General features: G+C 47.3%; 1 protein-coding gene and 3 long non-coding RNA genes across 5 annotated transcripts; 2 read left to right on the top strand and 2 right to left on the bottom strand.

Moving 5' to 3' along the window:
- Positions 1–547: 547 nt before the first annotated feature.
- On the bottom strand, positions 548–3,614 carry LOC129511193 (uncharacterized). The gene is made up of 3 exons (XR_008664762.1): positions 3,551–3,614; positions 2,977–3,077; positions 548–781 (listed from the first exon to the last, which is right to left on the bottom strand). It is a non-coding gene; the product is annotated as an uncharacterized LOC129511193 (long non-coding RNA).
- Positions 3,615–43,341: 39,727 nt separating this feature from the next.
- On the bottom strand, positions 43,342–53,360 carry PKDCC (protein kinase domain containing, cytoplasmic). Its single transcript, XM_055327506.1, has 7 exons — positions 52,689–53,360; positions 48,374–48,496; positions 47,432–47,703; positions 46,732–46,811; positions 46,370–46,477; positions 44,652–44,825; positions 43,342–44,431 (listed from the first exon to the last, which is right to left on the bottom strand). The coding sequence occupies exons 1-7, from the start codon at positions 53,343–53,345 to the stop codon at positions 44,346–44,348; spliced, it is 1,500 nt and encodes a 499-aa protein (XP_055183481.1). The 5' UTR covers positions 53,346–53,360; the 3' UTR covers positions 43,342–44,345.
- A 735-nt stretch (positions 53,361–54,095) lies between these two features.
- LOC129510757 (uncharacterized) lies at positions 54,096–74,986 on the top strand. Of its 2 annotated transcripts, XR_008664685.1 has the most exons (6): positions 54,096–54,913; positions 55,384–55,453; positions 56,094–56,488; positions 56,837–56,883; positions 68,557–68,723; positions 73,908–74,986. It is a non-coding gene; the product is annotated as an uncharacterized LOC129510757 (long non-coding RNA). The 2 variants fall into 2 exon arrangements; XR_008664686.1 differs by lacking the exons at positions 54,096–54,913; positions 55,384–55,453; positions 56,094–56,488; positions 56,837–56,883 and adding an exon at positions 58,922–59,022.
- A 20,694-nt stretch (positions 74,987–95,680) lies between these two features.
- Positions 95,681–98,253, top strand: LOC129510758 (uncharacterized). The gene is made up of 3 exons (XR_008664687.1): positions 95,681–95,850; positions 97,568–97,624; positions 97,766–98,253. It is a non-coding gene; the product is annotated as an uncharacterized LOC129510758 (long non-coding RNA).
- Positions 98,254–142,718: the final 44,465 nt, after the last annotated feature.

Here is a 142,718-nt window from a genome sequence, read left to right as displayed (position 1 = left end):
GCTGTCTGAATACTAATTTCTCATCTCATGGTCTTCTAGGACCCTAGAAATCTCTGCTCTGGTATGTCCTGATGCCTTGTCTGGAAGAGTTCCGCTTTCGGTCCTACACTCACCTTAATTTACCACAATTAATCTCCCTAATATTTTAAGTATGGTAAAATGTCCATACCGGCAGTGACTAGTCAGGTTCAATAATTACCTCTTTAGCGAATATTTGCATTTAGTGAGGGAGATGTGAGTCAGCAAATTCCAAAGGCAATGGACCAGGCTGTAGGGTGGAAGACAGGATGGGACTGTCAGGACTGTTGTGGAAGGTACATGTCAGTGCAGCCAGATCTTCAGATTTGAGGGAGAAGCTAAAACAATCTAGATATTTCTGTGCGATCTTCCAATTGTAAATGTTTGGTTATTAACTTAAAAAAAATGCTAGGAAAGCCAAACAAAATATATCTTGGGATCATGGCCCAAAGTGAGATAACAGTGACCTGCATAAATTTAAACACACGTATGGTTCTTTTATAGTTGATTTTTAGTAAAAATAGCCACTTGGGTCTCCATGTCTGAAATCACATAGGAAGGGCTGGTCTAGGGCTGCCCCTGACCTTGGTGATTTGCATATATCCAGTCCATTTAGAATTCTGCATACAGGCAGTTTGTTCCTCTGTACACTGGGGTCTTGAGTTGATTGCCTGGGCCACTCAGAAAAGCCATCCAGTTCAATGAGGCTGCAATCACTCAGGTCTGTGAGGGGCCAGTGTGTGTTGCAGGAACATCTTCCTCACTGTGAAAGGCAGTTAAAGACAATGGATAAGAGAGCACTGGATGGGATGAGCACTGGGTGTTATACTATATGTTGGCAAATCAAACTTTAATTAAACAACAACAACAAAAAAAAAGAAAACAAACAAACAAAAAAGACTCCAGTGGAGTTGTTTCTACTTCTGGTCAGAGAGACCATCAGAGGTGATTATCCCACAGCAAAAGTTCAAGTCATGACCACTGGAGTCAGATGTCTGGATTCAAACCTCTCTGGTGCTAACCGAGTATCAGATTCCCCATCTGTAAAATGGATTGTTTCCCAGTACTTTCTACATAGGATTTGTTGAGATGGGGACCCCTGGGTGGCTCAGCAGTTGAGCATCCACCTTTGGCTCAGGGTGAGATCCCAGGGTCCTGGGATTGAGTCCCACATCAGGCTCCCTGCATGGAGCCTGCTTTTCCCTCTGCTTACGTCTCTGCCTCTCTCTGTGTATCTCTCATGAATAAATAAAATGCTTAAAAAAAAAAAAGATTTGTTGAAATGGAGCTGGTAAAGTGCTTCCTTAGCACGGTGACTGAAGAGTACGTTCCCACATTGGAAGAGGAGTGTGACTACATTTTTCGGATTATCTAGTATGTGTTAAAACGGAGAATTTATCTAGTTAAAGTTATTTTTACAGCCACATTTAAAAACTGGTAGGTCAGATCTGTTTCACTCATCACTTCAAACCTGCCCTGCTCTTGCTACGCTCTCTCCAAGCCATCAGATCTCCGAGTTTCCTGGGGACATCTTTTTGTGTCTGAGTTCCTTAGCTCTAGGTGGGAGAGCTTCACTAACTTTTCCCCCATTGGAGTCTCTTACCGCCCAACAGGCTCTGCTTCAGTGAGCTGTACCCCATGGAGTCCCATGCCTGGTAAATTGGCTTAGAAAGTCCCACTAAACTCCTGGGAATCAGCCTGCTGGGATGGCAATTCTCTTTTGGACTTTTGGACTTTATCTCCTCTTTGCACATACTCTTAGCTTCTTCTTTCCCTTCTTTCAGATCTATTCTGTCTCCAACCTATTCCCCCCCCCCAAAAAAAATGCTACCAAAAATTTAGAATCAAAATGTAAATTGTAAAATCTGATTGAGGTTGCTTTCCAGCTGAAGGCAGCATCTCATCCATCTTGAAAGAGGAGTCAGCCTTTCCTGAAGACTGGCCTCAGCATGGGGGTTGCATGGGGGTTCTATGGGAGAAGCCTTCTAAAAATACAAGAGAGGATACACCTACAACTGGGAGTTAGGGAGAGGTATCCTGAGTAGAGGGAAAACCTTTAGGCTGGGGGGTCAGAGTGTCTTAGAGAGAGAAAGGGGAAACAGGCCTCTGACACAGATGAAGTCCACCCCTCCCACTGTGGGACACCGGCTGCAGAGCCATGGTGGCCTGAAGTGCCAGTCTCAGAGAAGGGTGGGTGGGAAGGGGGGCTGCCTAAGAGCTCAGTCTCCTGGCTGGACTAGCATATTTATAGCACCTGTGTTCCTGGACATGTCTCTACACGTCTAGATTTTTGCAGTCTGTGGCTGTAGCATGTGTGGGGAATGAGGGGGCCACATCTTGCTGCAAGAGCTGATTCTTGGCCTTGGGACTCTGGGTGGAATGAAAGTTTTAAAGTCAAAACAAGGGGCCATCTGGGGGAACCGGAGGCAGAATGGCTCTTTCCTGCTATCTGCAAAGCAGTCGGTGGTCAAGCTCCACCAAACCGGGGCTTTCCAACACCACCTAGTGTTCTATTTACGGCAGCTGTGGGTAGGGTGAGGCAGGTGTGGATGGTGGGGGAAGCAGACCCCACCCTCCCAGTTGCCTGAGGCTGTGGCTCGGCTCTGTTTCCTCCCAGTTCCTCCAAAGGGTTAAAGCCTGAAAGAATGTTCTCTCCCTCTGGGGATCTGCACTTTGAAAGAGGAGCCCGGAGAGCACGTGGTGGCCCATCCTCTGTTCCAGAACAGTAAAACCAGAGTCCAAATGTGTAGACCCATCATCCGGGTCCTCGTCTTCATCTTTCCCTAATCAGTATGTGTCTGGCTGCTCTCAGACTACATTTAAAAAAATGTAAATAGCTGCCTTTTCGGCTTTTCAGGAACCCAGAGAACAAAGACTCCACAGGAATGGATTCTGGACATATATGAGGGAGCAGTTTAGGGCAGGCTTGGCTGGGAGGCCGCCATCGACTGTGCCTACCTGTAAAGCCGGCCCTGACTGCACCGGAATGTGAGACTGGAAAGGAGGCCACCGGCAAGGAGGGTGGGAAGATCGGGGAAAACTGAAGACAGTAGTGATACCTGGAGAAACAGAAGCATCGTTGACATTTGTCCAGCACGTGATTTTTCCCTATTTAACCTCAAGGCAGCACAAAGGAGGAAGCACTATTGCAGGGTCACCATTTCACAGATGGAACAACTGAGGCTCTGAAAGGCTTAAGGGACTTGCCGGAGGGTGACGCCGCGAGTGGCAACTTCAGTTTCAAACTCAAGATTCTGGGGACTCGCAAGGGTCGCTGGCGGCCGGGGGCGGGTGGGGGGTGGGGGGCAGCCGGGGCTGCGGAGGCAGGAGGGCGGCTGCGCGGGGGCCGGGGGAGAGGAGCCGAGCCGAGCCCGGGGGCGCCGCGCAGGCCGGGGCTGCGGGAAAGGCCGGCTCGGTGGCCCGGGGACGGGAGGCGGCCGGCCGGGCAGCTGCCACACCGGGCCGGTGACTGGGCCGCGCCGCCGGCCCCCCCTCCGGGCCGCTGCGGTCGGGCAGCGAGCAGGCCACATACCGCGCGGCTCAGAGGAAATGGCTGGAATTCCTCCCGCGGCGCCTCGCTCGGGCCGGGGCGGGCCGGGCCGGGGCGGGCCGGGGCGGGGCGGGGCGGGCGCCCGGGGAGCTCGCGCAGGCGCTGCGGGGCGCTGGCGGCCGCCGGGAGTTGGACGCGCGCCCTCGGGGGCGGGGGGGGGGGCTCCCCGGGGAGCGCTCCCCGAGCTCGAGCAGGGGCACAGGCCCGACCCCCGCGGAGAGCCCCCTCCCGGCCCAGCCTCCTGCCCCCTCAACCTGCCTCTGGCGCGGGTTGTCTGGGGGCCTTGTGGGGAGCGGGGCTGCATCCCTGCCCCTTGGGCATCGGGCCTGCAGCCCCTGGGATGCCACGCAGCGCACAGCACACACCACACACGTGGGCCCCTGCGAGGGGACGCGCTGAAGCCCTGCCTAGTGAGGCCTCTGCGCGTCTCAGTCTCAGCCTCCGCTTCCAGGAAGCTCTGGCCCCATAGTTGCAAACGTCCTAGGCCTGGCCTTCTGGGGCTTTGCTGCTGCGCAGGCCTTCCTTTACTACAGGCCTTGGGAGCAGGGCAGGAGTTGGCTTGAAGGGAGAGGCCGACCCCGCAGGAGAACGCAGGCCGCTGGGAGGTATAGGATGAGGACCTGGAGGCGGGGTGCCAGGTTAATAGCGACAGCCTGGGCAGTGACTAGACCCGAGTAGTGAGGCTGTCACAGGCTGTTCCAGACTGTGGAGTCATTCTTGGGGAGAGCTTAGCCTAGGAAAGCTCCTGTGCTTCCCCTGGACTGGACCAAAACATAACTGGGGGGAGGGGAGCATTCAATGGAGGACCTTAGGTTGGGGCCCAGTCACGTCCGCTAGCCGAGTAACTAGCCCCTGGGGGCTTGAACTGGGGCTGGTTGACTCAGGATCTGTCCAGTCAAGAGTGACATTTGGAAGGGCCTTTACCTCCTGTCCCATTACTGGAAACTCACTCCCAGGGGCTTGTGCACTTAAACTCTTCAGGAAGATCCACACTTCCTTTCTTTGGCTGGCAAGTCCCACTTGGGCTTTCAGCTCACATATCTTCTCTGTGAATTCTTCCTTGACCCTCCACGGTATTCTCCTCCCTCAATCTGCTTCCACTGCCTAATTCATTTCACCTTTCAAGTGGGATGTGACCAATTTGTTAAGTATATCTTCCCAGTTGACAATAGTCCCACAAGGTCAAAGGCTGATGAAATCTTACTTACCTTTGTGGACTCACTGTCTAGTACATTGCTTGCCTTTCTGCAAAGACACTTTAAATGTTTGTTGAGTGAGTGAATGAAAGAATGAGAAAAAGAGGAAGGAATTGTGTGCACAGGTACAGACAGAAGCAGAGATCACAGGAAAAACAAACCGACGAGGATCCTGCTAGAAAGCTCTAGTCTTTGCTTCCTGTATATATATAGAGAGAAGCTAATCTCTGGGCTGTTATGTCTTCTCTCACCTGCCACCCTCAGGTAGGTCCAGTCCAGATGGCCTGACACCATTACTTACCCCAAACCACTGTGACATTCACATGGTGATCTGAACCTCAATCCTAATGCCCATTCTCACTTTTTAAAGAAGATTTTATTTATTTATTTATTTATTTATTTATTTATTTATTTATTTATTTATTTATTTTAGGGGAGGGGCAGAGGAAGAGGGAGAAGCAGGTTCCCCGCTGAACAGGGAGCCCCTGATGTGGCCTGATCTACCCGCCCTCTCACTTTTTTACCCTGGCTTTAGGTTCTGGGTTTGGCTTTGTTAAGATGTGCCATGTTTCTCTCTCCCACCCTTCCCCATCTCCACATTTCTCTGCTCTGGATTCAGGAGGGTCTTATTCCACATCAAGTGGTGCTGCCCACCTTTTCGGGTGTCTGGGGCACACAGAAGGTGACACCCTGGCCCAAGGCTGGGAGCAGTGATGGTGGTGACCCAATGTACCTCTGAAGTGGGATGACTTCAAGCTTGGAAGCAGGGCAGGGACAGAGTTTCCCAAACTGACCCACACCATTTCAGAGTCCAAGTTACCAGCTTCAATTTCTGCCCTCTCCAGGGGCTTCTGAGAAGCCAGACAAAGGCCTGGGGAGGGACTCTCCTGCAAGTCCCTGGGAGGAAATGGAACCAGAATCAGGCCTGTCCTAATGCACTAGCCCTTCCTCAGGCAGGTCTGGTGGGTGTCAGCGGAACTGGGGAGGGGCAGGGGATGAGGTGTCATTTCCAGGGCTGTCCCTGGATGCTCACTCATGAGAAGCAGGCTCAGGAAGCCTTGGCCGACCCTCCATACAGACATAGGCAGACAGAAACACAGACAGCTCACAGTGACAGTATTGGTTCTGGGAATTTTGGAAGTCAAAACCCCTACATTTTTCACAAGAAAAAGGAACAGATTTTGGCATCTTTGCTCCAGAAACAGGAACTGACCAAGACAGTGAGTGACCTCTGACAATCACTTCCTCATCTCAGTGCTCAGAAGGGGGTGGGTTCCCTAAGCCCTTCTGTTTTCTCCCCAGGCTTCTGTGGGCCCGAGCCCTAGGGTTTTATGGAACAGTAGAGGGGGGGGGAAGGGAAGTAAAAGGGAAATAGGCATGGCACAGGAAAGAATGGGAGATATTTTTAAAGCGGTGTGTCCTTGAGATTCGAGGAGGCCAGGAGGCCGATGGAGATGGGATCCGGGCCAGAAGGCATCTAACAGGTGCACAGTATTGCTTTCATCTCCTCATGGAAAGAGCATCCATGTTGTGTGTCCCTTAAGAGCTCGCGATTCCTTGGACCTGTATCTCATAGCACCGAAGTACAGTAAACACCCTTACCTGTATCACCTCCTCTGCATTGATTGAAGACATACTACACATCAAACATGTTGTTAGGTACTGAGTGAATAAAGGACAGCTTTTTCCATTGCAGAATTTAGACCTGAATAGAGGAATTGGCATTCAAATAAGAGAGCATTAGGAGAAGGAAGCTGACAATAACTATTGCCAAGAGAGGAGGGAGAAGCCATATCAGGTTGGGGTGGAGTAAAAAAGCCTTAGGAAGCTGGCTTTTGAGTGGGCCTTAAAAGGCACATGGGCATTTGCCATGTAGAAATGGGGAAAGAGGGCCTTCCAGGGCAGGAAGGAAGTGCATCAACAAAGGTGAAGGGGAGGTCAAGGGCAAGCATGTTCAAGGCACTAAGGCATAGGGCAAAAGTGGGTACAAAGGAGTAATAAAAGAAATGACTGAAAAAAAAAGAAATGGCTGGAGTAGGAGGTGGGATCCATTTTGTGGAGGGTCCTGAACATCAGATTCAGGTCTGTGAGATTTCTGAGGGCCACGAGGAGGACTTGATGGTAATGACATGACAAATCGACAAATCGTGCTGCTGGCAGCTCAGAAAGAAGTGAGGCAGAGGGGAGGACGGGGAGGGAAGGGGAAGCAGCCAGACCCATGTGTGATAACTCAACCAGACCATTAAAGAGTTTTATGTTTCCAGTCCCTCCTATGAGCAACTGACCTGAAATGGGTTCCATTGAGTAGATCTTTGTTGGTCAAAGGTTTTTGGTATAAAGCTCTGAGCATCAGTTCTCCTATGGGAGCAAAGTGGGTATTGAAGGTGGTTTCTGTGTTTCTGTGTGAAAAGGCCAGAGTGGTAATTGCTGTGGGCAATTGGAGGCCTTCCTCTTCCTAGACAGGCCAGTGAGGACTGCCTGTCCTAGCATGGGGAGCATGAGTAAGGGAGGTCACAGTGAAGCAGCTGGGGTGGAGAGGGGTCTGGGAGGAGGTGTTAGGGGCCAGAGGAGCAATGGGAAGAGGTCTCTGAATAGACCCCACTGGACCCTCTGCTGCTCTGTGGCTCTGTCCTTTTTTTTTCTTTTTTAAAAAAGATTTTATTTATTTATTCATGAGAGACAAAGAAAGAGAGGCAGAGGCATAGGCAGAGGGAGAAGCAGACTCCCTGTAGGGAGCCTGATACAGGATTGATCCCAGGACCCCAGGATCATACCCTGAGCCAAAGGCAGAGGCTCAACCACAGAGCCATCCAGGTGCCCCCTGTGGCTTTCTCCCTAACAAAGCACTTCTCACAAGAGATGGGAAGGAACTTTCTCAGTAATAGAGAAAGTTGTATTGGTTGTTGGATTTTTTTTTAATTTTTATTTATTTATGATAGTCACACAGAGAGAGAGAGAGGTGCAGAGACATAGGCAGAGGGAGAAGCAGGCTCCATGCACCGGGAGCCCGACGTGGGATTCGATCCTGGGTCTCCAGGATCGCGCCCCGGGCCAAAGGCAGGCGCCAAACTGCTGCGCCACCCAGGGATCCCTGGTTGTTGGATTTTTAAAGTAAGCTCTATGCTCAAAATGGGGCTTAAACTCACAAGCCTGAGATCAGGAATTGCATATTCCACTGACTGAGCCAGCCAGGTGCCCCTGGGGGTTGTGTTTTTTAAATAAATTTTATTTATCTTCCTAGATTGTGAATGCCTACAGAGCAGAGGTGGTATTTCCCACACGTCCTTGTGCTCACTAGGCACTAAGTAAAAGCAGAAGGAAAGAATCAGCGTCAGACACCACATTATGAGGGAAGTCTTAGAGGAGACAGCAGTGACTAAGTTTGCTGTTTTAGCTTGAGTCCCCTTCTGGGCTCCTCTGTGACTTCTGTGGTTGTGGCTGACATCCCCACCACTCTGTACTTCTCTGCATTCCCCCGCTCCTCCTGCCCACTCCCGCCATCTCTCATTTCTCCCATGGAGCATGTTAGCATTTCAATTCAGTTCATACATATTTATTATTTCGATTTGGCAGGTTCCCTACTAGATAGGGGAACACAATGGTGAATATTGCTAATGATGGAAACAGATAAAGACCCTAGAAGGTCCTGGGGATCTCTCCATGGCCTGATGGGGTCTGAGATGCTACTTGGCTGAAAGAGGCAGCATGGTCCTGGCTAGTTATGATTTTGTGGCGCCATCTGCTGGCCATCTGTAGTCACGTAGACAGGGTTAGGTGTAAATGTCGACCCAAAGAAATGGACTATTAAAACATAGAAGACAATGCAGCTGTGTTCGTACCTAAAACATATACGTGTTCACAAACAAAGCTATATGGAAACATAGACATGTAATCCCAGGTAGAAATTCAGCACAGTATTTTACTCTTGGTAGGACTCCAATCAATATAGTTGACCCTTGAACATCTCGGTGGGGGGTTGGGGGAGGGTAGGGGTAACTAGGGGCTCCTACTCCCATGAATTTGAAAATCTGCATATTACTTTTGACCCCCCCCAAATCTTTTTAAAAATATTTTATTTACTTATTCATGAGAGACACACAGAGAGAAGTGGAGACATAGGCAGAGGGAGAAGCAGGCTCCCTGCAAGGAGCCAGATACGGGACTTGATCCCGGGAGCCCAGGATCACACACTGAGCCAAAGGCAAACGTTCAACCACTGAGCCACCCAGGCGTCCCAAACCCCCCCAGATCTTTTTTTTAGACCCCTCCCCCAATCTTAACATACTAATAGCCCACTGTGGACTGGAAGCTTTACCATTAACATAAATGGTCAATGAGCACAATTTTTTTTATGTTATATGTATATATATTGTTTCTTTTTTTCTTTTTTCTTTTTTATTTTATTTTATTTTTTTGTATATATATTGTTTCTTACAGTAAAGTAAGCTAGAGGAAAGAAAATCAAAAGAGAGAAAAGAAAATACATTTACCGTACTGTACTGTATTTATAGAAAAAAATCCACCTGTAAGTGGACCTGTGTGGTTCAAACCTGTGTTGTTCAAGGATCACTGGTACTTGCTAGTCTACAAAATAAAATCCAAATTCTTCAGATCAGCTTTGTTTCAGGCTTATTATTCACTACCTTTCCTAGCCAATTGGCTAAGAATGCGTCATTGTCACTTGCCTCTTGCCTACCCTCCCCCCCATTATTCTTTAAGGACAAGTTCAAGTGCCTCCCCCCCCCCTTATCTCTCTAGCTAAGGTAATGACTTTCTCTTCTGAACTTTCATAATTTTATGATACTTATCATTTAACTGACTTGCATTTTAGTATGGGGACATGTGTTTTCTCCTTTCCTAGTCTGTAAGCTCCTCAAGGGCTCTTGACTTGTGCTTGACTCATATTTATGTTTCCCCATAGTGACTCGCACATTCCTTTGCACAAAACTGAGGCTCAGTATTTGCTGAATGAATGAATAAATGACACAGTCACAGGCACAAAGGTAACACACAGAAATGCACATCTATTTACATAAATTTCTTTATCCTTGCAAAAATGATACACATTTATGTGAAAGTACAGAAACACATGTACTTTTGCCTATAGCTTGAGTAGACATGCTATTTACATTAAACTCTTTGTTATTTCTGCTGTCTTCATTCTAATCCAGATCTTCATCCTACCCACTGACAGCAATGGCCTCTTAACTCCTTTCCACTTTTCTATCGTCCCCAAGCTGTACTTTCCTCAAATACCTCTTTAGTAATATTATTCTTTAGCTCAAGAACTAAAGCAAGCAGTTCTTGTTGGCTTGCATGATAAAATCTGGAAAAAACAAAATCCTTACTTTTCAACTCCCCCTTCAGGTAAGGGAGTCACAGTCATAACCAGTGAGAAATGAGTGGAAGCAGATTCTGGGAAAGTTTGTCATTGCCTGTTCAAAGAGACAGTTGTGGTTGGTGCCACTTGTTCTCCCTCCTTACTGCTTTGAATGTGGTTACAAAGGAGCTGCAGCAGCCACTTTGCAACCATGAGGAAAAAATACCCAACCTGTTGCTCCTGACTGTATTGAGTGGCTGAACAAATGCTACTACTACTAGATTACATATATATATATATATATATATATATATATATATATTATACATACTTGTGTATGTATACACCAAAACAACCTAAAAAACCTCTGTTTGCTTAAGCAACTGCAAGTTATGTTTTTGTTATGCTCATCTGGATGCAATCCTAATTCATGATTTTTAAATACTCCCTTTCCTCCAATACAAGTCAGATTTCTTTAACCTGGTATTTTTTATTTTTAAAAAATTTTAAAAATGTTAAAAGTTTATTTATTTATTTTTAGTAATCCCTACATCCAATGTGGGGCTCAAACTCCTGACCTCGGGATCAAGAGTCACATGCTCTTCCAAGTGAGCCAGCCAGGTGCCACAACCTGGTATTTTTTTTAGACTGAGCCTAAAGGATGAGAAAAAGGAGACACAGGAAGAGCAAGGGGAAGAACCTTCCAGACAGAAGGAACAGCACTACAAAGGTCCTGAGGCACAGCATTCATGTTCTGGCCCCTATTCTGTTCATCTGGCCTGGATTCCCAGTATTTCCAATATGTTTTCATGGCCACACCCTAGCCCAAACCCCTATCCTCTTGCCTGGTCAATTTCAGTAACTTCTCAATTTATCTCCTTGCTCCCAATACTGATTTCCTTTAATCCACTCTTCTCACAGGAGCCAGAGATTGATTGATTTATTTATTTATTTATTTATTTATTTATTTGCCAGAGATCTTTCTATTTTTTTTTAAAGATTTTATTATTTATTTATTTATTCATGAGAGACACACAGAGAGAGGCAGAGACATAGGCAGAGGGAGAAATAGCCTCCATGCAGGGAGCCTGATGTGGGACTTGATCCTGGGACCCCAGGATCATGCCCTGAGCTGAAGGCAGGTGCTCAACCGCTGAGCCACCCAGGTGTCCCGCCAGAGATCTTTCTAAAAATAATTCAAATCAAATGCCTTTTCTATGCTTAAATCCCTTCAGTGTTTTTGTTTTTGTTTTTGTTTTCCTGCTCTGTCACTCAAGCCCAAACTCCTGAATAAAACCCAGAGTACTACAAGGATCTGCAGGGGCCAGATCAGTAGTTCTCAACCCCATCCTCACATTAGAATGACCTAGAGTATTTTTAAAATGATCAATGGCTGAGCTTCAGTTTTACACGTTCTGATTTAATTCATATAAGATGTGGTCTGGGGCATGGGCATTTTTACAAATTCCTAAAGTAGATGCAGAAGTAGAGTCAGAGTTTAGAACCTCCGATTTAGACCTTGACTATTTTTCCATCCTTACCAGCACCACCATGAATGCATATGGCTCATTATGCTTTAACTGTGTTGGTTTTTTTCAATTCTTCAAATGTGCCAAACTCTTTTTTTCTGCTTCAGGACCTTATAAATGCCGTTCCTTCTACCTGGAAAGCTCTTTCTCTTACTCATCCTGTCTGCTTGTTTTTTTCATCCTTCAGGCTCAATTTAAATATCTCCTGTTCAGAGAGGCCTCCCTTAACCATTTCATTTAAAATGGTCCCCCTGGGAAACCCCAGTCGTCCAGCGGTTTAGCGCCACCTTCAGTCCAGGGCGTGATCCTGGAGACTGGGGATTGAGTCCCATGTCAGGCTTCCTGAATGGAGCCTCCTCCTCCCTCTGCCTGTGTTTCTGCCTCTCTCTCTCTCTCTCTCTCTCTCTCTCTCTCTCTCTGTCTGTCTCTCATGAATAAATAAATAAAAATCTTAAAAATATAAAAAAATAAAATGGTCCCCCTGTCATTCTCTTGTTGTAACTTCCTGATTTCTTTTTTACTATGTGTTGCCATTTAAAAGTTTTAAATGTCTTTTAAAATGTTTGTTGCTCCAGACTATAGTTTGCAGAAAGGCAGATTATGGCTTTCTTTGGTGTGTGGTTCACTTCTTGTGATCAGAGCCTACCATAGGGCCTAGTGTATAATAGGTATGTTAAGAACTGTGAAGGAAGCTGAAATTCTACTTACAAGTTAGCAGGTTAGCTTGCTGGTCTTTTATGGATGCTGGAAGAAGACACAAGACTCCTAGGTCAAAGACAAAAGACTTTATTACTCACAGCAATAGCAGTGGCCAGAGCATCTGCATTTGCACGGGTTCCATGAGTCCCAGTTCCCACAGGGAGATGTGAAGAGGTCCTTGTGACACATGCACAGGTAGTAGGTTACATGACAGAAGAAGAACACTGAGCCTAGGGAAGCAGAATCATTTATAGGGGGCAGTAAACTTACTTGACCTTTGCCTTGCAGGGAGACATTATCTTTATAACACTGGACAGTATACAAACCTGCCCTTTGCTCCACGGGGAGATATTGTCTTTAATTTTCAAGGCTGTTCATTGTACCAACAAGTTTGAAAGGATAGTCAGGAATAAAGAAGTTGGTGCCTTGGCCTGCAAAATGGGCAGAAACAGAGAACTCTTTGTTCGCTGAGGCTTTCTGCCTAGCACTCTTTACAGACCTGGCACAGGGATGGGGCATTCCAAACAGAGCCTGCAGGGCTCATTTAATTGAAATGCCTGAGATTAGAGGTCCAGGAGGCTGGGATGCCTGGGTGGCTCAGCAGTTGAGCATCAGGCTCCCTTCAAGGAGCCTGCTTCTCCTTCTGCCTATGTCTCTGCCTCCTTCTCTGCATCTCTCGTGAATAAATAAATAAAATCTTTTAAAAGATGCATCTTAAAAAAAAAAAGGTCCAGGAGGCTGAGGCAGCTGGAATTTGTGGGACAAAGTACTAGGAAGGAGGAAGTTATGCAGAGAAAGAACTCTAGCAATTCATGTGGGGCTCCCTTGAGTTTTGGCTAAAGTACTAAGCTGTGCAAGTGTGGGTAATACTCTCCTAAGCCAGGCAATGGCCAGCTATTGGAAAAATAACTACCAGAAAGTTGTAAGCTGAACAATGCCCAGAGCTCACATCAGGTTGGAAGATGTTGGAGTTCTGATCAGCCAGGCAGGAGTATGGAGAAACATTGAGGCATTCAGCAGATATCTTAGTAGTTGGCTAACACTGGTCCTAGAGTACTCTAGATCAGGGATTTTCATTCTTGGTACCACTGATATTTTGGGGGGAGAATAATTCTTGTTTTGGGGGGCTTTCCTGGGTACTCTACAATGTTGAGCAGCATCTCTGGCCTCTAACCATTAGAAGCTGGCAGCACTTTCCTGGTTGTGAAAACCAAAAATGTTTCTAGAAGTTGCCCATGTCCTGGGGATGGGGGAGGGGGGAAATTGTACCTAATTTAGAATCACAGCTCTAGACCCATTCTAACAAGGCACAGAAACAGCCTTCAAAGCTTTTAGATTATCTTTAAGTAACTCGACTATCTGCCCCCCACCCGTCTCAATAATCTTCAAAGAAAGAACAAAATTCAGCCACTCAACAATGTAACATTCATGTTGTCCAGCAGCTTCCAATAAAAACTTACTAGTGTGCTAAGAGGAAGGAAAACATTACCCCTACCCAAGAGAAAAATCAGTGATAAGAACTAGATCTATAAATGGCAAAGATTATTGAACTAGCATACAAGGACTTTAAAAGAACTCTTATAAACATGTTAAAGGATTTAAAGAAAAACATGAGCATGATGAGAAGAGAAACGTAAAATCTAAAAACGAACCAAAGTATTAAATTTTCTAGAACTGAAAAATACAACATCCAGAGGGAAAAATTCACTAAATGGATTCAACAGCATATAGATTGGAGATTGCAGAAAATATCTATGAATGTGAAAACATAGAAACTTTCCCAACTGAAGCCCCCGGAGACTCAGTTCTCTGTGAGATAATATCTGCAGTCTAATACATATATAATTAGAGTTTTGGAGAGAGAGAAAAGAATGAATGTGGCAAAACTATATTGGAAAAAAAAAGTCTTAACAATGTCCACATTTGATGGAAGCTAAAAACTCAAATATTCAAGAATCTCAACAAACTCCAAGCTGTATAAACACAAAGACAAACACACCAAGACACATCATATCATTGCTACAATCTTTTTATGAAGAGAAAAATCATAAAAGCAGCAAGAAGAAAAAGACCTTACATACAGAAACCAAAGATAGGAATGAACACTGACTTCTCATCAGAAACAGTGAAAGCCAGAAGAAAGAAGAATGATATTTCTCAAGTTTTATAAGATGTCAACCTAGAACTCATATCCAGCAAAAAATGCCTTCCAAGTGAAAAGATCATTTAAATTCTTCACATGAGATGAAAATAAAGATATTTAAAAACAACAAAACACCAAAGTTGAGAGAACTTTGCATACAGAGAACCAGCACTGGCATAACGCACTACATGAAATGTTAAAAAAAAAATCCTTCATATCAAAGGAAAATGATAGCAGATGGAGACTTTAACAGAGAGGGATGAATTATCAAAGCTGACAAAAGAAAAATAAAAACACAAAGAGCTCTGTATCTATGAAAGAAATTATATTCATAATTCAAAATCTTCCCACAAAGAGTACCCCAACTCCAGGCTTTTCTGGTGAACAGATAGAGAAAAAATAACACCAATGCATCACAAACTTTTTCAGAAAATAGGAGAGAAAGCACTTCTCAACTCATTTTATGAAATTAAAGGAGGGGATGACAAATATTTTAGATTATTTTAGGCTGCTGCTGTTTATCCTCCTGATCCTGTTGGTCCTCCTTGTTCTATTTTTTTTTTTTTTTTTTTTGGTCCTCCTTGTTCTTTTCCTCCTTCCCCTCCTCCTCCTCTCCCTCTTCTGGTCTTTCTTCACAATCCTTTAACAGTTGTAAAAACCATTCTTAGTTTACAATCCAGAACAAAAGTGGCCAAGGGTCAGATTTGTCCTGTGGGCCCTAGTCTGCCATCCGCTGAGCTGCAGCATTAGTAAACTACACAGATTTTTTTTACTAAGGATTTTGGTGAGATAGAAGAGAAGAGGGGTAAAACTCACACTAAACAGCAAGAATCTAGTGAGTACTCCCTTCAGAAAATGTCTAAATAGTCATCGAAAGACGAATGGATAAAGAAGATGTGGTCTATGTATACAATGGAATATTACTCAGCCATTAGAAACGACAAATACCCACGATTTGCTTCGACGTGGATGGAACTGGAGGGTATTATGCTGAGTGAAGTAAGTCAATCGGAGAAGGACAAACAGTGTATGGTCTCATTCATTCGGGGTATATAAAACATAGTGAAAGGGAATAAAGGGGAAAGGAGAGAAAATGAGTGAAAATATCAGTGAGGGTGACAAAACATGAGAGACTCCTAACTCTGGGAAACGAACAAGAGGTAGTGAAAGGGGAGGTGGGCGGGGGGTTGGGGTGACTGGGTGACTGGCACTGAGGGGGGCACTTGGCGGGATGAGCACTGGGTGTTATGCTATATGTCGGCAAATCGAACTCCAATAAAAGAATATACAAAAAAATGTCTAAATATTTTGGGGTTTTCCAGTTATCTTTTGTTATTAATTTCTAGTTTAACTCCAGCTCGGCCAGAGAATGTGTTTTGTATAATTTCAAGTCTTTAAAGTTGTTGGGGTTTGTTTTATGTCCTCCCAAATGGTCTATCCTTGTAAATGATTGACACACACTTGAAAGGAATGCGAATTTTGCCGTTGTAGGGTGGAGCATTCTATAAATTCATTTAAGTCAAGTTCATTGATAGTAAAGTCTAGATCGTTTATATCCTTACTGATTTTCTTTCTACTTGTTTTATAACTTAATTACAGCTTCCAACTGTAATTGTGTATTAATCTATTTCTCCTTTTAGTTCTATCAGTTTTTGCCTCATGTATTTGGAAGCTCTGTTGTTAGGTACTTACAAATTTAGGATTATTATGCCTTCTTGGTGAATTGACCCCTTTATCACTAAATAACATCCTTCTTTATCCTGGGCAATATTTAATATTTATTGTATTGAAGTCTACTTTGCCTGATGCTAATCTAGCTGCCATACTTTTTCTTTTTTTTGCCACCATATTTTTTTTCCATCCTACTATTTTTGATGGATGTTTACACAGTATATCTTTTACCATCTTTTTTTTACTTTTAACCTATGTATATCCTTTTTTTTTTTTTTTAAGATTTCATTAATTCATGAGAGATACAGAGAGAGTGGCGGAAACATAGGCAGAGGAGAAGCAGTCTCCCTGTGGGGATCCCATTATGGAACCCTATCCCAGGACCAGGGGATCATGACTCGAGTCAAAGGCAGATGCTCAACCACCGAGCCACCTAGGCTTCCTCCTTTGTATATCTTTATATATAAAATGGGTGGGATGCCTGGGTGGCTTAGTGGTTGAGCATCTGCCTTTGGTTTGGGCCTTGATCCCGGGGTCCTGGAATTGAGTTCCACATCGGGCTCCCTGGGGGTGGGGGGCTGCTTCTCCCTCTGCCTGTGTCTCTGTCTCTCTCTGCGTGTCTCTCATGAATAAATAAATGAAATCTTAAAAAAAAATGGGTTTCTTGTAGATAGCATATAGTTAAATCTTGCTATTTTATCCCACATGACAATCTTTGTCTTTTCATCTAATTTTTTATACCATTCATATGGATCAAAATTTAACATTTCACCAGTTATTTTCTATTTGTTTTGTCTGTTCTTGTTCATATTTTTTTCTCTTATAACAATGTCATCCCTATGCTTTCCTCCTGACTTCTAGACTACTATCATCCATTTCAGTTTTATGTTCTAAACCCACAATACTTTATTTACTACTATTCTGGTTTAGGTAGTCACTTATCTACTATAGTAATTAGAAATAAAAAAATCAGGATGCCTGGGTGGCTCAGTGATTGAGTGTCTGCCTTTGGCTCAGGTCGTGGTCCCAGGGTACTGGGAGCGAGTCTCGCATCGGGCTCCTCACAGGGAGCCTGCTTCTCCCTCTGCCAATGTCTCTGCCTCTCTCTGTGTCTCATGCATGAGTAAATAAATAGAATCTTTATAAAAAAAGAAATTAAAAAATCTTTTTTATTTACTTCAATTTTAATTTTTTCTGGAGATCTTATTTTTTTTGTATGGGGCTCTAATTTCTGTTTATTATCATATCCTTTTTCCCTGGAGAACCTGCTTTAACATTTCTTATAAGAGAGACCTACTGATATTTTATTTTGTTAGGTAGTGTTTGAAAAATTTTTTATTTCTCCTTCATTTTGGAAAAATATCCCACTATGTATGAAATTCTGGGATAACTTTCTTCTTTCTTTCTTTCTTTCTTTCTTTCTTTCTTTTTCTTTCTTTCTTTCTTTCTTCTTTCTCTTTCTTCTTTTTTTAATCTTAATCTTTCAGTATTTTAAATATGTCAGTCCTTTATCTTCTGGCCTTCATGCTTTCTGATGAAAGACCTGCTGCAATTCTTATCTTTGCTCCTCTGTTATCTTTGCATCTCCTCAGTGGCTCCTCCTTGCAGTCTCTGCTTCCCCTCCACTGTCCTGAGCAATAGCACTCTGGCCCAAAATATGCACACCCCACCAGTTAAACAAAAGCCCGTCTCCTTAGAGGGTAGTTGAGCCCTCAACCTTTGTAACTTGAGCATCTGTTGTTGCCTTTAATGGTCTGACTCCTGCCAACCCTGCCCATATCTCCATTCAAGAAGCTTCTAGAATATTCTTTCTGGCCATATCCAGCACTCTCCCTGAGAGGAGTTCTGAGAAATGGAGTTTTCTCCATTCTGTCACACACACTTATGATGTAGATTCAGTGATGAGACCTGAAGTTTCATTGCCCAGCATACTCTAGCCAGGATGGTGTGATGGAGTTCTTGCCCTCTCTTTTCATCCTTAAAGTGTATGTACCCTGAGGTTGGGAAGGATTTAGGTGCAGAGTGCAAACTCAGAGCTGCTTTACTAGGGCATTAATGGGTCGTATTACATGTCCTTCAACTTTGTCCTGGGGGAACATTTTTAAAGTTATTGAACAGAAATATCTGTAGTGAAATGGAAGGAACCAGGCCACCCTTGGAAAATTAATGCAAAAAGATAAACATAGTGGGGGAGACTTTCCCCCACCTTGGCGAGAACAGCAGCATTGGAACTGCTGCAGTCCTGGGCCCCATGGGCTCCAGCAGAGAGTGGTATTGTGTGAGCAGAATGAGGTCTTTCAGTACTTGTGAGCTGTCTCCTAGGGAACGGTATTCTGACAGAGGACACTTAGGTGCTCCCATGTCCTTTGGGGAGCACCTCTGGCCATAACAGCTTCACCATTCCCATCTTGAATGAGTTAGGGGCCAGAGTGAGGAGTGGCAAAGGGACACACACCTGGGTTTGCTTAGGGAATGCACTGTTTGTGCTCAGTTGGCATGCTTATATGGGATGGTTTGGGGGAGCACTGCCACTTTCCTTCACCCAATTGCAGTAATGAAAATAAAACATGTTACATTGAAATATAAAAAGACAAGTACAAAACACATACAGGTATTATTATTAACTCAATTTATAGGGTGGCTGTTTTTCTGTGACCCAATCCTTTTGATGTTCAATTCTTTCATAATATTTCATATGCATATTATCTTGTGAGGTAACAAAGAGGAAATCATTATCCCAATGTATAGCTGCGGATGAGGAACTCCATATGTATAAACTGTGTAATTAAAGGATGCTCTATTAGAATCTCAGCTGTTTTAGGGGAGCTGCCTAGTTGATCTGTTGCTGACTCTCCAGTGTCTATAGTAGTACTCCGTGCAAGTACATGTGCAACAAATATTTGTTGAATGAGTAACGCTATAGTGATTTACACTGTAAAGCAACTATTCCTTTATGTTGCAGGTAAAGTTCCATCTTCTGTTTTATAAACTTGGTTTGAATGTTGGTTTTTTTTTTAAAGATTTTATTTATTTATTCATAGAGACAGAGAGAGAGGGGGGGGGCAGAAGCACAGGCAGAGGGAGAGGCAGGCTCCATGCAGGGTCCCCAGGATCAAATCCCAGGCTGCAGGCGGTGCTAAACCGCTGTGCCACCGGGGCTGCCCTGAATGTTGGATTTTAAGAAAAGTCTGGGCATCACTGCAATGTGAGCCAAGGGATGTTTAGTTTTAAGGAAAGGATAAAGGAAAGGAAGGTGAGGAAGAGGGTAAGTGCAGAGGAATGCACACATCTGTCAAGAAGTCATAGAAGCAAGTTTTGTATTCCCAGCAGCCCTACCAGCACCCACTGTCCAGAATGGGTCAGTCTCGTTTCACACACACAAAAATGGCAGCATCTTTGCTGTGCCTGATGGCAAGTTAGTACTGATTAAAATCCCCCCACCTCATCCCTATTTTTGTAGCTATTTTTGTCAAAGTCTCAAGTGAAACCTCAGATGATGAGAACTTTTCATATGGAAACCATAACATCAAGGATGTTTGCTTGTATCCCCATTCCCTGGACCAGTTGCTTCCCAGGATGAAGGGCTGAGTACAAAGTTAGGGAGAAGTGTGTCTGAGCCCAGCCCGAGGCAGGCAGGGCTGGGTGACCATGTGTGAAAACCCTTCAGATTTGATGGAAGGTCAATGGACTGATGAAGGCCCCAGGTCAGGGCCTGGATTTTATATATTTTATATATTTTTATGGGGCCTGAGACCCCAGCTCTGTGATAAGAGCCATGACAGGGTTGTGATAGAGTATGTGATGCAGGGTTTCGAGCCATCTGGTATTTGGTTTGCCAATTATTTTCAAGAACGTATTATCTGTCTGGAACTGTGAGAGGCTTTGAGATACAAAGATGAGTAAGACCAGGGTCCTTTGAGGATTTGCGATGAAGTATTCCAAAGGGGCAAGTGACGGGATTTACAACAAGGGTCATGGTGGAGATTGGGAAAGAATCATAACAGGATTTGTTAAGGGTTATGTGTGGGAGGTGTAGGGGGGTAAATAGAGTCTTTAATTGCTGTAGAGTCCATTTTATAGCCTTTTCTTGCTGCAATCTGTAGGCAGAGTGGAAAGCTGAGGCTGATTTCTGTGTGGCTGGGGACTCGGCCAAAGCTGAGAGGTGGCTGCTGGCCCCTGGTGGCAGGGACCTTTACAACGTGGAGGCTGAACTGGGCGGGCTGCAGGCCTCCTCTGTGTGTTTCTCACTTTTGGCCACCAGATGGCAACACCTTCCTTCAAACAGAACCAATGTCACCTGATTCTTGACACAAAATTGTTCCTCGTTCTGAGGACATCTAGCTGCCCTGAAGAGTTTAGGGAAGGGCTTGGCCACCCTATCACAGAGTTGTTTGTTCAATCACATTTATTGATAACTTGTTATGTGTCCGGACCTGGCTATGTGTTCTGGTGGGGTGGAGGGTCAGTGTACAGAAGTGAAGCCCACGAGCCTGGTCAGGAAGACAGGAATTAAGCAAATAATTATAAAACAATGAACTCGTTTCAATTGTAGTAAATGTTAGAAATGATAAATATAAAGTGTTATTGAGACCATATTAAGAGGAAGAATTTGATCTCATTTGGGCTGTCAGGAAAGGCTTCTCCATTAATGAACCATTGTGTGTCCTCACTGCCCCTTCACATACATACCTTGTTACATCTACCAGCACACACTCCATCATATTCTCATTTTAGAGTTTACGGACTCCCCAAAACATCCCATCATATAATCCTGTCATGGACTCTACAGCAATTAGAGACTCTATTTACCCCCCTACACCTCCCACACATAACCCTTAACAAATCCTGTTATGATTCTTTCCCAATCTCCACCATGACCCTTGTTGTAAATCCCGTCACTTGCCCCTTTGGAATACTTCATCGCAAATCCTCAAAGGATCCTGGTCTTACTCATTCTTGTATCTCAAAGCCTCTCACAGTTCCAGACAGATAATACGTTCTTGAAAATAATTGGCAAACCAAATACCAGATGGCTCGAAACCCTGCATCACATACTCTATCACAATCTGTCATGGCTCTTATCACAGAGCTGGGGTCTCAGGCCCCAGACTGGAAAGGCTTAGGCCTCCGCTGCCTTCTTCCTTCAAGAGGGGCATGAGAAGGAAGCTGCTCATCTCTGGATGCTTTCCTACCCCTCTCAGATCCCATCAGCCAGACAAGCCCCTGCCTTCCTCAAGCTAGGCACTGCTTGGGCACAGGCCAGGTCCTGTAGTCTGATTTGGTCTGTGTCACCCACACCCATTGATGGTCACCCTTTTACCTACTCCTCAGAGCATATTGGGCTCCTCCTGATTATGGGTCTGCTCCCCATGCTCCTAGTCTGAGGCTTCACCTTCCCTCCTCTCTTTTTTTTTTTTTTAACCTTCCCTCCTCTCTGAAGGGCCAGGGAGCACAGAAGGAAGCACCCCTGGGCTGAAAGGGGCTTCAGGCAACCATCCAGCCCTATACCTTCCTCTTCCATCCCTCCCTCTCCCTTCCCTGACCCCTCCTGTTTATCTAGTCTTTCTTTTGGGAATGTAAACACACGGTTGCCTTACTTCACAAGTGAGAACTGGAAGAAAACGTAATGACCAAGTTTAACTCGGTCATGAAGCAAGGGAGGAGATAAAGGTCCAGGGAGCAGAAGTCATATGTCCACACTTCACAGTGGTCTGGACAAAGCCAGATCTTCCATGCTCCATGCTGTGTCCTAGAGACCACCCCTTAAGCAGCCTTTTTGTGCACATTAGCCAAGAAATGCTACTTCCATTAGGAAGGCACGTCCAATGCAAACCACTCTAGAGATTGCATTTCAAAGATTGATAGACATGGCTTTTGCATTATCTGCTGTTTCAGATTAGCTATGCTGTGGCTTCATTCTTTAGTGCTGATATTGGGGGTGGGAGGGATGGGGAGTAGGGGGTGGAAAGCCCATTTTGAGTCCCTCTTGCAGGCCTCAGGCTCTAGCCTGCAAGACTAGGCCCAAGAAGGACGGGGTGATCCATCCTACATATTCAGTCCGTCAGGAGATTTCATTGTTTAAACAAACATTTCAGCGAAGCCATCCAGCTGGGCAGTGATTTATGGCTCTGGCTGCAGTTTTTCCCCAACAAAGATAAACAATCGTACAACTCTTGGGACTGGAGCTGGGACTCCTGGTTCTAATAACTTGGAGCCGGCTGGACCACGCCAGCCATTGCCTGGTCTGGGGTTTGGTTAGGATCTGTTCACACTGGTCCTGCGGCTAAGCCACAAACCTTGGGGGACCATGTTGTGTTTGGACGCTAGACCCATTGCCTACAGGGCAGGAGAGAGTGGCAGGCAGGAGAGAAATAGCTCAGGGTTGAGGCTTCAGGCCCATTCCCCTCTTCCAGGAGGGCAGCAGTGTTTTGCATTCTGCACAGTGGTTATTTGGTGGTTTTGGTCAATAGTATCTGTTCTTCCTTTTTTTGGTAACATTATGTCAAGTTCCTCCTGAGGAGTTATTTCAGGATGTATACCATGCCCATGTGCTCATAGAATCCACTCAGTCCTTGGCTCTGAATGGATATGTGTTCAGGCCCTACCCATCAGGGCAATACATTGCTGTAGTCATAGTGATTGGCTGTATATGGACATCTAATACATTAAAAGAAAGAGAGAGGCAATGAGACCTCTGCTGGAGCTGCTAAGAAGGAGGCAGATACCCCTTCTCTTTGGACTTGAATTTGAGATGATGTGCCAAGTACAATAGACCATTAGAGCTGTTGCCACCATCTTGCCTTCATCGGGGACAGCCTCTCAATAATGGAGCCAATACATAGGATGTGAGGTTGAGGGTGGAGAGAGAGAGATAAAAGAGAGACCGGCTCTTCCACCCAAGTCCCTTTTTTGTTTAAGGTATTCTTTCACTTGCACCTGAAAAGAAGATTAACCAATACCTATCACCTGACACAGTAGGGGAGACCAACTGGGGAAAGTAGCTCCAGCAGCTTCCAGCCCAGCTGCTTGAATGTGATGGTTTAGCCAGAGAACAGTAACTCCTTGGTTATCCCTCTCTCACCCCTGCCACTGCCCCTCATCAGTCTGAATACTTGTGTCTACAGTTTATTTCAACAAAAGGTTAAAGAAATGGGCAGATGCAGAGATGAATGAAATGCAGCTCATGTTTCCCCTAGAGTTCTTGGTTTATTTAGGGCAGATTGAGATGCATGTCTCAGGAAAAGAACAAAGAAGGTAACTTTGTGCGAGGGAAAAAAAGCTCACATCTGATTACTGGGGACCAGTGAAGACTCTATGGGGAAAGGGTGTTTGGGATAAGTTTTGAAAGATGAGGAAAATTTTGGTAGACAGAGATGGGCAGAGTCTTTACAAAGATGAAACAGTGTGATGAAAATCAAGGAGGAGGAAAAGACTCTTAGGGGAATATCAAAAAGTAGAGTTGGACTGTAGGGTAGGAGACATTTAGGGGAGTCAGCAGCTGGCAAAGTAAGTTGATGTTATCTAGGCAGATGCTTTCAAAGAGAAGCTTGTTCTTAGTTGATGTGGTAATGGGGAGTTGTTGAACACTGTTGAGCAAGACTGTGCCTTGATTGGATTTACTCTTGTCTATAGATGGGAGAGGGAGAGACTGAATGTGGAAAAACCACTGAGGAGGTATCATTTATAGGACAAGGTGAAAGTGAGAGAGGAGGAAAGGCAGGGAATAAAAACAGGAAGTCATTCTAGTTGCTATTCATTCTTACTTTAAGAAGTGTGAGGGATGCCCTGGTGGCTCAGAGGTTGAGTGCTGCCTTTGGCCCAGGGTGTGATCCTGGAGTCCCCAGCTGAGTCCCACATCGGGCTCCCTGCCTGGAGCCTGCTTCTGTCTCTGCCTGTGTCTCTGCCACTCTCCCTCTCTGTGTCTCTCATGAATAAAGAAATAAAATCTTAAAAAACGGGATCCCTGGGTGGCGCGGCGGTTTGGCGCCTGCCTTTGGCCCAGGGCGCGATCCTGGAGACCCGGGATGGAGTCCCACGTCGGGCTCCCGGTGCATGGAGCCTGCTTCTCCCTCTGCCTATGTCTCTGCCTCTCTCTCTCTCTCTGTGACTATCATGGATGAGGAAAAATTTTAAAAAAAATCTTAAAAAACAAAAACAAAAACAAAACAAAAGAAGTGTGAGATTCCTGGAGCACAGCTTAAAGTTCAAAAGTCAAAACAGGAAAGTTTGATATATTTAACTACATAAAACTTTAAAGTCTCAAAAATGCCATAAATCAAGTCAAGGGCAAAGAAAAACTGGGAAAAATATATGCCACACATATGACAGAGGGTTAATCTCCTAAATATATATATATAAAGACCTTTTGTATTTCAGAAATAAGAAAATAACAAACAATGGAAAAATGCACAAAGGACATTAGTAGATATTTCACAGGAAAAAATACAATAGTCATTAAACATGAAAATATAATAATAATTAACATTTATATGGTTTTATATTCACTTATGCATTTAATTTTCACAATAACTATATGAAGAATGTATTATTATCATGATACCTATTTTTCGATGAGGAACCAAAAACGCAGGTTCAGTAAATTGCCAAAGTCACCCAATTAATAAATGGTTGGATTGGGATTTGAATTCAAGCAGTCAAGGACCAGAGTTTGTCCTGAAGCTTATGCTACACTTCTTGCTCAATATCACCTATTGTAAAATAAATTCAAAATAAAAGTATAACAAAACATCATTCTTTATATATCAGATTGGCAAAGATAAAAAAAGTTTGGTGGATGATTAGGAAAACTGGGAGGAAGCTACCACTCTCACGTATTGTTGGCAGAAGTGTGAACTGGAACATTAATTTTGGAGGCAATTTGGCAATATCTATAACAATTTTAAATACACATTTGCTTTGATCTAGAAATTTCATTCCTAGCATTTTCTAGGGGAAGTGCAAAGGGAAACATGCAGAGATATTTATGGTACCATGTTCATATTAGCAAACATTGGAAACAAGCCAAATATCCACCAATAGGGGACTTGGTATGTGGATTATAGTATATCCATAAAGCTGATAAGAATAAAAAGGCCTGGGCAGCCTGGGTGGCTCAGCAGTTTTTATTTATTTATTTATTTATTTATTATTATTATTATTATTATTATTATTGGCTCAGCAGTTTAGCGCCACATTCAGCCCAGGGTGTGATCCTGGAGACCCAGGATCGAGTCCCACATCAGGCTCCCTGCATGGAGCCTGCTTCTCCCTCTACCTGTGTCTCTGCCTCTCTCTGTCTCATGAATAAATAAAATCTTAAAAAAAAAAAGAATAAAAGGCCTATTTGCATATTATGGAACAAGTTCTAAGGTATATTCAATGAAAAAGGCAAGGAGAACAGGGGGTAGGGTATGCTGTGGCATATGCATCTTCATTTATGCTTACCAGGGAATGAAATCTGTCTCTGGGGAAGAGAGCTGGGTGTCTGGGTTAGGGATGAGGAGGAGGAAGTTTTTTCATTATATATGTTTTGGTGTTATTGAAAAACATTTCTAGTGTGTTCAGGAATCATGTTTTCAAAGAGTAAAATTTACAATAAAATATAGTACTCCATGTAATAAAAACCATAACGGAAGATGTGATTCCTCTTTCACTCAATGTCCAGCTTGTCACCCCCTTTGTTCCAATGGGAAGGAGAGGTGGGCTGTGCCGTGGGGCTGCACACAGAACTGAAAGACAAGAGCCAGTTCTTGGGAGTTTGGTGATCTTTACCAGGGAAGTGATATCTTGCCAGGTGGGTATTATTTTAAGATAGCATACAAGCAAACTCTTTCTCTCTCTTTTTTTTTAATGTTCCATATATCAGAATTTATCTCCCTTCTTCTTTAAACACACACACACACACACACACACACACACACACACACACACACACACAGAATTAAAGTCCCTTCTGAAAAATTCCAGTCTGTTTCAGATGAATTTAGGGGTAAATGATTTTGCCCATGTCTAGATGTCTAGGCAGGGTGGTGCAGTCATGGTGGGAGTCAGAGAAACTCAGGGGCCAGGGATTGGCAAGCACCCCTAAGCCACTCTTTTTTCACCTCTGGAGTGGTCCTTCACAAACCTTACTTTGTGTGCCTTTTGCAAGGATACTCTGCCTTCAGGGCGGCTGGTTTGATCAACTATAGGTGGCTTAGGGAGTGTCTGAGCTAGGTTGAAGCAACTGGATGGAGTAAAAGACACAGAGGAGACTTTACGGTGGGATGTGGGGACTTTGGGGATTTTAGAGAAAGGGAGAGGGCAGCCCTGGTGGCTCAGTGGTTTAGGGCCACCTTCAGCCCAGAGTAGGATCCTGGAGACCCGGGATTGAGTCCCATGTCAGGCTCCCTGCATGGAGTGGAGCCTGCTTCTTCCTCTGCCTGTGTCTCTGCTTCTCTCTCTCTATGTCTCTCATGCATAAATAAATAAAGGGAGAGGAGAAAGAGAAGCAAAAAGAAGGCCCAAGTAGCTGAAGTCCAGACACAGCAAAACAGTACAAAAACAAGGATAGGAGGGTGTGTTTTATTTTTCATTTTAAAATTTTCTCTATTATTATTATTATTATTATTACTATTATTTTTAGGGAGGGAGAGAGGCAGAGGGTGGGGGTAAAGGGAAAGAGAAAATCTTAAGCAAGCTCAATCTCCCAACCCTCAGATTATGATCGGAGCCAAGATGGACTCCAACCCTTAACCAAGTAAGCCACCCAGGTGCCCCTAAGAGGGTAGATTTTATTTTATTTTATTTTATTTTTATTTATTTTTATTTATTTATGATAGTCACAGAGAGAGAGAGAGAGAGAGAGAGAGAGAGAGAGAGAGGCGCAGAGACATAGGCAGAGGGAGAAGCAGGCTCCATGCACCGGGAGCCCAATGTGGGATTCGATCCTGGGTCTCCAGGATCGCGCCCTGGGCCAAAGGCAGGCGCCAAACCGCTGCACCACCCAGGGATCCCAGAGGGTAGATTTTAGAAACAACCCTGTATTGGGCATCTTTGTGAACTTTTTGGTGCACTTGTTCAATTATTTCTTTAGAATAAAGTTGTAGACGTTGACCATCTAGGTCAAAGTTTATCGTATGTGAAATTTTGATTCACATCCCCAAATTGCACTCCCATGAGATTTTATCAGTTTCAGCCAGGTGGTGTGTGAGTTCCCCTTTGCCTCTATACTTTTGCCAATCCATTCAGAGAAGTTTTGTTGCAGAAGATGAGAATTTGAGGGAGTTCATATCAGACATTCTTCTCTTTCTCAATAAGATAAGAGGCGAGATCCTGGACTGAGCCCCTCAGAATGAGGTAAGGTTGTGGCTCAAGGAGAGTGGAGGAGTTGAGAAGACTCAGCGCAATCGCTGTGGGAAAAATGAAGCCATGAATGGGAACAGGTGAGACCAGATGAGATGGTTTATCCAATTGTGTTTTTCTTATTTGCTTGCTCTTGAGGACTAACTCCTTTGGTCTGGAGGTACTTTAATGAGGGTTTCTGTTTTTAATTTTAAAAAGCTAGTTGGGTGGACAATTCAATTTAACTACAAAACCATTAATTTAGAGCCAATTCTGTGCCAATTACAAGGCGTGCAAAAATGAGTAGGGTGTGGGACCCCATCCCAAGCTACTGTCATCCAATAGCAGGTATAGACCTGTCATCAAGAAACTTAATGCAGTGTAATACTGGGATGACAGAGAGAAGGAATGGTTGCAGATGTAACATTGAAAAAGAGTAACTGCTCAACGAGGTGGAGCCATGCTCTAAGTCCAAGTTTTAAGAGTGAGTGGAAGTTCTCTTACTAAGGTATGAAAAGCCTTATTTAGATGCCTGCCACCTAGCATACACTCAATCTAACCTTATTCCAGCTTGTGAATGGGGAGGGAGATTTTGAGCTGCTTCATAGTAGGTATTGGCAGGTTTGGGGGTGGGGCTGGGGTGACAATCACAGAGATTGAGGGCCCTACTTCCTTTTCTTGAAGATTCAGGTGTCCTGGATGTGGTGGGGCTGGGAGGGGTCACATGTAGAGAGAACACAGTATGGACCCTAGTGCTGGCTGCTGTAGACAGAAGAGCCACCGGTAGGCCCATCAGGGGGGACAACTGTGGGGTCCCTGGGTGCAGGTGATGGCCAGTGTCCAGGGTTCTGGTGGCAGCACTGCCTCTTCCAGAGGCCCCTTGTTGGCATGGTCTTCATCTGGTCTGTGTGGGCTTTTCAGGCCAGGGACCCACCCACCTCTCCACATTCTCATCACCTTCCCTCCTCCTCGTCCCCTCACCATCTCAGAGGAATCTTCACTGTTTATTTTTGAGGAGTGTAGAGGAAGGGTGGAGAGAAGCCCTGCTCTCACTCAAGATGTTTCTCCTAAATATTTTAATCTTGCCCAGACATCAAAGCTTGTATTTTTCCTTTTCTCCCTATCACATCCTTCCCTTGAGGCCGAAGCTGCTTGAGGATTGAGTGGAGGGTAGGGGGTGGGGAGTGGGGGGGGGCAGCAGAGAGCTCCCGAGAGGAAAAGCATTGGTTATTATCTCCAGAATGTTTCCTGCTGCATTTTAGTTGTGGTCCTGAGGTCACCACCCACCTGGTAGCCCAGGAGGCTACCTGCAAGTAATGTCATAAAGGACAATCGCCTGAGGACTGATCTTGCAACCAGGATCTCCAAAGTGGCAATATATGTTTGTAAAATGAAAATATACCTCAGGCTTGAAGGTATAAGAATGTCATTTCCATTGTGTTCTATTGGTCAAGTCCAGGTTCAAGGGAAGAGAATTAGACTCCACCTATTAATGTGGGGTTTCACTGGAAGCTTTGATTTTGCCGAGCAGTTGGTAGGAGACTCCAGCTGAGGACCCCACTGTGGTGACATATCCTAGTTTCAGTATCTTGAGTCCCTGGTCACTTGGTTTTGCCTGTACTGTCTGCCCATTGCGGGGAAAGAAGAATTTTGGGGGAGTTGGTGTCATCAGAAGTGGGTCCAGGTGGTCAGGAGCACCGTAGGGAGGGAGTGTCATGTTAGCCTGGGGTCCCAGACCCTGTTTTGTTCAGTTGACACAGAAAGACTCCCATCCCCAACCAAACTGCCACTTCTGTCAGCCTCGGGCCACCTGCTGACTTGATATCCTCCTTGGGCTGCTTCCCGTGAGGGACTTTCAGGGGAGAGGACAGTGTGACCCACAACTGGGAGAGGAACTCACAGGAGGCAGGGGGTGAGGAGAGAGAGCTTAAGGGTTGCGAGAAGCCGCCGAGCAGAGAGGACGGCTGACGAAAATTACAAAGTCTGATAATCTTCCATCTTCACAACTTTTCATCTGAAGCATGACATTTAATCAGATGTTTCAGGATCCTGGAGAAACAAACGAACTAACACAAGAGCATAAAATGGAATCTGGGGGCAGGTGCAGCATCTGTATTATTATTACAGTGAAGACAGATATTGGAACTGGCTGTGAGATGGGTTTTGGAAATCCTGTTATGTTGCTATGGGTAAACAGGCCCTGGGGAAAAATTGCTTTTCATTTCCTGAGATAGGAAGGGTAGGAACGGGGTGGGAGGAAGTGGTCATGAATCTCTGGAGACAGCAGTATCCGCACCCTCCTCAGCTAGGGAGAAGTCAGGTTGAAACCAGATGGTAGGGATCCCTGGGTGGCGCAGCGGTTTGGCGCCTGCCTTTGGCCCAGGGCGCGATCCTGGAGACCCGGGATCGAATCCCACATCGGGCTTCCGGTGCATGGAGCCTGCTTCTCCCTCTGCCTGTGTCTCTGCCTCTCTCTCTCTCTCTGTGTGTGTGTGACTATCATAAATAAATAAAAATTAAAAAAAAAAAAAGATATTGTGTTAAAAAAAAAAAAAAAAAAAAGAAACCAGATGGTAAATACTTCATGACAAAGGAAATCGCCAGTGGAGGGGCACGTCCTGGGCCAGGAGGTTCACGTGTCTAGTGCCAACACACCCGTGGTCAGGAACGGTGGTCAGCCTGTCTTGAGCTCCCACTGTGTACCCAGTCATGGCACACGACCTGGGCCGTTCACACTGTATTCCAAATGAATGTCATTCCTTGGAGCACATGACAAACCACCACAAAGCTTAGCTTTTAAAAGCAACAATTTATGATAATTTTTCATGTTTCTGTGAGTTGACTAGGCTCAGTTGGGTGGTTCTCACTTGGGATTTCTCATATGGTTTCAATCAGATGTCTCTGGGATTGCAGTTATATGAAGGTGTGGTGGGGCAAAGTGATTGAGGTAGTTCACTCACATGACTGGCCATTGACACCTGCTGTCTGCTTGGGACTCAGGGACCGTTGACTTAGTGGTTTCTCCATGTGACTTCCGTTCCTAACCCCATGTTGGCCGGGTTCTGGAGAGGGAGGGAGTGTCCTAAAAGCAAGTGTTTAAGAGACCCTGGAAGAATTTGTAAGGCTTCTTATGACTTGGACTTGAAGGTATAAGAATGTCATTTCCATTGTGTTCTATTGGTCAAGTCCAGGTTCAAGGGAAGGGAATTAGACTCCCCCTATTAACATGGGAGTGACACGCAGGCACAGGGAGGTAAGGAATTGAAGGTGGAATTTTTGGAGGCAAGCTACCATTCACACAACATAGGACACTTAGGGACGCCTGCGTGGCTCAGCGGTTGAGCGCCTCCCTTTGGCCCAAGGCGTGATCCTGGGGTCCAAGGATTGAGTCCCACATCGGGCTCCCTGCAGGGAGCCTGCTTCTCCCTCTGCCTATGACTCTGTCTCTTTCTCTCTCTCTCTTTGTGTCTCTCATGAATAAATAAAATCTTTTTTTTTTGAATAAATAAAATCTTAAAAAAAAATAGGACCACTTAGAAGAGTCCTATGCTTGTTTCTATGCTCTGTTGTCCTCTTCTTGTAATTTTTAATAATTATTAACAAGGGGCTCCTGTTTGTATTTTGCAACAAGCCTTGCAAATTAGGTAGCTTGTCCACCATAAGACCCATTGTGAAGTATTTGCAGCATGGTGAGGGGTGTGTGTGTGTGTGTGCTGGGTTCTGTGCTCTAAGGTTGGGACTCCTGAGAGTGGAGAACTTGCAGGCTAGGTGAGGATACAAGACTTAAAGGAAACACTGAAGCTGGTAAATGGCAATGTCTGAGCAGAAGTTAGGCTATGATTGCCACAGGAGGGCCAAGATGCGGTGGGGAGGATCCTCCTATTTCGTTTGTTATCTTGGGCTCGAATTCAGACTCTCAACCCATGTTGGGCAAAGCCTTCCTTTCTTCCAGGAAGTTTATAAATGTCCTCTTACTCTCCCCACCCTACTTCCTCTCTTACTCTTATTCCTAGGACCCTTGTGCTGAAGGCTTTTGGGGAGGGGCTTTCCATCTGAGGACTGGCTCCTAGGGTAGGGGTAGGGGCAAAAGGGAGATGCAGAGGCACATGAGCCTAATGCCCAGCTCAAGCTGAAGATCTTGAGTGTGTCACTGAAAGATGCCTGAAGGAAGCTGGGCAAAATGTGGTCAGGGTTTAGGGGAGGAGCTGGAGGGAAGGGAGGAGGGGCTCTCTGGTCTCCTCTAGGGAGCACGGTGAGTTCTCTGGTACCCTGGACAATGCCTCCCTCTTAGTCCTCAGCCAAATGCCTCACCATTCTGCAAGGCACAGGGCATGCCTTTTTTTCAAGGGTGGAAACTGGCTCAAAGGATCCTCTAGTGCCTGGACCCAGCCCAGCTCCTAATTAGGGCACAAAGCCAGACAGCCCCTGAGGGAGGGCACCACCTCTTTATAAACACTGTCCAGTTTCCTTCAGGGGTATCTTCTTGCAGGGAAGAATGTGAAGATAACCTTCTGTATGTACACATTAATAGGGCATCAGAGGCTGATGACCCATTTCTATCTTTGGGAGGCTGAGAGGGCTAAGGAGGCTTCTGCACCTTGGGAAGAGGGTTCAAATATTTCCCTAAAACAGAGACACCTGCAATTGGCCCATCCAAGGCCTAGTTCTTAGCTAGTGCTAGTCCATTGCCTATTTACACTCAGATTGGTTCCTTGACTTTAGTGGGCTGTTCTGCAGGATCTACATTTCTCAGTCTCTGCCTTTTGGCTTCCAGGGAAGTTCACTCAACGGAAGTACCCTGACAGAAGACGAGAAGATGGGAGGAGGAGGAAAGGTGGGGGTATTTCTTTCTCTTTGCTTCCTTTGGTGTCTTTGGCAGAATCTTGATCTTTTCATGACTCCAGTTCATATCAGATGACCCCTCTTTTTGTGGTTGCAGTTCCAATTGGACAGTCTTTCTCACTTTCCTTTCTCCTTCTGGTCCTAGAGCGAAGTGGCTTCCTGCCATTCCCCCTGTCTGGATCGTCTTATCATTCCTGCATGGCTTCTTAGCTCTTCATCACTAGGTATCAGGTTTCCTCTGAGTGCTATCACTGTTCATCTGCCTTTTATTATCCAGGAAGCCCTGGAGGTGAGGAAAGGTCCTGTGACCTTGGCTCCGGATGGAATCTACAAAGCTTAGCTCCAGGTGGGTCCAAATGTTATGCACACCCATGACTGTGTTCTAAGCCTGAGAGGAAACTGAGAGGGCAGTTGGCCTGTTCCCCCCAAGTCCAGGTCACTAGCGGTCCTTGGACTGGCTGGCTAAGGAGGAAGAGGCTCAGCCATGGCAGGTGAAGGGCTAGTAATGGCTGATGTGCACAGAGGCTGGGGTGGGGATGGGGTATGCTCTAGTGACTGCTCTCTGATCTTATGAGGTCCTCTGATATGGTGTCCACTTTTACTGCTTGTGTTTTTGTGCTTTGGAAACTGGTGACGAGAATATGCATGTGGGTTGAGAAACAATATAAATGTGTAGTTTAGGGGCTATCGTAGATACACAGTGTGAGGCATACTGACCTACATAGAGGAATATGGATTGGGTTTCCATATCTGCGAGGATGTGGGTTTCCATATCTGCGAGGATGTGGGTCTAGCCTAGATAGACCTCGAACATGGCTCCCAAGATCATTTGGTCTCCAAGACAAAGTCTTCAGGGTCACATGTCCAGAACAGAGTTTATAAAGCAGTTGTTAGCTAGGTATAAGAAAGGGACACATGGGAGCCGAACCCAAGGCAGCAGCTGTAGGTACCTGCACCTTCCTTCTGTAGTTGGTGCAGGACTCCTTCCACTGGATGCACAGAACAGTCTGTGACTAAGTCACTTGCCATATGGTGGTCAGGAGAGCTGTTGGTCCCTGATAGGCTGGCTGGGCCTTTCATTAAAAAAACCTGATCCTATTTATTTTGGTTCTTCCTTCTTAGTAAATAGGATCTAGGGGGTTGGGGAGGGAGAAAAACAACAGGCAAAGGGGCAAGAATCAGGAAAACTGGTATAGTAGCTGACAGAGAAAGAAAGAGAGAGAAGTTACCCCATGATGACCTTCAGCTTCTGTCTCCTGGATCCTCATCGCCGGGACAACCAATCTCAGGCCCACCCTGACTGTTCTGCTGATTAGCCTGGCCTGGGTCCAGGGGCCACGGGTCAGGCTGGACCACAGTAGGACCTGCTCCATGCAAGCCTTCTCCCCTTCTGAAGGCTGGAAGCCAACTTCTGGCAATGCCACTTCTCCCCTCCCTTTTTTTTCTGAGCCCACAGCCTTGTTTTGATAATCTGTCTGGGGCCCTGCTTTATGTTCACTGGCCTCTTCCCCACTAGATTCAACCTCTGGTGGATGCTGGGATCTGCTGAGGGACCTTTGTGGTGCTGGGTGCCTGCTTAGATTTCAGAATCCCCCTCTGGAATTGCCCGTTGCTGTGGCCCATCTGCTGGTGGGGACACCCTGTTAGCAAATGCTGGGAGACCTGCCACTCCCCTCCCCTGCTGCCGACTGTTGCTGAGCTACCACCTGCCGTGTGTTTCCACACCCTTGCACACTGCAGTCTGCCTGTCACTCTGGACGGCTGCCCAGCAGCTGCAGCTGAGGCTGTCCTGCCAGCACCTTCCCCAGCCTGATGGGTGGTCCCGTCCGGTCCTGGCCCTCCCAGCCTGCTTCATCGGCTGCATGTACTGAACCACATCTGGCCGAAGACATTGCTGGAGTAGCCTGGATGGGCCTGGATGCACTGACCCTCAAAGAGATGGGCCTCCTCCGTCAGGACCTCTTGGAGAGGGTCGAATGTGGAACCCAATAGGATGAGACAATAATGATGGTAACAGTGAATGTTTATTGAGTACTTCTGAAGTAACAGGCTCAGCGATTTACCAACTCTATGTACACCCTTGCAACTACCCTGTAAAATAGGTATTATTATGTCCTCTTTTCACAGACAAAGAAACCACTGCTGCATGATATGAATGAATCCATGTTAAGGTCCCACAGCACATAATTTATGAAGTTAGGACTAGACACTTCTGCTTTTTGGTCCTGCTTTCTGGACATCAGGAATCAAAAAAGAAGAGATGTCATTGGTCTAGGTTATTAAGGCCCAAGAAAGGAGAAGGGAGGAGGATAGGACAGGATGGACAAATGAATGGCCTATCCTTCCTTGTCCAGAAGACAGTGGCACAAGGTAATATGGGATCAGGAACTTTCCTTCAAAGGGTATGGATTGTAAATAATTGCCTGCCATGTCTTTGGAAGATGTTGGCTCCCATTGGGAAGAATCTATTTGGAAGAATCTGCCACAAGTTTCAGCTCCCCTTAGGAACACAAGATCCCATAGGTCCTACTGGGCTCTACAAGCTGTGATGGGATCAGGCAACAGGGGTGTAGCTTCAAAATGGATCACGCTTTGTGGGGTCCTGAGATTAGTCTTGGGGTCCTACCGTTGTCACAACTGCCCAAAGTGTGATTTTCAGAGTCCATTCAAAAGGAAATTCTGCCTTTTGGTTTAACCAAAGAAGGAGCTGTTTCAAAAGGGATTGTGTGGTGAGGAGTTCTACTCTGAGGGTGCAGTGAAAGCCAATGTAGCCCAGGCTTGATTCGAGTTACACAGGTGCGCCCCACATGGTGGGCCATGTGTGCTGCTGCCTGGGCTCTGGAACCTGCGGGGTCCTCCATGCTTGAAATAGTCTGAATCTGCTGACTTGGCAAAGATGGGGGTGGGGGGTTGGTCGACATCTGGAGGGGAGAGGGAAGGAGCCCCCAGTGACTAGGCCGTGGAGGGGCTTGCCAGCTTTGCCTGCAGCCCTGAGCTCCCCCTTCTCTCCCCTTGACCACAAGAACAGTGTAATTCTCCTCACGTTAAAAGTAAACATCTGGCATCATCTGCAATGCTCAAAATAAACCAAGAACTAATAGGAGGCGTTTGTAACCACAATAGGTCCTGGGTAAGGACGGAAGGGGTGGTTTGCCGCGTAAAAGCCAAAGCTGGCTAGTTGTGGTGCCTCAGTCCATTTGTTTCTTGATGGGTGGTTGATTAGTTGATTGATGCATAAACTCCTAGAAGGTCCTGCTGATGCAGTTCGCCATGACTCCCAGGGCAGCTCCCAAGGACATTACATTAACCTCGTGAAGCCAAGTGGTCCATGGTATACACAAGTCCAGGGCCAAATACATAAGGAGCTGGGAATGATGGGAAAATAGTGTGGCAAGGCACTGGGATCACTGTGGGGAAAGGGGCTACCTTCCAGAAGTGGAGCTTGCCTGGGCCCCTTCACAAGAGACAAAAGCAGATGCCAGAGTGGAAGCAGGTCGGTCAGTCGTGGTGCCAAAGGAGAGGGCAGGGGAGACAGAGGGAGTGGGATAGAGCAGAAGACAGGGCTTCATCTTGGGGTCAACCTTCTGAGCCTGGTCACTCATGTTGGGACAGCAGTATTAGAAGAGACAGCAATATACACATGGACCTCTCAAGTCCGATCGACAAGCTGGAAACAGCCTGGGCCTGGCTGGCACCATCGGACAGCTGTGAAGGGGCTCAGGGATGAAACTGGCCGTATTTGAACGGCATCAAATCTACTCCTCATAGCACACTAAGTGTAAGTGACAGACGGAAAAACAAATTAATATTACAAATGTCACCAGCTTTCACAGTCTGGTAAGAGAAAGCTTCCAGGGACAGATTCACAAGCCTTCGTAATTCTGAGGACTAATATCCTTCATCACCCTCATCAAACGTCCAGAAGTGGTGTAGTTCTCACTAAAGAAGAGTGAGCTGGAGGACACAGAGCAGGTTGGGATGCCTAATGCTCAGAAATCAGGCAGTTGGCTGTAACTTCAAAAGTGGGTTTTAGGGCAGCCCTGGTGGCCCAGTGGTTTAGTGCCGCCTTCAGCCTGGAGTGTGATCCTGGAGTCCTGGGATCGAGTCCCATGTCGAGCTCCCTGCATGGAGCCTGCTTCTCCCTCTGCCTGTGTCTCTGCCTCTCTCTCTCTCTCTCTGTGTGTCTGTCATGAATAAATAAATAAAATCTTAAAAAGAAAAATGTGTTTTATGCTGGAGGTTACAAACTGCCTGACGACTACTAGTTGGCCCACAAATGTCTTTGTTTTTAAATTTGAATTAGAGGCCAAAACACACGAATCAGAAGAATCACAAAAAAAAGGAAAAAAAAAAAACAAAAAAAAACAAACCAAGCCTCTGATTCCCTTGAAATACCTATGCGCTCAGGCCTAAGTTCTCCAGATGGCATCAGGCCCTGCAACTCCCTTCCCTGCTGGCTTCTCTAGTCACTTGTGACTTCAATTCTAGTATTAAGCCATCAAGCACGTTTTATGAATCAGGGAGTTAGTGGGGCTGACTTTCCAAAAGTCCAATTTAAATGAAGGCTATATAACAAAATGGGAGAGAGATTTTGGTCCTACTTTAGGTGAAAAGACTGAGCCACTCCTTTAATCCATTAAGACAATGATCTAATTAAAATTTGTTTGATTAATCAAACATCACAACATGCAAGAAAAGTTCAGGAAATTAAAAAAAATCTAATTAGTTTGTCATCCTTGCAAAATTTTTCATTGTGTGCATTCCTTCCAGTCTTTTTTCACATGCATTTTTACAGGGCTATATATATGTGTTTGCATCCTGCTTTTTTTATTGAACACTGTAATTTACATGTTTTATCACATTGCTTTATAATCCTCATTTTTTTGTGATTCTAAATAACATTTCAAGGACCATCTGCGTGCATTCAGATTTTTTTTTTTTGTATTTTAAAGTATTTGCTCGGAATATAGTTTCAAAAGTAGCACGAATGGGTTACATATATAACTTGCATATTAAAGAGTTAACCTGGGAATTCCTGACCCCAAAGTACCCTGTCTGAGTCTCTTCATCTCAGCAAAGTGTTGGAGAGGCTGTAGGAAAAGAAAAAGGTCATTTCAGCATATGTGATAGGATTGTGGGTAATTAAAAAAAAAAATTTCAGCATGTGAAGTCCATTCCGGGAATAGCACTATCTTGAGACCCAAGTCAAATAGTACTAAATGTGCTAAGCAGAGGCTTGTGTTTAAAGAAGAAACTCATTTGCTCTTAATAACTGCAAAATGCTGCATAGCTCAACGATGGAGTCAGAAAACTTCACAGAGCATCAAAGCCTGGTTCAAAAAGATATGGGAAGCCAAGATACAAGACAAACTGTCTTTCCCCATTAAAGCATCTTTGTGCCCTAAGTACGATAGTCATTCCTTAGAACAATGGCTGCCTTTAAAATTTTTTATTGATGGGAGAAAAAAAATGACGAAACAAGACCAGAGCGTTGAAAGGTATTCTATATCCTATAAACAACCTAAAGAAGCATGTAAACAAGGTGATATGTCATAAAATGAGATGTGATACAGATAACCTACCACTATCTTCTGCATGTGTTCAGATGACTAACAAGTGCCTTAAATCTCTAAGTCCTGGAAAGCAAGCACTCTGTATTTTATTTTCATTTTGCTTACATGACTTTCCGTCAAATAAATAAGAAGATCGACAAGGTGGAAGAGCAGGACAAAATGAGAGCCTTTTCTAAAGATTGACCTCTGTGCCAGAGGGGCTTCTGGGAAGTGGCCTATGAGTTTTGTTTCCATGCAGAGGGAGCCAGCAGCACCTCTCAGGGCAGGATTATGGAGCACTTGAGCAAACCCCACCTCCTGTGGAAAGGCAGCCTGTCTTTGGTGAGGAGAAATCGTGCCTCCCTAATCTACTAGAGCTCTTTGAAGGGCCAAGTAAGTGTATGGATAAGGGAGAAACAGTAGACACACTCTATTTACACTTTTAAGGAGCTTCTGACAGGCTCCACACCAAAGCCTGTTGAGTCACCACGGGAATGGGGGGAATGTCTGGTGACGATAGGGAACTGACTTAGAGATAAGAAATATGGAGTAAGGATACATAAGCCTTTCTTTGGATGGAACAGTGTGAAAGGTAGGGCTCCTGGTGGGGGACTGATTCTCCTGAGGGTCTGGGCTAACTGGGTTAACTGGCCCTTGGCAATCCAAGATGTGACCATCAAGTGCTCTGTGTTCACAAGCCACATGTGCAAATCAGCTTCATTGCCCGTGTAGTCACAGCTCATATATTACCTTGTTGACTTTGTGACGTCTCCCATGACATTGAGAGGTCCTGAAAGGCAGGGGCATGTCTGATATTTCAGCATTCATTACAGTGATTGGCACTTCAGACACATTTTGTGGCTTAAGCAATTGAGAGGAGCGAGTTGTACCTTGAAATTGTCTGGCTTGCCGATGATGCTGAACTCTTCTCTGTGGGGAAATATCAGCCAAAAGCTGTAAGCGGCAGGGAGGCGCAGGAGACTCACGAAACGGTCTGATGTTCACCATGGGCAAGGATAGTTTGAGTAAAGCCTTGAGTGAAAAATAATTCAAATGGCACTTTGTTTTTTATTATAAATTACACAGAGAGTACATATAAATGTATATTGATAATATTGAGGGTGAGAGATTTGAAGCTCTCAGTGTCAGCCCAAGAAAGAATTTTGGGTCACTATAATCCAGTGCTTCTTCACCTATGTTTCATTATGGCTCCCTCCCTTGCCAAGTACTCTTGGAGATATTTTTATCTTTTTAAAAAAATTTTATTTATTTATTCTTGAGATACACAGAGAGAGATAGAGACAGAGACACAGGCAGAGGGAGAAGCAGGCTCCATGCAGGGAGCCCGACGTGGGACTTGATCCCAGGTCTCCAGGATCACGCCCTGGGCTGGAGGCGGCGCTAGACCACTGAGCCACCCGGGCTGCCTGAGATATTTTTATCCTAATTGCACCATCTTCATAAAATTTTCATAGCATGTGTATACTCTGTATCAGTTTATGTACTTTGACCCTTTGGAGGGCCACTAGCCACATTTAAGTTCTTTTCATGTCCCAAGAGCCAAGTTTTGTCTCCTTGGGGATGATCACAGCCCTCATGAGAATGCATGCTGTAGAGGACTCCCTGACAATTACAGACCTTACTATCAAGGTCCCTCTGGCTTCAGGTGGGTTTGACCAATGGAGGGCTTCATAGGAGATGGGAATGGACAGAGGGGCGGGAAGGAGAGTAACATGAGTGTACATATTCTTCTAGCTCCCACCTTGTGAAGTCATCTTGTCTGGCTGTGTCCTGTGGTCACTTGACTCCTTCTAGGTTCTCTGTGTTCTGGTAACAGATTATATACTCCCTTCCCTTGGGAGGGGTTGGTAATAGCTCTACTGTTACTAGCCCCAAGTTACAGCACTATCCCTTGGAGTTCCCTTGTACCTACACATGTAGAAGTTTATCTTATGTTCAGCGTGCTCTCCTATTCCTGTTGGGACCCTGAATGATCGAGGGGAAGGTCTTATCGCTGTACCTCAGGAGAATATCCTGCATCTGGGAGCAGGCCAGCAGAGGGTAGATGAGCAGTGTAGGGTGGGGGGCCAGGTAGGATGCGGCAGGAGGACAAGTAATTACGGCCCTAAAAAAAGAGGCTGAGATTGGCCTTGTTCTGATTTATGGAATGGGGTGAGAGCATGAACTCTCCAGACATGGAAGGTCATTGGGGATCCTCTAGAACTTGAGAGGTAATTTTAAGAAATAGCATGGTTGATCTCCTTTACATAGTTGGGACTTACATAGCACTTTCTCCACCTGATGGTGTAGCATTGGCCTGGATTCACAAAGAAATTACCATACCAAATAGCAGTCCTGCGTGATAGACCTCAAAGAGATCCTTTAAAAAGGTCGAGCTCTTTGGGAACATCCTCACAGTTACGGGATGAGCCCCAGAGGCAGACCTTGTCTCCTTAAATTGCCTTTTGGTGTTTTGTTTTGTTTTGTTGTTTTGTTTGTTTTTTGTTTTTATCAAAGGCAGGTGTGGGTCTGGGAATTGTTTCCAAGGGAAGTACAGGTCTGAGCACATCACTGATCTGGGTTCAGGGAGACGCTGCGCTCCATGTAAGACAGTGGGTAGAGGGGAAGGAGCACAGGCTTTGGGAGGCTAACATCCTGGCTCTTTACCTTCTGGGCCATCGCCCGTTTCAGAGATGCCATGGGGTTTAAACGAGAAAGTGCATGTAAGGGCGGCCTGGCCCTATTCCCAGCCGACTGAGTAGTCTCATGCTCTGAGTCTACCAAGTCTTTTACTGGCTCTGCCCCTGAGAGCAGGGGGCAACCAAGCTTTACATGCTTTGGGCTCCAGAAGCCAGAGAGTGAAAGCAAGAAGCCGTTGTCATGGATGGCGGGCGGGTGGGCACATTATCCTGAGGCCTCCTAATCCCATTTTCTGCTTTCATGTTAATCCTCTTCCTCCTGTCTGCCACACACTCAACTCCCAGGGCACTGACCCAGAGAGCCTGGCTCCACCTCCTCCAGGCGATGGCAATGTTCCCTATTGGGGGTGCTGGAGGTGGGGCGTGGCGACAGACTGGCTTGTGCCTGGTCCTCCCCAGCCCACCTGGATGCTCTTCCAGGATGGGTCACTGATGAACATTGAGGGTTCAGCTCACTCATATAAGGACAGATCAACCAGTATTTCCTAAACACTTACTGTTTGCTGATACTGGCTAAGATCTTTACTTAACAGAATTTCATTCGGTCGCTGCAACACTCCTGTGAAGCAGATATTATTTAGCTGAAATTTGGAGGCTCGAGGAGTTGTCACAGCCCAGATCACACAGAGAGCACATGCAGGACTGGCCAAAATTCCTCCGGAGGCTCTTGGGGGACCAGTGGCAACGTGACCCCCTCTCATATTGCTTCCTACTTCCCGGCCCTAGGAAAGGACCCCCCTCTAGCTTCTGGGTCTGTCACCTGAAGCTTCAGTTGGGTGAACTGCTATTTCTTCGATGCACGAGGCCCCGGGGTAACATTGGCTGTACAGTGGAATGGAAAGAACATTGACTCTGGGGAGGTGTGGTTCTGGCTTCCGCAGGAAGGGGACAGGATGTACCCAGGAACTGAACGTTTTCCAGGGAGACAGGTGGATGCATGGTAAATGGCCATGGGGAGACGGGAGAGGGATGATTTGGCCTCAGGGTTTTTTACTCACTGTCCCCTTCCTTTCAGGGCACTCTGTCACCTCTCCATTCCCAGCTGCGAATGCTCTTTTCTCTGCCAGAACAAGACTAGCCATTTTTGCCCTCAGATATCTAGATTGAGGTAAGGCTCACTTGCCAAGGAAGAAGCAATCCATTACCCCCTCAGCCTTCTGTGCCTGAGTCTTTCTAAAAAAGTTTGATGCACTCTGGCATTTTAGTTTGTCACCCACTCCAAATAGGCAAGGGCTCCCTAAGTCTTATTTTGATTGCTTTTGCTACCATTCTCCCTCTCCTCTGGGTCAGGCTCAGAGATTAGGGTGGGATTTGAATGCTTACTAAATCCCTTAGCAGCTGTCATCTAGGCTTCAGTTTTCAGGTCCATAAAATTGGAATGATAATTGTACGTTGCTGAGGCCAGAGCCTGCCCCTCTCCTCGGGTCACTTCTAGAAACTTCTAGAGCCTGGCAGGCAGTTCTTGGTTCATCTTTGGCTTTCTCTTTTCTTGCTGAGTCACGTGCGTCCTGGTCCCTATGGGCCTATCTGCTGACTGCAGTCAGAGTCTTGCTTTCCCTCTGGGCTGCACAGACCCTGCAGACTTTCCTGCCCCAGCCCTATGACACCTCCTATCCTCAAACCCCATGGGCTGGTTGGCAGCTGGAGAATAGCAGAAGGCAGTGTAAATCTAACACTACTGGATGGCATGGGGCTATACGTGTTGTAGCACGTGAATTCAGCTCAGGAAAAGGGTCTGGAGGCTGAGGTCCTCTGTGCAAGGGTGAGGCTTGGTTGAGTCATGGTATGAGCTGCTGTGGTGGCTCTGACCCTGTTGGTGAGGACTTGGTTGAGTCATGGTATGAGCTGCTGTGGTGGCTCTGACCCTCCCCACAATCAGCAACTCCAGGTTGCCACAGGCAAGGTGTGGCACGTGTGGGGTAGGCATGGTGGTAGTGAGGTGCAAACCTGAGGATCTGAGCAGCATCCATGATTAGGATTCCAGAATGAAGATTGACTCCTCAGTCCCTTAGAACTCCAGGGACATCTTGTACGTGAAAACTTACAACAACCACGTCTGTTGAGGAGAAATCAGATTCTCAGTGAAAGTTTGGTTCTTCTTTTTAAAGCCCTCAAAGGTTTGCATGCTATAAAATATTCTAGAAGCAGAATGGTATACAGGAGAGAAATATAGGATTTCAAGTTAGAAGAATGTGTATCCATGCTGGGTTCTCTCTGGCCTCAGTGTTGATCTTGAACCCTTAGGTCCTCATTTTCCCTCTGGGGTTCCACGCACTTGGGTCTTCCCTTGCTAGACCCTCCCTCTTAAAGCCCAGGAAGAGGGGGCTGGTCTAACAGACCTTCCTTTCTCTCCACCTTCCATATATTTCAAGCTCAGAGAAAGGCTCTGGAAAATAAATTACCCATTGGTCTGTGGTGGGCAGTGGTGACCATGACCAGGCCCACCCCCATATGGGGCAAAGGCAGGTTGCTTGGAGCCTCCCCCCAATGTGGCTGACATCCCACTATTAAGATGCTGGTCCTTTGGGTAAAAGCTCTATAAATAAAAAACTGGCATGTGTTAAAGCATGAATGTCCCCAGGGGAGGAAGTCCTTCGTGTCTTTTGTCCAGACATGGATATGGAGGGTCATGGAGGGAAGTGGGCACCATGGGAGCAGGGCCTGGAAACACATTTTGCCAACTTCAGATTTCACTCCTCTTTTTATTCATGAGATACAGAGAGAGAGGCAGAGACATACGCAGAGGGAGAAGCAGGCTCCCTACAGGGAGCCCAATGCGGGACTCGATCCTGGGACTCCAGGATCACACCCTGAGCCAAAGACAGATGCTCAACCACTGAGCCACCCAGGTGGCCCAGATTTCACTCTTCTCAAGGTCACCACCCATGACCTCCTGCCCTCACTTCCCCAAACAAACACCAAAGACATTAATTGAGGACGTAAGTCAGCCCAAGAAACTGTGGCTTGGGAAGAGTCCTTGCCATGAAACGTCATTTATTAATTGATTGATTTTTTTTTTTTTTTACAAAAATAAACATTTAATGAACAAGAAGTACAAAAGCTTCTGGATATACAAACTCCAGGAGGGGGGAGAGGCTGGTTTTGGCTGCTTTGCGGCTTTCACTGAAAGCAAATGAGGCAGAAAAGGCCCCGGCCCCACCCCCACCCCAGGTCCTGGCTCAAACTGCAACCTGCTCCTTGACCCCATGTCTTGGCTCATACCTTGTGGGCTCCTCTGCACTGGCCTGGGGTGGGGGGCCCAGTTGGGTGGCCAGAGGTGGCCTCCCCGGGTACAGAAACCCCCACATCCCAGGGCATCCCCGTCAAGTCTTCTATCCGGAACTCAGCTGAGAGAACCCTCCATGATCGATTGTCCCCACGCAGCCCCCACCCGATCGTGACATGCAGCAGCAGCAGCAGGGGCTCTGGCTACATTCTCACACTGTGAACACAGTGATGGGGCTGCCCACAGAATTGTCCCAGCAAGGGGCAGACCCCCAGTGGGGACACCAGCCTGAGCCTTGCTGGCAGCCCAGAGGGTTGGAGGGGCAGTCAGCCCCTGCCCCCCACCCCACTGTGATTCCTGGCCCTGGGGCCAGCAGTCCCATACTTAGACCGGTAACTCACATTTTAACATTTGGCATTATTGCACATTGTCCTGGTCACCTCACTGTCTGGGATGTCAGCCTTGTCTTCAGGAGTTTCTGGGTGACATGCGGTGCTGCTGGTACAAGTCACTCCCTCCCTCCACAGACAAGCCCAGCTGGTGGGGCTGGTCCGCTGTCAGTCGAGCCCTCAGACAGGTCAGCCAGAGGCCCTCACGTATGTAGTCTTGTTGGGATCAGGGACCACATGGCTCCATCCTGTCTTGAAAAATACCAGCTGCCGACCTGGAGGTGGAGGTGAGAGGGAACAGGACTAGATCTCTCCCTGGAGGTGGGGCCACTCTCCCTAATGTGACTGCCCCGAGGACACAGATACTTGGCGCTCATCCTCTCAGCCTTCTTATCTTCTCATCAAAGCTGGCTCCTGATGGGGGACCACTATCTGTTAATCTCTTCCAGGGAACTCCAGTCACCTCCCTCAGCATGTCCTTTCCCACCGGCTCACCTGTCCAGGTGGTCTGGTTGGTGACCACAAAGGCCTGGCACTGGGCATGGCTCTCACAGACGTCCACGGCCTCAGCCAGGTTGAACACCGAGAGGAGGCAGCCTCCGTGGTGGTAGGATGGCCAGCAGCGGTAGTCTTCCTGGGGGATGGTGCTGTCTGGGAGGCGCTGGTACTCTGCGTTCGGTGATGGAGTTCAAATGAGAGCTCTGTTTCCAGGCATGAGGGCTGGGGCCACTTTCTGAAAGGGGCTAAGACTCATTTCCTAGCTGAAAGCTGAAATCCAGCCCAGTTGCCCTAGTGTGGAGATGAAGGCAGCTACCACTGTGGACTGGGCTGACCATTCAGTAAAGGCAAAGTTCACACTTAGTTTCTGGGAGACATACAGCTCCCAAATCTAAGGACGCACAGTGTGTTTAGACAGCACGTGACGTGGGCACGTAGTGGGATAAACACACACACAGACTTCAGTGTGCCTGTGAATCTCCAGAGAATCTTGTTAAAATTCAGATCCCGATTTAGAAGGTCTAGGGTGGGGCATGGGAGTGGGCATTTCTAATGAGCCTTGGGTGTTGCTGGTCTGCTGACCACATTTTGATCGGCAAGAGTTTGGAGCACCCCTTGGTCCCACTTCCTCCTGGCCTTAGGGAGAGAGATTAGGCAAGCTCTTAAGGGAGTGGGCAGTTAAGATTTCTGAAGAGGAATGCAAATGAATGTGAAACACAAAAATTACCATTTGGGAATCCACAACTCGAGTGTTTGGAGAGGAGGCTGGAGGAAAAATCTTCCCATTACACAGAAAGAGCCCCCGGATGCTCTGAAAGCTCCTCAATCAGGAAGCTGCTTAGCTGCAGGCCGCCTGTTCACCTGAGTCCTTCCTGCTGCCTGGGGAGCCCCAGACCGGGACTGATAATGCAGAAGCCCTGGGCCTCTGGCCACCCCGCCCTCCTGCCTCCTTCTTCTACCAGGGACTAGACCAAAGTCCAGGGCTGGCTGTGATTTATAGCCCCATAAACGGCGTCCTCAGGGACAGAGCCAGCCATTGTTCACCTCGTTAAACTTTATTTACAGGGCTAACGAGGGCTCCCCCACCCCTAAGACTGGCCAGAGCTCCTTGAATACAGAGGCTGCCCACCCCTGGCCCCCCTGGCAACCATGATAAACCCCAGGGCCTCAGCAGAGGGACTACAGCAGTGGCTAGAATTCTCCCCCTGCTCTCAGGCTTCTTGACTGGTTTCGATGTGGAGGCCCAGGTATGGCCAACCTCCCCTCTAGCCCCGGAAGGGTAGAGGAAGGCAAGAGAAGCAAACATATATCATACTTCAGCTGTGTGATGGGAACCAGGTTAATAGCTTGCACACACTTCACCTGGCATTTAATCCCCATAAGCATTTTTGGGGGCAGATAATACTAAACCCAATTCACAGATGAGAAAAGTGAGGCTTAAGGTGTAGGTAATATGCTCAAAATCATGCAGTCAATACACAGTGGGGTCTGGAGCCCCCAGAGAAGGGGCGTCAGTGCCTCCCCTTCTCCTAAGTCAAGAGAGAATTAGTTATTCTGTCTCAGCCAGAGAGAGGACCTCCAAGTAAAGGCTAAAGAGTCAGTGGTCCTTCAGGAGTGCCTTAGGAGGATGGGCCACTTAGCCCATGAATGGGATCACCCACCCTCCCACCTGTTCCCCACCTCCCCAGCCGCTGAGCTCTGTCAGAGCCACTCACCAGCTCTGCTGCCTGCTGAGGTGTTCCGCAGATACTGCCCACTCCGGTACAGGTGCAGCACTTTCTCCAGCTGGGCCAGAGTCTCATCTACTCCCCAGGCGAGCTCTCCTGCAGAGTGCAGCGTGGCTATGAGAGGGCATGTGGGCTCCTACTCCTCCCCGAGGTAGGCCACCAGCTGCCTCTCCCTCTCTTCCTCTGGAGCCTGTGCCCAGATGACCAGTGGACAGGGAAGGGGGTTTGCCACAGAATGCCACTTTGGGAAATGATGGTTTCTGGATGTGTTGTCCTGGGTCATTCTCGTCCCCATGCCTGCCGGGGGAGGGGCAGGGTGATGAGAAGCAGATGGGCCCTGGAGAGCTCACCTGTGGCGTTAACAATGCTGTCCAGCAGAGGCCGTAGTGAGGGTGGGGCACTGTGGGGCAGGAGGTATGTGAAGAAAAACCTGGGCCAGAGAGAAACCAGGGGCTCAGTGGTACAGCCTTGGGGACATACCCTTCTTCTGCCCTGATTTGGGACAGAACCCTAATCTGGCCAGGGAGCCTGACCCCTACCACCCAGATAGGGATCAGAATCAGGGTAGGGATCTGGGCACATGCTAAGGCCACACCTTAACTGCAGTGTGAGGTCTGTTTTGCCATCCATCCCCAGAACTTCCCCACCACCCAGTCCCACATCATCCCCTGAGCTGATTGCTGTCAGAGCAGCCCCAGAGCCCGGGCCCAGTGAGGAGCTTCCAGAGGTGAAGGACCAGGGGAGGAAGGGGTAGTGCCAGTCCCACCAGCCCTCTGCTCTGAATCTGACACTATTTTAAGAAGCCTCCAGCTGCCACCCCCCAACCCAGATTCTCCCTGGAGCTGACTATTTTTAGCCTCATCATTAGGAGCCTGAATGTTCCCTTCTTGAGTGGGTGGAAGGGTTTCCCCACCCCTGCTGCTTCATTGGTCAAGGCTGAGTCTCCCCACCCTGGCTGGCCTCCTGGACCCCCTGATGGCTCTCCTCTTGCCATGCCCTCCTGGGCCCACTCTCCCTCTCCGGCCTTCCCGGGTTGGGGGTGGAGGTCACCTGTAGGCATTGTAGAGGTTGCGCTTCTCATTCATACCCTCACACCAGCCCTGGGCTGAGCAGGGCAGGGTGAAGTTCCTGGCCGGAAACTCCAGTATGCAGTCTGTGCTGCTTGTACACGGTGTCTCCTCCACACGTGCATCATCCAGATCTGTCACCTTCAGCTCCCCATCCACCAGCACAAACTGTCGGGGGCGGAAGTCCAGCAGAGTGACTGAGCCCAGTGGGGAGTGGGCCAGGTGGTGAAGGAGCCGGCCCAGGCTCAGGCAGATCTGAGGAGCACACACAGGGTTGCTCATATGCTTCTCTCCTGAGAGGGGGTTGGCGGGGGGACTCCAGGGCTTGTCCCTTTGGGGTTCTGGACTTGCCCAGGGGGTGGGGTGAGGGTTGGCTTTCCTCTTAAAGGCCCAGGGGCTTACTAAATGCCTTCCAGAGCAAGCCAGTGATTTTCTATTAACCCTGGGCTAGCCTGACCCTGAAAGTCACATGGAGTCGGAGGAAATAGGCAGCACGGAAGTGTGGGGATCACGAAGCTCCTCCCTGAAGTTGCATCTTGGGTATGGTTTTAGTTCAGTGTGTTGATATAGAGTGAGGGTCAAGATGACCTCAAGGTCTTTTCTAGTCCTGGGACACTGGCCCTCTTGCAGCCAGGCTACGGGCGTGTGTGTGTGTGTGTGTGTGTGTGTGTGTGTGTGTGTGTCTAAGGGGAGCAGGAGCACAAAAAACGTCAGAATCCTCTACATCTTCCTTCTTTTTTTAACCCTTTGGCTGATGGCTGAGTCAGTTTTGCTCCATCGTTCCCTCTTTTTTTTTTTTTTTTTTTTGGACTGAGGAGGAGTCCAAGCTGCTCTGGAGGGCTGGCCTTCTAAGGGAAAACCATGCCAGCAAGGAGCCCAGGGCCCGGCCCTCTCCCCTGCTCCCTGGGCCCTCCTCCCTGCTCACTCGGAATCGGTCCTCCCAGGAAGTCTGCAGCAGCTGGATCATCTCCACAGGGGCGCCCAGCTCTGTGATGGTGGTCAGGGTGTCCGGGATGTCCTCGCTGTCCTGGTAGCAGTAGCCATAGAGCTGGGGGAGGCATGGGGCAGGTCATTAGGTCACAAGGTAGGGGTGGGGACAGGGAAAGGCCGGGCTGTCAGATGCCCCCTCCCTCTGTACTACCGCCCCCTACTCCCCCATCCCGGAGCTGTTGCTTCAGCTCAGGCCAGAAGAGAACAGCAGCATTGCCTGGGAAGCCTAAAGCTCGAGCTCCTGCTGGTGCAATCAGCCTCTTACCTCCTGCTGCTCAGGTAAATGGGCAGGTCTGGACACCACGTGTCAGCCATGTGCCAGGCACTGTGCTAAATGTTTTACATGCGTAACTTGATTCTTACAATAACCTTACACAGACATAGTAGGTACTATTATTAATCTCCAGTTTACAGGTGAGGAACTTAATTCAGAGAAGTTAAGTTACTTGCCTAATGTTGCACAGCTAATAAATGCAGGAGCTTGGATTCAAATTTATGTCACTTGGATTCCACAGTTTGGTTCTTTCTAAGAATACCATTTGTTAATCAACAAGCCAGCAAATGGGTATTACACCTCCTCCCCTGCTCCAGTCTTCTATTTCTTATCATTTTTACTTTCTGGCAACTTCATGGTTTCTCAGCTCTGGTCTTGTGGGAGGAAAAACAAGCTCCCTCAGGACTGGTAACAAGAACAAAATTTCTAAGCGGCACATCCTTGTGGGGGGTAGGGGGAGGTCACACCCAGCGATGGGAGTAGTAGTAAGGAATGGTTTCTGGGGAAGATTGGTTCTCTGGGGGTCTGTCCACTCCATAGCACCTGAGGGTGGGCTTGATACAGCTCAGCTAGTCAGGGACTTCTCGGAAGCACAGCCTGACCTTGTCATTAACACCTAAACCAGTGTCGACAGAGAGCCCCACTTCCCCCAGCCTTTCCCACCACACTGCACATCGGTAGGGGTCAGATGCTGCTCAAAACAACCAGCACCCTGTGGGGTAGGAACACAAAGGCTGAGTTGTCCAGGCCACAGTACAGAGAGGGGAGAGCTGCACAACGTAGGGGCTGGGGGGGAGGTGTTGCGGCACAAGGGGGAGCCAAGCCCATAGGCTAGATGTCCCTGCATACTGTCACCTCTCTTACCATCATTTACACCCCTCCCGGATCCACTCCAGGCTGTCACATGTCCTGTTTCGTCCCAAGAGTGCCCTTCTAGCTCCCCGTTCCCGGAGCCAGCTGCCCCAGCCCTGCTGGCATGAGAGAAGACGCGGCTCGGGGCCACTGGCCACCATTAGATCACTAGAGCTGCGAACTGGGAGACAACGGGACAGTCCTGGGCACCCTCTTCTTTCCCCTTTCTCTGCTCCCCCACCTTGCATCAGCCCAGGGAGGCCCCAGACCCCGGTGGGGCGGGGGTGGGGGGGGAAGGTAAGGGGAGCAGCCCTGGGGCCTGGTTCTCATTTTCTTGCCCAGAGTCTGAGCCTTTGTGGGAAACTTCTGAAGGTTATTAAACACCCGGAGGTCGTTAAATGCGCTGTTAACGAGGTATTAATCAACACCCCTCAGGAAAAAATAAAAAGACACCATTAACCCCCCCAGGAAGCATGAGGCTGAGCATTTCAGTCGCATCTTTTGTTCGTTTGGGAGAAGAAATATACTCTAGCAGGGCCAGAATCTGCGCCCAAGCAGGCCTGGGGCCCCATCTGAGGCCTGAGATCCTGGAACTATGGAGGTAGGGGGGAGGGAAGACCCTTTTGCCCTTTGACCCTGGGCTATAGAGGCATCTATCACGTGAGGACTGTGTGTGTTTGTGTGTGCGTGAGGGGTGATGGAAGAAAGAGAGAGAGATTTCGCCCAGGCAGCCCCCAGACACCGGAGAAAGTGCTGGGAGGTGCACGGTGGGACATACTACCTGGGCATTTTCTATTAGAACCCACAAAACCAACTGTGGGGCTGCCAGAGAGGGTGACTGGACCTCAGGTAGCCTGGGGGAGCCAGAACTCAAAGAAAACATTCTTTGGCTCTTCCACAGTTCAGCAGTCAAATGGTTTTGAAGTTTTAAATGATGAAGAGGTTAAAACATTATTTCTAGTTTCCTGAGTACCCTCACTGAAGCCTCCTGAACAAGAAGACCCCACCCAGAGCAGGCTTCCCTGGCTGCAGAGGTGACAATGCTGAAGAAGCCAGAAAGCACTGACTGGCAGTGGGGGATAAGTTGGGGAAATCACCCCCAAAGCAGTTCCTAAACTCATACTAAGGGACCCTTTCTTCTCTGTGATGGTAACTTGTTACCTTTCCCCAGGTGGAAAGGACCGGGACTCTCCCCACCTTATAACACATGTGTCCTAGGGCAACTACCCCAGTCCCCAACTCTGTAGGAGTCACACAGCAATATTAGTTAGACCCAGTCTTGGTCTAGTGAGGGAATGGGTGAAATCTATTCAGTTGTTTTTACACACACACACACACACACACACACACACATACATATTGTGCCTTCAGACTTGGGCAGGGGGCCTGACAAGAAAGTGGAGGACCATTCTGTGATACGTGTGGGGGCAGTTAACTAGATGGCGGTCAGGAAGCTTGGGTGTGGTAAGTCAGGGAGGGAGAAATTCCTTAGGAGACAGAAAAGCCCATCAAAACCTCAACCTGTCCTAAGGGGGGGGGGGGAATCCTAAGCCAACACTTAATGTCCTGCTTCTTCACTGCCTCAGAATCTGGCTGACAACCCAGGGTTGCCAAAAAGTTCCCAAGAGCCCCTGGGAAGTGAAAAGAACAAGATCCTCCCAGTTAGAATGGCCACGTAACCAGTCGCTCACTCCCTGAAGCACCAGGCACACAGTGTCAGCTAAGCAACCAGGCATAACCACCCACAACTGTTGGCTATGCCCAACCTCCTGCAACCAGTTCAGGGCCTGGGACCTGGTCACTAGTGTCTGGTCAGAGTGGGGTGGCCTGGGAGACCTGGAGCCAGGAGGAATATAAATAGCTCTCTGGCCTATCTCTCTTATTCTGCAATACCCACCCAGGCTTGGAGTCTATCTCCGTCCTTACAAAAGGAGGGAGGGACTCCTAGATTTCCGAGTTCTGCTGGGTGCAGAAAGGTTAATCTGAGTGGGCTGGGAGGTAGAAGGTGTGGGAAGGGTCCTCTCCTGGGAAGTGTGCACACACCCTCTGTTCAGTGGGCCAAGACCAGTCAGGGATTCCCCTCAGTCTGCTCAGACATGTGCAAAGGCACAGTCTGTCTAATCCTAAGGCCGACTCAAGGCCAGGGAGCTGGGGGAGAGGAGGAAGTGGGTGTGTTAGGGCAGTGCTGGGGCTATGAGAGGCCCACTCTCTTAGTCTAGCCTGGAGGGGACAAAGTCGGGTCTCATCTCTCCCCTCTGCTCCCCAGTGAACAGGAGAGACAGAGTCCCATTTAGTAGGAACTAGGCATCTGGCCTTTTCAGTCTTCCAGCCACTGAGCACATCTGCTCTGATAATGTGACACTGAGCCACTCAGGCCCGTAACCTGTCCCCTGAGCACTGAGCTAAGACCTTCGGGCTTCCTCAATGATTCAAGGGCCGACTTTGAGGCCTGGGGAATGGCGAGGTTACTTCTGGGAAGGGCTGTGCATTTTCTGGCCCAATTCCCTCCAGCCCTTCCAGTGGCTTCTGGGTGGGGTAGGAGGTGGAGATATTCTCTGGGAATCAAGCCTGATACAGGGTCTCTTTCTAGCCCTTCCCTACCCCGTTGCTGTCCCGTCCCATCTTCAAAGCCAGACAAGCCACTGGACGTTGAGAGAAGAAGCGGGGTTCACATTCCACCAAGAAAGGGGGCCCTATCACCGCGGCTGGAATCCTGACTCAGGGATGACCTCTGTGTCTTGGCTTGGGGACATTTCCCTGGTGCTTCGTACCCCAGCTCCGGCCGGAAGCAGGGTCCTAAGTCCTAACAGCCTCGCAACCTCTACCGCGAGTTTTGGGACGCTCTCTGTCTTGGCCTCTGTCTTCAAAGGCTATGGGGGGGTGGTGGAGGTGAGAGACCCAGGAGTGCCTCCCTAACGAGACGCCCACTCGGGAGCGAGAGGCAGGGCGTGTGGTGGGGAGCGGCCACGGTCGGGGTTCGGCCCCTAGCTTACCCTGGACACAGTCCCCAGGGCTCCGCTTCCTTATCTCTCCGGCCGAGCCTTCTCTTCCAGTCCGAGTGACCAGGTGACCGGCCCGGGCGCGTCCAGCCTGCACCCTCACCCCCTCGCCCCTACCGTCGTACCTGCAGCACGTTGGGATGCCGCAGCCGCTCCAGCAGCACCATCTCCTTGAGCAGCTTGTGGGCCGCCAGCCGGTAGCAGCCCCTCCGGGCCCCGAACTCGCGCACGCAGCTGCCCAGATCGTGGCCGCTGAAGTCCACCGCCTTGAGCGCCACGGCGGCGCCGCCGGGCAGGCGGACCCGGTACACGGCCTTGGTGTAGCCCGAGCCCACGTACTGAGCGCCGGACACGTTGCGGAGCGCGGCGCAGCCCAGGCGCGGGCCCGAGCCGGGGGAGCCGGGGGAGCCGGGGGAGCCCGGGCCGGGAGCCGGGGGCCAGCTCGGGGCGCCGTCGGGCGGGGGCCGGGCCCGCGGGGGCCGGGGGCGCTGCAGGCCCGGCCCGCCCGGGGCCAGGTCCATCAGGCGCCGCCGCTCCGGCCGGCCCGCCCCGGGGCCGGGGCCCCCGCGGGAATAGCGCTGCACCTCCTCGTAGCGCGCCCGGATCTGCCGGGCCAGTTCCCCGCGGCCCCCGCGACGGCCCGGGCCCGGGGCTGGCGACGGCCCGGGGGACTGGCCCGGCCGCGGAGGCTCCGACCCCGGTGCGAAGAGCACGTTGAGGACGGAGCCCAGCAGGAAGGAGGCGCAGAAGCCCGCGGCCACCGCCGCCCGCCGGCGCCGCATCGCTCCCCTCCCCTCCCCTCCCCTCCCCCGCCGGCCCCGCGCGGCTCCGCGGCCCCGGCCCGGGAGGCTCAGGCTCCGAGGCGGCTCCGCTCTGCGCCGCGCCCGCCCCCTGCCCAGTCCGCGCGCATGGCCCCGGCCGCCCCGACCCCGGCCCCGGCCCCGGCCCCTCGCGGGCCGCGCATCGGCCTGACACTTGCCTCCCTCCCGCCCTGCCCCCGCCGCTTATAAGGCCGGAGCCGCCCCCGCCCCCGCCCCCGCCGCCGCCGCCGCCTCCGCCTCCGCCTCCGCCTCCGCCTCCCGGCTCCCGGCCCGAGCCCGTCCCCGGCGCCGCCCCCTCCGGCCGCCCGGCCCGGCCTTCCCCGCTGACTGACAGCGGGACCTCCTCCCGCGGCCGTCCGGGCCTGGGAAGCGGCGCGGAGGCGGCTCCGGCCCTGCCCAGCCCGCGGGCCCCCGAGCTCGGGCCGCGGGGCGGGGGGGGGGGCGGGGGGGGCGGGAGCTGCGGGCTCGGCGCGGGGGCGGCTAACGGGGCCGCGGCCGCCGGATAACGGGACCCGGAGGCGGATAGCGGAGCCGGCCGGGCGGGGTGGGGGAAGGTGGAGGGGGTGAGGCCGGCGGGCCGCGCGCCCTCAGACCGAGATCCCTCCGGGGGCCACGGCCTCCCTCGGGTGGGGCTGGGATGGAGGCTCCTCGGGGCAAAGCTGGGGGGGGTGGGGCTGGGGAAGTGGGTGTAGGGAGGCTGACACCTGTGAGCCTGCGTGGGTCGGGAACTCTGGGATCAGGGGAACAATCGTGAGGTTTTAAAGGCTGCCCTATTCAGCCTCAACCACCAAGTCTTTCTGGTTCCTCATGTTCCTCGTCCCTGAAGCCCCAGATAGAACTCCTCTCCCCGGGGTCGCTGCAGGCAGCAGCGCAGCGTGAGCCACAGGCACGCCGCTGGGCTGCGCGAAGGCTGCATTGGTATCCGCGGACGTGCGTGCTCCAGGCTGTCTGTGCAGTGTGTGCGCATCGGTGTGTCTGGAGGGGCCTCTGTGTGGGAGGAAGGGAGTGTGTACCCTGTGTGTAAGTTGGTGCTGACTCCGCCAGAACTTCTGGTCCCTCCTCCTCCCTCCCTGATTGCATCATTAGTGCTAATTGAGGGGCTTTCACACGCCAGTGCATTAGCTGTTTGGAGTGAGCTCCCCCCTCCTGGGAGAGATAAGCTCTGCCCCTCCCCATCCCGGCCCTCCACTTCCCCGCAGCCCTGGAACTGTCCACCCAGAACCTCTCCCCTTCCTGGGCACCTTCCTGCCTCCCTCTGGTTCTGGACTAAGTAATCCCTCTCCTCCCTGCAGTGTCAGAGATTGGCTGGAGAGGAGTCAGGGAGGTGTCAGAAGGACCCCTCTCTGAGGGGTGTCAGGGAGGGGAGGTTATCCTTGGTGGAGTGGGGGCCTGGAGAGCTCTGGCATTCCTACAGAATACAGAGTCACTGTGATGAGAGAGGGGACAGGAATCTCTGCCTGGTTCTTTTGGACATGGAAGGACAGAGGAGAGGACTGAATCTTTGATATCCAGCCTCCTATCCCACTGAGGTAGGGGCATCCATCGCTGACTCTTGGGGTTCCCTAAGACGGGAGAGTTGAGGCCCAGTCGAGCTTAGCAAGCACCGGAAAGACAGAATAAGAAAAGCCACGGTTCTCCTGAGAACCTTGGGTTTGGTGGGTTCGGTCTGGTCCTGCCTGTCGCTCTGCCCTGTGCTGGCCCACCTCTGCTGGGTGTGGGGGGAATGGTCTGAGCAGATGCCCTCCCCAGCCCTCACACCAGATGTCTTTGTTCTAATTAACTGTGCTGGGAAAACCAACCTGGGTTTGTAAACAGAGCTACTGGCTAAAGTCAACAGGGAGCAGCAGCAAACAGCAAACATTCTCCTCACACAGCCTCCATCCAACCCAGCCCCTGGGGAAGAAGGGAGGCTTGCAGATCATGAGGCCCCCTAGCCCACTGCTGAGTCAGGGAAAGCCTGTCTGCCTCTGTGACCCCGATATGGCTGTTCCCTTCCCAGTTCCAGGGGCTCGGCTCCTCTCTCCTGGTGAGGACTGGGGATTCTGGGAGGAACAGAGTTGCCACCCAAGGTAGGCTCTGCCTTTCTTCCAGCAATCTTCTCATATCTCCCCAGCCAAACCTCTGCATCCAGGAGGAAGCCATGGAGTAGGGGGGTGGGGTGGGGGGTGGATATTCCTTCAAGAGCTTTCCTTGGGGCCTGCTCTGCTCTACGGTCTCAGAGAAGCCTCTGAGCTAGGATTTGGCATTGTGAGTCTGTAACTTAGAGTTGGTGAATATAACGCGAACATTGTTAAGTGTGTTACACATCAAGTAGGTATTATAATAACATGTTCTGAAATTAGATAATTATTCCTATGATATCTTTGCCAAGCTTCAGTGTTTCTATTATGGTTTGAAAGTTCAGTGCACACAGGGGCCTGAGAAATAGGCACAAATGTACATACAACGCACATGTATAAGCCCACCAAGCAGGAGCTTCACACACACGGGAACAAAGGCATTTCAGCTCTCTCCTCACACCCACTCTGTCTCCCTCGTCAGTTTTCAGACACACAGACATATACAATCTTTGATGGAAATAGGTTTTTGGCCTCTGAGAAAAAGGGATTGCACTTTTGGACAGATTAGAGTTTCTGAATTGGCAGTTCTTGAGTTCTTAACCAAATTCTGCTTGTTTGCTTTTTTCTCTTTTTTTTTCCTGCCACCCAGGGAGAAGAATCATCATTTCAAAGAATTGAAAAAGACACAAAATACTGCTTCAAGCTTGAAGATCTATAGCCTGCCCACCCGAAGCCGCTGTGGCAGGGTCCCTGGAGACCCCGCAGGGCCAGTCCCTTCTCAGGCCAGTGTCCAGCTCTGAGCACTGAGTGCCACCTTCACAAGAGAGTCTTCCTCCAACTGTCACTCAAGGCCACAGCAGTCCTCAGATCAGAATATCTGCTAGTGTGAAGGCTCAGTGCTGCAGACACACCACATCTTCCTGCTCCTCCCTGTGCCTGCCACATCCCTACCCAACCCGAAGGCTAACTGGGTTAGCAATCCTTGGGAAGGAAGCAGATGGTTTGGACCCCAAGATGCTAGATTTCTCTGGAAATGTCTTTTAGGTACCTCCTTTCTGCATGTTTTTGTCAGGTGGTCCCAGGCTGCCAGGATTGTGATACCGGCCTCTCAGCCTCAGCTCCCTTTTCCCTCCAGCCCAGGTCTTAAACACCTCTTTTGGAGTGGTATGCTCCTGCTAGAAAACTTGGGGGATAAACTGAACTGGACCCTTGGGCCTCCATGTACTGCCCCTGCATGGAGCCAGACCTCCCCAGCTCAGTGCCCTGCTGTGTGTCCGGACTTGCAGTCATCACCTGTGTTTTCCCAGGTTGCCCCATGCCCCCCCAGCTCCTCCTTCCAGAAGTACTCTCATCTAGCCTCACCGTGTGGTCTTTGCTATCTGGTTCTTCTAGGTCTCTCAGAAAGTAGCAGGTTACACACAACCCTCCTCCAATGGAAGGTACGTGGGTCCCTGGGAGCTTGAAGGTATATTTTCAGAATTCTGTGGATTGATTGCCTTTAAAAGGAAATGTACGAAATATATTTGTCTGGTTTTGGAAACCTTGAGGTAGAGTCAAGAGTATGGGGCTTAAGAGTCAGAGAAACCGGGGTTCAAATCCCATTGGCTGAGTTACTTTGTGCAAGGTAGTTAACCTCTGTGTGTTGAGTTTCCTCATTAAGAAAATGGGAGAAATTAATAGTACCTACCACATGAAGTTGTTGAGTGATAGTATGCAAAGACATGTAAAGTGCTCAGCACAGCATAAGCCCTTAAAATTATGTGATCTATTGCTAGTATTCACAGTAATATCAAACAAATAAACATTTGTAAGACAGCTTGGTTGGCTGTAACTCTGCCCAGAGGCAGAAATGACTTGACTTCCATCCTGGTTCCCACTGGTGAAATCTCTCAGTCTCCCAGACTTTCATTGAGCCTGGAATGTTCACTTTTTTCCAAATCAGCAAACCAGCGGTCGGTTGATCAGAAGAAGCCTCCCTGCCTCCCCAACCTCACAGTGAGCTGTGGAGGGAGGACCATGAATCAGGGCCTGACTGATGTCAAAGTGAGTTGAGAGCAGGAGAGGCCTCAGATCTGTCCTCCCTGGGGCAAGAAGCTGGGGGGGAGGATGGATCCAGAAGAGGAGGGGGGAAGGAAAGGGGTGGAGTCAGGCGGCCAGCTCTCCCACCCCCACTTCCCTCAGGTAGGAAGTGAAGCTGACGTTTCCAAAATATAAAAAACAGATGATGAAGGTCAGGTTTCCTACACACTGGAGAGCGGGAGCCCCAAGGCAGAGTCCCCAAGAAATGATGTGAGACAGAGATGGGGGCAGAGGGAGAAAGAGAAGCGACAAGATAGAAAACGATGCAGAGACAGGGAGGCAGAAACAAAAGCCCTGAGTCCTGAGAAAGATAGACAAAGAAAAAGCTGTGACTCAGGGGAGAGCTTTCTACTAATTTCTGGAAAAGAGCTTAATTCCTCTGTGTGGGTCGCAAGATGCAAACATGAGCCATTATGATTCCATGGCCCTGTCAGTGGGTGAGGGCCTCTAGGACCCTACCAACCAAAAGGCTTTGTAGGCTCTCCGAGTTCTCACTGCCCAGGCTGATCTCTCTGTGTTTGGGCCTCTGGATCTGTGGTCCTGAGTGTCCCTCTAGTCTCCCTCCCTGGGCAGGGTTCTTTCTCCATCCACCTGCCAGCTCAGTCTCACCCACCAGCCCAGAGAGATGCTCTATGATGGCTTCTTTTTCCCTTTCCTGGTTGGCTGTGTCCTCCTCCTATGCTGCTTCCTTTGATTGGAGGAACGGGGGTAGGAGAGGGGGAAGACTGAGAAGGCTGTTTAGAGCCATTACCTGGGGGGAAGGAGCAAGGGGAAGGCCTTGGTATTGGACCCAGCCCAGAACTAAGACTCTATGAGAGCTGAACCCCAGAGCCTCTGTTCCTGGGGCAGATGGAGAGGCTAGCAGATGAACGGAGAATTGGCCATTGGATCACTGGATGATGGATGGAGTCTGGTAGCAGGGAGTGGTGAAGGCCTTTGTCATTGCACAGGAGAGGAATGGGAATGGAGCATAGGGGCTGGGTGATTGGATCTAACACATTACCCCTTCTTTGACCAAGCCAAATGCACCCTGAGGGTATATGGGACAACTTTCCTTCTAGGTTGTTGTCAAATAGAAAGAACCTAGAACTTTCTTTTTAGGTTGTTGTCAAATAGGTTGTTGGTTGTTTTTTTCAAGCAACTTCAGGGCTGTGGTTTGGAAAGTGGAGAGAAAAGAGGAAGAAAGAGAGGCTGTTGAGTTGTACATCTGGTTCTGGACCTCGAGAGGGCTGACAGTTCTCTCCCTCTCCCTCCCAGGCGGCTGGCCTACGTCAAGGCCCAGGAGGAAGACTGTTCCTTACCATTAAGGAGACCTTGGCCCTGCTTGTGCCCTTAGGAGCTTAGGGTGTTAATTGGGAAGACTCACTCCAAACCATCAGAGACTCATACAAATGAAGGTCTGGGGTGGACCTGCAGGAAGGAACTGGATGGAGAACTATCTTGTACTGAAAGCCTGCTGTGCGCCAGTCACTGTCTAGCCTCTTGACGCACACTGTGAGGTCAGTATTATCGCACCTGTTTTATACAGGAGGGAATTGGGGCTCATGAGATTAAGGAATCTGTCAAATGTCACACACATCTTTAAGTGACAGAGCAGACCACCATGAAATGAGCAAGCAGTGGCTGGGGCCCTGATTTAGGTTTTCCTCTCCACTCTTTGTTGGTTTGGGAAAAGAAAATTTCAGTCTGTGTGGAGATGGGAGAGAGGCAAATAAATGCCACCAGTGGGAACCAAGATGGAAGTGTATTAAGGTTATCTCTGTCTCCAGGCAACAGAGTTTGGTCATAAAGTTTTATTATTTTATAGTTCAAATTAATACTAATGATAGAGCATGCTTATTAAATGCCTTTCATCATGGTTTGATCCACTTAATGCCTCTAGGAAATAAATACTATCATTATCTCCAATTTTCAAGATGAAAAGATTGACATCCTGAGAGGTTAGGTACCTGGTGGCAGAGATGGGATTTGGACTCAGATGCCTGTGCTGGCAGAGCTTGTGTTCTTCCAGGTTCTGTCCTGCTGCCTGTAGTTTAGTTCATGGGCTGGGCTGGGCTGGGTTGATCTCAGCTGTAAAAATCCTGAGGTCAGTCTTTCCAAGCCTGGCATTGCCATCTGATGCGGAAGATGGCTGTCTGAGGATATTTGAGCCTTTAAAAGACAGAGGTAGGCTCTGCTGGGGCGAGGGGTGGGAGGGCACAGTGAGGAAAGAAGGACGGAGATGCAGAAAGAGGTAATAGAAGAGCCCTTCCCGCTCATCCATAGGGAAACCCACAGACTCAGGAGTAGAGGCTAAACCTCTACGATGTGTTTTTCAGAGACCCCAGCAGGCCCTGTGAATCATTCCGTCCTTCCCCTTCCCCACAGGGGAGAAGGAACAAATCACAAGTGATGTTTTTACAAAGGGTTAACGAGACTCTGGGAGTCTGTATGGAATTAAAATAATTATTTGAAAAATCTCAAAAAGCACAAAAAAGGAAGTAAGAATTATACAAAATCCCTCCATTAAAGGAGATTATATATCATAAGATGTGAAAGCCACCTTGCCTGCACCTCCAACCCCACTTGGAGAGGTAACATCCTATGAAGGATGTAGTGAGTAAAAGCTCCCTAAGATGCTCCATGCAATCATCATCTCCCCCACTCCCATCGGCTTCCCCTGGTGACTGACTCAGTTCTGTACCAGCAGGCTCCAAGACGCCTCGCAGTCTCTCTGCCGCTTCTAAACTCAAATTCAAGTCCTGTGCTTAAAAAAAAAATGTCTTTTGGATTTGCTCCTTTATTTCCTCATTGCCATCCAGGCTCTTCCTCTCACATCTGTTCTGTTGATTGGGTCCCCTCGAAGTTCCCCTCCCACCTTGAAGCATGTATGGGCACCAGATTCATTCTGCTAAGAACACTGCTTCCAACACATCATTTTCCTGTTCTAAAATCTTTGATGACTCTCCGTCATTTGGAGGGTAATTGAACTTGGCATTTCAAGTCAGTTGCAACCGACTTTTTCTATTCTGGTATCCACAAATACTTCCTGACTCTGTGCTGCAGCCTGGCTGGTTGCTTCACAATCTTAGAGGACATCCTGCAGCTCCTGCCTGACAACACCCTTTCCCAAGCTTGCCCATCCTTCAAGGCCTATCTCAAGGCTTTCTTTTTTTTTTACAGCAAGCCTTCCCTGATTGTTTTAGTTCACATTTATTGCTCCTTCCCCAAATGCCTGAACACAAGGAAGCTATACCTTGTGGTTCGGAGAACCCTGGTTGAGAGAGACCTTGAGTATGACCATAGAATAGGACTTCCCAGCCTGGAGCCAGGAGATCTCTCAGAGTCTATAAATGTATTGGGGAGGGGGAAGCTATTGTCAATATTTCAGAAAGCCTTTTGAAACTATTTCCTGATAAGTTTGCCCAGTCATAGGAAACATTGACTTTCCTTGCTTGTGGCCAGAATTATATCATGCATTGGGTTTCTTGTCCTGCTGAATGACATTGGTTGTTTATTAAGAACAATGGGGGAGGGATGCCTGGGTGGCTCAGTGGTTGAGTGTCTGCCTTTGGCTCAGAGCATGATCCCACGGTCCTGGGATCAAGTGCCATGCCACATCAGGCTTCCCATGGGGAGCCTGCTTCTCCCTCTGCCTGTGTCTCTGCCTCTCTCTCAGTGTCTCTCATCAATAACTAAAATCTTAAAGAAAAATGGGGGGATATTATGTAAATGTATTGGTAGGTAGACTCTAAAAATCTGGAGTTTGTGGGACAGCAGGATGAAAAAAAGGAATGTTGATGGTGAAAAAGTTGAAGTCATTGATGTTGCCCAGGGTCCTGACCAAAGGAGGACCTTTCCCTGTTGTTCAAATAGCCAACCACTCCCCACTTCTCGTGAAAGACAAGCTCACTTTCTTACAGGTGGCCAAGACATTATTTGATTGCAGTAAATCTAAACTGTCTTCCTCAGGACAGCCCTTCGAGTATGTGAAGATAACTTAGAACCTCCACTGGCTTCTTTCTGGTTTCCTGTAGGCCAAAGACAAACTTTCTTCTGTGTTGTCTGAGACCCCAAATGCTAGAGCCTTGTCCATTCTGCCTATCTCTGCTCAAGACTCACTTATCCTCTTCTGCTTTTCATATGTACCTTGCTATCTCCTTTCACTTACTGTTCCCTCTGTTTGAAACACTCTTGTCTGGTTGTGATTTCTCTCATTTGTGTCATCTGGTTGAAGTCTGTCTCTTCTGGACTATACAGTCCATGAAAGTGGGGCTTTGTTTGATTTCTGCTCCCAGGATGTCCCCATCACCAAGCACAGTGCCAGGGCCTATGGCAGTTCATTAAATATTGACTAAGAGTGTTATTTTCTATTTCATGAGTGTGTTAGAAACCGGAAACGTGTGCAAAAGCACCACATAAACTATAAACCAGGGTGTATAATTTTGGGAGTGATTACTATTATTGTTTCTTCAGTTACATTTTTTTGTTTTGTTTTTTTAAAGGTTTTATTTATTTATTCCTGAGAGACACAGAGAGAGAGTGAGAGGCAGAGACACAGGCAGAGGGAGAAGCAGACTCCATGCAGGGAGCCTGATGTGGGACTCAATCCCGGGTCTCCAGGATCAAGCCCTGGGCTGAAGGCAGCGCTAAACCGCTGAGCCACCCTGGGATCCCCTTCAGTTACATTTTTATTTCCTAGATGGGCACAGATGTATACCCATCATGCTGCCTTCCCCTGGGCACTCCCTGGCTTGGTAACAAATGACCTAGTATATAGACTCAGCTGTTTTAACCCCCCTCTGTTTTAATTGGTTGTTTTTTTTTTAAGATTTTATTTATTCATGACAGAGAGAGAGAGATAGAGAGAGAGAGAGGCAGAGACACAGGCAGAGGGAGAAGCAGGCTCCATGCAGGGAGCCTGACGTGGGACTCGATCCTGGGTCTCCAGGATCATGCCCCGGGCTGAAGGCAGCGCTAAACCTCTGCACCACCGGGGTTGCCCTTAATTGGTTGTTGACTAAAAAAATAATCTGACTAAATGAAGTTCTTTCTTTTTATTTTTTTAAGATTTTATTTTTTATTCTTGAGAGACGCAGAGACATAGGCAGAGGGAGAAGCAGGGTCCCCATGGGGAACCCAATGCAGGACTCGATCCCAGGACCCTGAGATCATGATCTGAACCAAAGGCATATGCTTAACCACTGAGCTACTCAGGTGCCCCACATGAAGTTCCTTCTTAATGTTCAATCTTAGCCCTCCTTTCATCCCTTTCTCCCTTTAATCCTACATTTATTGATCACCTATTCTGTGCTAGACACCAAACAAATAACCAGGGACACAAAGATGAATGATAGACTGTCTGTCCTGAGGTAGTTCTTGACATATTTTTACAGTATGGGGTCTTCTGGGTCTCTCCCCAGATCAGGCTCCTTTGATTGCCTTATCTTGTTTGATAATGCTCTTTTCAAAATGGGGCCCCAGGATCTTTGCACTTACTGTTCACTCTGCCTGGAAATCTCTTCTCTCAGACCTTCCTGTGGTTGGCTTCTTCTCCATCTATGTGAGTCTTGACTCAAATGTCTTATCACAGGCCTCCTCTGAGCACTCACTATCAAATTATTCTGTTTTGTCCTCAGAGCACTTATTATCTGAAATTATCTTGCTATGTCTGTTATATTTTCTGTCGTCAGTGTACCCCTCATTAGAATGTAAGCGCCATGAGAGCAAGGGCTTTGTTTTGTTCACTGCTGTATCCTCAAAGCTCCAAGTAGTGGCAGCATATAGTAGGTACTCAGTAAATAATTATGGAAGGAAGGACTGACCGTGATATGCCACTGATCCTCTGTCAACCCAAGCTGAGCCCATCCTCGCCCCGCAGTGATTTGGACAGCATACATCTACTGATGTGCCTGTCCTCTGATTTTATTCAGGGTTATCAGCTTTGTGCCAGAGGCTAAATAACTAACGTCTCCTCATCAGCCGGAAAAAGAAAAAAATGCGCTCCTTTTGTCTTAACCAAACCCAGCCTCTTTATTATGAGCCTGGCTTCCAGCTTTCTGCAACTGTGACCAAGACTGCTCCCCAGAATTTACCTGTCTTGTGTCTTATTCCCTCAAGACTCTACTTTGTGACTTTTAAGGTGACAATCAGTTAATCCAATAACAGAATCCTGCTAATGTGCTAACGGGAAAGGGTGGGAAAAAGGCTCCCAGCTCCCTCCCTTCTGACTCAGGTAACATCTGTGCATTTAACAGGGCCCTTCTGGAGACAATTAAATAAATGCTTTATTGAAACAATAAAATTAATAGGGGTCTCATGGAACTCAATGAAAGGTTTTTAAAAATTAACTTCATTGTTTTTTAAGCTTCAAATTAAGCTTTGCTAGGCAAGGGGTGGGGCAGGACCAAATTATATTAAAGCAGGTCCCTACCCACAGGACCACCCTTGGGGAGTTGAGAGCCTAAGCCTGAGCTTTCCCTGGGGAATGGCCACTGCTGCCATTCTGGGGTCCTGGCTCCGATGGGCTCCCACAGTAAGAGGAGAGGTTTTTCTAGATTGTAGGTCTGGTTCTGTTGCTGGGAGCCTGTGACCTTATACATGGATTAACTCCATGAGATTTGGGTGCCTTAGGTCAGGTATCCCATCAAAGTAAATATCATGATGACATTTGTCATGTAGAATGAATGAAACAATGCACATTGAGAATATTCATTCTGCCAGGAAGTAGGTGGGACATCTGTCTGGTTCTGTATTTCTCTGCATCCAGGTCCATCCACCCTACCATACAGCCTCATAACCCCTGCCAGGCTTTGTAACCTATGTTCACCTGTTTCTCCCTAGGAACCATCTTCAGCCTCAAGAAAAGCCTAAGAAGTCAGAGTTTGTCAAATCAAAACCTGAGGTCAAAGTTTTTGAAAATCCGTGGGTGGTTCTGCTGGTGGGGGCTGTGGAGCAGGTGTGATGTGGGACCAGGGGACATCCTCATGAAGGATTTGCCCAGCGTGGAGGGTGATGGGACCTTGGATGGGGAAATTCTTGTGAAAGATATGGTTCTCTGTCCAGACGGATAGAGTTGGCATAAGACTGTCTTCAGGACTCCTCATTATTCCTATCAAGGTAGCACATTGATTCAAACCATCTGTGGGCTTGTGAGGTCTGATTAGACTTGGCGTTTCCAACCCTGGGCTCCCGACTTACGCCCTATGTGAGTGTGAGGAGTAGGCTGGAGGTGCTGTTGAAGTCCAGGGTGGACCCCGTCTCTGAGGCCCAGATTCCTTGCCCCCAGTGACTCAGGGCACATGCAGCTCCAGGCCCCACCCCTCTCCTGGGCTGCCAACAGGCATTGGGAGGGGTTCTGAGCCCAAAGCCAGCAGGCTTCGGCTTCCAGCTCTGCCCTTAACTAGTTGTGTGACTTAGAGCAAGTTGTTTAGTCTTTCTGTGCCTCAGTTTTTTCATCTGCAAAATGGGGAGAATGATCCCTGCTGTGGTTGTTTTGAGGATCAAATGAGGTGCAAATGTGAATCACTTTGAAGTGCACAAAAAAGGATTGTACAAAAGTTGTTGTTTTCATTAACGGTATTCCCATTGTCAGGGAGCAGGGCTGTCTGGCCCTGGAGTTGCTTTCAGGTTCAGGACACCTCTGGGCTCTGGAAGGGGGCATGAAGCTTTTGGGGGTTTTGTTTATTAACTCCTCTGGTTCCACATTTCCCCTAGAGGACTTCTACCCTCTTCCCCCTCTACCACCCTCCTAGTCTCCCAGACTGGAGATCTTAGAGGTGTCTTTGACTCATCCCACTCCTTTATCCTCTTATATCTATTCTGTCAACACATCTTTTTCTTCCTTTGAAACCTATCCCAGACTCACCTTTTCTTTCCTGATCCCACTGCCATCACCTTCGTCTAAGCCATTATTATTGGGTTTCCTCGGGAGCTCCCCAGCTGGCTTCCCTCCTTTGCACTCCTTCCCTCCAAGTCTTCTTGCACAGGGCTGCCAGATTCATCTCCCCAAGGGCCACTTTTTATCAGGCCACTCCCCTGCTCAAGAAAGCTCAATGGCTCCCTAATTATCTCTTCAAGGCCATGCTCCTCTATGTGCTTTTAAAGTCTCCCACTCTGTTACATCTGCACTAGGCACCTGATTTCCCATACTGCCCCACATGCACCCCCTTTTCCAAACAGACTGATTTCCATATTGTCCTCCAAAGAAGTCCTGGTTCCCGCTTCTGTGCTTTTGCATGGGCCCACTTGCCCTGCTTGGAGCGGGAATCCCTTCCCTTCAAGCTTCTTCTCGCTATCAGTTCTCTCTGTTCTATAGCATCCAGCTCAAGTCCCTAGCCACCACCCCCGAGAGAAGTTTCTTAGGAGGTTGTCTCCTGGGACTATCTCCTCTTTCCATGTGTCCTAAATTCTTCTTGCTTATACTTGGCAGTACTGATTATCTTTTATTTCTTATCCCCCCTGCCTGCTTCCCTTACCTAGATTATAAACTCTTGAAAGGCTGAGACCCTGTCTTGCATGTTTCCCTAACAGCTAATCAAAGGCTGGAGGCCCTGTAAAATCTTGGTTGATTGTGTGGACAAAGAGATCTGCTTTGGTGCATGGAGACTGAGTGTGGAGATTGTCTATTCTAAATAGAGATTTTGTGTCCCCCACCACTCCTCCCCCACCCCACCCCTGCTCTTCAGACCCCCCCACCCAACAATGTCTTCATCCATCAGTAATAAAGCAGGAACAATAGGGGGTTTCTTTCTAATTAAAGGGAGCAGTTAGTGTTTCCACTTCAAAGCCCTGGGAGAGAAGACTTTTGTTCCTCAGGCCTGGGAGCTCTGGGAGTCTGGGTTGGGTGGGGAAGCGGAGCTCCAGGCCCAGCCAAGCATTAAGCTCGTGAACCTGAGATCCCCCCCGTTTGCAGGCAGAGAAGCTCAAATTTAAAACAACAACGTAATTTAGTAACTTCAGCTCTGATAAAACAGTTGGGGGGATTTCTTCTTTCCTAGCGTCTGAAGCCAATGTTATTACAGGTGTGTGTGCTTGTCTCTCCCACACCCTACCCAGCCCCTGTCACTCCCCCCCACACAGCACACACATGTACCACACTACACACTCACACATGTAGAGGACTCACAAAGTGTACATGGCGCTCGCTAAAGGGACACATCTGCTCACCTCTTTTCCCAGGGCACTCCAGCCTGCACTATCCCACACACCCAGTTCCTCTCACACATATTCTCTCTCCACTTCTGAATGCAGAGCAACAAGGCGCTCTAGCTCCAGAGCCATCCACTATCTCTTCAGCTGCAAGTCAGCTTGGCAGAGACAGGTTCCCTTCCTCTGACACACACCTCCCTCCAACATATACTGGCCAAAGACTGATCCTCTATGCTAGCCCCAGACTGAGTCCCACCCTGATAATAAAGTGGCCCATATCTCTGACCATGGACTGAGACCCCAAAGTGGCCACAGAATGTGTCCTGATAGTAGACCCAAGAAAGAGTGTGGAATGGGTCCTTGGTCTAACAAATTGTCTCACAAATTTGATTCATTGATGAGAGAGGAGGGAAGAGAGAGTTCTGGCTCAGTTCCACTTGCTGAAACTGCAAAGCCCACCTTGTCCATCTGTTTATCTTGTAGCAGTATAGTGGTAAGCAAGGCCAAATATGGGCCCTGTCCTCAAACATCTCTGTGTTAGATCAGCAGCATGGGTTTTGAGATTTTATGATCCTGTGTTCAAGTTCCCCCTCCTTGATTTAGTAGCTGGGTCGCTTTGGACAAGTTACTTAACCTTTCTAAAACTTGACTTCCTCATAGGTAAATTGGGCATCATGATGATAAAGACCTCTAGGGATGTTAAAAGGATTAAAGGGGGTCATGTATCAAGTACTAACACAGTGCCTGGCACATAGAACATGCTTAATAAATAATGATGGTTTGTTTAGTTGTTACTCATTCTGGTGGGAACATAAACATATATACCTAAAATTTTAAAACAGTGTAAGATCTGTCCTGGTTACATGTACCAGGTGAAGGAGGAGCCCAGAGGAGACTCTGGGTCTGCTGAGGATGTCTGGGAAGGCTTTTGGGGGGCTGGGGTTTAGGAGTAGGGTAGAGGCAGCTCTTGGATAGAGGCTACGGGGAGTAGGAGTTTGCTTGGCTGACCTGTTGGGGTCAAGGGGAAGAAAAAACAAGCATGTGTCCCGGGGTGAAGAACGGCATCCCCTTGCAGACCATGCTGGTATATTTTGACTGCCACAGAGAGGTAATATTCCCATGACTCAATCATGCCACTAAACTCATGAAGGTGAGAACAGCCTAAGCATCCAGGAGGGTCTCAAAGGGCATTTGATGACGATGGCAGATGGTAATGGTGACAGAATGCTACGATTTGGGTAGAGTGATAACTTGATTTAGAAACGGATGACTGAGGTCTTCTGGCTGCACATCTTCCCTCTGTTCTGACCTGGCCTTCTCATCTTTCCTTTCCTGATCCCAACCCCCCTTGCCCACTTCCTTCATGCTCTTTTGTCTCTGTGGAGCACAGAGAAGACACCCTTGTCTTGGCCGCTGGCTCCCCTCATCCTCTGAAAGCTCCTTCATCTTAGGTCTTGTCTGGCTGGACTTGGAGGGGTTGTTTCCGCACACGTGATGCCGCCAGCGTGGGGCATGGCTGCCCTGCTGCGGCCTTGCTTTGCTCCCCTGATTATTTCTCCTTAATTGAGCGTAAAGAATGTGAGGAATGTGGAGTAGACTGTGTGAGGAGGGGCTGCTGCAGCCCCCTCCGGGATCTGGGATTCTGAGCTCTGGATGGGAGAACTGCAGATGGCTGCTGAACCCCACACAATGTGTGATTCCTGGGGTGCCCCCCTCCCCACGGTGGTCAGTCCACTTCTCCAATCTTTGATGCATTTCTTCTCTGCTCTGGGGCTTTCTTCCTTCTCTCTGCACAAAGAATATCATTTCTTTGTAAAACTGGTCATGATCTTCTCTCTTCCCAGGAGCCTGCCTTGACTTAAACCCACCTCACATTGATAATCATTATCCATCTATAATTCCAGGTTGAACTCTAGAAGCTACTCACTCTCTGACAGAAGAGGGAAAAGCAACAGCTACTCTGTGGCCTTGTGTGGCCTTGTTTGGCTGCTGGGAATCGTGCATCCGGGCTGTGGGAAACTGTGAGTGCAGGTGTGAAGGCGGCTGCTTTGCCTGTCAGGAAGGCAGCCAGGTGAGTCACAGCTGGAGCGCTTCCTCTGCCACTTTGCTCTGCCCACTCAGAGTCCGGCCTCCTATCCTCTCTGGTGGAATACGACATGGAGGGGAAAGCACAGGTCGGAGACTCAGCTCCGAGTGTGTCCTGGTCTAGTCCTGGAGTCTATTCACTGTGTGATGTCAGGTGAATTTATCTTCTCTGAGGCTGTTATGTCATGTTGTAAGAGGATGGTGATATTTCCCCACTTGTAGTGAGGTAAGGATGAAATTTGATGTGCTAAAGCATGTGAAGCACGTAGTAGGACTTCAGGAGGTATTAGTTTGGCCCTTTGGAGGAGACTGGAAGAAAGAGGTGAGTTTTACTAAAAGAGGTTTAGTTTCCTGTGGGAAATGCAGTAGGCCATCCCAAGAGATGAGCGAAGGGACAGGATGACCCTGTGAAACCCGGTAATACAACTTCCACCCAGAGAAGTGCAACAGTTAGGGGACTTGGCAATCCTGATGCTGTGGCTCAGACTCCTTGGGAGAGGACAGTGACAGCTGTCTTCCTCCGTCTCCCCTCCCCTGAGGCCTGACCAGAGGCAGTGTTGATTCTGCAATGAGAGGGGTTCAGGGTATATTTAAAGACAAACTTCCTGCCCAGAAGAGAAGTTCTGTGTTGTGAGAGCTAACCTTCCCAGAATAGCTGAGTGTGGGCTGGGCTTATTTTCACAAATAGGACAGGGATTGGGGCTGGCTGGGGGCAGGCCAAACTCACCCAGAGGCGGAGGCTGGTCAGAGTGGTCCTCCATGGCCTCTTCTCACCTAGACTCTGCTGGCTGCCTTCAGCCTCCCATCTCCTCTGCTCACTGGTAGGAGCTGCCTGGTGTACTCTGAGAGTGGCAAGGCTGAGAATGCACTGATTATATTCTGCAACTTCTGGAAAGTTCCTGCTGTTAGCGATTTGCAAACCTCCTGCGATGAAAATTCAGAACAAAGTGGAAAGTAAATGGGCCTCATGAGCTACGGTATAGAGAGCTTTATCATTGGGGGTGTTTATGAGCAGGGGACCTTGAGGAGGGCCACAGGCCCCTTCATCTTTATGGCGCCCGGAATGCTGGGTATTAGCGGGGCTTAGGACGAAGGCTGACCTGTGGAGTTGACACTGGCATTTCCCTCCATTTCCTGGAGGCAGAGGCACATTACTGCCCTCCCCTGCACGGCAGGAGGTACCTGAGGAGGACTGCAGGGCCACCAGTGGAGAAGGGTGCCAGTGAAGCTGATTCTGTGGCTGGAGGCCCCAGGGGAAGAAGGGCAGCAGGAGTTGGCAGAGTGTGTAACAAATCTTGGGTAGATGAAGGTTTCATTTGTAGGAATCTAGTTTCCCCAGGACCAGGCTGAGCCTTTTCATGAACTCAGACGCTAGACCTCTCCCCTCCTCCCCGTCCTGGAGCCTAGAATGCACAGAATTGTGCACTGTCTCCTTCTCCCACCCCACCCCTGCCCCCATCCCCAGCCCCATCTGTGTCCACATTCCTGTTCACAGCCACAGCAGCCCTGGCAGCAGCCATGGCTGAGCCACATCTGGGGCTCTCATGGCCACATCTGCATCCGCCCCTCTCAGAGCCGGTTATTTCTATTCTGACTTTTATCTGCATCTGTGGAATCTGGAGGGGATCTGTGGATGGTGGGTTCCCAGCCCCAGATGCTGTCAGTTTCTAGGGGAGGGCTGGGGAGGACCCCATGTCACTAGGCCCAGAGGAGCTGCTCTGATGGGTTTCAACTGAGGGCATTGGCTCCCACTTCTCTGCAGTCACGGATTCCTGGCTCTTGGGTTCCAGGCAGAGAAAGCTGGGAGCAATCCATTCCGAGCCTCACACCTCCCTCCGCTGGCAGTCTCCCTCCCCTGTCCTACTCCATCTCTGCCTCTTGCCCCTCCTCTTCCATGACCTAGTATACTTACTATTGCTACTGATTCCAGGCTATGGCTCCCAAATGACAAATGGGTGGTGGCAGAAGAGGAACAACACTCATGTTGCTTATGAGAGGGAGATAAATGTGGGGCATGAGAGGAGGGAGACCAAGATAGAACTGGGTAAGGTGGTTTCTGGCTATCACAGGGGTCCCTGGACTGGTTCAGAAAGGCTCCAGGTAATGTCAACATGCAACACCAGGGGCAAAGCTTGTGTGGCCAACATGGTCTGTATTTATAGGCCAGGAAGATCCATGAGAGGACTTCTGGCTTCTAAACCAGAGCACCTTGGGCTATTGGCTGGGTCTCCCAGCCAGCCTCCGATCAGGCTTCCTTGTGTCCTGAGTTCCCTGGATGGGTTGTTTTTTCAAGACTGTAGGAGGGTGTGTGTGGCGTAATAAGCATTTCTTGATGTGGTCCTTCACGGTTGGATAGACACTGTGGCCAGAAAAACCCTGACACAAGGCCTGACTCAGGAAGGGATAGAGGACTCCAGAGAGCTAGTACCTTTCCTCTGGACTGGCCCAGACCTGCGGTGGCCTGGAAACTCTGCAGGTCAGTGTCCCCTGATGAGGGGAGGTAGACCTCCTATTGACCTCACTGGCCTCACAAAGGGTTTGGGGTAGAGAAAAGAACTGGAGAGGTCTTGAATGGGACTGTATATGAGAGTATGAGCAAGCCCATCTGGAAGTGCATGTGTGTGTGTGTGTGTGTGTGTGTGTGTGTGTGTGTGAGGAATAAACCACTTTGTTTAGAAGGTTATTATCCCTGTCCTGATTGAGGACTCCCCTCACTGTTCTACAAGGTTCTTCGACCTTGTGACTTAGAATGGCATTTTGCCTGGCACATTCCCTGGGATGTATCAGAGTATTAGCTGAGCCCAAGTTCTAGTTGGCTAATCAGGAAGTGCACCCCTAAAGTGGTGGGGTAGGGGCTGTGGTGGTGGAGTCCTCAGTGATTCTGCTGGGAGTTCACCAGGTGTAGGGTTCTCCTGGATAAGAAGCCTCTCAATCTTGCTATGATTCTTATGTCACTCTGCGGTGACTTTCCAGGCTCTGTGACCTCAGGGCCAACTCTCACTCAGTATTGGAGCAGAGACTCTCATTTGGATCTTGTCTAATAGAGTGTGTTTGGGCTTCTACATCAACCATGGCAGTCTCCATGCAGAGAGAGGACATTCCTGTTGAGCCTCCACAGTTACCCCGTGAAATCTTGCTGATGATAGCAGTGAGTCTACCATCATGTTCAGGACTGGTGGCACTTTACTGGATGCCTAGACTGATCTTTCTAAGCCTCAGTTTTCTTATCTGTAAAATGGTAGTAATAGTAATGCTAACTCATAGGGTTCTTATGAATTAAATACAGCAATACATAGAAAAAGCCTGTTACAGTGCCTAGCCCCGCGTAAATGCTTAATGCATGTAACTCTTACTGTTTGTTAACTGCCCCTCCCCCCCAGACACCTCTGTGTGAGGTGACCTCTGTGTGGGTCAGGCTTATGATTTACACAGATCAGAGTGAGAATGTGGAGTTGGGGCTACAGTAAGCTTTGGGATAAGGACACATATGTGGGATTAAATGTAGCGATTTTTTTTTAATTTTTTTTTTTAATTTTTATTTATTTATGATAGTCACAGAGAGAGAGAGAGGCAGAGACACAGGCAGAGGGAGAAGCAGGCTCCATGCACCGGGAGCCCGATGTGGGACTCGATCCCGGGTCTCCAGGATCGCGCCCTGGGCCAAAGGCAGGCGCTAAACCGCTGCACCACCCAGAGATCCCAAATGTAGCGATTTTGAACAGTGTTTGGTTGAGGCTGGTTTGGGATCCCTATGAGGGATAGGTGTTAGGATTGAGTTTGGCGTTAGGACAACATTGGGGATGGAAGTCCCTGGAAAATTTGGGTTGTGGACAGAGTTGTCCTTAAGGAAGTCTTTTTTTATCAAGACTAGAATGCCTATATGTGCTTAGGAGACACAGCAAGGCTCTGTAAGTCGAGCTTCCTGAGGGGGTGGGTGCCTTGGCCTGTGAAGGCCCAGAGCTTTTCTGAGGGTAACCTCTGCCCCCACAGGTTCTGTTGGGTGGAGAGAGCAGTGCACAAGGTCGGGGCCTTTTGGGGGAACCTGAGGAGATCAAGGCTGGAGAGAATGTAGGGAACTCACTGTGGCCTTCTGGTTAGTTCCATCCCTCCAACACAGTAAGCTTTGGTCATCCCACCCCTCACCTATCGCCAAATGCTCACCTGACTGGCCAGGGTTCTTTGGCTTCAGCTCCCTTGCATGTCTCCCATCCCAACCCCCACCTTCCTCTAGCCTCCACCTCTGCGGGGAGGTAGGACACAAAGGCTGGATCTTTCCACCAGCCCCATCCTCCCTCCCTTGCCTTTCTCCCTCCTGGGGCTGGCAGAGGCCAAAGAAAACAGAGCGCTTGCCCCAGTTCACTCTCACTCTCTCCCTCACTTCCTGCTCCGGGAAGATGGTTTACTCCCTCCCCCGCCCTGGCTCGGGACCTGGCCTTGGTGTCAAGTTTCGCCAGAGCTTCCAGAATCAGAGGCCCTGCCTGGGCTCAGGCTGGACCCCTCACCTCTCTCCATGTCACCTCTTTGGGGTTTTTTCTCAACCAGGGCTCTGTGTCCCAATCTCCCTATAGTAAAATTTTGTTCTTCAGGTGGTGGAAGAATCCAGTGGAAGGAAGGTTTTCTAGGGAGTAGGGGGCATGTAGGTTGAGAGTGGGATGGAGTGGGGACAGATGGCTGCTGTGCAGAATGGAACTCTTTGGAATGGGTGAGGGAGTCTTGTGGACACAGGGACTGAACACATGGAATTCCCTTGAGTCCTGCTGACCCACTAGAAATAGAAACAGCTCCTCTTACAGCCCAGTAAGAAAGATGCCCTTGGGCCTGTGCAATGGTGTGGCCCTGGCCAGCGGGCAGCCTTGATGACCTTCCCCAGTGACCTCAGGACCATTTGTGGCCAGCTCAAGAGACACATCTCCCTCAGAACTTCCTGATTTCCAGACCCTACTCAATCAGGTCCAGCTACCCTCCCCAAATTCCCTCAGGGGCTTCTTAGCCTCATTTCCTCTGTTGTGGGTAGAGCTTTATCACAGAGTTCCTCAGCTTCTGAGAGGCCTGTGGGGTTGTGAAGCCCTTGCCCTCTGTCAACCCCATAGAACTACCCTCTCTTTCCAAAGATAGGCCTCTCTTCTGACCCAAACCATCGTTCCCCCTTTCTTCTTCTTGCTCTCCCCAGGTTCCTGGTCCAGAACTCCGGTTCCCTTCAAGTGACTGCTCAGTGGACTCAGACAGAAGTTAAACATATGGGCTCTGGTGTTGCACTGCCTGAGTCTGAATACGCATTCCGTCACTCACCAGCTGGGAAAGCTTGGGCAAGACACTGGACACCTTATGTGTGAAGTAAGGATAATAACTCTATTGATGGCACAGGGCATAATGTTGTGAGGATTAAACAAGGTAATGCAGGAATGCATGTAAAGGACTTAGTGTAGCGCCTGGTACAGAGCACACATCTGACAGGTGACAGCTCTTCTTATTATCGTATCTTATGATCGCTCATCTGCACCTGAAGGCAATTCCAGAGAGACTGCTGAGGGATGGTAGAAAATGGGGGCATTACTTTCCACAGGACTGGTTGGCAGGTGTCCTGGTTTGCCTGTCTACCACTATGTAATGCCTATTCTGGCATTTAACATCAAGTTAGGTGTTCGGATTTCCTACCATCTCCCTCCCTCTTTCTTTTCTGCACTTAATACTTATGGAGAGCCTACTGTAGGGTGCCTGGGCGGCTCAGTTGGTTGAGCATCTGGCTCTTGATTTAGGCTCAGGTCATAATCTCACAGTTGTGGGATCGAGCTCTCCCTCACCCCCATCTCCACACTGAGCTTAGAGACTACTTAAGATTCTCTCTCCCTCTTTCCCCCTTCTCCCCCTACCCAACTTGTGTGCATGGTTTCTCTCTCTCTCTCTCTCTCTCTCAAAAAAAAAAAAAAATCTATTCTGGCCTGATTCTGTGCTAGGCACTAAACATACCATAATAGATAAAGAGCAACAGGCTGATGTCTGATCTTTATCAGACATAAAGACAAGCATGTAAACTGGACAAAGCAATTCTGTACTTCAGGTACTGTGATGGAAGGATGTCCAGATATAGTGGAATGTAAGAGAGCTGAGTTAGGAAAGCTTCAAAGCTGAGGGGTCTGAAGCCGGTTTTCAGGCAGAGGGGATATTTGAGCAATGGCATTGAGCTGAGAAATACACCACATTTTATTAGGAATATCTTCCCAGTTTGGAGTTGAGGACTAGGAGCCTGAACATGGAATCTGTGGAGAATATTTTTCCTATGAAGGATGCTAGAAGAGCAAACTTTGCTTGCTCTTTCCAGAGTTCATCTAGGAAAGCCCTTCCTCCAGTAGCTTCCCTGCCTGTTCTCCTTCAAGCCTTTACTCCATTGCCTCCTTCCCCAGGAAGCCTTCCCTGACTAGCCTGTTCTGAGTGGCAACCTACCCCCTTTCCACAGGTCTCTTCCCCTCATCCTTCAGTTTGCTTTATTTTTCCTCCATGGCACTTATTGCTATCTAACATTTCATATATTTTATTTGTTTTTTGTTGTTGTTGTTTGTCTCCTCCTACATAAGCTCCATGAAGATAGAGATTTTTGTCCATGTTATTCACTACTGTATCCCTAGGGCTTGAACAACCTGGCACATAGTAGGGGCTCAAGAGATATTTTTTCAGATGGGTACTCATCCCTTGATTCATGCTAGAGACATATTTGGTCATGTCTAAAATGGGCCAGGTATGGTGCTGGTGAGCTGTAGCCAATGATCCCCAAACGTTAATTCACAGACAGGCTAGCTGCATCAGAATCACTTTAGGTACCTGTCACATATACAGATCCTCAAAACCTAATGAATTAAAATCTTCAGAGGTGGACGCTCATTTTAGCAAGGAGGCTTGGGGATTTGATGCGCACCACAGTTGGAGATTACAGCTAGACAATCTGAAAAACAGAATGTGCTTCCTTCATCAATAAGAGAATCAGGAAAGAACACAGAGAAACCAGTCGTGAGGCTATGATTATAGTCCAGCTCAGAAACAGTGGTGGCTTGACACAGGTTGAGGCATTTGAAATGGAGAGAAGTAAATGGATTTGGAGGATATTCAGGAGCTGAAAACTTGAGATGAATTGCATTTGGAAGGCAAGGAAGGGAGGTATCAAGAATGGGTTCTGGGTTCTAGGCTTGTCCAGATGTATAGATGGAGATGCTATTGTTCAAATGAGGGATGCCAGAAGAAGATCCAGTTTGGGAGGTAAGATTAATGAGTTTAGTCTTAGGTATATTGAATGTAAGGTGCTTTTGGCAATCTGAGAGGAAATGTCAAGTCAGTAGTTGCATGCCCAGACCAGGAGGTTTCCAAAGCCAGTCATCTGAAAACATCGTGTTCAGAAGGGAAGTTGTTGACTTGGAACTAAGCAAGAAGACTGAGATCAAAGGAGTGAACATGGGCTACCTCAGCATGTTTCTGTCATGTTAAAAAATACACAAACACATAGAGTTTCCATTGTGAGAGGCAAATAAAGTAATGGAACCTAAAATAAAGTTACATGTGCCCTAAACTAATTATGCTTAAAAATAAAAAGCAGGAACTATATAACTGTAACATGCATGGGTAGTTGTTATTGAAAGATTTAAATCTTGCTGACACCAATATGAAATGATGGACTGTGATTCATAGGGAAGGTAATGTGATTTCTGCACATGGGCTCTGACCTTGGGCGCCCCAGCCAGAGTTTGGAGAGTGGTTCTAATTGAATCAACACTGCGCTGCATGGGGGTGGGGTGGAGATATAATGTCTGCCAGGACTGTGAGAAGAACAATCTTACTGCACCTGAAACAGAGAAAATGGGCCAACAGACAAGAGGTTGTTCACATAGAAAGAGGGATTTGGAAAAGCAGGATGTGTCAAACTTCTCCGGCCTGGCCCAGGGTAGATCAACACAGAATGTGAAGAGCATGAGCAGCCTGGTGACTAGAAAGTGCCCATTACTTTGGGGGTGAGGTATGTCTCACTGACATCTCCTGAGTGAATGGGAACTATTGCCTAATGGCCCTCTGTTCTGATTCTGGACCCTCCAAGCAGCCTTTTGGAGACTAATCTGACTTAATAGAGAACACTTTCTCAACACTTGGAGAACAATAATAGAGAACATTCTTATGAGTGAGCCCTTGTGCGTATTATCCCATTTAATTTTCCCAACAACCAATGATACAGGTTACTATTATTATCTGGGTATTGCAGATGATAGGACAGGGTCACAGAGGGTAATTCATTTACCCAATGTCACATAGGCAATGAGACCTGGGCTTTGCACCCAGACAGCTGGGCTATCAGGTGCCTTACTTTTAACCACTTCCTTGTACTTGCATACCGAGGTGGTGGTTTTGGATGGAGGTTTGCATCTTCTGGTCCTGGTGAGGGTGTGAGGCATCAGTCCCAAGTTAGTTTTATAAACTGGTACCCTTGTCGCTATAGCTGTCTCTGCGAATTTTGCTAATCTGGATCTGTACTTGAGAGACTGACAAAAGGCCATCTGATTTCTGTCTTGAAGGAAATGGGCCAGAACTGGAACATGGTCTCTTAACCTAAATGCTACTCCTGGCAGCAGGTCCAGCAGCTATCATGTGGATGGCACTTGAGAATCTTACACTGTGGGGCTAAATGAATGAGGGATTCTAAGGGGAATCTCCTGGCTGTCCCCTGCCAATGGCTCCCCCCCCAAAAAAAAATGGCACTGTTTTTTCACAATTTTTAGCAAATTTTCAATATTTAGAATTTTTTCCCTATCAGTTGCAAACTCAGACCGCCTAAGTGAACATTTGTTAACAAAACTCCATACTTGTGCTATAAACATAGTTATGAAAGAAAAAAATATCTATTCCCAGCTGTAAATGGAACCAACAATGCACACAGAATGTAGAACAAGACCAGGGCTTTCAGTGTAATCACTTTTGGGGAGAAAAGCTTCCAAAAGGATCTTTTCCCCACAGAGAAGTTTTCAAATAGGAGGAAAGCAGACATTTTACGAACTCTAAGTTTTGAATGGCTGCAAATGTCTGTAATTTGGAGTCATTTTTTTGGAGACTATATTTCTATATTACCCACTGGAATGATAACAAACTTGTGGAAAGAAAGGGTTTCCAGCACGATGGCTTCAAAATGTCCTGTGAGCACTCAGATGATGCCTGAAGGCAGGGTTACACCAATCAAACTCTCAGTCAACAGGGTTATTCACTATTTTAATACTATTATTATTTGTTCGATCTTCATTTTTGAAATAATTATAGATTCACAGGAAGTTGCAGAAAAATGCACAAGGCCTGATGTACTTTTTACCCAGTTTCCCTCAGTGATCACATCTTGGATATTATTTTTAATTAAATAAAGAAAATTAAAAAGTGGCTTAGGCTCTTCCTGTGGCAAGCTTTCAGAGGACTGAATTTACGCTCGAAAGACCACACTAATTTAAAAAATGAGGGGAAAAGGTATTTTTGCCTAATAAACTCACTTGAAGAAGTTGAAAATGTATTTTGAAAATATTTTTTTTCTTTCTTTTTTTTGAATGTTGAAGTTGGTCCACAGTCCTAACTGAACATCTGAACTTGTCTAACTTATAGTCCTGTGTCATCTGAGCCTCTGGGTCCAGCCTCATCTTCAAATATTCCTCATTGTTTTCAGCATTCTCAGTGAAGCCCTCTAGCATAATTGAAAATGTTAGGCCCTGTAGTGAAAAGTTAGTAAAAAATAGAATAGAACAGAATGAAGTAAAATAAAATAAAATAAAATAAAATAAAATAAAATAAAATAAGATAATAAAAGATCTGGGGTAGCCATTACAATTTCAGTGATATTTTAGGGCCAAATAGAGTTCTCAGGCATTTTCAGTAATATAAGTTCTTTCATTTATGGCAACTGAGAGCTTTATGGAGAAATTCATGGCAAGGGAAATGACTAATTTACTGCATTTATGTATGTCATTTTCTCCCCCTCGTCTCATAGCTGCAATAGAAGAGAGGAAAATTGTTTTAGCTATTTAAGTCACATTTGTGTCTCCCAATTTTGGGAAAAAAATGAAAAGCATTTGCCAACTGCAAGGGTCTGCCCAGCCCTTCTGTGTGAGAGACATTTCATGTAAAACTTTTCGGTTATCGTGCTCTTTTATCCACCTCTCTCAAAAAAAATAATTTACTAACATGAATCTCAACATTTTATTCAAAATGTAATTGTTTCTAAGAGAAGATTCAATGGGATGTCCCTAGAATTCACCCATATGTTTGTTCCAAATAACTTTTTAGATGATTATTTCTCTAGGACTCCTATTGGAGGTGAAAAGATGACATAAGCTGAGTGGTGAGGCTTTAACTATGGAGAAATCTTCACCACCCTTGTTTAAAAAAAATAAACAGGGGACACCTGGGTGGCTCAGTTGGTTGAGGTCTGCCTTGGGCTCAGGGTGTGATCCCAAGTCCCCAGATGGAGTCCCACGTCAGGCTCCTTGTATGGAGCCTTCTTCTCCCTCTATGTTTCTCCCTCACTCTCTCTCTGTCACGAGTGGATGAATAAAATCTTTAAAAAAATTAATCAGTAATGAAAGATAACCTTACTTTTTACAGAGGGTTTTTGGAAAGCCTGACCTTTTGTCACTGAGAATCACAAGACATTAAAAACCTGTAGGGGTGGGCGGAGCCTGGGTGGCTCAGTCTGTTAAGCATCTGCCTTTAGCTCAGGTCATGATCCCAGGGTTCTGGGATCAGCCCTGCATCAGGCTCCCTGCTCAGGGAGCAGACTTCTTTCCTCACCCCACCCCCTACTCATGCTCTCTTTTTCTCTCTCTCAAATAAATAAAATCTTAAAAAAAAAAATCGGGACACCTGGGTGGGGGTGGCTCAGTGGTTAAGCCTCTGTCTTTGGTTCAGGGCATGATCCAGGGTCCAGGAATTGAGTCCCACATCGGGCTCCCTGCATGGAGCCTGCTTTTCCCTCTGCCTATGTCTCTGCTTCTCTCTGTGTGTCTCTCATGAATAAATAAATAAAATCTAAAAAAAAAAAAAAAGAGGCAGTGTGGCATATTAATACCTAAGAATACTATACAGCAATGTGAATGAATGAACTGCAATCATGTGCATGGAAAAAAATAGATGACTCACAAACATAACATTGAGCAAAAAGGCCAGACAGCACGAAGGCTGTTTGATTCCATTTATATAAAGTTTTAAAATAGGTAAAACTAACCAGTGGTGTTGGATGTTAGCCTTTGGAGCATGGAGGGGGGCAGTTAGTTATTCTAGAGGAACAGCAGAGGAGTTTCTGGGATGCTGGGAATGTTGTTTCTTGATATTTTTTTACCTGGGTATGTTTGACTTGTGCAAATTCATCAAACTACATACTTAACAAAATTTTTTAAAAGATTTTATTTATTCATGAGAGACACAGAGAGAGGCAAAGACATAGACAGAGGGAGAAGCAGGCTCTCTGGTGGGGAGCCCCATGTGAGTCTCCATCCCAGGACCCTGGGATCACAAGATGAGCCAAAGGCAGATGCTCAACCCCCAAGCCATCCAGGAGCCCCCATACTTAACAATTTTTGCACTTCCACTATGTAAATCATACTTCCATAAAGCATTAGGAAAAAAGGCAGTAAGTGTAATGGGATTATGGGAGAGACTGGGTCCCTGGCAGGCCTCCCCGCATCCTTCACTGCAGACATGATGGCGGCCTCCATTCAATTCTGTCTCAGACAGGGTGGCGGATGGTGGGGAGGTGGGGCAGGCTCCATGGAGACAGCATGGATGATCTCTAATTATACTTTTCCTTTTAGAAAAAGGATTTTTTTTCTTCCCAAAAGAGGGACTTTAAATGATAGTTCATGGAAGAACCTCCTTTATGTCATCTTCTCTTGGACGACTTTTCTCACTGACAGCTCCCACTCCCACTCCCCCGGCTCAGCACCGTATTGCCTGACAGGGAGGCGTGGTGGCGCCCACCAGGCTCAGAGTGCCACAGCACTGGCTTCAGACCTCAGCTCCTTCTCACCTGCTCGGTCACCTTGGGCACAGTCTGCTCTCTAAGCCTTAACATTCACCTCACAGGTTGACACTGACAGGCTTCCCAGGGGATATGACGCGTCTATTACAAATGCTGATACGGGGCAGGCATTTGAGAAATTGTTCCATTCTTACATTGTCTCTAACTTTCACTCTGCTCACTAGGTCTTATTTTTATTTTACAAATGAGGAAACCAAGCTTGCGAGTAGCAAGATCCCACCTACTGACTGGGAGAGTAGGATTTGAACCCTGACTATCAGCCCAAGTGCCTCACCTCGCTGATGTGCTGCCTTGAACTCTGTGCCTGCAGCTGGCCGTGCTACTGTGGTTCCAGGACCCCTGGACATGAGCTCCCAAACCTCTGATTATTTTGCTTACATGGATCCCCTGGCAGCAGCTTCTGGAAGCCCTTTTTTCTTCTCTTTCACCTTCTTCCCTAAATGACAAACTCTTCCCTCTTCTCCCGCTGTCCTCAGAGTCCCAGATGCCAGGGTTCCACAGAACTGTGCCCTTCCCTGGGCCAGCCCTGATTTATTTTCCAGGCTAGTGGTGTCCAGCTTGGGGGGCTCCTGCCCACACCAGGCTTCCTACATCTGGATTCGGCCCAGGGAACCCAAACAGCAGGTCCAGGCCAGTGCTGCTGGGTGAGACCAGCTATAAAATTTGCAGAGCCTAGTGCAAAATAAAAATTTAGAGCTCCTTGTTAAAAAAAAAATTAAAAGCAAAACATTAAGAACTTCAGGATAGTGATAATAGGGCATTAAACTAAGTGTGGGACGTTGGGCCCATCTTGTTGAATCTTACCTTGTGATTCTGCTAAATGGAGTCCTGAGATATGTGGCCCCTAGACATGGGTCCAGATTCCAGGATCCAGGTTTCCTGGGATTCCCTGATCCCCTCAGATGGGACAAGACTGTCAGTGAAGTCAGTGGCCTGTATGTACTCAGGACCTGAGCAGAAAGACCGCAATGACTCGGAGACTTGTAGCCCCAGTGATCCAATGCTCTGGAGTCACACCAGCCTCAGGCCGTTAGACCTTTGTGTGTGGCCTCAGCCTCCAGGATTGTGGCCTGGCTGATGGGTCAATGTGTGGTAGGGGGCAGGGGGATGGGGTGGTAGGATAGGAGGCAAAGGAAAGGGGTGAAGGGATGCTTGGGATCTGGACCTTGGAGGGAAGTGGGCAAAACAGCCTCTAACATTAAAATGCCTCGGGCCAGGACTTCAGGAAGCTGGGGCTGGTGCCTTAGGACTCTCAGCCTGGAGTGGCCAGGGGCTTCCAGAGCTCTCAAGCTCTCAAGGACACATCCTAGTCTCCAAGGAAGGAGTTCAGTGTCATGCGAAGCCCAGGAGCACCCCACTGCTCTGGGATATGAGTGGGGCTGATGACTTCTCTTTTCTTCAGTAGGGGCCTCTGCATGCGTTGTATCCCAGGCAAACCCTTTGGTGTGTGTGCCACCTCTTCCCCCCCCCCCACCCCCAGTGATGCTACCCCTTCCTCCAGACCCTCTTCTCAGCACATATTCACATAAGAAGAGCGCAGGCTTTGGCATTAGAGAGACCTGGGCTCCAAGTGTTGTGCCTGGTGCCCCGAAGGGTCAAAAAATGGAAACCATTTGTTCATCCCATGTTCCATCCAGCACTGGGAGCCTCCTGAGATCTGGGCTTAAGGTCCCTTAGATGGCTTCTGTTGCATGACTCTGGCTCTGCAAGCAGCCACGAAGAGAGTGTCTTGGGTGTGGATGAGAGGAGGGAGGAAGAAGGCTTCAGGCAGCCCCAGAGAGGATTGCCTTGCTGGCTTACTCTGCCCACTGGTCCCTGCTTCTGGGCACATACCCCAGTGTCTCTGTCTGCCACTCAGCCTAGGCTGGTATAAACCTCTATGCCCCCATCACCCCAAAAGAGGCCCCGATCTCTCTACTCCTTGGCCAATGGCTCAGGCCCTAGCACGCAGCCCCACTGCCCTGTTCTTCCTTACCCTCTTGCCTTCTCAACATGCCCTCTGCCTCACTCCTCTTGACTCCTTCCAGCCTTCGTCTGTTCCCACCCCTACCCAGCCCCCCGGCTGCCCTATCTCACAAGATTCTAATCCAGACCACCCCCTGCCTAGCATCTCTGCCATTCCTCCCTGTCTGTTCACTGCCCCAGGGCTTGGATGAGGGTCTGTATACCCTTCTGGGATCTCTAGATGTGTGTCGGCTTCTGACTAGAGAGATGGTTGCCAGCCATTCCATTCTGATGAAAGCAGATGCCCCGGGCCAGAATGTGGGCCCTTCCCCTTGCCCTCAGGCTCTGAGGTGCCCCTGACGTGCCCTCCTGTTTGCCCGCCTCCATTCCTGCTGAGGGCCATGGGCTCCTGGGTACAGTGAGTCAGGCCTCGTCTCCACTGTTGTTTATGTAATCCTTCCCTGCAGTAACAAGGTGTTTACTGTTGCACAAACACATTTTGGTTTAACGGCTGATAGTAAAACTGTCTGATAAAGTTTGATTTAGCGAAAGAAAGCAAAATAAATCTGGGGGCACAGAGAGCCGTTGGGAGGAGAGACTCCTAGGGCTTTCTAGAAGGGGCAAGAGAGTGAGGGCTGGGGCAATTGGCTGCACTTCCTTGGCCAATCTTTCTGTCTGTCTCCCAAGAGTACCTATGGCAGCTCCTCTGTAGGAAGCTGAGTTCCTGAGAAAGTGGCATGCTCCTGGTCCTGGCATTTGCCTGCTATAGCACATGCACTGGCTTCCTCCATTGTCTGCTCTCATGAATCACCTCCATCCTCCAACATCAGTATAATTTGTTCCTCCCTCAGGGAGCCTCCCCTGATTGTTCCACCTCAGATAAAGCTGGCAGTGTGGCCTGAGAGAAGGATACTTGAGCCAGGAGACAGCAGGACAAGATCCAGCTCTGGGATTTACTAGCAGTATGGTCTCAGGCAAGTCATGTTGCCTTTAGGGATCTCAGTTCACTCAGCTGCAGAGGGGCGGAAGTGGGATAAAATACACAAAAGCGCTTGGTCTTGGTAAGGCTTTACCCACATTTAGGACCCTCCTATCTTGTTTTCTTTTGAAATCTCATGAGGCATGGGTTGGCTAAGTACTCATTTACACTCTGCTCACAAAGCAAGGCATGGCGTGCATCTGATCTTGTATGTGCGTGATGACTCCATAGCCTGTTGCCCATTCCCCCTTCCAGTGTCTCTTACCCTCATTGGTCCACATGGGGTTGGGGCAAGGCAATAGGTACCCATGAAAGGTTTTTTGAACTTTTCATCAAAGCATAACATATATACAGAAAAGAACACAAATCATAAGAATATATCTTGATGAAATTTCTCAGAGTGAACCCATCCATGTAACCAGCACTCTGATAAAAAAAAAAAGAACATTTACTCCACTCCACTCCTGGAGACTCATGGGCCATAACCCTTCCCAGTTGATCCCTACTCAAGGATAATCACTATCTGGACTTCGCCATAGATTAATTCCATCTGTTTTTGTACTTTATATAAACATATACAAATAAATATAACGTATTCCTTTGTATCTGGCTACTTCCCAACTGAACATCATGTTTGCAAAATTTATCTATACTGTTATGTAAAGTAGTAGTATTTTCATTTTTTAAAAAAGATTTTATTTATTTATTTTGAGAGAGAAAGAGTGTATGTGCATACAAATGGGAGGAGGGGCAGAAGGAGAGAGAGTCTCAAACTCCATGCTGAGCACCGAGCCAGTTGTGGGGACATGAGGCTCTATCTTAGGACTCTGAGATCATGACCAGAGCCAAAATCAAGAGTCAGACACTTAACCAACTATGCCACCCAGATGCTCCAGTTTCTTCTTCATTTTTGTCGCTGTGGATTATTTCATTGTGTGAATATACCACAGTTATTTATCCATTCAATTGTTGATGGGTCATTGGGTAGTTTCTAGTTTTTGTATGTTATGAATAGTGATGCTGTGAGCACTATTGTGCATGGATTTTGGTAATGCATTTCTGTTGGTTATATGCCTATGGAATTGTTGGGTTAAAGGGTATATGGATGCCCACAGAGCAACTTTAGAAGATACTGTTGACTGATTTCCCAAAGAGGAAGTGCCAATTTATGTTCCATCCAACACTTAGTTTGCCTGTCTTTTTCATTTTAGTCACTCTAGTGGGTGTGTAGTGATACCTCAAATTGATGGTTCATGTTTGTACTTCTGATTACTAAAGAAGTTGGAACACATTTTCATATGGTTGTTGGTCATTTGTATAGCCTTTTTTGTGAAGAGCTTGTTCAAGTCTTTGCCCATATTTCTATTGAATAATTTGTCATTTTCTTATTGGTTTGTAGAAGTTCTTTATATATTCTGGATTTGAGTCCTTTGTCATATATTTATCCTGAAAAAAACCTTCTCTCACATTGTGGATTGCCTCTCTAGTCTCTTAATTGTGGCTTTAGAAGTACAGAAGTTTCTTTTAATAGAATCCAATTTAAGTTTCCAGGACTTTGACTGATTGAATTCAGCTTCTATCTTCCTGGCTGACTCCATTCTCCCCTTCTGTGTCATCCTGTTTTCCATATTCTGTTCTGTGTTTTGGGGGAAATAAAAGATAGTTTTCAAGGAAAATCCCATAGCTGAGGCCCATATTGTTCACCTGGAAGCCTTTTCCATTTGGAAGTGTTGCCTGAGCACCTGTGGTTCCTATGCCTGGAGACCTTGCAACCCTTCCCCCTTTTCTAGGAATCCAGGTCAGTTTTGTGGACTAATCTTCCCTCTTCCATGTAAATCCAATTAGCTCACTCAAGAGAACCTAAAAGGCTAACAAGCAAAGGAAGAGTTGCTTGAACTCATTAATAATCAGAGAAATGCAAATTAAAGAAATAATGAGATATCAACTTGATAGCTATTGGACTGGTAGAAATTGGAAGGTTGGATGACATCACGTGTTGGGAGGGGTATGAGGTAGAAGAGTGTGCATGCTCTGCTGGTAGGAGTGTATAAGGACAGCAAGCAGGCAGTACTGAATGAAGACATTTATACCCTATGTGCAAGCAGTCCACTCACACGGAGCCAGGAAGGCTGTGGCAGGGATGTGAATGACAGCCTTGAAGTGGTGGGGGTCATCCTTGTGGGGTGGATGGTAAGATGTGGTAGCTATATACCATGGAGTATTACTTCATGGTTGGGAGCCATGGATTAGATGTACACTCCATAACACCTATGGATCTTTGAAACAGTGCTGAGTAGAAATGTAAAAAACAGAGCGAGATGTACAACATAATACCATTTGCATTAAGTAAAACAAACAAACAAACAAACAAACAAAAACTTATACACAAAAGAAAACTAAGCACTTTGCAAAGGCATGGACCAAAAGGTACATACTCACCAAACATATGAATATGGCTGCCTGTGGGGGGATGGGAATGAGGAATAGGGATAAGAGGGGATTTTAAAAAGCTTGGATACCTTGACCTTCTCTGGCTTAATACATCTTTTTTTTTTAAATTTTTATTTATTTATGATAGTCACAGAGAGAGAGAGAGAGAGAGAGAGAGAGAGAGAGAGAGGCGCAGAGACATAGGCAGAGGGAGAAGCAGGCTCCATGCACCGGGAGCCCAATGTGGGATTTGATCCTGGGTCTCCAGGATCGCGCCCTGGGCCAAAGGCAGGCGCCAAACCGCTGCGCCACCCAGGGATCCCTTAATGCATCTTCTGGCTCCATCTTGAAAAGTCCCCTTCTAGGCAATCTCTTCTGGTTCCCTTCCCAAAGATCTCAGTGCTCACTTGTCAGTTTCCCTTCAGATCAGCCTCCTTCAGGCCATGTCTGACCAATAGAAGTTAACATTTACAAATATCCACATTTGCTCTGAGTAAGTGCTCTCTCTATTGTAGTGACCAGCACGGAGCCACATAGGACTGGGGAGAGTGAAGAACAAGAGGGCTTGAGGGTGAACACTGTCCTATTATTCCTTGATGTCTGGCGCTTGGGAGCTGCTCAGTCAATGTCTCTTTAATGAATCAGAGAAATTCTGGCTCTGCTGCTATGTCAGCTGTGTCAACCAGGGCAAATGCCTTAACCTCTCTGAGCTTTGATTTCATCTCTGTCAAAATGGAGATAATAATTTTAATCCCCCCCCCTTTTTTTTTGTACGGTTATTGTAAGGGTTAGATGAGATCATTGCTTTGGGAAACACTTGGTTAACTGTAAATAGTTACCCAATGCAATGAAAAAAGTGTAGAGAAACGAATGTATGAGGTTCAAGTCCCAGCACTTCCACATATTAGCTATAGGACCTTGAATAACGCAGCATCCTCTTGTCTCAGGGTTTATTTATTTATTTATTTGTTTATTCTTGTCTCAGGTTTTAAATTCTGTAAAATGAAAAACAATAATGTCAGCCTTGTGGAGTTGCTATGAGGGTTAATGACAATACATGTTTGGGATATAATTGTGGGTGTTTAGAAAAATGGGAGAACTAGATCCCCATTCACTCACTTATTCAGTAAATCCTTACTGAGTGCTTATAATGGGCTGGGCAAGGTTCTAGACTCTAGCAATGAAGCAGTGAACAAAACAGACAAAAATGTAAAAATCCTTGTCCTTTGGTCTAGGGAGGCAGGGTGAAACAAGAAATAAAATTAATAAGATATGTAGTATGCTACTTTATGGTAAAGACCATGGCAAAAATTAAGCAGGAAAAGAGGGTATGGAGTCCTGGGGGTGGTGTGGAAGGGATTTCCTTTTTAAGCAGATTAGTGGAGAAAAGCCTAGCTGAGAAGGTGATGTTTGAACAAAGATTTGGAGGAGGAGGAAAAGCAAGCCCTAGGGAAATGCAGAGGCCCTGAGGTGGGTGCATATCTGGTGGGTTCAAGGCCCAGGAAGGAGGCTGGGGTGGCTGGGATGAGCTCAGAGAGCTAAAGGCAGCAGTGGAGCTGATGGTAGAAGGCCCACATAAAGATTGCTATAATTAATACCTGGTCACACAGGAATGTCTCAGGGAGGAGAAAAGATTGAGGGAGCTGTGATTTTTAGGTGTGGAGGAGGAGCCAAGGTAGGTGTAACAGTTATCTATGGCTGCCTAACAAATGACCCCAAAATTTAGCAGCTTAACACAAGAGGCATATATTACATCATAGTTAGTGTGGGCCAGGCATCTCTCAGAGGGCTACAGTCAGGTGACTGGGGTTACGGTTTTCTCAAGACTTGATGTGGAGAGGGTCTGCCCCTAACCTCCCTCTGGTGGCTGCTGGCAAGGTTCAGCTCCTCTCTGGCTGCTGGCAAGAGGGCTCTCTCAGTGCTTTGCCATGTGGGTCCCTTCTAGCTCAGCTTACAACATGACAGCTGGCTTCCTTCAGGGGGAGAGAGTGTGCCCGAGAAGGAAGCCACAGTCTTTTAATAACATGATCTTGGAAGACATCTCATTATCTCTACTTCATTCAGCTTGCGAGAAGCAAGTGATGAAATCCAGTCCTGGCTCTCTTTAAGAGGAGGAGATAACACAAGAATACCAGGGCAGGGGAACCAAATGGGCCATAAGAAGTGAGGTTACCTACCACAGGGGAGCTCTGGTGTTCAGGTGCCTGGAACTGCCAAAGCCTATGGATGGATGAGAAATTCTTTGTGGAGATGCAGCAGGGACATTTGAGACTTACTTTGTCGGTACAATCCAGTTGTTCTTTCTGCAAGGATTAGGAATAATTGAATAACCTGGAATCTGTCTATCTATCTATCATCTATCTATCTATCATCATCTATCTATCTAATCTATCATCTTTCATGCTAAGTGATCTAGCTAACTGGGTCTCTTGGCTGCTCATTCTGGGGCCAGGTTTCAACTTGCAGGGAAAAGACATTATTTGTGTGTGCACATGCTTATACACGGCTGTGCTTATTTTCTCTGGTGTCTGCCTCTGGGGTCCTACCCTTCCCTGAGCCTGGAGACCCCTGGGTTCACCTTTCCTCTGCTCCCCCACCCCTGCACTTTGACGGGAGGTCACGTGTGAGGAAACAAGCCCCACGTGGTTTTAATCATTTTGCTATAAAAGCTGAGCTGCTCTCCCCTTTGATCCAGGCTGAGCTGCTGGAGGAAGGGCTGGGGGCCGGGCTGGCCTGTCCACAGAGCGCTCCGCACACGGCTCCCACATCAGACGGCAGCCGTAAAATGGAGCACAGCTCATTAATTCTCCCTCTTAACCAGGGCACCTGACAAGAAGTGACTTTGAAAACCCGGAGGACGGATGGGCGGGCGGGTGGGCGGCTCTCGGGCTATGTGAGGAACATCTGTTTCCAGGTCCCTGGCTGTTAAATTGACATCTTTTTATTTGAAACGTTTCTTTTATTTCCCAACTTCCTGCAATTGGCAAGCTCTCAGTGCCAGGCAGTAGACTGTGGTGGCTTTGTGGGCCATCTGAGCTGAGTGGCTTCACTGTCCTGCCCCACAGGCCTCTGAGTGCCAAAGTGGGCAGCCTGGCACTCTGTCAATTATTAAACCTATGTTTGTGCAGAGAACATCAAACCCCATAAAAAACCAAAATGGCCTTGAAATTGAAAACCCTGTGAATGTCTGCGAGCCTCCATATGAGAAATATTAGCGTTTCAGAACTAGAAAATTCACTGGGAGCCTGGCATTTTCCATCAGGAGTCTTCTCTTCTTGGGACCCAGCAGTCAAGTATACTTGAGAAGAGTGATTCAGCCCCTGCCTGCAGCCTTCATCTTGGATGCTGAGACAGCTATTGGTGACTCTACGTGGCAAAGGTCACTAGCAAAGGCTGGCCTGACCCTTCCCTACATGAGGGCTCAAGGCTTTTAGGACGGGGATTGGAAATGCTAGGTGGATGATCCTATATGTTTCTAACTTTGTCCTAGGGGCCTTTGGATCATCGTATATTCTTGGCAGTCTGATTCCCATGCTTTATCCTTCATCCTTCAGGATCTACCATGGGCCAGGCGGATCACTGTCAGCAGGATAGACGACAGTCTGGCATTTGAGTGACAATGATGTTGCTGAGTCCCAAGGGATCATTCAGGAATAACTGCATCTGGATACCCTTTGGCATGCATAAATGTGGGTATGTGGTGGCCAAAGATATCAGTGTGAATGTTGGTGCCTCTGTGTGAAAACATTGGTACCGTGATATCTGTGTGTTTCTGCAGCAAGTGCCCAAGAAGTGAGTAGATGAGCACATATCTTTGTCAGAACGTGTTTCTGCATTAACAATACAGTAAGAACTGCTGGATGAGTGGCAGTGTGCATTTGTGAGTTGTGCGTGAGAATGAGGACTTCTTCATTTTCATGTTTCCTGAAAGCAGTGGAGATAATCCTTACTGGTTCTGCTTTACCAGTGACTCTAACACTCATGCTCCTTAGTTTTCAAGACCTTGGGTATCCCCATCCTTAACCCTTTGAGGGCTCCATTAGGGCTGTAGGCTCATGAGTAAAATTGCCAGGGTTTGAATCCTGGCTCCATCTCCTTCTATCAACATGAACTTGGACAACCTCCTTTTTTTTTTTAAGATTTTATTTATTTTTAAATAATCTTTACATCCAACGTGGGGTTCAGACTTACAACCCCTGATATCAAGAGTTGCACACTCTACTGACTGAGCCAGCCAGGTGCTCCTATCTTGGACAATCTCTGTATACCTCAGTTTCCTTATCTATCTAAAAGGAGAGTAAAATAGTGCTAAACTGAAGCATCTATGACATAATTCATGTAAAGCAATTTGAAATCACCTCCACTGGTTAAATGTCACTAGTGCCACCTCTTGTCACTGCAATCACTTTTACCTCTTAGACTTTATACTGTCATTATGCCTTGATAGTATATTTTCCCCCTTCTCCCTTCCTCACATTATCAACCTCCATCAACTCAGTTACCCCAGCCCTTTTGCCACTGCTGTTGCACGTCACTTTCCCATCCAGGCCACCAAACTAGAGAGTTTCCAGAAGAGCAAAACTGGCAGGGTGTGACCCAACCAAAATGGGTCACTTGGATGGCAGAACCAGAGAATAAGTGCTCCGTGATCTCTCAACTGGGTGGAGGACAAGAACAGGTGAAAGTAGGAGGGGAACCCCCCAAACTGGTCCCTATAGCAGGCCTCCTTCTTTCTTCTTCCCCCTTGGGGCTTGGCTTGGGGTGAAGTAGGAGGACCTACAGCAAAGCCATACTTATTGTCTGCTTACTACCAGCTTGGGAGTATCCAAGAAACACAGTCAATGTCCCGGTCACTTTGGCTTTTCTAGTCCAATTTGAATATATTAAAATGCAACCTTCCAGCTGTGCAAATCCCCAGGCCATTGAAATAAAAGGTTTTTAACTTTAACCATTAAAGATTTAACTAGCCAATAAATCTAAGTATGTGGGGGGTTGTTACCAAACGTTTATTACATTGCTCTTGCTTTTAACTTAAGAGCAAATGCCAAGTGTGGACTTCCATGAAAAAGACATTCCCTTATGGTCAAAACTGGTATCAGCCCCTCCCTGACCGAAAAAGCAACAGACCACTGTCTCCAGAAGGGTCCATTCACTTTCCTCTCAAATCCCTTTAGGAGTTAGAATGGCTATATCAACTTTACAAACCAATTTGCTTGCTGCAAAAAGGGCCTATAATAGTCTCTTGTTGCCACGGTCAGAACATGACTGACTAAATTAATACAAAAGTCTACTTTCAGTTTGAGCATCTTGGCGCCAACTTTTCCAGAACCAGATTTTATAAAGGCACAAAGGGGATATAGCTTTAGTGAAGAAAATCACAAAATCTTTCTCCTTTAGTATCTTCTGGGTGAGAAGGATCATGAGTGTCTTGGATCATAGTGCTTCATTCTGCCATTTTTACCTTTAAGACAAGCAAGAGGTCTGCCCCGGTAGTGAAATAAAGCTTTTAATTTACGCAAGTGTAAACGTATAGAATTTAACAGTCATATCCACCCTGGACTTAAAAAATGAATAGAAACCAGATAAATCTTGGCCATTTAAAAAAAAAAAAAACACAACAACCCACCCCCCCAAAAAAAAAGATCTGCCGTACATGTTGAGTTATACCAGCCAACAAGGGGACAGAGCCACATTCCAGATGTGCTATTTTCCTGCCCATTGACAGTTCTCCAACCCACTCCAGTAATAAAAAAGTCCTGAAGTGGATTTTTTAATCTGGCTTCGACTCCTCTTTGCCCGAGAGGCTGCTGGGTGGGTCCTCTGGGTTTTATTTCTCACAGAACAAACCAGTGAGCCCTATTTGTGGGAAATACACAGTAAATTCTGGCCTTTGCTCATGAAACTTCCCTCTGGAGCATTTTTCACATCTAAATAGGAGGTGAATAAAGTTGATAAGCAGTTATATATTTTTTAAAAGTGATTTTACTTCTAGCTTGAAGAGATTTAGCTCAAGATTTTGAGCTCTAGGAGAATGTATCCTCCACTCCCTGGATTATAAACCAGAGTAGAACGACAGTGGTGAACCACGTGATTCTCCCGTCCAGTTCAAATCCTAGAGGACACTTTGATTTGCCTTTTAACTCGCAACCCATTCACATCAACTTGACTTCAGATGAGGCTGCTCGCATGATCTCCACCTTTGTCGATTCCTCTATTCCATTGCAACTGCCTAGAAGGAAGCATGAGTCCCAGGGACCTGGGGTGTAGAAGCATTTCCCCTGGAGGACCTCAGCAGTGCCCTTTGATTTGGGAGTGCTAGGGAAAGGCTAAGAAGATACCTTTTAAAGTCTGCTCAATGGGTTGGGAGGTGGAAGCACTGGAGAACCTACTTTTAAACCCAACCAGAACAGAAGTGAAGTACTGGCTGATTTGCTGGGAATCTCCTTGAGTCTGAGACACAAATCCAGAAACTCCAAAGACATGTTTCAGCTTCAGAAATTGGAAGAGTTGGCACTATCCTTCAGGAGGCTGGGGTGGGCTATCTGGAGAATGCAGAGTGTCTCACACCAGTCTCTCTCTGGGACACTTCCAAATCAATTTTGCTGTTTCTTCTGCCTTCTCAGATTTAAAAATTCCAACCTGTTGAACCTAGAAGAGAGAGAAAAAACAGAGAAACTTCTCAACTGTTACCAGAAACTTTGCATTCTGAATGATAAGCCACTCTAGAAGGAAAATTTTTTATTTGAACCCCTGGTACCTGTGCAATTGTACATGGTAGGCTTGTTCTGGGGCATAATTTTGGTGTTCTTGGAAAAGAGGCACCTTTATAATCCTTCCCAGAATGATTACAGTTGCTTAGAAGATGTTCATTTCATTCATTCATTGATTCATTTATCTCATTCATTCATTCATTCTATAACTGTCGCTGGATGCTTTCTGTGTGTTTCTCTGCCAGGCATTTGGTTCAGGGCTATAGGCAGTACAGGACCCAAAGCCCGAATAGATAGCCAGAGTCTTCTGGGATAAAGAAAGTGACCCTTGACTCTATTTCTAGTGGTTATAGATTGAGACCCTCCTCTGGGGGTGTTGAAAACAGGAGCCATTACAGGTTGGATCTGTCTTTACACGTGGCTTTGGTCATCTCCCTAGAGTTATTTCAGATCTCTACTCTGACCATAATCCCCACCTCCGTGGTCTCTTTCACATTCAGTTCCTGTTTCCAATGAAGGCGGACACTGTTGACTTTGCTTCCCTGCTAGCTTCCTCACCTTCCGCTCCTACCAAGTGCTCTCCCACTTACCATCCCAACTTGGGTGTCAAAACTGGGTCCACCTATGTCTCTCTTGATCTCTTTGCTCCCACCTTCTCCAGAGCCTCTCTGTACCATGAAATTCCTGTCGCTTGCATCTGTCTCTCCTCTGAGGACTTTCGAAGCTTCACCCCAGAGCTCTTCATGGGCAGCCGCCTTGGACCTGAGAGAGGTGACAGATTCCATCTGTCCTGGCTGGGGTCATTCTCCCTCCTGCCAAGACATGGCCCCAGACAGGTTTCCTGGCTGCTTCTTTTTCCTTTTCCTTTCTGAAAATAGCTATTTAAAAAGGTTGAAGTGGGCTTCATGAGGTTTAAGGGGGTTTATTAGTTTTAAAAACTATGGTCCCTGTTTGGAGGGAGGGGAAACAGCCGCCTTCTTTTCACATTACGTCAATCCACAGGCGTCTGTAATTTACATTTTTTTAACTCAATGTTCAGGAATAATGGAAAGGCTGCCTGAAAAAAGCAGATGAAATAAAAACTGGGGGAAATGTGTATTATACAAAAACCAGACCTGTGAGCCTGAGGCGAGACACCCCGATGACCTGGGGAGCTGATTAATGAGGCAGACCAAAGGAAGCCCAGGTGAGTGTAGATGCCATGATTTCTTCGCAGTCACTGACGCCCCTGTGCTGGCATTTCATTTCCCACGCACGACTTCACGGATGGTTTTCATTCGGAAATTTCAGAACCACTGATGTTTCTGCCTGAGGAGAAAAGAATCCCGGACTGTGGAAGTTGGGCAGGTGGGGGAGTGTGGAGGAAAGGAGTTTGGGATGTGGAGAATGGAACCCACCTGGGGTTAGCCTTGCCTCTGTTTCTCCTGGTTCTCAGAAACAATCCTTTCTGACCAGCTAGGTCCCATCTTCACTCCCTCTCCCCTCCTCGCTTTCCGAGAAAAGGGAGATGATCATTAGGTAGTGAGACCACAGTAAGAAGTATTAAAGTTTTATTTTGTGACAATCTTCAGTACAATCACTTCATTAAAATAGAGAAACCCAACTCCTAGTCACAAATCAAGTATCTGTTTACAAAACAACTTATTCTGGGTATCGTTTTTTCTAGGTATTCTGACTCTCCATGCTAGTTCTGAATGTTCCTTTGACAAATATTTTAAGGTATATCATATGCCAAGGATGGTTTTGGGATTTGGCAACACAAACGAACATGGTCTTTGCTGCGCACTTCGGTGAGGGTGGGGGTTGGGCAAAACCATCAGTGTTGGGTGACGAGGTTTCTGATAGCGGAAGTAGCAGGTGTTACAGTTGATCAGTTCTATTTAGTGGCTGGGACAGAAAGTGGCAGGAGAGGGACCTGGGAGAGTAGCAGGGACCCAACCATGCAGGCTCTTTCCGAGTTGCTTAGACTTCATTCTGTGGATAATGGGAAGTCTTTGAAGGATTTACGCAGGCGAGTTTATGTCTCTTTGGATCACTTCCGTTCAGTGATGGAAGTGGCCTTAGAAATCCTTTAATTTCAGCCTCTTTTTGTGGAATGTGAAGCTGAGACCCAGAGAGGGAAATACCACTTTTCCTCTCACTACCATTGTCGCCAGCTGGTGTTTATTGAGAGCTGATAGACACCAGCTCTGCCTCTGCTTCCTCTCACTCACAGCAGCCCTCTGGGGAGACGACTTGGAATATCCCCATTTTACTGATGGGGAAACTGAGACCCGGAAAGATGAAGTAATCTGCCTAAGGTCACTTGGCTAGCAAGTACTGAAGCAAGTATTTGAACACGGTCTGTCCCCCTTCCACTGTTCCACAATTCATAGCAGGGCTGGAACTTAAAACCCAGGCCTGGTGATAATCAGTCTATACTTAGGCACCCGCTGCGTGTGGCATATAGCAGATTCATCTGCTTTCTTGGGACGTGGGCAGTAGATCTCATGTCATCTTCTCTGCTCTTGTTGGCCTTGTCTCTGCTGACTCTGTGTACTCCTTTGTCATAATGATGCTTCTGAATTTGCCACTTTTTAGAAAAGATTTATTTATTTATTTGAGAGAGAGAGGGTGTGGGCATATGTGCATGACTGGGGGGAGGGCAGGGGGAGAAAATCTCAAGAAGACTCCCTGCTGAGTGCAGAGCCAGACACAGGGCTTGATCTCACCAACCATGAGATCAGGACCTGAGCTGAAACCAAGAATCACAAACTCAACAGCCTGAGCCACCCAGGTGCCCCTGAATTTGCCACTTTTATATCCTATTCTTTGTATATTTTTCAGGAAGATTATGACATGGATATAGCCAATGTTCATGTTCTGAGGAGGACAAGAACTGAAGTCAAGAAAGCTGGGGTGGAGAGAAGTTTTGAGCAGTGGGCAAAATCCAACGACTTTGTGGATTCCTACTCTGTTGGCCTGAGGATGCCGGCTGTGGTGGCTGGGGCGCTTCCAGCTCCAGTGGGTGAGCTGGCCTGTCCCTCTTGAGCTCAGCAGCCCTGAGGACAAGGACCTCCCAAGGCTGGCCACTGTAGGGCCAGCTGTCCCCTGGGATGGACACCTTCAGGTTCTACGGGTGGGGCTTGTGGCTGCCGGGCCTGGTGAAGTCCCAACCACTTGTCATTGCTTCTCAGCTAATGACCTCCTGGCCTGGCCACATCTCAGCTAATTTCTGCAATTAGGGAAGCTTGTTTTCAGAGGCTGAAACAGGAACTTTTCTGAATTAGCTTTTATGGTTCAGAGCCTTTAATTTGAGATTTAAAAAACATCATAGCTCGCCAAAACCAAATAAACTGCAGCTAATGAAATTCGCAGAAGTTCTCAGAGAATGCTTCTTACTGGTGCTCCTGCATGATTTATTGACAGCCGGTTGTAAAAACAATCTTATTAAAGGTCATAATGTTGGGTAAAAAAAAAAGTCCTTTAATTTATAGCATAATTAGGCTTCCTCCAATAGCTCTGCTGCCAGGGCTGTCACTCAGGCTCTGAGGAAGCACTTGGTGTTTTTCATTATATCACAGCAAAGGAGATCCATGCTCCTAGAGGGCCCACTGACTTTCTCTTTATGGCCTTTTTATTGCTGCTAAAATAGTCAAAACAGGGGGTTGATTAGAGCAGACTGATGCCTACTGATTAGGGGAACACCTCTTGTGGGGGGAGGGAGGTTGGACTTCAGGACATGCCTCCAACAGAAAGGGATGGACTTGTGAAGGGAGTGTGATTGTGCTTCCTGGCTCTGCCCCAGACACTTGTGGATTGAAGGCTGACCCCAGGCAGGCGGGCCTGGGGTGATAAAAGGCTAGTGGAAGGTGCTAATGCCTCAAGGAAGAGACAATCCCAGGACAGGATGTGTATGAGAGTGAGAACCTTAAAAATGCTAATGGGTCCCAAGGTAGAGAGCAGGTTTGAGGGACTGGGTGGTGAAGGAAGCAGCACCAAGGAGCAAAGGTTCTGCCTGCCACTGGCCCTGCAGAAGGAAAAAGGGGGATTCAGTATTTGTGGGTGGGGAGGAGGGCAGGTCCCCGTGTGCCCGGACCAGGAGCCCCTGCATGGATTTTGGGAGCCTGCTCTCCAGGGCTGTGCTTATACACTGGAGGCCCTGGGAGGGGTGGGTGAGTCACACAACACAGCCCTGCATCAGGGATGTACAATGATGGCCAGATCTGACCAGAGGTGCCCTCCTTGCTGCCCCCCACACCCGAGTCCTCTCTCCTCCAAATCCGAGGCTCCTGTGAGGAGGTCAGAGTTGCAGCTCTGACCACAGAGAGCCCATGGCCCTAGGCCTATCTTCGGCCACCTGCTTCCCAGTTCCAAGCCCTGATCCCCCACTGCCAGGCCAAGGGTACTACATGTCCTGGACCTGCCTTCACTCTGCAGGCTGCGTGTGTGTGTGTGTGTGTGTGTGTGTGTGTGTGTAACAGACTCTCCTATCTCCAGTGTATGGTGTGGCCACGGTGACAGGGGAAGGGCAGGGAGACAGTGCTGTTAGGTTGGTGTGTGGTCTGGGCCCTGGGTGTGGCCTGGAGCCGACTGAGCAAGAGAGAGGATGAGGTGGTTGTGGGGCTTTGGCAGCCCCAGTGATGGGTCTGCTTCTCCTCAGGTGCTTTAGCTGTCTGCCTAATGCTGGAGCGAGTGCTCCAGGGTCCACCATGTCTCATCTTGTCCTTTCCTGTCCTGTCTAGGCTCTCTTCTGAGTTTATCAACTGCTCAAGATGAATCCAACGTCCTGCGTGAAACTGGTGAGTACGTGTCAGTCTCTTGGCATTGATCAACTTTCAGAGGGCCAAGAAACACAGTTTCTTGCTCCTTGAAGCTGGACCTGTGGTGATGTCACCTGTGGGCACTTGAACTGACAAAGTCCCCTCTGCTCTTCTCACTAGGTCCCAAGTGGGATGAGCTGGGAAGGCTCACATGGTGCTGTGTCTACCCCAGGAGGAGCAGAGGCTAGAGCTGAGCTGGAAGGAGGACCTTGTGGTAGAAACTGGCATTTTTCTGAGCAGTTCCTTTAGATTCCCCCCCCCCCCCAGTTATAACTTCAGCCTGAGAGAGAGGGGACATGACAACTTGCTCCTTGGACCAAAGTCTTTAATCATGGCATTCAAAGTTCATGCAGGGAACACTGTTGAGCACCTACCTAATGTGCCAGGCACTATACAGGAAGGAGTGATCTTAAGAAGTTTCCAGGCTGAGGCAGAGGTGGAGAAGAGACATTATACAGTCAATTATATTCTATGTGGTAAATGCCACCCACTGATCTTTCTCCAGTGGACGAGGGTGTATGAAAGAAAAAGCAAGTAACTGTGGAATGTGTGTTCATCAGTGACGGGATGTGTGAGAGTGCATGTGAACGTGTAGTCTTTGGGTGTGTGTATGTTGGCATGATGTGAGTGTAAAGTGAAGACATCAGTGTGAGAGATCGTGTGTGTCAGCGAATGTGTGTGAGTGTGCAAGCACGGGTGTGATGCTGAAGTGTGGGAGTGTGGGAGTGTATCCACACGAGTGTGTGTCAGTGATAGCCTGGGGAAGCTGGCCTGGGGGCCAACAAAGAGTGGTATCTGCTCACACTGCTGGGACCCAGTGGCCTACACAGGGCTGCCACCCAGGAGGCGACCAGCACGCAGTTTTGGAATGCACAGCCGCCTCTCCCAGTGCGGGGAAAACAGAAGCTCCTCTGTCAGCCTCAGCTGTGCTGTGGTTTCTTGTCAGGAGGTTTTGTCCTCTTGGACAAAGACAGAGAGCAGGACTTATGTTCTTCTAGATGTTAGTAACTAAATCTGGAGGGTAAGAGGATACATTCTTGAAATGATGAAGCGCGAGTAACATCCTGCCCCTTTCAATGACCGTAACTCCAGGCAAAGTGTGGTAGTTAATTTTAGTTTGCTTCTAGAAATTTTTCATACTTGTCAAATATTATCAAGTTTTTTTTTTTAATCCAAAGAAGTGTGATTAGAAGAGGAATCTGGCTTTTCCATGCAAACTTGTGCTGTTAGGGTGTCCAAGCTGCTTGGGGGTGCTGGCATCTGGATCCTGGAATTTCTTCAGACTGCCCCCCCCCCCCCCAACTAAATTGGCCTGCTTCAACCTGCAGCTTCTTGTTCTGGCCTTTTCTGCTTCAGCCATCCTGCCCCTGGGCTCTGTGTCCCAGCCTTGGTCGTTTGTCTGGTTTTCCTGATTGACAGCCCATGTTGGAGTCACATTTCCAGGCTGATCTCGGCCTTTTGCAACAGAGCACAGCTCTGGAACTTAGCTGGGGCCTCATCCTCTGAAATCCCACTTTCCCTGCCTCACATTTAGCTCTGTCGCCAGGGGACCCAAGGCTGGGTACCCCTAACCAGCCTCCCAGGGTGGGGAATGAGGCTGGACATTAAGTCAGGATGAGACATGCTCTTTAAAAATCTATCTTCTCCTTTGGACTCTTCTATATATCTTCTCTGTCCTTAGAAGCTGGCAATTATTCAGCATTTATAAATTGAAGATAATTCCATTTCCTGATGACTCCTGGCAGCTCAGGTTTTGGGGTAGAAGAACTCTCATCCCAGTCTGCTGTTTGCAGAGGAAATAACTAAAATGCCTCTATTTCTCAGCTATGGACTTCCAAGGTCTGATTCTTTCCAAATAGATTTCTGCGTATTAAATCCTTTAATAATGGCAATAGTCTCCTATAGATTTTAAACCCAAAGGACAATTTCTCAAGGCACTTTTCAAGTTACAAATTGTAGACAGCTGTCGGTCAAAGCCACTGGATTGTGGGGCAGTGTGGTTTTCTCCCTGAAGACCATTCCTTTCTGTCTTTCCTTTGACCTAGGGTGATGTTGGAATTGTAGTCAAAATTAGGGCTGAGTGCAGTGCAGGATAGATTGGAGGTAGAGTTAGTGTTTGAGTTATTTAGTGTCAGCATGGGGCTAGATGAGTCTTGGGCTGGAATCCAGTTGTGGTGTTAACAAAGAGGGTAAGAGTCAGGTAGGGTTTGGGTTAGCATGTGGTTTGTTGTTGGTATTTGGATTAGCGGTGGGTCAGCTGCTTTGCTGAGCTCTGGGAAGCTTGTTGGTGGGGCCCTCAGTCTGAGAGTTGTGCCACACCTGATTTTGTATGCTTTCTGGGACCAAACCCTTGGTCCTGCTATGAAATTTTGGGCTGAATAAGATAAGGCCCCCCCTCCCCCATCTCCCAGGAGTGTTTGGCCTTGAGATGTCACATATGAACTCCATGATAGCCTCCTGGGAAGCTTAGTAAGACTCAGTGTTGGGGTTTATCTCTTCTGCCTCCTGTGGACGCAAGACAGCAGGAAGAGGCAGTGGGCCCTGGTGTTTGTCTATCTTCTTATACTGCTGGGCAGTTGAGACAGGACTATGAAACTCAGGCTCAGCACCTGAGGCACAGAGTCAGTTGCTCGTTCGGTGGGTGCCTGCAACCAGAAACACATCCTATTTAGTCTTATACCTGGTGCCCAGCTGATCAGTTTTTTCCCCGTTTTAATCACTTTAAAGAAATACTTGGGAATGGCAATACATCGATTCCATTCCTCTGCCCCCACAAAGTGATAGGCAGGCAGCATTTCAGTGCCTTTCTGTGAAAGGGTACCAGGCAAACACAGATAAAGAACTCACATGCCCCCATGCACACCACCTAACCTTTGGCACGCATCATCATGAGTCTGAATGTTGTCCCTTTTGTTTTTTCTCTTGCCAAGGCCACCATATCCTATATTCTAGTCATGCTGGCATGACCCTAAACACCAACCCCAACATGACTCTATAGCTTTGTTCATGCTGCTCATCTGCCCGAATGCCCTTTCCCCTGTCCATCTCTCCATGTACCTAACAAGTCCCCTCATCTCTTGTGAAACTCTTGTGACATTGCATTGTAATATTGTACAGGATTAAATACAGGAATGATGTCTTATTCATACCATCTCCCCAGAACCTTGCATAGGGACTGGAAGAGAGTGGATGCAAAATCAATGTTTGTTTAAAGAGTCGAGTGCAGGAAAGACCAGGCCATCAGGCTGATGAGTTATACTGATTTTATTAAGACTTAGGCCATTTTATAGAGCACCCTCAACTCTTCTCTAACTGAATTCCATCCCTCTTCATCCTTCCTGACACCACAACTTTATCTTTGTGAAGATATAAGTATCACTTCCCTGACCCTTTCCCCATTGCGGTGGCTTGGAGATGCTGCAAATTCTTTGATATCTTCCCTATTAAGAAATGGAGTCTAATCCCCTCCCTTGGATCTGGGCTCGTGCTAGTGATTTGTTTGGCCAACAGCATGCATTGGGAATCAATATCTGGAATTTTCAAAGTAGGTCATAAATTACCTTAAGCTCTCATTTTGGTTTCTTGAAACACTCCCTCTTAGCCACCATGTAGAAAGTCCAGTTATTCTTAGAACAACATGCGGGTAAAGCCACTAGATCAATAGTCTGAGCTAAGTCCAGCTTTCCAGGTATCGCGGCATCAGAAATGTGGGCAACACCATCTTGGACCCTCCAAACCAGACCATCTGCTGGCTGATGCCATTGAATGATTTGCATGAATACCATGTAGGAGAGATGCATCACGTAGCTGATCCTTTCCCTAATTACCAACCCACAAAATTAGAGGATAAAATAAAATGGTTGCTGTTTTAAACTACTAAATGTTGGCATGGTTTGTTATACAGATAATCAGAACACCATTCTTTTTCCTTCCTTCCTTCCTTCCTTCCTTCCTTCCTTCCTTCCTTCCAAGCATGATACAAGTTTTTTGTTGTTGTTGTTTTGTTTTGATACAATCACAAGGATTACAGTCATGAGCAGAACATATTCAGTCCTACCTGCAGAGGCTCACAGTCTAATGGAAGAGGTGGTATTATACAATAATACAAATAAACATATACTTTAAAAGATTATGAATTGTCATCAGTGCCATCAAAGTAAAGTGCTATGAGAAACAATGGGGACTCAAGGAGGTTTCTCTAAGGAACTAATATTTGACCTGACACTTAAAGCTGACAACAAAGGGCTCATTAATCACACCCTGCCCCTGCAGCCAAGCTCTGGGCATCTCTTGATACCTTCTGATGGAGATGGAAGCATTTTAGAAAAAGCAATGTAAAGGGTGGGGTGGGGCAGTGAGAACTTGAGGAAGGAACAAACCTCAAGTGAGCCTGTTCCTGTGTCCTCAGTCTCACTGCCTGTGGAAGCCCTCGAGGGGACTACAGGAGTCTAAGGGTTAAACAATTTATTTCCCAAAGAAAATCTTTTGTTAGTACTTTTTAACTATTTTAGGTGTCACGAGCTTCTCTAGGAACCTGACAATGTTGTGGAAACTTGCCCTGGAAATTTACACACACACAGACACACACATACACATGTGAGTATGCTCAAAATCTGTGCCAGAATCTTGCCTGAGATGGATAGTCTACAGTTACCAGTATTGACCCATTCTGTTTCAAAAAGTCCTTTTTAAAAAGATTTTATTTATTTATTCATGAGAGACACAGAGAGAGGCAGAGACATAGGCAGAGGGAGTAGCGGGCTCCCTGTGGGAAGCCTGATGCAGGACTTGATCCCAGGACCTCAACCAAGCCAGAGGGAGATACTCAACCATTGAGCCACCCAGGGACCCATAACTTTAGCCTCTAAACCAACCTACAAATATTTCTTCTTTCTTATTTGAAAATCTTTCCTAGAATATAAAGGTAAATTCTGATTTGCCGTATTCACTTTTCTTCCATGGCCATTGACATGACTCCTCTGCCCTAAGTATATTGTCAAGAGTGGGTCCATACCTTCCTTTCTGTGCTTGGTATAATTAAAGGGGCCTTTGTGCTCTCTTAGGAATTATTTTTCTTCCTTGTCTCAACACTTTCTGTGCTGTTGCCTTCCTAGAACTCTCCAACTATGTCAGAATTGCTTTCCTTCAAGAAACTGAGTCTATTGGAAAGCATTCTGGTTGGCTGTGCATTTTTAGATTCCAGGGAAAGATGTGGTCCTTCTTGCTGACCCACAGGCAATGACCAGGGAGCTCAGAGCCCCCTGTTTGTACAAATCCTCCTTCTAAGGACCCAGTGGTGAGAACCCTGCTGGTGCCTCCATGGGGTGATACATTTTGGGAAAGTGCCAACTATTTCAACCACGATTGCAAAGATGTCTACCTCCTTCTACTCTGATTTCCTTGCCTTCACATTTCTGCTTGCGATGTGTGGCCTTGGAGGGGGTGAGAGGGTTTGTTGAGAGCTAGCGAAGGGGAAGCTGAGTTCAGGATGTGTTTAGTCTGGCTTTAGTGAGATGTATTTGTGAGGCTTCCAGTCACTCATGTGTAGTTAAATTATTGCCAGCCATCTGCAACGGAGAGGGCTTCCAGGGGCTTCTCTGCAATTCACTGTGCTAACTTACTGGCACCTTGAGGTGCTCAGCTGGAGATTGTGCATGGTCTTATGGCAACCCCACAAGAAATGTTTGGGTACCAGAGGAGAAACAAAGTTTGGAATATATGGAAACTGTATTGATTTTCTAGGGCTGCTGTAATAAATGACCACAAACTGGATGGTTTAAAACAAAAGAAATGCATTGTCTCATAACTCTGGGGGCCAGATGTCTAGCACTCCCTCCAAAGGGTTCTTCTAGGGAAGAACCCTTCTTTGCCTTCTTTGTCTTTTTCAGCCCGGTGTTTCTTGGCACGTGTCTGCGTCACTTCATTCTCTGTCACTATCTTCACATGGCCTTTTCCTCAGTGTCCGAGTCTTCTCCTCTTCTGTCACTTATAAGGACACCGTCATTGGTTTTAGGGCCCACCAGGGTAATCCAGGATGATGACCAAGTTCTTTAATCTAGTCACACCTGCAAAGACCTTTTCTTCAAATAAGGTCAAACTCACAGGTCCATGGGGATAGCACAGGGACATATCTTTTTGGTCGCTACCAGGCAACTTGCTACCGAACCATATGCTAGTCTGGGAAGTTTTTAATTTTCATTCATTAGAAAGGTAATGCTGTGGGAATTTGGTTCTCATCACCAATGCTAGGTCACAGTGAAAATTCTCTCCTGCCAGGAACATACCCAATTGTAAATGTGCCGTACATTTATCTTTTTTTTTATGAGAAATATGATTTAATCAGAATTCTTGTGTTTATAGAGCACACATTTGCAGCAATGCTACAATTTGCTAGAATGCTTATCTGTAAAGTCATATGTTTGTGATTCTTATCACTGAATCGTATAAACAATATTTAATTTTCTTATTTAGTACTGACATCGGTGAGTTAATACAACACTCATAATAAACCTCTATAGTCAGAACATCAACAAACTGGCTCCTTAATATTATTATCAATTCAAAGGACATTTAAGATGAGTCCCTATACAAGAAAACTTGACATGCTCTGAAATACTATAGCTCATATATGGAAGGATCTTGATAGCGGTTTTCCCAAATATGACAACAATCCTAAAAATTTATGTGACATTACCAATATCAAGTTGTGAAGCTGAAACATTTTTCCTAAATCATCAATAATAAAAAACAAATTTTGATTAGCCATGCTGGAAGGAAAACGGAATTACTTTTCTGAACTCTCTAGAGAAGATAATACCGTAAAACCTTTGATATAAGAAGAATCAATAAAAAAAAAGTACACAAAAAACCCCACTTTTTTTCCCCTTAAAGTATTGTAGGGACATATCAAGCAGTTAATTAATAAACACATGTTATTTTTCTGGGCTTTGTGATTGTGGTACTTATCAGCATAAAATTTTTAAAAAATTTTCTTATGAATGATTTTCTTATTCTAAATAAACATATACTTTTGTGTCTAATTTTGTATTCATAAATTTGCCTTCTCTTTCTTAAAGAGTCCCTGCTTTTCAAGTTACGCCAATCTTAGGCCCATGTCATGAAACCTGTCTGACCCCTGGCTTTGAGCCCTTCACTTTGAGTGTCTTGGTTCATCCTCCAGCCTTTGTTTTTGTCTGTGTGTGTGTTCCCCAACTTGCCTTCTCCCCTGGCCCATATACGTGTTCAGGTTGCTCTCAACCCAAGGATGTTTCTGTCTTTGCAGTTACTCCCAAGTGGCACTTCTGCCTCTTTCCTCTTGCTGCCAAAGAGCTAGTTGATGACTCTGCTCTTGCATCCCCACACTGCTGCCACCATCTTATAAAAACAGCTGTCTGCGGGGTCACCAATGGCTCCCTACTATTTGCAGCATTCTGGAACAGCTTTATCAGGTTCAATGGCTTGACCAGCATGCAGGGGATCCCCCCAAGTCCTAGCAAGTGGTTCTGGGGTACTCCCAGATCTCTTACACATATCTTAAGTAGTCTTTATTCACTATCATTTCCTCAAACGTCAGATTCTAGCACACAGTAGGGGAGAGAAGGGGAGGGAATAGAAATCAAATGCCAGCCATGTTCCAGGCTTCGTGCTGGGTATTTACATACACTTCATTTATTTTCATATACCTCACAGCAACCTTGGATTATTGCTTGTATTAATTGCCCTTTTATAGTCTACTGAACACGGAAGAGCCAACCAATTGGGAAACAGACATTTAAGAAACTTGCTCAATTTTTCACTTATGGGCACCTGGGTGGCTCAGGTGGTTAAGTGTCTGCCTTTGGCTCAGGTCATGATCCCAGGGTCCTGGGATTGAGTCCTGCATTGGGCTATCTGCTCAGCAGAGAGCCTGCTTCTCCCTCTTCCTCTGTTGTTCTCCCTGCTTGTGTTCTCTCGCTCTGTCAAATAAATAAATAAATAAATAAATAAATAAATAAATAAATAAATAAATAAATAAAATCTTTTAAAAAAAATCACTGTTAAGTGGCACTAAAGCTGTACTTAGCCAAGGCTTGTCTGTTTCTATTTCAAGTGCACACTGTCTGCTAAGATTTCCTGTCTCTGGATTACTCTGAGCAGGGGCACGATTATTAGAGTTTGTTATTAGCGATGAGTCTGATAAGGAATATTACGACACACAACACATATATATATCTATAGTGCTGCGTATGGCCGTGAGTGTGCGTGTCGTTCGCGTGCGGCTTGTCGCGCGTTATTGCGTGTAAAAAGAGACCTAAAAAGCGCGTGAAAGAGAGCACTGATACACATAAGAAAGAGAGAAGATAGAAGGAAGTATTGCGGGAAAGATGGGATGTATATATAAGTAGAGAAGGTTTGGATGAGAGAGATAGTATAACAGACAATCTCAAATCATTAGCGTAGATAAGAAAAGTATTAGCCTTTTATATAATAAAAGTTAAGTTGGATGTTAGATTTAGACATCATAAATGAGAGAATGTTTTGATGAGAGAGGTGAAATAGGAGATGATAGATTGAATATAAAATGGATAGGGGAGAGACGAAAGGACGCGCCGGGTTTGATAATAAATATTGGTATGTGTTAGAGGTACAGCGTAATCTGGAACATCCATAGTCAAGACAGGATTATTCATTAAAGGAAGAAATTAAGGAGAGATGAGGGATTGTACCTTTCACGCCTTCCATCTTGCCTTGCCATTGCTATTTTCCTAGTTTAAGTCCTAGCTGGCCCAGGCTTGGACTATGGCTATTGTCTCTAGCATGGTCTTATTGCCTCTGCCTCTGCTCCCCATGGAGCCCCCATTCTCCCCTGTTCTTCAAGGAAAACATAACAAATAATTATATTTTATCCTCTGTGCTGAGAAAGGCTGAGCACGTTTGTCTCTTTTATGGTTCCTAGGCAAGCCCTAGTCCCTAGATGAGATTTAGAACTCATTCTGGCTTCATCAGTAGCACATACACTAGTCACCTCTTGGGTGGATTATTTCTTCATCCATCTCATGTTGAGTCTGGTGAGCTTCAGTTTTAAAGGGTCTCCTTGGAAAAAAAAAAAAAGGGCTCGCTTTGGCCTGTACATTGGCCAATTCGAATTGCATTTATAAAGGATCCTAAATAAATATCTTCTTCTAGCTGTCTCTCCCTTAGCAGAATTCTACCCTTTTTAAGTGCCTGCTCCACTGTGAAGTCTTCGCACCCGACTGAATGCCATTTTGCACTTGCAGAGCTTACTGTGGGTGCCCTTCTCTGGGGGGCACATTGCTTTGCAACGTAGAATTATGTCTTCCACAAGCAGGCAAACTCCTTGAAGGCAGGGGCTACACTTTGCTCATTTTTAATCTTCTGGCTACCTACCATCATGCCTTGCCCATAACAGCTACTAAATAGATGTTGGCTGAGTTAAATGTGTTTTCTCTAGTTTCCCTTTCTTTCCATTTTCCATCCTTGCCTCTACACTCTGCCTCCTTCTTCTTTTTTCCTTTTTTTCAGATAAGCTCTACAACAAATGTGGGGCTTAAACTCATGACTCTGAGATCAAGATTCGCACACTCTACCGACTGAGCCAGCTAAGTGCCTCAACTTCCTTCTTCTTGCCTTTGCCCTGGTGCCATTCTGCCTGTTTCTTCTCTCATTCACAGAGCGCTGGCTCTAAGAGAAATTTCAGATCCTAAGTCCAGTGTTTCCCAGGCTAGGCTATCATCAGAAATACCTGGTAGCTTTAAAAAAAAAAAAAAAAAAAACCTTTTTATTTAAAAAATTATATTGGGGTATATCATATAAACAGTAAAGATTACAAAGCTTAAGTGCACAGCTACATAAATTTTCTTTTTTTCTTTTTTTTTCATAAATTTTCTTACCCTTGTAACTACCATCCATCTCAAATATTCAGAACACTCCCTCATGCCTGCTCCAAGTCAATATCAACCTCCACAAAGGTAATTGCTATTTTGATTTATCTCATAATAAATTAATTTTGCCTGTTCTTAAAATATACATAAATATATATAGTTTTTTTGTGTGTCTGGCTCCTTTATTTCAACATTTTGTCTGTGAGATTTATGTATTCTGTTATATCTGTAGTTTAATCTTTTAAATTGTGATATAGTATTCCATGGCATAAATCTAGCACCATGTATTTATCCATGCTACTTTTGATAGACGTTTGGATTGTTTCCAGTTTTTGACTTTTACAGATAAAACTGCTATGAACATTCATCTACATTTCTTTGGTGGACATATGCTGTATTATTCAGAGTTCTCTGGAGAATCAGAACTAGTAGTGTGTGTGTGTGTGTGTGTGTGTGTGTGTGTAGAGAGAGAGAGAGAGAGAGAGAGAGAGAGAGGAGAGATTTATTATAAGAAATTGTCTCACATGATTATAGTTGACAAGTCCCAGGATCTGTGTTTTGCAAGCTGGAGACCCAGGAGAAGTGAACCAAAGGTGAGCTCAGAGTCTGAAGGCCTGGGAACCAGGAGAACTGATGGTGTAAGTTTTAGTCTGAATACGAGCAGGCTCAAGACCCAGAAAGAACTGGTGTTTCAGTTTGAGTCCATAGGTCCAAAAGAACTGATGTCTCAGTTCAAGGCAGTCTGGCAGGAGGAGCTCATTCTTACTTAGCCTTTTATTCTGTTCAGGTCTTTGATTGATTGATTGGATGAGACTTACCCACTTTAGGGAGGGCAATCTACATTACTCAGTCTACCGATTCAAAAGTTAACCTTATCCAGAAACACCCTCGCAGACACACCCAGAAAAATATTTGACCAAATGTCTGGGCACTCTATGGCCAGGTCAAGCTGACACCTAAAATTAGCCACTATAGACACACTAATTTCTGTGGGGTATGCAGAAAATGCATACATACATACTCAGGATCAGAATAGGTTTAGCTTTAGGAGATCACAGTTTTCCCATGTGATTGTACCAATTTACACACCCATGAGCAAGCTGTTAGAGTTCTACTTGCTCTACAGCCCTACCAGCACTTTGTATGGTTAGCCTTTTTCATTTTAGCCTTTGTGGCAGGTATGCTGTGGTCTCAGTGATATGCTACAGCCAGCCTGTGCGGCTTGTGAGAGTCAACCCTATATACATCTCTTCCTAATGATACAATCAGCAATGTTACCTGGGCAGCTTAAAATCAGCCCTGGTGGAAATATTTACACCAAAGAAATGCTTTAGTCCCTGGAAAGTTGGTTGTTAAATATTTACCAGTGACTATTGGGAATGGTATCTCATTGTGGTTTTCATTTACTGGTGAGCTATGGGTAAACCTCTTTTCATGTGTATTCTGGTCATTCATTTATCTTCATTTGTGAAGTGTCTATGTCTTTTACCACCTAAAAAAATTAGGTTCTTGATTTCTAATTTTTGTTGTTGATTTGTAGGCCTTCTTTATATATTCTAGTCTGCGTTCTTTGTAGAATACATATATTGCAAATACCTCCCCCCAGTCTGTTAAAGAAAATATATCAGCCTCCTTTTTCACAGATAATGTGTTTTTTAATGTTCTCTTCCAGAAATTGTGATTTATCCCAATCACTTTTAAAAAACTACAGTTCACTGAATCAGATTTTTGAGCATGGGATACAGGGATATTTTAAAGTTCCCTTAAGTGCAGATGGCTTTTAAACACATTAAGTTTGTCAACTTTATTTGTAATGAGTGAAATGCAAGTTGTAACCACAATGAAATGTTCTTTTTCCCATCTATCACATTAATGTAAATCAAAAAGCTGTATAACATACTGTGTTGGCCTAAGATGTGAAGCACTTTCATACATTGTCAGTCTGTGTAAATAGGTTTGACTTTTATTTTATTTTTTTTAGGTATGACTTTTATAAAGAACAACTTAGCAATATCCACCAAAATAAAATAATACGCATGCCTTTTGATCTGCCTGGCAGTTCTTCTAGGAATACGCACAATTTTCAGAATTGTGCACAAAGAAATATGTTACATGGATATTTGCTGCAGTTTTATTCATAACAGGAAAAGATGGGAAATTACTTAAATATCAACAGCCATGCAACGGAATACTAACAAGTCAGTAAGAAGGAGATAGTTCTCTATGTACAAACGTGGTGTGACTTATGTTATATGGTTAAAAGTAGAATGGCGGATCCCTGGGTGGCGCAGCGGTTTAGCGCCTGCCTTTGGCCCAGGGCGTGATCCTGGAGACCCGGGATCGAGTCCCACGTCGGGCTCCCAGTGCATGGAGCCTGCTTCTCCCTCTGCCTATGTCTCTGCCTCTCTCTCTCTCTCTCTGTGTGACTATCATAAATAAAAAATAAAAGTAGAATGGGCATCGTAGAACACCGTGTTTAATTTCTTACCAAATGTGTGAAAACAGATAGTATGTATGTATGTATGTGTGCCTGTGCCCATACCTATACATGCTGGCGTATTAAAATACATTTATTGAAGGAAACAAGAAATTCAGCTACAGAAATAAAAATTAAAACTCCCCTTCAAACATTGGAAAAAAAGATTCAGCCACAATGACAGCCACTGAGGGTGTTGAATCCAATATACACCTTTTCTGTGTTATTGGCCTTTATACACTATGGGACAGTATTACTTTTCTTTTTTTAGAGCACCCCAGGTGATTTGGATGATCATCATATCGCTCATATGAGGAGACTGAGCCCAGAGCATTGGGGCCCAAGCAGGGATTGCTCAGAGCTCTTTGCTGAGAGTCAGTCATGCCCTTCCCCTCCCCCTCTTCCCACCCAGCTTGGCCTCTGGCTCACAGAACCAGTTTGTCCTGCACAATTTCTACCTTCTATCCAGGACCCTACAGCAAGCCACGAGCCAGACACCCCCTCTGAGGGTTTGGGTGGGAAGGAGAAGCAGCCCCACGTGCTGGCTACCAGTCCCTCCTGCTTTCCCCGAGGGTGATCTATGGCTTGTCAGAGGTGTGGGTTCTCGCCACTTGCTGAATAGAAAGCTTCTTTGTTCTTGGGAGTGAAAATAACCCTAAGATAAATGTTGGGGCTGGAAGAGCCCAGGGAATGTTAGGCTCCAGCTGCCCTGAGACTCCTCCCTGGAAGGTCTGAGGTTAGGGGAGACAAGAGTTGGTTCCTGAGGAAAGAGAATGGCCAGAGTCCTCAGGGGATCACGAGCAGCAGTTTCTGAAAGGTGGCCATGGGTTCTTCTAAAATTCAACCCAGTTCCTGATACTTGCCTGAAAACTACTTTCATGGTTGGTAACTTTTTATCAACCCATGGAAACTTCCTATCCCTTGTCACTTGTTGATTATGATATGACCAACTTCCCCATAACTCCCTTATTTCTCCTCACCCAAAGGCTGCCCTGTCTGCCCATACAAAAACTCCCTTTTTTCTTTATCAGCCTATTTGTGTTCCCATCTCCCTCTATTTGCCCCTTGGCAGAACTGGGTGCTCACTGGAGACTGCATTTCATTTCCCTGGCTGTTGTTAAGAAAAGGAGGGAGCCAGCTCTGCACCTGGCTGCTGCAAACCCCATAAAGTTCAAGGTATGACTCTTCCATGGACCATAACCTCCTCCCATCCCTAATCTAGCCTGGGCAGGACTGAATTGGAAGATGCCAGAGCTGCCAGGAGAGGAGGGAGGGGTGGATTGTTTGGGGCTGTTAATAGTCTCAAAAATAAAGCCACAAGACACGGTTGGAAGCTGTTTATTTTTCATTTTCATTTCTAAGGTTCTAGAGAAAGTATTTTTAACCTAGGAACTTTGAGAGATGGCCTAAAACATTCCAAGAATCCCGGAGGGACAGAAACCCATGAGGGACAGGGGTGAGAACGGCATCAGAGTCCTCCAGGAAAGTCAAGGGCTGGGGTCCCTCTACTCAAACCCAGGGCTGGCTCAGAAAAGTGGAATTCGGGGGGCCCCAGAAGGTGGAGCTACTGGAAGGACTTTAAAGAACAGACTACAGGGACAACAGGTGGCTTAGTGGTTGAGTGTCTGCCTTCGGCTCAAGGTGTGATCCCAGTGTCCTTGTAGGAGTCCCTCATCCAGCTCCCTGCAGGGAACCTGCTTCTTCCTTTGCCTACATCTCTGCCTCTTTCTCTGTGTCCCTTGTGAATAAATAAAATATATATTTTAAAAAGTCTACAGCCTAGTTCCTTCCTCTTACTAAGCATGGTTTGTCTGGCTGAGGCTTAAGAGGAAGGAGTGAGAGGGGCCATGAGGAGAGAGAGGAGGAAATGGAGGAGGCCAACAGGAGGCCATCAGTTCCACTCTATTTTCTGGGTGAAAAAAATAGAGATATAGTGAAGCCCAGAATGATGTCTCTAAGACAGTGGTGAAGCAGCCCCTCTCCTGGTGCCTGCGCTTCTGTTTGTTCTTGCTGGCCCCTTGCTGGGGTCTGATGGAGTGGGTGGTGTGAGGAACAGGCTTAGGAACTGTCTGGACCTCAAGCACAAGCCACACAAGATGACAAGAGGCACCCTCCCCATCATGGGGGCTGGAGCCTCAGCTCTAAGTCCCAGCGTCCTGCAAGGGCTCCTTTACCAGGGACTCCTAAAGGCAGAAAGTGCCTATTCAAATCTCTGTCCACCCACCACCACCCCAACACTTTATCAGCTTTGCCTCTCTTTGGCTCTACTTGTCTGAACAAGAGGAGGTTTAGGGTGAATCATTTTTTGGGTTTGTGGAAAAGAATGGAAGACAAAAAGGTATAAGGATGAGGGTGCCCATGTATCAAATCACATAGGTCAACCCTGGGGTAGAAACCTATGCGATCTTTTTTTGTTTGCTTGTTTAAGATTTTACTCCTTTATTTGAGAGCCAGAGCCAGAGCCAGAGCCAGAGCATGAGCAGGGGAAGAAGGCAGAGGGAGAGGGTGAAGCAGACTTCCCGCTGAGCAGGAAGCCTGGCAGCAGGGCTTCTATCCCAGGATCCTGAGATCATGACCTGAGCCGAAGTCAGCCACTTAACATACTGAGTCACCCTGGAGCTCCCCTATGCAATCTTATTTAAGCCTTCCACAGCTCTTTGGAGCGGATATTATTGTTCCCCTTTCACCGAATCTTCTAAGGTTGAGTGACTTGCCTAAGGTCGCACAACATGTAGCAGCGGATGAGGTTAGCTGTGTCTGGCTGTGGATGGAGGGTGCAACAATGCTGCCCTAGTGTGTGCTGGATGCTTCCTGGCTCAGTGCACCAGGAGTCAATGTGAGCTTTAGGCCTGAGGTAACCCCTGGGAAGGATGTCAGGGGGAACACCCAGTTCTGGGGTGGAGCCCTAGCAAGTCAATCAAAGTACTCCTAGAGGCATCAGCCAAATTCCCCAGAGACTCTTGAGGGGTGGACTGCCCCAACCCTGACCTCTGGAGGCTCCTCCCACCTGCTGCTGACCCAGGCAGGGATTTCTCAGGGCTGCTGATGATTCATGATGCCCCCCACCCCACCCCACCCCCGCCCTGGGCTGGAGAAGAGCTGGCTTTATGCTCAGTTGTTTAATAATCTGTGAAGAAATCAGTGTGTTCCCACCTCTTCCTCTGGATTCAACCAGCACGGGTTATAATCACATCTGTGCTATTTGCCTATGCTGGGCAGAGGTGTGGAGGTAGGCTGGGAACTTAAAGTTTTCTAGACTAATAAACTGTTTCTCCCATTTCAACTTGACCTGCCCTTGCTTTTCCTGGCCAGCCTCCCCTCTACCCGCCTGGGACTCCCCTCACCCCCAGCTTTCCTCTTTCTTTCACTGAGGCTGACATCACACTCACATTTTCCAAAAATTTCCCAAATTACCCTTAGTCTTCTTAGTTTCTACTGTGGTCTGGAGTCATGCATCCCAGACTGCCCCTTGTTATCTTTCCCACTGTCACCCCTGAACATAAGGATTCCCCAGCTCTGGTTCCTGGCTGGCCTGGGTCCCTGGCTCAGGTTGGCCTGGCAGTGAAGCAGTAGGGTGGGGTCTGAGGAGCTTTTCCCCTCACCAGGTCCAGTGGGATAAAAGGACTACTAGAAGAAACTGGAATGTGGCTGTGTGTGTGTAAGGGCACGTGCATGAAGGAGCAGGCTGGCTCTGAAAGGCCTTGTCGTGTGAGAATGGGCTAGGTCCTTCTGAAGCCTCACTAGGTAGGGTTGGAAGGCACACTGTTCAGTGGGAAAAGCCCAGGGTTTGGAGTCAGAAGGCCTGGGTTCAAGGTCTGATTCTGCTACTCAAGGGTTCTATGCTCTTGCACGGGCCATGTGGCCTTCTCATCTCAGTGTTCTGTGTAAACTGGGGCTCTGTGTATTTTCCAACAAAGGCCATAACAGTATTTCCAGTGCCACATGCTCTTCCAGAACCTTACCAATGTTCCACTAAGAGGCAGAATCTCCGGTCCCTTCCTCTTGAATCTAGGCAGGTCTCTGTGAGATAGGACAGATAGAATGTATCAGAAATGACATTGTGTAACTTCCTAGGCTAGGTCATAAAAGGCTTATGGCTTCCACTGGCTGGCACACACACTCTGTCTCTCTGTCACACTGGAACTCGGCCACCATGCTGTGAGAAGTCTCAGGCCACAGGGAAAGGGCACACGTCTGTTCTGGCCGAGAATCTGAGCTAAGGTCTTCACTGACAGCCAGCATCAAAGTCTAGACCAGTCGAGCACTGCTCATCTTGCAAATTTGTGAACAAAAGTAATGTTATTGTTTTAAGCCACTTACTAAGTTTTGGGGTATCATACAGCATACATATTAGATGTCTGCATGTAGGATCATAATAGTAATGTTTGGCTTACAAAGGTTGTGAAGATTAGATGAAGAGAAGCATTTGATGGTGCCTTATGGAGTCCTGTATAAATATAGCACATTGTCTGTATCACTGCTGTCTCCAAGCACTTTGTGTGTGAATGGGATGTTAATGGGTGTGTCTCTAATGTAGAAAGAGCTGGGTTAGATGTCTCCACACATCCCTTCCTATAATCCTTATAACCTTCTCCCCTCTCCACTCTAGCTCTGGCAGGACTAAATTCGTTGTTGTAAGGATTAAACTAAGTTAGCATTATTATTTTCATCAATTTGCAAATGGGCAAACAGTAGTGCTGAAGGAGAAAGAAAGCTCGGGGGCGACCCAAAAGCCCAGAGTACCTAACCCTGACAGAGAGGGCTCAGAAGAGGAGGCTGGTGTTTCAAAGAGGTACTTCTACCCCTCTCCAAAACCTGCTCTGGGTGAGCCCCATGAATCTCCACTAAGCCAGATCAATAGACTCTGCTCTTGCCAACACACTACCAAGCCCTTGTCCCAGAAAAGTCATCACAGATCAATGAATGGACGCTTGGGGAAATGTGCCCCAGGTGACCCAAGGCCTGAAGGTCAACAAAGGCCTTCTTAGCCCCAGGGAGAAGTCTGCATGGGAGCCGGGCAGGCTCTGGACTCTGAATGCAGAGAACAGCTGCTTCGGTTTAAATATTAATAATGCAAAATGAAATGTGTGGGGTGCCCAGCGCACCAGAACCCAGCCAGTGTGCGTTGCATCTAATGTCCTCTGCACTTGGGTTTGGAAAAATGCGGTCAGTGAATTTAATATACTTTTTGGCAAAGGGAAGACGACAGTTAACTTCTCTCTGGAGCCTCACTAAAGTGGGTTTTCTCCCTGGAAAGCGGAGGAGGGAGAGTGGTTTCTCCCAGTGTGCCAGCAGGCCTGCTGCCCAACTTCTGTCACAGCCCCTCTGCTCTGCCCACCTTGACACTCACGGGGGGCTCTGGGGGCCGTAGAGCATCCCGCTGAGGGGGAACAGAAACACAGCCAGACTTGTTCAAGATCCAGGGGGCGGAGGGTGAGGGGGTTGGAGGGGACTAATCCCCAGTTTCTGCTGGCTAGATCTCCTTCCAGGATGTTCTCTCTCCATTTTGAGTCCCCTTGTAGAATCACCCATCCTGATGTCTGTCAGAGGAGCTCACCATGGGACTGTCGGTGCCACAGGGCTCTCACAGGGCCCCCTGAGGTTGACAGCTGATGCAAGGTGTCCAAGGCCTTGATGGTGGCTCCTAAGAGCTTCGTTTCTCTCAATTCCACTGCACTTTTGAATCCAGGGGGTTTCTGACCGAGCTGCTATGAAGAAGCTCTCCCCCTCCACTGCGTCCCTGCAACAGCTCTTGCCAGAGTCTCTGTGGGCCTGTTCCCCCTTCACCAACATCCCAGACTCTGCTGCTTTCTTGCCAAGTGCCACAGCTCTCAATTGGCTTCTTGAGAGGTTAATAAATGCTTGGTGACATCACAGCCCCAGAGCCAGGGAGCAAGAGAACGTCAGAGGCGAATGCTTCTGAGGAGAAGTCAGAGGCTCTGGGTTCACCCAACAAAGGCGCCCTGTGCAAGTGTGGTCACGTAACGGCCACTGCCACCACAGAACTGGAACAAAGCTGGCCAGGCTCCCCCCTCCAAAGTTTCTCTGGTTTTATACAACCCCGTAGTGTTCCCAGCCGAGACGCTTCAGCATGTCATCCAGCAGGGAGGGCCAGGCAGTCCTTGCCAGTGGCCTGGTTGTGGCCTGCTCTGCTCTGGGGGGCCTCTGGGCCTTGCAGGGAAGCATTCACCCCAGGACCCCTCAGCGGGGGGCCGGGAGGAGGCTCAGGGCAGGAGGGAAGTAGCCTTGCCTGGGAGGAGGGAGCTGCAAGTTACCCCGGGCTGGGGGGTGAGGGGGCTCCAGCTGTGCCCCAGGCTCCAGCTACCCCCAGTCCGCCCTCCCTGGCCTCTGGCCCTTGGGGAAGCTGAGAGAAAGTCTCGCCTGTTCTGGATGCCGCAGGCAGGATCGGCCACAGTGATCTCCTTCATGTGTCACCGCTGGCTGTAAGCGCTGTGTTTGGTTTGGCAAAACGGCTATTTAAATAGCAGTGAAATGTGTCACTGGAAAAAAATTAGCTCATGTTTCCTTTACCATTTCTTCATGATTTCCATTAAAAGTGTAACCACGGGTAATAAATTAACAAGATCTGTAAAAGCGACCATAGGAAACCATGGATCCAGGATTCCTATAAACTTCTAACCCATGATACTGAAAAGCAAGGCTACTTGGGGGAAGGGGAGTTGGATCACCCATGTACTCCAGTTTTCTTTGTGTCTGATTCTTACTCCCTCCTCCCAGAATGAGAAAGGAACCCCCCTACTTCTCGCAGGGGTTGCTGCAGTTATCAGGAGGGAGAGTCTTTGCTTGGAAAACCCGGAGCCTTGGGGCATTGCTTGGCTCTTCCTGTTCCGTTAAAAAAAGGTGTGTGGGGGGGGGGCAAGAAAAACAAAACTCAAAAGTTACTTCTCTATCAGAGTACAATCTCCTTCCCCCAAACGGTGCCTTACCTGGTTCTAACCACAGTCCGGTGGTTGAAATTGCAACTCCTGGTGGGAACCGGACCCTTTCCCGTGGGTCCTGAATAGTCTGAGGTCCAGTTGTAGCTCAGTTTCACAGGCAGGACCACTGAAGTCAAAGGCAAATATTTGTTTTGGGGGCAAAATGCAATGATCCAAAAAAAAAAAAAATGCAATGATCCGTGGATGGATGGGGAAAGCTGGGAGCAGCAGCCTTCTGATGGTTGTGCCTGCAGCACACACATGCTCACGCGCGTTCACGCACAGCAAGGCTTGTTTGTGCTGGGCTGGAGGTGAGGGATCCCTGTAGGGCCCTGGCGGGGTCTCTGGAGATCATGGGGTGAAAAAGGCAAGTGGCCTGAGGAGTGCGTTGGCTTTGACACACAGGGCTGTGGTGGCATCGAGGGAGGGCCCCGGCTGTGCTTCACCTGAGGGATGGGAGTGTGGGGGGCACGACCAGGGTGGTGTGTTTAGTGCTACACCCAGAGGCTGCGGAAGTGGGGGACAGGATGAGGAGTGTGTTCAGTGTCCCCCATGGAGCTGGGGGCTTGGAGGAGAGGCTGCAGGTGGGTGTTTAGTGTTCCACACAGTGACTGAAGGAGTGGGTGAAAGGACAGGGAGGGTGGGTCCCTGCTACACCGAGGACAGGAGGGGAGGGGCCAAGGGCTGGGGGAGGGGTTTAGTGTCATACACAGGACTGGGGAGTGGAGGAGATGACTGGACGAGTGTGTCCTGCGTCACACGCAGGACTGGGGGACTGTCAGTGTGACACAGGGCTGGGGAAGTGTGTCAGTGTGACACATCGTGCTGGGGGAGCATGTCCGAGGGATGCACGGGGCTGGGGCAACCTGTTCAGTAGGGGGATGGAGGACAGGACTGGGGTAGTGTGTGTGGCACATAGGACTGGGGGAGCGTGTCAGTGTGATGCTCGGGGTTGGGAGAGTGTGTTCAGTGTCACACACAAGGCTAGGGGGATGGAGGACAGGACTGGGGGAAGTTACCCTCCATCCAGAAGCTACCCTCCATCACCAGCATCATTTCTCTAGGGGTGTCTGGCTTTCTTTGCTCACTCCCCCATGAGGCCCTCGGTCAGGGCAGGGCTGTGCCACCCTCCCCACCACCCCCTGGGCCCCGGGCCCCGAGAGCCTTTCCCTTAGAGCTCCAGGCCGAGGGCTCTGCCAAGGAGGGCTCTGCCAAGGCACCTGCTGTAATGAAGGAGAAACATCTGCTTGTTTTATTTACATTTCATCCAGATGTTTGGGTGCCATGTAGACGCAGCCTGTGGGCCGTCTGAACGCTGTGGCTGGAAACCGAGCTTCCCTCCTCTGGAGCCGGGAGGCCGGGGAGGGATGGGGCTGGACGGCAGACACTGCCTGGGGATGGGAGGGCGGCCGGAAGGCGAGACCGGGAACTGGAGGCGGATCACAGCCGTGGCAACAACTGGAACAAGATTCCTCATAAACATCGGATCTGTTTACAAAGCCACCAGTGAAGGCAAGCAGTTGCCAAGTCGTGATTTTTGAAAATGGCCCTTTATAGCGCTTCACACTGCTTGCCAGAGGCCGGGTGAGAGCCTCCTGGGTGCCCCAAGGGCCCTGCCAGCCCTGCCCCTGGCCCAGGCTGCGAGGAGAAGGAAAGCCACGGTCCCACGGCTCCGGCCCAGAGGGCCAAAGAACAATGCCCGGCAGTGCGCATAAATCACCCGGCTCCCCCTTTTCCTGGGCTCGGGCTGGAAAGGATCAGAACTGTGCAAATACTTGGGATGTTTCTCTTTATTAGTGATAAAATATTGGACGTCAGCGTGTGCGGGTTCCTGCACTGCCTCCGACAGTGGGAGCAGTAATTGTGATGAATAGGGGTCCAGGGCCAGGGCTGCAGGCGTTTAAGAAGGGCTCTGTGGATTGAAAATATTAGGATTGATTAAAGGTCAAATACTTTATAAATTTATCAGTGCTGGATACATTCTTCCGAGGTGGGGGCTACCCTTCCAGCCTGTTGGAAAAAGAGCTCAGTAGGGTCACATGCTTTCCCCCTCCTCCACTATGTGCAGCCACATTTGACCTACAAAACTGACGAAACAGCAGACATTTCCCTGTAATTCTTGCCCTTTTGCTTCTCCTGCCAGGAGCTGTGTTCAGCACAGACATCTGTGGGCAGAAGTTTGTCCATTTCTCATTGAAGAGAGAAAAGAGAAGCTTCTTTGGGACGGAGGATTGAATCCTCCGAGGTGCAAGCCGGTCTCCGGAGCCAGGATGCTCTGCCATGAGCCCTCTGAGGTAGAGCCTCCAGGGCCTGGCAATCGGGACCTGCTGTTGCCCACCTAAGGAGCCCTCCTGGCAAAAGGAGGATCTCTTTGCTCATTCTGCTCTTTTCAGGAGTGTCTGATCTCCTGTTAGTAGGAAAAGAGATCTTTTAACTCTTTGCCTGCCAGGAAGGTCCAGTTGAAACTCTATGTTGAATCGTGGCATCAGCCCTCATCTGCCTCCTTAAAGGGTTAATTTACTGAACAAATACATATTAAGGCAGGAGCCACTCTAGTGCTGGGGATAAAGCAGGGAACAAACTAGATGAAAAGGCCTGTACCTAGGGAACTCATATTCTAGGAGGGAGTGAGAAAAAGAAAAAAAAAAACCTCACTATAAATTATATAATGTATTACATGATAATAAGGGCTAAGAAAAAAATTAAGTAGGGGAGGAAGAGGAGTAAGAGGGGCAGGGAAAAGAGCCTGACATTTTGGAGACAGTCAGGGAGGGCCTCTGAGCCCTGGAAGAAGCAAGTGCAGTTATTGGAGAGAAGAGTTTTTATCTGTAAAGCGTGTTTCAGTTGTGCTGGTATGAGAGCATTTTAATATTGGCTGTCAGCTCTCCTTTCCTATTTGGAAAAACATGCAGAAAATGAATGAGGTAAGGGTGCCTGGGTGGCTCAGTGGGTGAAGCATCGGCCTTCAGGTCAGGTCACAATCCAGGGGTCCTGGGATCTAGCCCACATCAGGACTACTGCTCAGCAGGGAGCCTGCTTCTCCATCTCCATCTGCTGCTCTCTCTCTCTGTCAGATAAATTCTTAAAAGAGAGAGAAAGAGAGAGAAAGAAAAAGGAATGAGAAAAGATCTGTTCAGAGAAGAGATTTCTAAGACCCCCTAGACTAATGACTTGCATCTGAATTACCTGGAGGGCTTGGTGAAACACAGATTGCTGGCCTCACCCTCAGAGTGTCCAAGTGAGTTGGGGGTCTGAGAATCTGTGATTCTAGCAAGTTCCCAGGTCGTGCTAATCCAGCAACCACACTTTGACGACCACTGCCCTAAACCCGCAGAGCATGTTCTGCATCATGCTCAGCATGATCAGGCGGGGCTTCCCGGAAGAGATAACCTCTGGAGAAAAGTTTGGGAAAAAGAACAAATAGCAATTTTCCAACTTTACTCCTTAGAAACAAGGGCGGTGAAAATTAAATCAGCCGGTGGGTATGGAGGGAAGGCCAAACTACAGATAGGTAGGGGATCGGTTCTGTTGGCTGAAACTGGCACTTTGCCTTCCTTCCCCAGCATCTGGACTGGGACAGAGAAGGAGGGAGGGAACAAGCAGAGAGAGGGAGAGCATGTACACAGGGCAGGTGTGGGAGCCAGACTTGACAGCTAGAAGGCAGGAAGGGGAAATTCAGAGAAGCGTTCCTCCCCCTGCCCTCCCCCACTATGTCAGCCTTATGAAGCACTCACTGGAGGGCCTGGGGCGGTGAGGAGGGCATACACATCTCTAAAGACAGCTTTTCCCAAAATGTACTCCATGTAACACTTCTTTCAAGAGATGTTCATAGATATCACCAAGAAGAGGATTCTTTTGTCAAATATGTTTAGAACACACTGGATTAAACAAACTTCTTCACTGCTGGACTTCTCAGGGCCTTTTCTGTGCAAATGTACATTGTTAACCTTCCCAGAGAAAGATTTAATATTCAGTATTTCTTGAACTTTTTTTGGCCACAGAATCTCCTTTACTTTTTCGTACAGTGGGATATGCTTCAGAAAACTGGGCCCTAGGACTCCATGGTCTCCTAACCTACACTGATGGGTGAAAGGAGAAAACCCTCACACAGCCGGGACTGCTATCTCCAGCAGTCCTTTGTTCTCTTAAAGACTTGTAGATTGGGTTAGAAGGGTCTCCAGATGTGCCCACGGCTCAGAGCCCATCTTGAGGTCCCCAGGGTTCTCTTAGGAGAAAGCCTGGACTCCTGAACATTGTGTGTTTGATACGAGCAGGACTGAGAGACATCATTCCTCTCACAGGGCATCTTGTTTCAGACACATTCCTGCCACACAAAATGTGGAGAAGAAGCATGTGTTGTGCTGGCTGGGCCGACAGAATTGGTCATGGGGTGGTTTGCACTGAATCCCAGTGCATGGCTTATGCCTATAGGCAGGGCCTGCGGAAGTGAGCAGGGGAGGGGCCAATGGCCCCATCTGCGTCTGGAGAACAGCAGCCCTGATATTTACGACTATGATGGTCCTTCTCTAGTGGACCTGCTTTGGAACATAAATAAACTTAATAGGCTTCAAATAATTGTGACAACAGACTGGTCCAGGGCAATGGATGTCTTTCTTTCTCTTTCTCTGCTCTTCTCAACTGGGCCTGATTCTATAGACCCAGTGCTCAATCCTGAGCACAGCAACACCGTTGGCTGGGTGTGTTTTGGGGCATTGATGGGGAGGGCAGTGACCTTGAGAATGAGCCAGAGGAAGGAGATCCACTTTTATAGAATGTTCCAGGCTGAGATGCACTGCAGACTGCATCCAACCCCCAGCCCCATGGGGCAGATTCCAGATCCCACTCCTTACATGGTGGGGGTAGGGTAAGCCATCCCTTGCCCCCTACCTGGCCTTTCTCACAAGCCCCAGCTGAGACATAGAAGTATAAATCTGGTTCAAAGAACTGGCGTACTTTGAACACTTTCTTTGTGTGAGACATCATACCATCTTGTAGGAAAAAAAAGACACCTGACTCTAACACACAGCAAACTGAGATAAAGGGCCATAGTAGAGAGTTATAAAGAAAACAACGAGATAACAGATGAGATGAATTCTTACTGAGCAGGGACGGGACTTTCCAGGAGAGAGACCTAAACAAAGCCGCGGAGGTGGAGGAGTACAGGAATGTTCAGAGAAAGGTGCACAAGGGCGAGAGAGCAAGCAGGAGAAGGTGCTGGAGTGGGAAGCTGGAGAAACTTTTCTTTCATACTAAGAGATTTCAGTTTATTAAACAAGCACTAGAAAGTCAGGTTTTTATTTTAATGTGTTAAAGTAATAGATGTATAGAGTAAAATCCTCAAAGAATATACATGTGTATTCAGTGAAAAGTCTCCCTCTCATCCCTGATTGCCAGTCACTCAGTTCCCTTTCCAGAAGCAATGGCAGCATCTAGTTATCAGTATCTTTTGCATTCTTTCAGAGATATTCCATGTCTTTGCAAACATGGGTGTGAATATATCTTCCCAATGCTTTTTAAGTGCAGATATTCACATATTGTGTACACTTGTACTTTGCTCATTACACTTAACCATAGATCTTGGAGATTTTTGGGTGAAGCACACTGTGTCCTATAGTCTATTTAGTAAGACTTTACTGAGGGATATCTGGTGTTTGTACTTCTTTTGCTACTTCAAACAACAATGCAGCAAATATCCTAGTATGTAAATCACTTTGTACACGTGTCTATAGCTACACAGACGTGGAATTTCTTGCTCAAAAGGCATTTGCATTTTTCATTTTGATAGATTTCACGTGGGGGAATTTAATGCAGGGGATGCTGGGACCAGATCTGTTTTAGGAAGATTCTCTTGGAGGCAGGCACTAGGATGATGGGAAGGAGGGAAGAGACGCGTGTAGAGGGTGTGATGATCACACCAGGTGAAATATGATGAGGGCCAGAGCAGAGCGCTGGCTGAGGAAAGGGAGGGAAAGGCGAGCATGGAAGAGACACTAGTAACTGATTAGATGTGCCCATATGGGAGAGGAGGAATCAAAGACAATCAGAGGCCCAGAGCCCCACGTGGGGAGGGGTTAACCAAGAGATAGAAGGAGTAGCTTTGATCAGATTCTTGAAAACCAGGAATGTGTCTGCATAGATAGGAAAGCAGAAAGCTAAGAAATCACCACCTCAGGCTTGGTAGGGCAGGAAGAAGGATAAGACTCAAAAAAAGAGGGTCCTAATGTCCTCTGAAGAGGGCTGATCAGACTCTGTACAGTTTCAGACAAGAAAGGGGCTGAAAGCATCGACTTTGGGGTCTTTGACTTTAAAGCAGCTTATGAACTGTGTTAGTCAGTTTAGGCTTTCTGGTGGAATCAACAATTGCCAAATTTCAGTGGCTGAACCCAGTAGCTTGCATCAGCACCCACCGCAGGGACGCTGATGAGGAAAGAGGCTCTGCTTTAAGCAGTTATGGAGGATCCTGGGTTCTTCCATATTCAGATTCTACCCTCCTCTAGATGCTCAGTATCCTCCCCATTCAGCCCCAGAGAAGGAAAAGAGACAATTGTGTATTGGCAGGTTTTATGGGCCACTTGTGCCTACTTTCTATTGGTCAGCGTTGAGTCATGGAGTTGCAGCTGTGAGGAGGCCTGGAAATGGCATCCAGCTGTGTGCCGAAGTGCTCTGCAAACAACTAGTCAAACTGTCCCCAGAACTGTGTGTCCTGGACAAGTCATTTAACATCTCAGAGGCTCAGTTTTTACATCTGTGAAATGGGAGTAATCGCCTCCCTGGTCGGATCATTGTGAGGACTATGAGGTTACGTATGCCATCCACTTGGCCTGACTTACAGAGAGGAATAAATCACTACCGTGAATATTTATATGTATTCATAGTGTGTGCTTTTTGGTTGTGATCCAGGAGAGCTGTGGTGGTGGTTTTCCTGATCTTTCTCTGCCCACTCCGGGTCTACACAGAGGAAACCTGTCTATTTTCTGACTGACCTGGATCCTGCTGGCCCCAAAGTCGATTTATTTTCTTGAAATAAATCGTTTGGTTTGGCCGACTTCGTGGATCGAATTCATAAGATTATTTCCAAATCTCACTCTCCCTGGTCCACGCAGACCTAGCCGCAACCTCTGCCAGACAGCTGCGCTCCGAGCACACGCAGGCTGAAGAATGATTCTTGTCCATTCTTTCATGTTATTCCCACACTTCAGAAGTCTGGAGGGAAGCTGAATGTTTGCTGTTCTGGGATCATTTGAAGCCGGGCATGCAAAGAGTTCCGAGTCACTTTCAAGTCTGCCCGTAGGAAATCTTTCTTGGCAACCAGACAACTAGAATTAGTTATTAAAGGCATGTCAAATGAATAAAGACACCTCTGTGAGGAAAACCGCAAGAGCAGTTACTTTTTCTAATATGAATAGGAGGCTAATATCAAATCACCTTTAATTTTCCACTCTTTCTTTGCTGTTTCGATGGTGGGTCAAATCTAATAATACAGATACAACGGAAAACCATTTATGTTTTCATCTATCGCAATACATGTGCCCACTGCAGATGTGTGTCTTAAAAACCAGGGTCTGGAATTTAAACAAGTACCTGCATACTGACAAGGCTGTTTCCTCCAGAACTTTCTCTTGGATGTCATGCCTGGGTTGCCCTCACAGGCTGTAAGCAGCCAACCCATGAAGCAGAATGAAGCGTGCTCTTGTCTATAAAGTGCGCACCCCACAGAGCCTGGGTACACAACAGTTGCTGGAAGGCAAGGATGGTCGAGAAGACCCAGCCCTCAGAACCTGGGAGAAAGTGGTGTGAAGGCATCTTGGAAACATAAGCCTGCTTTCCAGATGCCAGTCACCGAAGACCCGGTGAACTCTCATTCCATGTGGCCTAGATTTAGGGTCAGTGGATAGACTTGCAGACAGGGGAGCTGATGAAAAGCAGGAAGTGCTGTATCGTGGTGAAGAGGCTCCCAAGTTGGACACACTGTCTGGATTCACACCCAGGGCTGCTAGGTTTTGTTGTTACAACAAGCAAATTACTCAATTTCCTTAGCTGTTGAACGGAGATAATAGTACCTACCTCTCACATGGTTGTTGTGAGTAATAACAAAACATTTAAAACAAATGTTTGACAATGAGTAAGTTCTCAATGACCATTGACTATTATTGCTAGTATTATCAATAGTTCAATGGGGAAAAGGATCGATGGGGTGATTTTATGTGTGGGTGGGTCATGTAAGCCTGGACAGTATGGACTCTATATGGAAGAGTTTGTTGGTTGAAAGACACCAGTCTGGCACCATAAGGTGCTGCCACCTTGTAAGCTCTTCTGCTGGATAGACGTGAATTGAGCCCTCATGGTCAAATGGAGAAGGTCTTCCCACACAGATATTCTCCTGGGCAGACAAGTCCATCCTCTGGATACAGATACATCCTCTTGATCCACGACCAAGAATACATTTAAAACTGAGCAAGCACATTCCAACTTCCTAGAAATTAATCCCCTCAGGTGGGTCCCATGCAATAAAGCCCCTTTGAAAGCTTTTTTAGATCATGCATTTTACATGCCTAAGAGGTTTGGGTGGCTTTTTCTTAAATTAACACTTAAGGGCTAAGGAATCTTTTGGCAGCATTTATCCCTGAATCTAGGTGTAGGCCACCACTGTGACCTCCTGCCCTTTGTCTTTACCTTTTCATTGATACTAATGGTGGATCTTCAGCCACCCTTGAATCTGTGCCATGTAGCTGCTCTAGGGTGACAAAAGATTCTCTCCTTGACCAAATGCTACTCAGGCCCCCCCGAACTCTTCCCAAGCAGCACTTGACTTTTGGGCTTCTATGTTTGTCTCTTGAATTTTTGCAAGAATCCTTCTAAATCAGTTTGAACAGAATCCCCTACTCTTGATATCTGATCACTCTCGATACCTGACCTGGTTCCTCAGCCTACCCCCTACCCCCTACCCCAGGTAATGTCTGATCACCCAGCTGTGCCTTCAGCAAGAATCCTGTCAGATTGATTTAGTCAGAATCCCACCTGCTCCCCACACCCCTGATGCTTCCTCTTAGTCATTTTCTATCCCCGGACCCCCCTCTGTGCTCGCTGGCTATATGTCCTTGCTGTATTACCAGGTGACTGCATCTCCCTCCCCCACTACAAAACCTCCTTGTAGTAACCCTCTTTACTATCTTTAACTGGTGTCATGAATAACTTGTCTTTAATAACTTGTCTTTAAACTGTAGGGTTTATTCTGGGAGAGCTGAGATTGCCTGTATATCGTGGTGCTCCAATCTACAGGTATGAATCACGGATGGACAAGAAATCCAGCACTAACTCCCTGGAGTAGTTTGTCAAGTGAGATCAGGGCAAGTGGCCATGGAATTCAAGAGAACTCAGCCCTCTTTGTCCTTGTTATCTCCACAATTGATAATTTTTTAGGGGGAATCACTAATTAACTGACCAATCAACAACACTGTGGCCTAATGACGGGCATAATTTTCTTAACCGGGACTTCAGGAGTAAAAGAAAAATTAGAAAAAAGTGACTGCTGGTTTGCTTTGTTTTTCCTTGCTTATACTCCCTCTTTGTTTCAAAAAAGAGTTGAAGGTTGTTAACTCTATGTAGAATCCAAAATGGAGGTAAAAATGGAAAACTTCAGGGCACCTGGGTGGCTCAGCAGTTGAGCATCTGTCTTTAGTTCAGGTCGTGATCCTGGGGTCCTGGGATTGAGTCCCACATCAGGCTCCCCGCTCTCTTGCTTCTCCCTCTGCCTGTGTCTCTGCCTCTCTTTCTGTGTCTTCATGAATAAATAAATAAAATCTTAAAAAAAAATGAAAAACTTCAGGAGACCTTGGGTGCACAGGAAGTTAAGCATCTAACTCTTGGTTTCAGCACAGGTCATGATCTCTAAATCATGAGATCTCTGTGTGGGGCACTGAGCTCAGTACAGATTCTGCTTGAGATTCTCTCTCCTTCTGCCCCTCCCTCCACTAGTGTTCTCTCTCTCTCTCTCTAAAACAGATAAATCTTAAACAAAACAAAACAAAACAAAACAAAAAAAGGAAAACTTCACTCAGATGCTAGGATATGGCTATTTGAATGTTTGCCTTTGTCAGTCAAGGCAAGCAGTACATTGATTGGATTTTTCTTTCTCAACTAATTGTGGTGCTCTAGAAACATAGCCTAAGGCCTTCAATGAGACTGGAGCCTATGTGTGCCTGGGTGTGTATTTGTGCCCAGAGCATGTGTGTGAGCACCTGCTGATGAAGCAGAAAATGCACCAGCAGCTGTGCCTGAGCCCCTACTCCTCCCCAGGTGCTTTGCTGCGTTTATTCCTCATCACAGACCCCAGGAATATTACTATTATTATGACATGTGGGGAAATTGAGGTTGTGAAGGCAAGAGAGTTCACTTAAGCCTCAGTACCAGATAGGAGAGAGAATTGTGTAGGCTGTGGGGATGGGGAGGAAAGCAAGGTGGAGAACCCAGAGAGGTGGGAGTAGGTACAGAGGAGAGACGTCGCCCCAGGGACAGGGTCTAACCCCCCAGAAGACTACAGAAGGAGGTCTGAGTCATGGTCTAACTGTCCCTGGTACTCCGAACTCTCAGGCACCTTAAGGCTGGGAAGTTTTCCTCTTTTTTTTTTTTTTTTTTTAGATTTTATTTATTCATGAGAGACACAGAGAGAGGCAGAGACATAGGCAGAGGGAGGAGGCAGCTCCCTGCAGGGAGCCCGATGCCAGACTTGATCCCAAGACCCAAGGATCACAACCTGAGCCAAAGGCGAATGCTCAACCACTGAGCCACCCAGGTGTCCTGGAAGACTTCCTCTTCTTGCCTGATAGAGGCCTGCCCATCTTGATGTAGGAGTCCAGATCTTTGGCTTCTGGAACGGGGCTTCCACTGCTTTGGTAGAGAAGTCCTGAGCTGGGGCCCCTGTGAAACAGCCTCAGGGACCTGGGGGTGAGCAGTGAAGGGATCTGTGCTGTCCCGGGCCGGCCACCTTCCGCAGCTCGGCCACAGCTACCCAGCAATCCTCTGCCACATGTCTTGGGCATCCTCCCATGAGTGGCAGCACAGAACCATGCCTCTCCCTTGCCTGTCCATCCCTTGGGCTCAGCAGGAGTCATCCATACATAGGGGTGACAATGTGTCTTTCATGTTCCTTAAGGAGACGCTGTGGGAGGGAAACCCCTTTCTTTCTCTCCAGCCCGTGTCCCTCTTCCCAGGGCGTTATGCTACCTCCTGGGAGGGGAGGCCTGGGAGCTTTCTCCTTTGCCTGCCTCTGCCCTGGAATGGGAACCTCTGCAGAACCTTCCCGCCCAGCACTCCTGAGCAAAGAGCCAAGCCAGGGTAAGCCTGTGCGTATAGGGCCTCAATTTCAGATCAGATTCACAAATTTAATTTCCTATTCCTTAATTTAATTCTGCATTTTAGTTTTGTTTTTATTATTTACATGGGTTGCCTTTAATGATTCCAAATTGCTGCTGCCCCTCTAGCAGTATTTTGTCTTAGGTTAACTTCTTGAAAACTGATCAGCATTGGAGTTTATTCCGCACTGGGTTTAGTTATTTTCTGAAACGAAGCACAATTAAATTAGAATAATGAACATGCTCTTTAGAGGATTAATTCATAATAAGCAGGCCATGTGCTACAGCTCACAGAAGAAAGGGCACGAGGACCAAAAGCTGTTTTTTCTGCCTAAATATGAAAAGTACATTCTGCAGAGCAGAACAAATCAGCTAATGACATCCAGAGCGCTGGCCAGCCCCAGAGCGGCACGGAGCTGGCATCTTGAGTTAGCGCGATCCCCGCCAACACTGCTGCCTACCTTCCCTCCCGGAGAAGGCTGGCAGCTAGTGATTTCGGCTGGCTCCTGGCTCCATAGGCAGAGCCTAACGAGGCCACTGGGTATGCCCTCGGTTCTACCCCAGGAAGCCCCAAACTCCAGCCTGTGGCATCTCAAGCTTCACCCTCAGAGCTTCTGAGAGCCCATTCATTCCTTTATTCCTTCATCCAAGGAATGTTCTACTGAGCTCCTGCTATGTATCAAGCATCCATGGGTACACCCTTGGGATACAGGTAGGCGTGTGGATGGTGAGGTGGAAGGTCAAAGCCAACAGGTCCTGAAAAGAGAGAGGGAGAGGACAGTGAGTGGGACCAGACCCTCCAGGGCCTTGGTTTCTCCCTGAGAGAATGGGAAGTCATGGCAGGGACTGGAGCAGAAATCGTTCTTCTGGTCTGACTTAACATAAAAGCGCTTCTGACTGCTGGCTGACAAAAGACTTTCTGGCCTGAGGTGGAGTGGGGTGGGGTGGAGAGAAGCTGGGAGCCCTGTCAGGAGGCTAACAGCTTAGGCTTCTAAAACTCTAGCCCCAGGTTCTCCAGAACACCCCAAAATGCTGAGCCCAGGCTTCACAACCAGGCCTGGCAGCTTGAAGTTGGCTGGAACCTCATGCCTCCCAGAAGAGTAGTTTTCAAGCAGCTGTGAGGCATGTTCAGGGGCATTTTACTTTGCCAGGCCTAGGAGACCCCTCTGCAGCCCCTGCCGACCCCTCCCACTGACCCTTGGATGAAAGGGGACTCCTCCGCAGGGGACAGCTTTGCATTGTCCCTGTGGTTGTCTAGGGCTCCTCTGAGAGTGAGACCTTCTGATCTAGGTAACTGGCAAAGGGACATCAGAAGGCCTCTGTGATGCCACAGGAACAGGGGACAGATCAAAGCAGGAGAGGACCGACATCCGCGGGAACCAAAGCAAGGAAGAAGGTACAAATGGACTGAATGAATAAATAAGCAGATGAATGATTGATGGGTAGGGGGATGAATGATGAATGAATAAATGAATGAGTGATGAACAAACAAGTGTATCAGCTCCACCTCTCTGCTTTCTTGGTGTATTCTCTCCTGGGAACCACGGAGTAAACATCCTCCCATGGCCCTCACTCAGCTCTAGGACTCCCCGCTGGAGTTGAGACCACACTGTTCCTGACCCCACAGGCTGAGGCAGCTTTGGCTTAGGAGTAGGGTCCTGTGGCTGCAGAGGTGGGTGGTCTGTAGGTTCAGAGGGAGGAGAGCTTTGAGGACTTCAGAGGAGGGGAAGGTGTAGGGGGAAGGAGGTATTTTATTTTATTAAATTTTTTTGGTTTTGTTTCCCTTTTCTTCCTTTTTCTTTTTTTAAATTTAAATTAAATTTGCCAGCATATAGTATAACACCCAGGGCTCATCTCATCATGTGCCTCCTTGATGCCCGTCACCCAGTTATCCCATGCCCCCATCCACCTCCCCTTCTGCAACCCTTTGTTTCGCAGAGTCAGGAGTCTCTCATGATTTGTCTTCCTCACTAATTTTTCCCTACTCAGTTTCCCCTCCTTCTCTTATGGTTCCTTTCACTATTTCTTATATTCCACATATGAGTGAAACCATATGATGATTGTCTTTCTCTGATTGACTTATTTCACTCAGGATAATACCCTCCAGTTCCAACCATGTCGATGTAAATGGTAGGTATTCATTCTTTCTGATGGCTGAGTAATATTCCATTGTATATATGTATCATATGGAAGAAAGTATTCTAAAATGTAGGTTTTATTATTCAGGTATGGTGAGACCAATTAAGGGGATGCTTGCCATTAAAAAAGATAGTTTGTTATATGCATAGATCCCAAGAGAAGGTGGCATGCCATGGAGGGTCAGGGGAGGGGCACACAGGGAAGCACCAGGGTTGGTCAGGAGGCAGAGGGAGTGAGGGGAAATGTGGTCAAGAGCCTTTATTGTGGTTTCCACAGGAAGGAACAAGGAGGCAGGGTAAGCAGATTTATGATTGGCTCCTTTGAATAATTTTAGGAAGTACTGGGAGGCACAGGGGCCCTCCCTCGTTAGTCCCTGGCCCTGGGAGATTAGGGCAGGGGATATTGGTTTGGAGAGTAAGAGCTCAATTAAGGAGATGGTTGGGGTTATAGACTCTGGATTGGTTGGTTCATGTATGAGGGGTGTACTAGAAGGTGAGTTTTTAATTATCTCTAGGAGCTGGTTAACCCTGGGAGGGGAGGTCCCTCCAGTGTCTGCAAGGCCATGTCAAAGCATCAAAAACACAACAAATGAAAAGACATGCTTATAAAAGAGGGAAGAGGAGAGATTTGTTTTTCCTTTCATAGTTCCACACCAGGCCTCGGATTAGTCTCATTTTAGGGCCTATTAGGGTAGAGAAGTCCATTTCAGCTGAGTGTGTATCAGCCCAACAGGCAGAAAGATTTCACTGAAAATTCCAGAAATTTCTCTCAATTAGGCAGGCCAGTGATAACTTCAGCTCAGGCCCAGAAAACTCCTCCATTGCACTGGCAACACCCAGACACTTGATGTGCCCTCCTCACCTCTGTCGCCCAGGGTGGCCAGATCCTGCTGCCCGCCAGGGAGGAGGGGTGCCTTATTCAAAAAGCAGTGTCTGGAGACCCTGGGTCTCATGGGCCCCCTCAAGAGTGGAGGAGGGTCTTGCCCAAGGATTTCTGTGGCATCTAGACTGTGAGTTTGGGGTCAAAAGGCCACTCAAAAGAGTACACGTGTATTTTTTGAACTTTCAGAGATAATCACAATAAAAATGACTCCCATTAATTGAAAGCTTACCAAGGGTTAGAAGTCGGCCTAAAAGCTTTGCATTCTTTGTCATTTAATTCATCAACCTTGGGTTGTAGGTATTTTTACCCTCCTTTTACTGGTGACATTGAGGCACAGAGAGAGGCTAAGTTCTTTGCTGGTGAGTGGGGGAGCCAGAATTGCACCCAGATGGAACACGGCCACTGGGTTTGGGAAACCGAAGAGATTTTCCTGGAGGCCCCTTCCAACAACCCCATTGCTCCTCTGGCCTCCATCCTTCTAAACCCTTTGAGGGCTGCAGAGCCCTTTAAGCACATGAGGAATGGAGAGACTTCCTAGAAAACGGACATTTTGCATGTTGCACAAGTATATTTCCCAGGCAATTTCGGGGGTCCATGGAGTCCCCCTGAAGCTCAGGAGCCCTGCTTTTGGCATTTGCTTTCTGCAGTGACTATTTTTCTTTCTCATAACCCTAGGGCACAGGGCAACCCTCAGGGCCCCAAAATCATCCCAGTGGGGAATGGAAGCAGACAGGACAGGTTAATCAATGAAAGCTCACTACACACTCCTTCCATAATTGCATTCCTGCCTCCTCACCCTAACAGCCAGCACTTAGGGTAATTGCATTCCAATAAGGCTCCCGGGCCTCTGGGGCCTGCCCTGGAACCTGTTGACAAGCCATCTGCTTCCAGAGGGGTTCTGGAGACCAAGAGAGCCTTTTAAAATTCTTCTCTGTTGTCTTTGCTATAAGAGAGACAAAGGACTGTGTAACAGATCTTGTCCAAAATCCCACTTTCTTATCCACAGCCCCCCCCCCCCGCCCCCATCAGCCCTGGAGCCAAGGAGGCAGGCTTCCTGGGTTGTTTTGCTGAAGTCAAAACAGCAGCACCTGTTCTTCCAAGTGGATGACCTTTGGAAACACCTGGCTTCCAGGTACGGCAGCCCAACACAGTGCGGCTGGGCAGAACCAGCTCAAGGCTTAAGACTCACAGGGCTTGGGTCCTGCCTCAGGGGTTGGGTATTGTGCTGCCCCAACTGCCCCACCTCCAGGCTTCACTCTTTTATTCATAAGCTTTATTGGAACCTCCCTAAGGGTTCCTGCTCTTCCTGAGGAAAACCCAGAAAACAAGGAATCCCCCAAGAAACAGGGAAGTTTCATGAATCCAGAGAGTCCTGTTTCCAGAAATGTAACTTCCTCAGAAGAAGGTCCATGTGTTCTCCAAGCACAATGCAGTCTATGCAATTAACAGAAAAGGCGCAGGGTTCAGGGTGATGTGAGTTTCACTGTTTCCCAGATAGAGATGGCTCCTCTGCTCACCCCCACCAAAGGAATGAGGTATAAAATGGGGAGGTCTGGTGTTTGTTATATGACTTACAGATGCCCCTTCCCCCACTACAGCCTCTGATGCTTCTTTCCTGCAAAGAAAACTCTCCTCTGGGGTTCTTCTTCCTCTCTAGTGTGAGCCCCAAGGAGCCCCAGCGAGCCCAGCTCCCTCATGCTACATCCTCAGGGCTGTGAGCGGATTCCCTCTTCTCTGCTGAGGCCTTCCTGCCCTTGCTCAGAGGAAATGGATTGTTTCAGGAAGGAAATGTTCTTGCTGCAGGAAGGAGGGGAGACCCGAGTATTCTTGGGTGGTTAATCCCCCCTCCAACATGATAAGCCCTGCTGCTGATCTATGGTTTAGCAGAAGAGCATCAACGTTTCAGTATGGCAGGCCAGCATTTGAATCCTGGCTTGGCCAGTCCCTGCACCACGGGGCATTTGTCTTCTCTGGTGGTGGAGGGTAAGATTTACCTTTGTAGGTTGAAGAGCTAACATATGCTGTAGGTTTGATATGTGACTTCCTTTCCTTCTTTCCCCACATGGAGACAAACTCCTAAAGCATTCTGCAGATGCTAGAAGGTACTATTGGGTTGTTCTCTATCAGTGCTTCAGTGGTTTCAGACCAACACTTTTCCCCACCTTTACTCTCCTCCTGCCCCATTCCATTCTTCCTTTATCCTGATCTCCTCCTACCTATAGCCTAAACTCCAAACTATTGCATTAGGCTTTCCCCAAAGGATTTGGTTCTCACCGACCAGTTTGTGCATCCTCCCCGCGGTTCACAGATGAGGCCCTTGCAGCCTCACAAATGGGGACACCCATGATCATGTCAGTTTGTCCGTTCCTGCCTCTCTTGGGCTTAACACCAAGGTCCTTAAACCCAAGTCTAATAGGGCTGCTACACACTTGTTATGGGGTGGTGTTCTTGCAGACTTTTCACTGCAGAGATTGGATTCTAAATGGGCACCAGCCTCCTGGGGGTGAGCAGGGGCTAGTAGGGCTGTGTGATGCACACATCCTCCTGTTCAAGGCCATGACCACTCCAGCCACTTCACTGTGGCTGCCATCCTGGCCAGTATCCCCGCCATCATGCTCGCTCTGGCCATTAGCACCCAGCACCCCAGTGAGGATGATCTGAGCCTCTGGAAACTATCATACCTTAAGACACAGGAAACAGATCCTCAAAGAGGACCCCATGCTCAGACCTACTGTTTTTGGGTATGTTTTGTTTCCTTATAGGTTAAGTGTTTTACACGGAATCTTGAGGTTCCCAAGTCTTTGGGAGGGTGGGGGAGGTGTGTAGGGAAAGGGTCAGAACAGGCCAGGGGAGATTAGAGATTTAATTAAACTGCCTGTTTGGGTAAGGACTTTTAGGTGCAAAGCTGCTTTGCATGATAATGGCAGTTTATCTGAATTCCATTCTACTGAAGGAAGCTCTTTTACACTTAATTACTGTGGCCTGTAAACCCGGCTTCTCCTTAATGCCCCTCCCCAGGGTAAGCAGGACAGCTTCTCAGCTTCAGCCCTGCTTTCCACTGCCAGGACCAGACCGCTAGTCATCTGTCCCAGTATGAGGCCTGTGCACGCACCAGGCAATACCTAGGTGGGTGGAGGGCCTTTGGGATGACTCAGCAAAGTCAGGTCTGGTTTGGGGGTGACCCACCAAGGTCCCATAGGGCTCCACAACCATCTAGGGCAGCAGAGAATGGGTCTGGGATCAGGCTGCTGGGGCTGGGCCTGGGAATTCTGGTGTTTATCTGGTAGGCTCCTGCTGCTGAACAGCAGCGCTGGACTGGCAGAGGTGTGGTGGCTCAGTGTGCTGAGTCTGATGGGTGGTAGGTTGGGTTGGGACCAGAGGGAGACTCCCTGGCTGACTTGTCAGAGCGGCCTGAAGGTAGAGGGCTACATCTTAGGGTTTAGTGGTGGTAGTAGCTTTCCAAGTAGAAGGACGGTGTTCACTGACCCATCAGGACAAAGGGAGAGGAAATGGAAAGGTTAGGGGGTGGGAGGGGGAGCTAGAGAGCCTTAATACAGAGAGCAGGAAGCCACAAGGAGATGTCTCAGCATTTAGAGCCTCCAGACAAGAGGGCAGGCTAGGGAGGGGTTAAAGGCTTGGGAACTCCTGTTTCCAATCACTTGTCAGCCAGCTTTGCTCTCATCCTTATCAGCAGGGATAGGGCCGCGCAGGGAGAGGCTCCGAGAGCTTTCCAAGCTCTTCCCAGACTCCAAGCTCTCAGCATTCTTATTACCTTCTAAGGGCTCCCTCGTTCAGTCCAGGGGGAACGTGGTGTGTGGAGGCTGGGAACCCAAACACATTTAATGGAGTAGAGTGTGAGTTACTAAATACAGCCCTGGGGTGGTGGGGGCTGTACGATCTCAGCAGTAAAGCTTCTGAGTCAAACTGCACCCCCTCCCCCCATAAAGCCAGATTAATGCAGGCTGTCTTTGCTTCTATTAAACTCACCATTTCACTAAAACCCTTCAGTGGTTTTCCCTTTTACTGTTACCTCCTACTCAGAAATCTCCGTTGTGTATTTGTGCAGTGACTTTTGGAATTCAAGTAAAGGACCTTTCATTTTGGGTAAGATTCATCTTGGTTGGTTTGCCGTATGCTAGCCTTTGCAGAGGCATGCGGTTTTCACCTCTGCCATCCTACCTACTTACAAACTGTTCCCATTTCAGCCATTAAAAAAGTTCAGAAGCTTGCTTTCTAGAAAGATGTTGCCTCAGAGAGGGCTGAGGGCAGAGCCATTGGTCACACCAATATAAGTTGTCCTCTAGAACTTGACATCAAACTGTAGTCAGTAACCTTTGGGTGTGGTTATTAAACCAGCTACTAATTTTACTAATTTCCCATATGGCTTTTCTCTAATTTATAATCCACCAACGCATTCAGGAGACTACCACGATAAAAGATAGATGCCTTTCTGAAATCCAACACACTTAGTCCTCTGAATCTCCCTGATTTGCCATTCTAGTAAGCCTGCTGATGAAGTCAGGTTTATGTGATATTTTGCAGTAGACAGGAGATATGTTATGAATGCAAATGTAAACATCATAACTACGATTTTGTAAGGAGCGAGAGTTGTTTGCCAGGAAGAACTGGTATGTGTTTCAGACGTGCTAGGAGCTGAGTCTGTAAAAGAGAACTGACCCAGTGAAGAAATGGGGATCTAAAGGGAATTTGAGTTAATCAAAAGCAGTGACTGGGGCAGCAGTTTGTGGGGAAGGCAACAGTTCCCGTGATTTCGAAGGGGTCCTGGACTGCAAGAGTAGATCTTGGGCTAGAACCAAGATTTTCCCCCTGGAAAATTAGCTAAGAAGACCTTGATTCTGCAGGATCTAGAAACCACAGGCAGGATCTGAACACTCCATGCTGTTTGAGCCTCATGTCTCTACCAATGCTATTCCCTCTGGAATTCCTCTTCCTGCTGCAAGCTGGTGAACATCTGCTCATCCTTCATTTCCATTGCAAGTCTCACCTCTTCTAACTAGTCTAGCCTGCCACTGCTTTACCTCTAATTCTGGACTTTCCGGGGAGAATTCACTACCTCTCCCACTGTGACCATTCATCCTCTGTATAGATGCTTGCATTTGCACCCAAACCATTTCACGGTGCAGAGTTAAGAACACTGACTTTGAAGTCCAATGGAGTTAGATTTCAGCTCTGACTTTGCTTCTTAGTTTTAACCTCTCTAAGTCCCAGTTTCCTCATCTGTAAAGTTGGGACAAGAGTAAATATTCAATAGGACTGGCATCCCACTTCAGGGCTTCAGTAGATCATGAACACAAAGTGCTGGATTGGTTTTCTATTGCTGCATACCAAGTTACACCAAATTTAGTGGCTTAAACCAACAATAGATGCTATTTCACACAGTTTCTGTGGGTTAGGGATTTGCAAATAGCTTAGCTAAGTGGTTCTGGCTTGTGGTTTTTCACGAGGTTCTGGTCATCTGAAGGTTTGTCAGGAAACTGGAGGCTCTGCCTCTAAGATGGCTGAATCACACAGCTGTCGGCAGAAGGTTGCAGTTATTGGTGGGCAAACTCAGTTCTCTGTGTGGACCTCTCCAGAGGGCTTCTTGAGTATCTTCACTACATGGCAGCTGGATTTCCTGAAGGTGCCTGAGCCAAGAGAGAGCAAGGTGGAAGCTGCCATGTTATTTATCGCCTTGCCTCAGAAGTCACACACTATTTCCCTCACAAATTGTATTAGTTCCACATGTCAGCCCTCAGCAATGTAGAAGGGGACCACACAAGCTCATGATAGGAGGTGAGGATCATTGGGGACCATCTTGGAGGCTATGAGTCCTATGTTTATCAACAGCAATATTATATCATAAGGTGGAAACAACCTAAGTGTCCACTGACAGATGGGGATAAAGAAAATTTGGTATAGACAATAGAATATTATTCAGCCTTAAAAAAAAAAAAAAAGGAAAATCCTGCCATTTGCAACAGAATGGATGAACCTGGAGGATGGTATGCTGAGTGAAATAAGCCAGACACAGAAGGACAAATTATCACATGATCTCATTGATGTGTAGGATCTAAAAAGGTAGGAAAAAGGTCAGCTGCATGGTAACAGAGAGTAGAATGGTAATTACCAGAGGCTGGAGGAGGTGAGTGGGGGAAAAGAGATATTGATCAAAGGGTACAAACTTTTCAAATACAAGATGGATAAGTTCTGAAAACCTAATGTACAGCATGGTGACTGTAGTTAATAATCAATATACACTTGAAATTTGCTAAGAGAGTAAATCTCAAGTGTTCTTACTACATATAGAACTTGTAACTATGGGCACACTGGGTGGATCAGTCAGTTAAGTGTTTAACTCTTGGTTTCAGCTAAGTCATGATTTTAGGGTCATGAGATCAAGCCCTGAGTTTGGCTCTGGGCTCAGCGCAGAGTCTGCTTGTCTCTGCCCCTCTCTCTGCTCATGCTCTCTCTCAAATAAATGAATAAAATCTAAAAAAAAAAAAAAGTAACTATGGGAGGTGATGAGTATATTAACTAGTTTGTGGTAATCACTTCACAATGTCAAAACATCACACTATACATTTTAAATATATTCAATTTTATTTGCCAAAAATAATATTTTTAAAAGAGGTATCAGAAGGGTTCAATAAATATAGCTGCTATTATTAGCTCACACTCTGTGTTCTCTACTAGAAAGTCAATTCCTTGAGGAAAGAGACCATGTATGTCTTGGCTTGTGTAATCAAGCATATTGGTAAGCACATACTCAGTGTTGATGGTGAATACCCGAATAAAGCCGTAGAAAGGTTTAGTTGAATGGCAAGTTCAGAGTGATGGGAGAGAGTTCACATCCAGATGTTAAGTAGAATTCTGTAACTCAGCCATGTATCTGGAATTACCTGTATAGAATCAATAACTGATGGTTCCTGACATTTTGCTGCCTAAGTACCAAAGACATTTGATACTTAGAAGGTAGGCAGGACAGGTGACATTCTTATGAGTCCCTTTGGAAAAAAGCCCCTGAGCAGGAATTTGGAGTAGATCAATGGTCCCAACCCAATGTTTAAAGAGTGAACCTATTGTTGTTTAATTCCCCAGCTTAAGACAGACATGGGAACTGCTTGATATTTTTGTCATACTCAAATTCCTATCTTGATGACTCTTCTGTCCTACCAGGCAGAACAAGCTCCCTTTCTGGGAGACTCTGATACACATTTCTTAGAGTTAATTAAAAGGTGCACAGAGAGTTTCATGTCAGAGACCTGCCTGGCTACTCCTGCCCTCTGGAGCAGGAGAGGATCTGAGTCTGCCAGGTAATCGATACTCTGGGCAATATTGAGTTTCTAGACATCTAATTCAAATTGTAAGCCTTGCCCCCACTGCCTGGGATTGAAGGTTCACTGACTGTCTTTTTCCCACAGACAAAGCTCTCTGTCCCTGCCAGTGCTATGCCTGTTTGCCCCTTTTCCCAACAAGAAGCCACTCCCACGAGGCTGACCTTCAGGAGCTTGGAGACAATGACCTCTGAATGAGCAGGTGTCCTCTTGGAGATTTCCCATGTAGATCACATTCCGACTTGCCAGAGGTCCCATTTCAATCCAGTTCCTTGAACTCTCAAACAACGGCTTTGCTCTTTCTTGCTTTCTTATGGTTAGGGAAAGTGTGGCAAGAAGAGGGAAAATCTTTTTTTTTTTTTTTTTTTGAGTGGAAAGAGCTTGGTTGCATTGATCAATATTTTGCCCCTGGGTAATACAAGATAGATCAAGACATGAAAACCGTAAATGGGACACACCATGGGAGACAGATGATGTATGAATTGTATCTAAACCAAACAGGTCACCATATAGGACTTTGAAAGGATATTAAAAATATTTATTGATTGAAATAAAAAATATCATACTTGAGTCTGATATAATATATCAAGAACCATTGTAATCCAAGGCAACTGGACTCTGGAATGACCCCCATCTTGAGTAGGCTTCTCTTACAGTATTTATTTCACTTTCCATTAGGATTTAACCAGAAAGAACATTTTTTTGGTAGAGACAGCATTGAGAAATATGGCCAGTTGGAGACTTGTGTGTCTGAGGAATTCTTTGAGTGTAGGGTCAAGGCAATGTGACTCTATTGGCTTTAAAATTCTCCCTCTGCATAGCTGTGGAAAGAATTGTGTCATTCCTGGTAGAAAACCCAGCCAAAGCGTTCCCTTGGAGATAAAAACACAAAATAAGAGTTTTAAGAAACATTTTTTGGGGGGAGTAAAAAATAAAGCTAATGAGAGAGTTGATTGAGTTATACAAAGAAGTTGAAAAGAAAATAGATACTAATGACCAGTTGATATGTTTAAAAAAATAGAGAAAATATTGAGCTTTCGGAAGGGAAGCAGGGAATGGGGGCAGAAAGAGCTCAATGGGGGGGGGGGGGACAATGTAGAAACCAAACTGAGGATGCCAGACTTTTAACCAATGATTAGAAAAACAGCAATGACAGTTATTGATTCTTTTGAAGAACAAATTATGGTTCTAGGCAAAGGGACACAAAACAGTCAGTCTTGGGAAGATCGTACCATGTTGGGCAGGCTGTGAGTTTTATGGGCAGTGTCTCTTATTTCTTGTGTGATTAAGAATACTCTTCTTTGGGTCATGACATTCAGTTGACCATCATTTATTGAGCACATACTACATGCCACATTGTTTGGCAAAGCAATAAATATATTTTAAAAATCCTTAAAACACCTCTATGATTGAGTATAACTATTACCCTTGTGTTGCAGAAGAGGAAACTGCAGTCCAAAGAAATCATGTACTTGCTCAGTGTCAAAGTTGGGAAGCAGTGGGACAAGGATTTAAACCTCAAATGTCCTGTAAACTACTACACACTACTACACTTTTGGTAAGTACCTGAAAAACCAAAATGCAAGACAGTGAAAAACACTGTATGGGGAGCCAAACAAGTTACAGGGAAGTTCTAACCTCTGGCAAGGGCAGGGAATGGTGGGAAGGGCTCCCTGGAGGGACAGCATTCAAATTTGGTCTTAAAATGTAGACAAGAGTTTCACAAGTGGGCATAAAGGAAAGTATCCTTAAGATGAAAGAGATAACATGAACTAGCACTCAGGATTGGGAAAGTGAAAGGTATGTTTGGAGAGTTTTATAGTCCAGTTTGCTGGGGAAGTAGCTTTCCAAGATGGCAACAGATTAGCTGGAATGAGTTGGAAGTGGTCAGAGAATGGGGGTTCTCATACTATCGTGGGCACATGGGCAGCCTGTAGGTCTGGGTAAATGCAGCTTCTGCCTTAGCAGTCTGTGGTGCTGGTCCCCAGGGGTGCCAAGGCAGCTGGTCTTGGACCGAACTGAGCATGTGGGCTCTTGAGGGCCTTACTTTCCTGGCTTGGGAGTGTGGACTTTATTTGGTAAAGTTATGACTGCACAGATGGATTCTAAGCAGGGAAACAGAACTTTATTTTTTTAAAAGATTTTATTTATTTATTTGTGAGAGACACAGAAAGAGAGGCAGAGACACAGGCAGAGGGAGATGCAGGCTCCATGTAGGGAGCCTGATGTGGGACTTGATCCCAGGACTCCAGGATCAAGGCAGATGCTCAACCGCTGAGCTGCCCAAGTGTCCCGAAACAAAGCTTTAGAAAGATGTTTGGTGGCACTGCGGAATCCTCTGCACTTTGGTTCCTTTGGCCCCTAACTCGGGAACCCTCAAAAACTCACAACACCAATTCAGTCACGGTTCACGCAGGAAAACAGAAACCCCCTTAACTGGTTTGATGGAGAGAATTGCACCCTGAATCTTCTGACTCAGAAGGGCTGATTTGCCAGAGCTGCCTAGATACTGTTCCCTGCTGTCCTAGAGGTCTGGCTGGAAGCAAAATCTGTCCTATTCTCTGTGGGCTCAAGAAGGAGATGAAATGTTGGTTTGGTCTTGGGCCATCCTGTGGGCTTTTCCAGGTAGAGGCTGGGCCCCATCACCAGCATACTCTGGATCATTTTCCCCCGATGGGCAGATCTGCTCAGAGAATGAGAAATGCTGCTAATATCAGCCTGAAAAAAACATTATCAGGAAATGAAATCTGTGGCTTTAAAAAACCCCACACTGCCTTCTGGTGCTGCTCCATCTCCCATCAGGGAGCTCTCCCTCTGCCTGGGGGCCTCCTTCCCGCCTCCTCCCCACCCTAGCTGGTCCTCCCACCTCTGTGTCCCCTCCCCCACCCTCCCCTCCTTCCTTTCCTTCTCTCTTTCTCGTCCCACAGGACCTCTAGCCTCCTCCTTTCTTCTCACTGAGCTCCTCCTTTGTGGCTTCAGCCTGCCCTTCCTGTCTCCAGGCCTCCAGCTTTTCCTCAGCTCCACGGAAGCATCTGTCTGTATCCTTTTCACTTCCCATCAGGGAATCCAAAATGCTGAATAGGCCCTTCAGACTGGGCCCTGAAGGGGACTTGGCTGGGGCACTGGGGAGGAGGGGAGGGGTGCCGGGAACCTGCCAGGGCCATACAGAAGCCCATTGATAGGCAGCCCCTCCACGCATACAATCCAGCCGGGCCACCATGGCTCTGGGCAAAGAAAGGTGTCCCTTGAGGTGGTGGCCAACATCCTGGACATCATGAATGACCTCAGTGTCTCTGGCTGGTGGGGACCTTCCCTCTGTATCCTCCAAATCTTTCAGGCCTATCAGCCCCACCATTGGTGTGAATATATTTGTCTTGAAAATAATTTGTCAGTACATCTCCATCAGCAGTGCTGATTTCATTAATTGGAAGAATTAGCTCTTTGTGGCCAATGGAAGAATATGGAGCCAAAACACACGAAACGCTTTTCCCCAGTGACCCAGAGACCCCTGGACGAACTCCTGGGTGCCATGAAAATGGATCATTTTGCAGAAAGAATATCATTGGATGTTTATTTAACATCACTCTCCACCCCCACCCCCCACCCCCAAAGACCTCCGAATCACTCTCACATCTGGCTGCTTTTTTCCCTTCACTTTTTTTGTGCAAAGCCAGGGCAGGGAGGAAACTTCACCAGTCTGAAAACATCCAGCAGCAAAGTGTAAATTAAATGTGCAGAGAGGCCAGGGGAGGGGGAGTCTTACATCTGGGGTGGGGGAAGGGAGTAAAGAGACTGCGTCCTCATCCCCACTCAGCATGGGCAGAGCTGCTCTGGACCCTGTGTCTGTCACTAGGATCTGTGTGACCTTGGGCAAGACATTGAACTCTCCTGAGCCTCAGCTTCCTTACTGGTACAACAGGGAAATAAACACATCCTTGTGGGGCTGTGGGAGGGTTAAAGGAGATAATATACACGGACTATATGGCACATAGTAGATGCTTGATTAATGGTTGCTACTGTTATTGTTGCTAGAATGAAATCAGAGTAGAATCCCGATGGTTCCCATATCTCA

Source organism: Nyctereutes procyonoides, unplaced genomic scaffold (assembly GCF_905146905.1).
Source record: "Nyctereutes procyonoides isolate TBG_1078 unplaced genomic scaffold, NYPRO_anot_genome, whole genome shotgun sequence".
Taxonomy (NCBI): domain Eukaryota; kingdom Metazoa; phylum Chordata; class Mammalia; order Carnivora; family Canidae; genus Nyctereutes; species Nyctereutes procyonoides.
This window is presented reverse-complemented; position numbering and strand designations above follow the sequence as displayed.

Excerpts from the sequence above, each read along its gene's own strand:
- PKDCC (XM_055327506.1), bottom strand. The coding sequence starts at position 53,345 with ATGCGGCGCCGGCGGGCGGCGGTGGCCGCGGGCTTCTGCGCCTCCTTC. Across the intron at positions 48,497-52,688 it reads GGCATCCCAACGTGCTGCAG|CTCTATGGCTACTGCTACCA; the intron begins GTACGACGGTAG and ends TGCCTCCCCCAG. Across the intron at positions 46,812-47,431 it reads AACCTCTACAATGCCTACAG|GTTTTTCTTCACATACCTCC; the intron begins GTGACCTCCACC and ends TCTCTGGCCCAG.